At 38.8% G+C, this 144,179-nt stretch overlaps 1 protein-coding gene across 3 annotated transcripts; it reads left to right on the top strand.

The window, feature by feature from the left end:
* Window positions 1-26,667: 26,667 nt before the first annotated feature.
* On the top strand, window positions 26,668-141,587 carry PIP4K2A (phosphatidylinositol-5-phosphate 4-kinase type 2 alpha). Of its 3 annotated transcripts, none has more exons than XM_049798216.1 (10): window positions 26,668-26,999; window positions 89,804-89,901; window positions 91,014-91,110; window positions 108,472-108,624; window positions 120,880-121,026; window positions 123,679-123,717; window positions 133,572-133,685; window positions 136,955-137,198; window positions 138,195-138,298; window positions 140,116-141,587. In XM_049798216.1, the coding sequence occupies exons 1-10, from the start codon at window positions 26,859-26,861 to the stop codon at window positions 140,194-140,196; spliced, it is 1,218 nt and encodes a 405-aa protein (XP_049654173.1). In that variant the 5' UTR covers window positions 26,668-26,858; the 3' UTR covers window positions 140,197-141,587. The 3 variants fall into 3 exon arrangements, with proteins under 3 accessions (XP_049654173.1, XP_049654172.1, XP_049654171.1); XM_049798215.1 differs by lacking the exon at window positions 26,668-26,999 and adding an exon at window positions 71,498-71,559; XM_049798214.1 differs by lacking the exon at window positions 26,668-26,999 and adding an exon at window positions 75,054-75,141.
* Window positions 141,588-144,179: the final 2,592 nt, after the last annotated feature.

Raw genomic sequence — 144,179 nt, 5'->3', positions numbered from 1 at the left:
AACAAATGTTCTCCTTCATATTTTTCCTAACTTCTGCTAACTTACTTGCATTACCATTTCTCTTTCTTTTTACCCAACATATTTGTATTAATGTAAGCAATATCCTTTCATATGGAATATTATACTAGCTAACTGCTAATATCAAACAAAATAAAGGTGTGGACCATATTTTCCCTTAGTAGAACACCACTGATTTTAAGTTTGAAGTTGAGACCCACTGAGCTATTGGGTGAATTTGGCTTAGTCTGTGGTGTTGTTTTATTTATTTTTTTAAACCAGATAAAATATTATCAGACCATGGACTGCAAACAGTGTTTCATACTGGTAGTAATTTAATATATTTTGATTTTCCACTGTAATAAACATACATCCTAAAGACTGCCAGAGTGATTAATTTAAAGAAGTCATACATAGTTTAAAGCTTTCAGTTTACTAGCTAGCTGTACAAGCTTCTTCAGAAGTAGACAAAAATCCATTGTGTCCTTAAATTACTGCTTCTCCACATGCAATTGTGTGTATGGGAGGAGGGCTAAAAGCAAGTACAGTATTCTATTAGCTGCATGGCTTTGATATGCAGGTTGCAATAAACAGTAATAAAGGGTACACTCGTGAAAACAGACTTTGCTTGAAATTATAAGGCCTTACAAAAAGATTAATTGAGATATTGCAGGGATGTGAGGGATGTGAACACCTTAGAAAAAACTCTTCAGAAAGCTGGGACAATAGAGTTGCAAAATTTGTGATGAAAATAATTATTTAAATTTTCCCCTCCCTGAAAATATACCAGTTATTAGCTGTGATTTTTTTTTCAGGAGGATTATATTATGCTGCTTCATGACATCAGCATAAACACCAGCATACCCTGTCTGTGTCTACATTTCTCATAAATGATCTAGAAGGCCCTAATGGTCTAAACTGTCAGTATATGAAGTGTCTCCTGATGAAGAGTGGGATAACAATGATGAGGGTTCCTGGATCTGCTGGAGCTCCTTGGTTTCAAGGCTGATTCCACATTAGTCCCAGCCTCAGCAGATGATGCTTTGTAGGAACACAGGGTTAGGTGTAGCCTCCCATCCATGAAACATCAACTGAAGGGGCCAGGATGCAAAACTGCTATGACTAGATCTAAGACTCGAGTGTGCCTCCTACATTACAAGCTGAGGTTTGGGGATTGGTGCAAGAGCCTTAAGTCCCCAGTGAATGGGACTTGCATCTTTCCTGAACTTTGAGTGACTAGAGGAGAAAGAAGAGTGATCACAGGGGCTGGCAGGAGAAAGTCAAGCTGTTGCATGAATCCAAAACTTACAGCGTCAAGAGAAGGAAGCAGAGTAATCTGCGTTCCTAGTACAGTGGTACAATGTTGGGTTTGTCTCTAGCAAACAGGTACACAACATTTCAAATATCTAGTTTGATGAGAACATAGAGATACCTAATTCTTTGTGCTACAAGTTTTGTACCCTATAGGTCAGCAGATGATTGTGAGGCAAGGCAGAGAGCAGCACAGTTATCAGGGTCAACTGATACTTTCCATTATAGATTTTTTCCTCCCAGTTACTTGTAGCTTTGCACATCTCCAGCAATTTGGGCTGAAATTGTCCATCCTGCATGGAAAAAAAGATTCAGTCAGTCAATGTTTCCTTCTTGTAAGACTTGTAAATTCTCATAAAATCACAGATTGCTCATGCTCAGTAGAGAAATTTTCATTTTGAAACTAGAAAATGTGAAGATTCTACTTTCCCTAGCATACTCAAGTGTCTGACAGCTTCCAGGATTGCCAAGAGTTCATGAGAGTTACCTCCACAAAATAAGTGAACATCTTTCCAACCCGAGGACACAGAGACAAAGCTGAATGAACTTTATGATGATCTACACTTTGGAAGAGGTGACGCTGAGCTTGAAACTGATCCTGTCCTATGTGAAATCCATTGATACCAAATAAATAACAAGACATGGAATTCTAGGCTGAGAAGTACTGACAGCTGAGAGTATTTTACTGGGAAACTTGTTGGTTGACTGTAAGCTTGCCTTGTGCTTATGTGGTTTCCCAGGCATCTATCCCATCAGTAGACAAAGATAATGAGCCAGAAAAGCACAGTGGAATAGGAAAGCATGGACAAAAAAGCCCCAAGAGGCAAATGGGAGACTGGCAGTCTAAACCAATGACATGGGGATTTACTGGGGCAAGAGTCTCAGAAGCCTGTAGAGCAGTCACTTGTAGAGGAGAATGAGATGGTGATGAGCAATGAGAAGTGGAGAAGAGGGCTGGATAAGAACAGACTGAAGGGACAGCAGGAAAGAGCTCAGGCCTGGGAGCAATAGGAAGAAGAAGCCGTTCCAATTACATGACACTTCCTTTTCAGAGGCTGGAAAAGAATGTAAAATTTTTAAGTCTTCTTTAGTCACTGCCAAGAAAAAACAACAATATCCATACAAACGTGTGTCCCCCATCCTATTCCACTCTGCTGTCAGTCAATGCAGAGACAAAAAATTTACAACTGCAAATTACTCCACTAACTTAAATAGCAGGTGTCTTTGGAGTAGATCTAAATTTAATCACCCTCTACTGGTCTGTTCTGGGTCTCAGTGAGAAACTGGTGAGTTTTCTATCTTTTCAGATTACTTTTCTAAACACATGTCATTAAAAATTTACAATCAAAATTCTCTGTAGTTTACATTGCCAATCTTTCAAAGCTAGGATTAAACTGAATTTACCCTGACCTCTTCCTCCTCTGTGTATATACCTTGCGGTCAGTCTTTAATTTCCTTATTACATATTATATTTTTCATAAAAAGACTTTATTTTTCTGGTCCCAAGATGGATAGTATTCAACTAATAAGCAGCCTTTCTTGTTCTTTTGTTCTATTCTTCTGTTGGAGCAGTGTAAGTGAAATATGCATTGGGTTAGAGACTGGCTCTATGCCCTGATTGCTACAGTGTTTATCTGAGATGTGGGAGTCAAGTCTCAAGTCTCTATTTCAATGACTAATTAACTATTTATATAAAATGGAATTACTACAGCAAGAAAGAACGAGAGACCCTTTCCTCAATAGCCATTAGACCAGATGACAGGGCAATCCCAAGAGAGGTGTGACTCCTACACAGGTGTTGGTCAGCAGTGGGCAGAGTGAAGATTTGGGCTTTAGTTTCCTACGTCACACCAGAGAGCTGTGACTACAAGGCTATTGGCTTCTTGGGAAAAGGCCAGGTAGTTTTGGTCAGACATTTCATTCTTGTCCAAAGTGGTACAAATATTCCTGAAAAGAAAATAATTCATTTTCTTGAGTAATAAATATTTCATGGCAAAACAGTATATTCAGAAAATCCCCACTCAGCCCTATAAATAACATTCCAAGTTATGAGGACTTCTGAGCATCTTCTCTTTACTCCAGGGCTTCTTTCTCTGTGGTATATCTGGTTAGCTGAGGAAGCTACTGCACCTTGGGACAAACTCAGGTACAAGAAGAATGAAGGTGGCTACATAAAAGCAGCTGCGTTCCAGTATAATCATACAAATTGGGTTGGGGGTGATCCCCTAAAACTTCTGTCCCAATATAGCCTATTCTATAGAATGACAATTTGAATCAAAATAGCAACTAAACTTTAAGTTTACCAAGATACTGTATGGTTTGTTGGGGTTTTTCCCCCTTGGAAAAAACAGTCTAGATAACACTCTAGCTGCCAGTCTAGATAGGCGCATGAACATCCACTGAAGTATAAAAACGAAGTGCATATTTTCAAAGTCATAAAATGAAAGCATTTGAAACAGAAGTAATTAAAAAGACAGCCAGCAAACTTCCTGTAAGGAAATTAATTTCTTGTGGTTGTAGCATTGACCTGTCCTTACTGTTCCCTGTAATAGGAACCAAATGCCAGATGCCCGATAGCGTTACTGTTTCTAGGTTGCCTCATCAGAAACAAATCTTTCCACATGTGTTTTTTTTTAAGCGGGCTGATCTTTCCTTATAGCCAGAGCTGACAGTTTCCAGTGGCTCTATTATAGCTGATATACAGATAGGCGCTTTGGGAGGGCTTCATCTCCCCTAACCTTGGATGGCAACAGCAGGAGGTCTCTGCCAGACCAGGTCATCCTAATCTCCTTTTGTATTCAGCTGAGAGGAAACAGACATTTTCAGGGCATGGTCCACCTGTCCTGCTCTAGGACATGATGACTGGATCTTCAGCGCTTAGAAAGGAGTCCAGATGACTAGTTCAGATGAAGAAGACAACTCTTCTGAGTTGAAAAAAATCTCTTCTGAGATTAAAATCTCCCTGTTCTTTGTTATTCTACAGATTTTTAGAATCAATGCACTTCTAAGCACAAAAGTGAAGCTGTTAGAGAATTACAATGTCTCAAATTGAAAAGAAGGAAAGAAAGAGAAAGAAAAAGAGCTTGAGGGAACTGCTGAAGAGAGATCAAGATTCTTTGAATTATTAAAAGCAACTGCATTTCTTTAGAAGATTGTAATAGTAAATGATATATACAGCTTCCAACACTTCCAAAGGAAGAAAGCAAATAGGCATATCTGAATAAACATATTCAAGAGCATAGATGTAATGTCTCGTAATGTCAATGTTAGCCATGCTATAACAAGAGAAAGAATGAGTGACAGCAACTCATTGCAGTGACATGTTTTAATTTTGTAGATCAGGACATCCTTAAAGTGATACTTGCAGAGTAAGTACTATATGAACTCAGAACATTAATAGAAAATATCAATGAAATTATGTATTTCAGCATATGAAATATGAAGTAGGATATGCTTCCCTGAGCATTTATTTTCTATATCTAACAAAAGGCAATAATGCAGAATAATTGGCATCATTTTCTGAATATAATGGGAAACTCTGAAATTGCATCAAAAATTCCTGAAATGAGAGCTTAAGTAATTGGTTTGACAAGTCAAAGAAAAAAGTTAAACTTTCTTTTTTGGTATTTTTCTTTGGTACTATTTCATAGTAGTTATCTTTTCCATTTCAACCAATCTCTTGAAAATGGCAATTCAATGAACTAATCCAATCTCAAGAAAGCACAATTTAAACTGGGAGCAGAAAAACTATTGAGCTTTATTATAAGCTATTAAAAAATGCCCATGGTGTGAAGAACAAGATACCCTCATTCTGTAAGAAGTGAATGGTGAGCCCAGGTGCACAGATTCTACAATGGTTTGATATGAATTTTCCTTTATAATTTTTGCTTTTGTGATATCCATTATCCAGCCAAGATTTAAATAGACCACAAAGCTATTTAGAACCATCAAACTTTCTTAGCAACTTGTGTCATAAATGTAAATTGAACATGTGCTTTAGAAGTTTGGGTGTGATCTCTGCTATCAACAGTTGATTATTCAGGTTCATTAGTTAGTCAAATTACAGAAATGTCACTGAAGTCACCTTATAAATGTCAAGCTGAATGTCAGCTGACAGATGAAATGGTGACATTACTAAAATGCTTCATATGAGGGTACTTTTTGTCACAATAAAAATGTTTTCTGTCCACTGAGATGGCTGTGACTCAATGGTACCTAATTTTACATATACAGAAGAACAGGAAGGATGGCTTCTGTTTTCAAAGACTGCAGAAGAAACACTTTTATGATTCTCAATATGAAGATCTTATGTAGAACCTCTTCAACGTTTCAAGTTGCACACAAAAATAATTACTTCATATGTAACTTAATATTATGTTTGTGACTTTTGATGGAATGAGATCAATATGTTTATGTTCCAAACTCAGTGTTTTTTCTTATATATTAGTACAACCCCAAAATTGGGGATGAGGGGGTTAATTCCACCCTAATTACCTAATTGTCTACCCATGCTGAAACAAGCAGAGCAGCAGCACTGCACTTGGCTGTAAAGTGGTGGAGTTTTTGATTCTGCTGGCACACCGGAAGGCTTTTGGACCATTGTGCAAATTATAGTATAATACCATCCCTTAGAAGAAATAATTATACCCAGCCTCTGTAAGCCAGGAATTGCAAACAAAAAACTTGGGCCTTTTAATTTGGTCACATATAATGTATGAAATGCAATTCTTCCAAAGCTAATGGAAGCAGAGGGAGCATTATGATTATGACTCTCTTAATATATTTTTCTATTTAAAAACTGGGGTCAGACTTGAACAGGCCAAAAGAATGAAGTGTGGTTTAAGTGCTAGAGACTGGTGTACAGGATAATATGAATTGAAAAACACAGTTAGCCTATGAGAAACTCCTTGGTTGCCATTGTGTGTCTGAATATCTGCTCCATAAGCTGCCGTTTCAATAGCAACATATACATTGAGGGTATGGCAGGTAATACTGAATCATTCCCTATTTTTGCAAAACCTTCAGAGAACATAAAGCATAATGTGGTGGGGGAGGGAGTCTTTGTGGTCCTTTTTACCATTTCTTTAAAATAAGACATGAAAAACCTACTTTGTTTTGTTGTGGCAAAGGGGGGTTCTGATTAGTTATGTACCAGTATGGTTCTCAGTTTTTTTGAGTATCTTTTCTTTTGACATCTTTGTAGCCAACACTGTAGCGTGTTCCTATATTGCAAGAGGTGGAGGTTATATTCTCATTCATTTAGTAATATTGAGTTGTACCTTATATAGCCATTAGCACTTTTTGAATTTAATAGCAATATTTGGAGAATGAGGTGGCCCAGGTTGGCTCTTTGCAAGGGACATATGTATTCAAGCCTCTGAAAGTGCAAAAAAGCAGCAGTGTTTCAAAGAGTACAAATGGGACATGGAGGCAGCGTGACACACTGGCCTCTGAAACTAAAACTGTGGTATTATCATGGCATGTATGATGTATGTAAGATGCCAGTAATCCCAAAAGACAGCTGAAATTTCCACGCAGTAAGAACATTTTTATTATATATGATTCTCAAAATCAGTGAAATTAAAGTAAAATATGTTTACATTTCAATTCCTAAGACAAAAGAGGGGAAGAAACAGAACTCTGTGCTTCACAGGAGGGGCATTCACAAGCAGATTTCAGGTTATTCCATTTCATTCTCACAGATACTGAGCAATTAATCCATACCTTTAATCATAATAGAGATCAGGAGGTAGAGAAATACAGTGTTCCTTGAGAAACAGAGGGTTCTTATAACATTTGTTGATGCTCTCAGAGGCAACCGGAAAACCTCCAAGCTGAATATAGGTTTACTGAAATGGAACCCACTCCTGAAGACGGCATAGTGCTGGTGAGTTCGCTCCTGGCTACTGTGGCCAAAACACACCCCAGAGCACGCCTAGGGCTGTAATTCACCCTGCTTGCCTCCTGTCCTCTATCTTATGCTGGTGTTGGTGTTCATCTGATCCACAGTGTACCAGTTCGTGGACTTAAACAAGCAGAAAAAATGTTTTCTTGAACTGGATCACCCCAGGTTGAAACATGCACCAGTGGTAGCACAAGGGAGGGAAAGAGGAACAGGCAGGTAGGGGTGAAGGGTGAAGAGTTGCTAAATTGTGATGAAACTGCAGCATAAGTGAAAGTTAAGAAAAAAGATTGGTAGTGACATATTTTATACTTGCAATTGCAGAATCACAGAATGGTTGAGGTTGGAAGGGACCTCTGGAAGTCATCTGGTCCAACCCCTCTGCTCAAACAGGGACACCTACAGCCAGTTACCCAGGAACATGTCCAGAAGGCATCTGAATATTTCCAAGGAAGCTTTTCTTCTGTAATTATGTCAAGAATAAAATTGTTATTTTCATATTAAGCTTTCTAGGGGTAAAGTGAACTTATGTGAAGCTGACAGATAGATGGTATGATGCTTCTCTGAAAGTAATGAGTATGACCAAATGGTCTTAAATGCTTTGAATGCCTGCAAAAACAGTGCAGATTAGGGACTCACGGAAGTTTGTTTTCCCTTCACATGGAAAAGTACTGACAACTGAGTATTCCAATTTCAGTTCAGGAAAACTGTTTCCAAGGATCTAGATTTTAATCCAACATCGATGCTCAGGAACCCTAAATCAAGTCCTTTTCTACCACCAGCAATTGTCCCTGTAGATACAATTAGCCCTGCTGCTGGCTGAGCAGAAATCAAGCCCAAGGGGCTGACCTTGCAAAACGACATCCCTCCTACTAGGTAGGTCAGTGTTGGTGCTGGCATCCACAGACGTCGATGAAGTGAGCCTCCTCTACAGAGAATGGGTGTGCATCAGGGAGGGTTTTTTTAAACTGCCTTTAAAGGTTGTGTGTCATCCAGAGAGACATGCAAAATGGATTGTCTGATTCCAGCCAGAAAGGGGAAGACTTGGCAGTTTTTAACAAAGTGATGGCAGACCAAGTCATAGAATATAAACTGTTTAAAATGGTTGTATTGAACAGTCATCCCTCATACCTGAAATGCCTTGGCTGAAATTCAGAGATCTCAAAAAATTAATAATTTGAATCATGTAAATCATCTCTTAAACTAGATGACTTTTTAGAAAGTGACTAAAAGGGTTGAGGATTAAAATGCATTAGTAAACCTAATTGCTGTGGATCAGGTCTGCAAGGCTTTTTGACAATGATGTGAAGAAAGAAGCTTGAACTTAAGCCTTGAAAAGTCAACAGTTAAGGCTTTTTTGTGTGTGAAAAATAGAGTCCTTCACCGAGTAAAGAGGGCTTCAGTAGGGCAGTGACTATGGCCAGACCATACCATGTGCCAGGATGAGGGCCCTCCTGGCAGGTATAATGCAGCACCTCTTGGCAGGAGGCAAACATGGAAAGAGAGAGCACGTGATACCAGATAAGCCCATATTGTCACAGTGGCACAGTTGGCGAAGACTTGTGCCCTGTTTGCCAGAAGATACTGATTCATGTTCCTGAGTGCCATTAACTTGTACGGCCAATTTATTCTAACCTCTCAATGTCTGTTTTCTCCATCTGCTGAAAATCACTTAATTAACAAGTAAACTATAATTTGTTCCATGCTTTAAAAAGCTAATAGATAAATAAATGTCAGATAATACTAGTAACTTCCTTTGGGATACTTTTAACAAAAATTTTCCTAAAATAACAACAGGTTCTGCCTAGCAAAGGACAAATGTGTCCTGTCAGCGAAAACTTCAGGTTTCTCTTGGCAGAACAAGGCCCAGGAGGCAAAATGTGCATTTTGGAAAGGGCCAAAATATTGGAAATTTCTCCCTATCAGGAAGCTAAGAATGCCCAAACCAGTTATTTCTTGCCTTAGAGGTGGGAGGTGCATGGTTTCATTTAATTTCAGACGTTAAGGCTGCCTACAGCTTGCTCCCTCTTTTCCCTCTTCCCACTGCAGCAGTTTCCCACGGTGTGGTTGCTGTGCACTGAGGTCCAGCTGTACCTGACTCCATACCGGTTCCAGTGCTCCCTTCCTTTTGAGCTATGGCCTTTCCTTTAAACCATTCATCTTCATTTCCAAGGCAGATATGTTTTTACCAAGGCCAGTGTAAGTAGATCCCAAGTCAACCAAGCAGTCTCATGCTTCTTTGGGCAAAATTCTCCTGAGTTGTTCTCCTGAGCGAAAATCAAAAGAACCAGTCCTCAGGTGTTATTATTCACATTTTCTTCTCTCTAGGTACCAGCTTGAAGTAGTTTAACCATAGAATAGCTATTTTTCAGGTAGTTCTTTTTACCTGAATATTTTTCAAGTGCACTTCTACTTTGGTGATAAATATATCATCAGTGACACTTTCCTTGTCCTCAGTTCCCTCCTTTGTGTACATCTGGCGTGATGACGACTCTTTACTGAAGTGGTTAAAATATTGTTACAGTGCTTCACTACCACCTGCAGCGCAGAGCTAATCTTTCTGAAAGGACTTTTTGTGTGACCAGAACTCTTTACTGAGGTCCAACCCAGTCAGTTGACCAGGTGAAGTCAATGAAGGTATCATTTATGCCGCTTAACTTTTAGTACCAGAGATGACAACTTAAAAAAAAACCAAACAACAAAAAAACCAAATCCTCAAACTGGAGGCTGAGTTCTGAGATTGATTATTACTTGTAAACTTGTCAAATTTCACCTGGAAATCACAGGAAATATGTCTGCATATTTATGGACAATTTTTAGGATGAGATTTTAAAAACCAAAATTTTCCACTGCTGTGGAAATCAGTTATGAAACTCTCCAGGACAATGGTGGAGGAGTTTTTAGAAACTGGAGTTTTAACTGGTTCAGCTATCAACCTTAATCCTCTTATGTTTGTGTTATTTACATGGCTGTACATTTTCATCTTTATCCTATACTAATCTTACATTTAACGTATCTATCCACTTTGTTAGACTGTTGCCTGAAATGCTTAAAGCATAGTTCTTAAAACACTTAAATGTGGGAATAACCTCAGAGCTGCATACAGAGAAATTACTTACTTTCTCCTATAAATTGCTAATTGCTTTTGTAATGATTTTTTCCCTTTTCAATTTTTATTATTACTATATTAGTAATTACTATTTAAATATTACTACTATTATTAACTAACAATTGGTGTGGTAGTTGGAAGAACATTAAGAATTTAGTATATAATTTCCTTGAGTATTAGCTGGGATAATCTAAAGCTAGACAGCAGGTACTGTCAGGGAATGGTGCCTTGGGGATGGTGTCTGTGATACTCCTAAATTGCAGTGAAAAGCTTGCCAGTGTAGCTCTCTGTGTATGGTAGAGAGGGGATTGCATTTCCCTCTCCTGCTTGTTAGGACCTAACCACAGCATGGACCATTCCTTTACCATACCCTATGCTCTCTGATGTGCAAATACTATTTTCTTCATAGAAACCCAATTAATATACAAAAGATTACATGTATTTTTTAAATAGATCCTCATGCAAAAGATACTCCTACTTGGCTTTTTTCCTAGTTTTCCTTAGAGACTGTTAGAAGAAACAATATTTCAGACTTACCAAAATGCCTGGAGAAATACATCTTTCTCCTTGAGAGATTTGTTTCAAGCTAATACTACTCTCTGCCAGTGAACATGACGAAGGACAGAGCCAAGAGGAACCTGGTAACTGATAGAAAATATCCCAGTAATGGATGAGAAAGCAAATAAATAAAATACTGATGTGATGAGTCATCCAATTTTTTTCTTTGCTCTGAGAAAAAGGGGAGACATGACTTGCTATCTGACAGAGTTGGTCACTTTGATGGCATACTTCATGAGACCTGCTGTCCCAGCAGAAGCTATTTGATTTCATTTATAAGGTAATGCTTGATTCAAAAGATCAGTCTCATTCATGCTTTCTCTTCTATTCCTTTTTAAATAGCTAATCTAATGCCTAAACCTCCAAAGTAATTTTCTTGTCACAAAGAGTGTGCAGAAAAGAATGCTGCTTCCTCTCTCCCTCCCTTTTCATTGTATTATTTACTTGTCTCTCCTTCATTTCCCTTTTTGTCAGCTCTTTCCTGCAACAGTCCTTCTTATTTCTGGCTGGTGTATTTGTGTATGTGTCTGCATAGTTGTGCAAGCAATAAATGACAAGGAATAATATTTTCTTGTAAATTTTTTAATGGTGTCTTCACACTATTCTTTGATAGTCAGATAACAACGAGCCCTGGTCCTCATGGGGGGACTTCAACCACCCCGATATCTATTGGAGGGACAACACAGCAGGGCATAAGCAATCCGAGAGGTTCCTGGAACACATTGATGATGACTTCCTTCTCCAAGTGATGGAGGAGCCAACAAGGAGAAGTGCTATCCTGGACCTTGTTCGCACCAACAAGGAGGGGCTGATGGGGAATGTGAAGCTCAATGGCAGCCTTGGCTGCAGTGACCATGAAATGGTAGAGTTCAAGATCTTTAGGGCAGCGAGGAGGACACACAGCAAACCCACTCCCCTGGACTTCAGGAGAGCAGAGTCTGGCCTCTTCAGGGTTCTGCTTGGTGGACTACCATGGGATAAAGCCCTAGAGGGAAGAGGGGCCCAAGAAAGCTGGTTAAAATTCAGGAATCACCTGAATGAGGAAGTCAGGCAAAAACACCAGGAGGCCTGCATGGATGAACAAGTTGCTCCTGGGCAAAGTCAAACACAAAAAGGAAGCCTACAGAGAGTGGAAGGAAGGATAGGTAGCCTGGGAGGAATACAGAGAAATTGTCCGAGCAGCCAGGGATCGGGTTAGGAACACTAAAGCCCTGATAGAATTAAATCTGGCCAGGGACATCAAGGGCAACTAGAAAAGCTTCTATAGGTATGTCAGTGATAAAAGGAAGACTAGGGAAAATGTGGGGCCTCTCCAAAAGGAAACAGGGAACCTGGTTACCCGGGACATGAAGAAGGCTGAGGTACTCAATGACTTTTTTGCCTCAGTCTTCACTGGCAAGTGCTCCAGCCCAAGAAAGCGAGAGAGGGACTTTTTACAAGGGCATGTAATGATAGGACCAGTGGTAATGGCTTTAAACTGAAAGAAGGTAGATTTAGATTAGATGTAAGGAAGAAGTTCTTCACCATGAGGGTAGTGAGGCACTGGAACAGATTGTTCAGCAAAGTTGTGGATGCCCCATCCCTGGAAGTGTTCAAGGCCAGGTTGGATGGGGCTTTGAGCAACCTGGTCTAGTGGAAGGTGTCCCTGCCCATGGCAGGGAGGTTGGAACTAGGGGATCTTTAAGGTCCCTTCCAACCCAAACCATTCTATGATTCTAAAACAATCCTGAAAAATAGATTCTGCTTGCCAATTAGTGTAAAGAGCTGACTTGTTTGCCATGTGTAAGAATGGCTAAAGCCTCTCCTTTGCAATATTCAGCAGCCAAAATAATAGGGAAAAGGACACACAAATATCAGGTTATATGGTTATGTTTACTGGAGTTTTCTCCGCTTTGGAAATAGAAGAGACCCCACAATCTGCCACAGGTTTTCTTTCCTCCCCCATTTTCCCTCAGGAACCTGAACAGAAACCATGTGGTCTGCAAACTGTGAGCAACATAGAAATGGTTTCCTTCCCCATCACAAATAGTAAAGCATGTCTGACTTCTATTTTTGTTTTGACAATTTTCTGTCAGTAAATATTGTTTTAAACTGAAAAGTAGGGTCTGCAACAGTAAGTGTGGTGTTGGTCCAGTGTCACCAATAGTCTGCTTCTTGTATTCAGCACAGCCTTTAGGCCTTGGAGCCCTTCCCTACCATGGGGCAGTAGTTTAAGACATTTCTTAAGCTTGAGCTCAAATCAAAATGTAGTTGTTTAAGGAACTTAAAAAACACAGTGGAACACATGGATATTTCATTCGTAGACAGTCTTTATTCATCCTTGCTTCAAAGCAAAACAAAGCCTCTTGGCTTCCTTGTTGTGTTCTTCAACATAGGATGGGAACTCTGCCTTAATTTCTGCAGGACTGTGCAGTACCTAATATCAAAGAGCTGCGATTTATATTAATATGAAAACTCCTGCAGTGCTGCACTTACTCTGCAGTTTGCAAGCTTCTCAGCTGCCCTTTCTGCCTGCCTTGCAGAGGAAATGTGTCTGCAACTTCATCTGCAACTGTAGAAACAGTGACAGTGTAAGAAAGTTGAGGGCTAAGTTAGCTGTGGTTTGTAGTATGTCTTCTTTTGCTGCCATTTTCTGCCACTCTAATCCTACCCACCTTGCACATGTAAAACTGTATACTTCAGAGAGGGCTTTGGGCATGTATCAGTTGTTTACCTGTGATTTCAGTCCTTTTTCCCCCTGCTAATGATGCTTTCCTGGTATTAATCATTGTAACGTCTTTGATTTTAAAACAACTGTGCCTTTTGATGTAAGAAAAGGAACTAGCTGGGGTTAAGATGTGTTCTGTGCTTAGAAAAGGGATTTCTTTTGGCTTATAGTAACTCACATGGATAATTCTATACCCTGCCTTCATCTGTGTTATGTCAATTGTACATCTACTCTCTGCTGGATTTTGCTCTCATGCAAAATAAATACAAACTGGATTCTTGAACATTTGGAAAAAAAAAGAAAACAGGTAAGAAAAGCAGTTAAAATCAAAGTAGAATACACTAATAACCAATTATAAGCTATTATAAATCACATACCTATATTGTGTTGGTTTAGGTTTAAAATAAAGCATAGCTCATATTATTTGACCATATTTTTACCACCAACAAAAAATGGGGGAAGTCTACCTTCATTTACTTGTCAAAACAATATCTGCAATGTAAATGGTGCTGGTCCTAGCCCTGGCCATATCTGCCTTCCATTACATATAGAGTATTTTTGGTAGTGATGTGATGTAATCAGTTTGGAGCAAACAAACTGATCAGGCTTCTGCCTAGAACGGCTCTTTTTTTTCACTATGGGACCACTGGCTTTCTCCAAAGCTGAATTCCTAGAAATTGTCATGCTTCCCTAGTGAAACTGGGAGAACCTAAAACCTGTTAGCTCTGATAACAAACCTGGGAGATGTGCTGCTGAAGACTTCTACAAAGAATGCTAGGACATCGTATAATGCTCAAAGCTTTGTCTGCACACAGGTCACATTGTTTGAACAACACTAATAATCCCTACTAATTATTCTCATAGCAGGACTCTGGTTACTGACACCACGCCACATGTACAGACTGAGAAGTATCTTATCCCCGTGATTGCCAGGAAGTGCCACCTCCACTGCTAAAGCTTACCAAGGAAGAACCCTTGGGCAAAGAGACACTTCCTCAGCTCTAGAACAGCTGCAATTATTTTCTTTAACCTACTTTTTTAAACCAGAATAGGCAAAGCACTACAATCGCTTAGGGTAGAGGATGTCGTATGTGTAAAGTGGTGCTCTTATGGTGTAGCAACTTCTCCTAAGAACAGGAAATAACCTACCTTTGCTAGTAAAATTATTTAGTATAAGCAGCTGCAGTCACCTCTGCACTTGTATAACCATTTACATTAAAAGTTACACTGCTCATTTAATTACAAAACATTAACAAAAAAGAATTGTGTAAGTCAGGCCTCATAGACATGCATTTTCAAGCATGTACGAGACAGAAGAGTTTTAGTAAACTGAACTCAACCATTACCACTGCCTCACATAAAAGAGTGGTGGTCTTGTGGCTTGCAGCTGCTTAATCATATTAAAGATGAGTCCAATCGCAGGTTTGCGACACATTAACATACACTCAAAAACCTTTCTCTTTATTCAGGTCTACAGCATTTTAATGCAGTTTCTTGGACACGTCACTAGAATCTCTTTCGGTCTTGTGCCTAAGCAGCTCTTCCACCAAGTTTTTCTTCATATAAATTTGTTTTTTCTCCTTTCTTATTCTGCTGTTTGTCAAGCTGATTATTCGTATTTATTTTATATAAAATGATATTTTAAATGTCTATAGGCATCAGGAAAGTTTTTTAGTAATGAAAATAGATTTAAGGAAGGGACTGCCTAATTTCTTGGAAAATGTGTATTTGTTATACAAATCAAAAGAATTTGAGACAAGATCGTTACCTAGAGTAAAAATTTCTCTAGCAGAAACATATCACAATTTACTGAAACCTAAGCATTGCAAGTTTTTTACATTAGAATATAAAATTTCCTTAAAAGGAGAGACCAGATAGATTCTAACCCTCTAATAGCATATTAGGGTCCTATTGTTTGGGGGTTTTTTATTGATTGAATTAATAATATATTACAAACAAGCCATAAAGAAGAAAGAATGCAAAATCACATCCATCTTGGAGAATAACAAGAAGGAGAATCTGAGGAAGTACAGGCCACTCAGCTGAACTGCACTCCCTGGGAATGTCACAGACGAAATTCTCCTGCAAGCCGTTTCCAAGCGCAGGAAAGATAAGGTGGTGATTGGGAACAGCCAGCACAGAATTATCAAGGGCAAATTATGCCTGAACAATCTGATTGCCTTCTGTGATGAGATGACTTGTTCTGGGGTGAAGGGAGGCGCACTGAACGTTGTTTACTTTGATTCTGGCATGGCCTTTGATACCATCTCCCATTACCTCCTTGCAGCCAAATTAGTGAGGTATGGACTCTCTAAGTGGGTGATAACATGGGTAGAAAATCAGCTGGACCACTGTGCTCAAAGAGTTGTAATCAACAATATGAAGCAGAACTGGCGACTGGTTGTACAAGTGGCATCCCTCAAGGATTTGTAGAGGGGATAATACTGTTTGATATCTTTATTCATGACCTCGGGGGTGGGATGGAGTGCACTCTCCACAAGTTTGTAGGGAATATGACATTGGAGGGAGCAGCTGTTATGCTGGGAGGCCAGGGCTGCTGTTCAAAGGGATCTGGACAGACTGGAGAATGATCCGACAGAAACTCATAAAGTTCAACAAGGGCAAATGGGATCTGGGATCTTGCATATGGGACAGAATAAATGGGTTGTATCAGCAAAGGTGTAGCCACCTGTTTGGGGAAAGTGTTTATTCCCTTCTGTTCAGCACTTGTGAGGCTGTATCTGGAGCGCTGTGCCCAGTTTGGGGGTACCTGGGACAAGAAAGGCAGTGACACATTGGAGCAAGCCCAGTAGAGGGCCACCAGGATGGTTTTGGGGCTGCATGACATGCATGTGAGAACAGGCTGAGAGATCTGGGTTTGTTTAGCAGTGAGAAATAAAGGCAAACAGAAGGTCTTATTGCTTCCTCCAAATAGCTAATGGGAGAGGAGCATAGAGAAGACAGAACCAGGCTCTTCTCAGAGGTGCCCAGTGACAGGACAAGCAGCAACAGACACAAGTCAGAGCATGGGGAATTCTTATTAGATAGATGGAAAAATGTTTCCCCTGTGCAGGTGCCCAATACTGGAATCATAGAATGCTTTGGGTTGGAAGGGAACTTAAAAGGTCATCTAGTCCAACTCCCCTGCAGTGAGCAGGGACATCTTCAACTAGATCAGGTTGCTCAGAGGTCCAACCTGACCTTGAATGTTCCCAGGGATGGGGCATCCACCACCTCTCTGGGCAACCTGTGCCAGTGTTTCACCACCCTCATCGTAAAAAATTTCTTCCTTATATCTAGTCTAAATCTACTCTCTTTTAGTTTAAAACCATTAGCCCTTGTCCAATTGCAACAGGCCGTCTAAAAAGTCTGTCCTCATCTTTTTTATAGGCCCCCTTTAGGTACTGGAAGGCTGCTTTAAGGTCTCCCTAGAGCCTTCTCTTCTCCAGACTAAGCAACCCCCAAAAGAGGAAGGTTGCAGGATTTCCTTCTTTGGAGATTTCAGAACAGGAATGGATGAAGTCAGGAGCAAACTGATGTGTGGTGAAATGCTGACCGCGTGAATCCTTTAAATGTACCTAGGGACAGATGTTTTAAATGTTACTTCACTTAGAAACCATACGGATACATGTGAGACCTGGTTTTCACAAGGACTGTGCCGCTAGAACTTCAAGATACAGTTATTGTTGTCAGTGCTCAGGGTCTTGGTATCTGGTGTTTTCTGTCCAAAATGGAGGCATCCAAAATAAAAGGATGGGTTTGTAAACTGAGCTTTGAAAACTCTGTGTCTTATTTTTCCATGATTTTCACGAGACTTTTCTAGGGCTAACCTAATTGGCATTAGTGTAGTTTTTCAATGTCTCCAGAAGAAAAATGCTAGAAAGTCCAATAGCAACATTGAAAGAGTGCACAAACATAACCTTCTCTTAAAACAAAAGCCTCAGTAACAACGGCAACTGTCTAAACTAGAACATGCGGGAATGACTGTAGTTCTCCAAGTTCTTTAGCTACTGTAGTTCCTGTGATTAACCACAATAAGCAAGAAATGCTAAAACTGCATATGCTAAGGAAGCTGTATTTCTGGGCTACAAATTGAAAAGGCTGCTGAAGTGCTGTAGCAGAAAGTAAAATTCTTCTGAAATTTTACAGGTAACAAAAATAATAGCTAGAGGAAAATGGATCTTGCAGTGTATTTTACCAAATAAGATAAGCTCTGCACCAAGCATTTTTTATTAAAGGATGTGCAATTACAGAAATTAAACCTACATTTTATTTCTTAATCTATTATTAAAATGTGTGTCCTTTTATGTTTTAAAGGTTATTAAAATCAGACACAGGAAGCTTAAAATCTTTTCAATAAGAAAAAGAGCATATTTTGAAAAAAATACCATCTTTTAGAGAGGCACAAGTGCAATTAATAGATTATTCAAAGTGACATTTGTTATTTGATGCTGAGAAAAATACCTTTCAAGTTGAAGAATAAACAAGAAGATGTATATACAGAATGTCCTTATTAAGCTTACACGTATTTGATACCATTCATAAATTATCACAGGTTTAATAGTGAAATCTATTAATTTTGATCTATTTGCTGGGAAAAAAGATTTATATATTGGCTTATATACTGCCCTCTAACCCCCCAGCTGGAGCAACAGCGTACGGGAACAGTTCTGCAGTTTCCTAGCTGACTACACCTGATAAAACAGGAATTTGGATCAACAGAGAGACACTAGAAAATCCCAGTTACTAAGCTGCACACAAACAGCTCAGAAGTTTGAGCTGTAGTCACGACGAACCTGGAAAGGGTTAAAAGCCTTCACTAAAGAAAAAGGAAGAGGTTAGTCCTTAAAGACTATATAAGCTGCAAAACCTGGCAGTTGTGGCTTGTTAAACTGCTGGGAGGTGGAACTGACAGCTGTGCTGCCTAAGTGGGGGAAGTCATAAAAGGGAAGCTGAGGGCCCCAGCGGGAGTGGGATAGTTGGGCTTTAGCATTTCTCTGCTTAGGGAGAACGTACTTTGTCTGAACTAAAGTGGACACTGCTACTGCTGGATGCTGATCGCAGGGAGGCTTTTAGGTGGCTTGTTTATGGAGAGCTGAGCAAGGTGAAAAGAAGCTGTCCTGGCTTCTACTGCTTTTAGGATTGTGACTAAAGGAGCTATGCCTGGCCGTACTAATTTCCCAAGCCTAGACTGGAGTGGGTTGCCTATTTTTTTACCTTTAAATAACACAGACAAACAAAAAAAGGAAGCATCGCTTAGGTTAGATGCCTGATCTCTAACTGGGGCTGATAGTCTCTTTGCAGGCCTTTGGTTATGTACTGTGCTTCCTGTCGAGGAACAAAAGGAAATTGGTAGTGCTTAAAATGAAATGTCAGAATCCTTTCTGCCTAAGAAATTATTACATTGATCTTCGTAAATTAATTTTAGTAATTGTGATTTTGTATTTTAAATTTTGTTTCATAGACTGTTTGGAATCTTCTGTAATGATGTGAAATTCTGTGAATCCTGTAGCTCTTGATGGCACATCTGAAAACTGGCGGGTGATGCTTTCTGCCTGTAAACATATGTAGGCAGTAATCATTCCCACATACAGATTGTATTTGTTCTTCTGAATACAGAGCAATTAAGGAGTCTGCATTTTAAATAGTTTATAGATACTGGTTTTCTATTTCTCCTTTTCTGTTTTTACAAATGGAGGAAAGGCTTTGTCTTCAAAATATTTAGTCTGGTCTTTATGTATGTCCAGTAAAATGGTTAATAATTTGATATCCTTGTAGGTTTCATGCTCTTGTAGAAGATTAAGTCACTTCAGATATTATTTATTTTCATCATGTCTTTAAGACGTGTTCTTTAAAAAAGCAGCAGTATTTTAGAACTACAGGCTAGATTTAAAGTAACCCAGCTTGGCTTGAAGTGACATGTGCCCAGACCAATTTATGGAGTAATGGAACAATTTATGAGTCTGCCTTAGCTGAAATTAGTTTCTATGGCAGTTGGCCCAGGGAAACTCTGTGGGCCTTCTGTTCTTTGCAGCTGCAGAAAATAATTATAAAGGGAAATATTACCTTCCAGTAGCTAGGCAAGGCCTCACTTACAAACTATGCGATATCCCTTTCCTTAAAATTAGAGACCCTAACTCACCAGTAGAATTGCTCGTGATGACCACTGAAACAAAAAGCAAGTGATTCATATACTTTTTTTCATACTGGAATAAAGTAACAAATTAGAAAATGTGTGTTCAAACATTAATGCTAAACAAAACTTTGCAGCAAGCATCAAAAAGAGCAAACAGATTGTAGAAGTGAGCTTGCTAGTCATGGTTAATCCCAAGCTTTTCTTAAAATTCAAGGTGAGAGCTCACACCTTTGTTTTAATTTATTCTAACTCTTGAAGTCAGTCAAGGACAGCCATTCATTAGCACAGTCTTGTTACATCATTCTCTCTTCTTCTCTCTCCCCTGTCCACCAGCTTCCAGCTGAGAACATCTTGCACCAGAAGTGGGATGAAGCAGAAATTTTCTGAATTGCAGAAAAAACCTGAAGCAGACAGGACAAACCAAAATAAACAGTTTTCCCCAAGCCTATCTTGCAACTTGTTACAAGCTCAGAGGGTCTTCCCTTTGGTCTCCACTGAAGCTTCTGAACACACTCTGTTCTATTAAGAATAGTAAACTACTTCATCAGAGGCAGAGCATGTTCTGTGCTTGCAAAAATATTATCTTAGTCCACTGGTGATACCACACCTATTTAATAAAGTTTCCAAGCACTGTGAATTGACCCTGACTTTGCTCCCCTATTCAGTCCTTGTGGAGTGCAAAAGCTTTACGTTCAGTTATCAAAAACTCTGGACACACTGAAGGAGTCTCAAACACTTCTGTATCTGCGAGGGGTGGATTTCTTTAAAGTTGACTAGGAAGTGCCAGTCAGGATTTGAAATGCCCAGTAACTCAGAGAATTAATCTCCTCTTCTATTTTTATAAGTGTTCTTACCAACACTGGAACCTACAGATCCTAAGTAGACTTCCAAGAGCCAGCTAAGGACCCACTGCAACATCAGAACAGGTTGTAAGGTCATAATTTGGCCCTTCAGTCTCCTGTCAGTGCCTGGACCATCATCACAGCATCTGAGTTGGTTTGCTCACAGGTTATCTGTCAAGTGAAACAAGCAGCTTCACCTGCAATGCAGCATGAATGCAGTTGTGGAGGTACATTGCCCAAGAGATGTCTCTCCATAGGCATTACAGGCAACACTATACCAGGTTTGGTCTTAGCTCTTAAGATTTTAATACTGTCCCAGAAGGTCTTTTATGTTCTAATACTGTATATGCACCATGAATGCTGACTGCAATGTATACTCATGGTGTCATGCTATAAAAGACTGTTAATGGACTGAAATACAACTTTCATATTATGCCAGGCTGTATGAACAAAAACCTCCCTCACACATGCACAGAAATGTCCATAAGGCGTAAAGAAACAAAGAGAAGACCTGGACTGTGAGCTCTCTCTCTGAAGAGAGCCTGTGTCCGAGGCTCAGTCCCCAGTAAGGACTAAGGGTTGAGGGAAGGACAGCATGCTGCTGCAGCTGGAATGGGGTTACAAAGGAGCTTCAGAGAAAAAAACAGTGGGGTGCAGAGAGAATTGGAAGGGGAAATGTTTTGGCATGGGCACTGGTGGGGTGTCCTGGTCTAAGGCTCACCATGTGGTCATGGTTAGGACTGAGAAAAAGAGAAAGCCAAGAGAAGGGCTAGAGCTGCAGTTGGAGGGGGCTAGAAGAGGGCTGTCAAAATGAAGGGTGGGCTGCCAAGAGAAATTGGCTTTAAGAACTTTTTGCTGTGGGCACTGGCCGAGGGCCATGGCTGAAGCTCAGCTTAAAGTCAGGGTTAGGCTTGAGAGAGAGAGCCAAGAGCTTCAGCTGCAGTGGGACTGAAAAGGAATGGATAACTGGAAGTGTAGGCTGCAAGGAGAATTTGGTTGCCAGAAGTTTTTGGTTTGGCCTGGTGAGTTCTAATCCAAGGCTTGACCTTTGATTGGGTTTATTGATATGGCTGTGTGGTGGGTTGACCTTGTGTTGGTCACCAGGTGCCCATCAAGTCACACTATTTCTCCCCCTCCTCAACTCGTTGGGGAGAAAAATACGATGAAAGGCTTGTGGGTTAAGATAAAGACAGGGAGATCATTTGACAATTACCATCATGGGCAGAACAGACTCAGCTCAGGGAAATGGATTTAATTTATTGCCAATCAAATCAAAGCAGGATAATAAGATACAAGAACAAATCTAAAAACACCTTCCCCCCACCCCTCCCTTCTTCCTGGGTGCAGCTTCACTCCCAGCTTCTCCACCTCCTCCCCCCGCATGCACGGCACAGGGGGATGGGGAATGGGGGTTATGGTCAGTTAATCACACATTGTCTCTGCCGCTCTTTCCTCCTCACACTCTTCCCTTGCTCCAGTGTGGGGTCCCTCCCATGGGAGACAGTCTTCCATGAACTTCTCCAACATGGAACCTTGCTGCAGGCTGCAGTTCTTCACAAACTGCTCTAGCGTGGGTCTCCCCTGGGGTCTCAAGTCCTGCCAGCAAACCTGCTCCAGCGTGGGCCCCTCTCTCCACGGGTCCACAGGTCCTGCCAGGAGCCTGCTCCAGCGTGGGCTTCCCACGGGGTCACAGCCTCCTTCGGGAACCCACCTGCTCCGGCGTGGGGTCCTCCCCGGGCTGCAGATGGGTATCTGCTCCACTGTGGACCTCCATGGACTGCAGGGGGACAGCCTGCCTCACCGTGGTCTTCCCCACCACGAGCTGCAAGGGAATCTCTGCTCCAGCACCTGGAGCACCTTCTCCTCCTCCTTCACTGACCTTGGTGTCTGCAGAGTTGTTTCTCTTACATGTTCTCACTCCTGTCTCCAGCTGCAGTTTCTGTGCTTGCTGCAACTATTTTCCCTTCTTAAATGTATTATCCCAGAGGTGCTACCACTATTGCTGATGGGCTCAGGCTTGGCCAGCAGCAGGTCCATCTTGAAGTCAGCTGGCATTGGCTTTATTGGACACAGGGGAAGCTTCTCACAGATTCTCATACAAGCCACCCCTGTAGCCCTCCCCCCCCCCCCCCACCAAAACCTTGCCATGCAAACCCAGTACAGGCTAGGGTTAGGATTACGGTTGAGAGAAAGAGAGAGCCTAGAGCTGCAGTGAGAGTGGGGTTAGAAGGGAGGTGGGCTGCAAGAACTTGGCTGGCTGGGAGAATGTTTTGGTGTGGGCATTAAAAGGAGGGCCACAGCATATAGTGAGGTTTATGTCAGGGTTAGCGTTAGGGCTGGGAGAAAAAGAAAGCCTGGCATTCCAGCTGGAGGGGAGTTAGAAGGGGCTTTGAAGAGGAAGTCTAAGCTCAAGGAGAACTTGGCAGGGCTGCCTGGTCTGAGGTTCAGCCTACCATTATGGTTGGAGTTACAGCAGGGGTTAAATTTGACAACAAGGGAGAGCCTAGTGCTGCGATTAGAATGGGCCTAGAAAGTGTGGGGTGCAGGAAGAACTTGGTTACAAGAACTTTTTGTTGTGGATGCTGCTTGGCAGTCCTGGCCTGAGGCTCAGTGTACAGCTAGTATGAGGGTTAGGGTTAGTGTTGGAAGAAAAAGAGAGCCTAGAGCTCCAGTTGGAGGGAGGCTTGAAAGCAGCTGCTAGTGAAAAGGCTGAGCCACAGAGATAACTTGGCTGCAAAAACTTTTAGGTGGAGGCACTGGCTGAGGGGCCTGGTCTAAGGCTCAACGTCACTGTCAGGTTTAGGGTGAGCTTTGAGGTTATGATCGACAGAAAGAAAAAAACAAGAGCTGCAGCTGGCTTGGGGCTAGAAAGTGACTGTCCCAGGGGAGTGTAGGCTGCAAGGAGAACTTGGCCGCAAGAACTTCCTGGTGCGGGCACTGGCTGGAGGCCATGTCCAAAGCCCAGCATATGGTTTGTGTGAGGGTTAAGGTTAGGGTTGAGAGAAAGAGAGGGCCTGGAGCCGCAGCTGGAGTGGAGCTAGAAAGGAGCTTTGAAACGTAAGGGCGTGGGGTAGAGAAAACATGGCAGAGAGCATTTTGTTGAGGGCACTGGCAGGGAGTCCTGGTCTAAGGATCTGTGTTAGTGTTAAGGTAGGCATTTGGGCAGAGACAGCCTAGAGCTGCACCTGGAGGGGAGCTTAAAAGGGAATGTGCCAAAGGAAAAGGTAGACTGTGAAGAGAAGTGGCTATGAGAATGTTTTGGTGTGGGCACTGGCTGGGGACCCTAGGCTGTGGCTAAAGCATAAGATTAGGTTTGCTCTCAGGGTTAGTGTTAGAACTGGGAGAGAGAGCCCTAGAGCTCCAGCTGCAGGGGAGCTAGAAAGGGGTTTGAAAGGGAAGTCTAGGCTGCAAGAACTTGGCTAGGCAAATTTTTGCTGTGGACACTGGCTGAGGGTCCTGGTCCCAGACTCAGCCTCTGGTTAGTTTTATTTTAAGGGGTAGGGTTACAGTTGAGGGAAAGAAAAAGCCTGGAGCTCCAGTTAAAGCACAGCCAGAAAGAGGCTTCCCAAGGGGAGTGTAGGTTGCAAGTGTAATCAAGTTTTGTCTCTTCAAGTGACCCCTGTGTCCAGCTGCATGTATATCATGGATTCAGTGGAAAACCTGTGCCCACAGTTGTCCCTACAGGATAGACACGTACAGGCAACCATCCTGTTCTTGGTGCTTAAAACTGGAGAGGACAAATCTTTGCCCCAGACCTTGTCATGAAGATAGCCCAGGCCCTTGATTTATTTTAATTCTGCTGTAAAGATTATGGTCAACATCTGTTCTTCCTCTGAAAAAATAACCTTCCTGGGTAAGGATTCATATTTGCCGGGAAGAGCTCTTTAGAATCTAGGCCAAGATGACAAGAAAGTCTCCTGGAAAAAAAAGAGCAACTACTTACTTCCTCAGCTTTGCCTTCCCTATAAGAAACCTACCAAGATGTTTTTTGTTTATGACACATTTATAAACCAAAATGCTTCACTATATGGATTTACTCTGTAAAGAAGAGGAAAGACACGTATGTGATGGGTGTTAGGCAGGTTGATGTGTGCAGCATTGTACAATACTCAGATGTCACATTCTAAGCATAATGTAAGGAATAAAATGGGTACTGAACTCTTCTGAAAGTCTGACTTCAAATCTATATTTAGGCATCTAAGTGACCTGCTTTTATTCAAAGGTGCTGACTGTTCAGCTGCTTCCACTGGCTGCAGTAGAAATATAAGAGATTTTTTTGTCATTGTTGAATCTATTTTCAAGACAAAAATTGCAGTTTAGTCTCTCTGTAACTCCTAAGTAACTCCTTGCTCTAAAAAAAAAATATGACAGAAGATGAAATATAGCATCTCTGTTCTCTCCTACTCTCCATAAGATGCACAAAATGGACCATATAATAAATCCCAGTAACTGCTTCTATGCAGGAGGGAGATTAAACACTACTGGTTTGGATTCCAGCATTATAGATAACTTTGCTATTGAGATCTTGAGGACAAAAGAGAAATGGGGAGGATGAGACACTTGAACAACCGTGTCTGGTGCAACAATTTTTTAATTTATGAGCAGCTGTGTAAGTCTGTGTCAGGGCCCTGAGCTCACCTATTGACCTTGGTTGCCCTGAACAGCTTCACCTGGGAGCACTCTCTGCCCAGGACCTCCATTTAAGCTCAGGGAGGGCTCAGTGTAGGTCTTTGCCTGAGCTTTGTTGTAGGTATACCCGTCTCCAGCACTGCATTCTGGCTGTACCTTGGGCCTGTATTGTAGGTAGCTTGCCTGCAGTCCTGTTTCTGGACCCGTTCCATCCATTCTGGACTCCTGGATGGACCCTGTGCCTATGCTGTGCCTTCCTGGGTCGACCTGGTTCATCACCTCAGCTTCTCTGGGACTGCTGATGTGTGCTGTTGCCAGCACCTGGCCCTGCCCACTGTGCGTGGACCCTGTGGGACTGGGCCTCATGGCCGAGGGCACTGCTTGGACTGGGATGACCCTCGCCTGCCGGTTCGTCCACCCTCGTGGAGCACCCCTGCTCTTGCTTTTCCCTAAGGATCTGGTCACCTTGCTGAACGATTGGCCAATGAACAAAGCAAGATCTACAGCAGGCAGGTCAGTTTGGGTGATTCAGAAGTTGATGGTTGACTTATTGTAAATGCACAGAAGATGTACGCTCTGCGTTACCTGTGCGTATTGACCCTGAACAGTGACTGCAGTTGCCATCAAGGCTCCTCATCATGCAGCGGAGGAAAGCGTATGTTGTGTACCGTGTTCCTGGGCTGGGCAGACGTGCCTTTGCAGGACGTCATCTGTCACTGACCACATCCTCTGTGGCCACAGAGGCAGTTAAGAAACAGTTTAGGGGTTTTTTTTTTTGCTGTGGGTATGAATAGAGGAGTATAGTTTATAGGGGCGCAATACTTCTGCAAGAGTCGGAGTTTTCAGGATTTGCTGTGTGCCGGCTGAAACAAATCGCTCTGCTCACAGATCGGAGCTAGGTCGGAGCAGTTGGCGAAGCCCTACCTCGGAGGGCCCTTCTCGGTCCCAGAGGTCTCTTTATGGGGAGGGAAACTTGGGTAAATATTACAAAAACTGCGCAGAGTAACGGTGCGTACGGTTAGCTACGCAACGATTGGGACGCTGGTAGGTTTTGTTTCCCGAAGGACTTGGGAGACGAGCGTGAGGGCGGGAAGCGGGGCGGTGGGCAGGGGAGGAGAACCGCTTTCTTCCCCGGGCGGGCGCTGAGCTCGGTTTCGTCTCCAGAGGCCCCTCTCCCCTCAGCGCGGGCGGCGAGGCCGAGCCCGCGCCCTCCCCTCCAGGGGCCGCCGGGAGGGCGACGGCTTCGCCACAGCGGCCGCGCAGGCGCGAGCCCGGGGAAGGGAGGAGGGGAGGGGGAGGTGGGCGGGCATGCGCAGTGGGGCGGCAGGAACCGAAACTCCGCCGGCGTTCCCGCGCCGCCCGCGGGGGCGGGGCGCGGCGCGGCGGCGCGGTGCGTGGCGGGCGGCGGCTCCCCCACGCGCGCGCGACGGGGGGAGGGGGGCGGCGAGGGGGGAGGCGGGGCCGCGGGGCGCGAGCGGGGCCATTTCAGCGCGCGGCACCGGCGGCCAGGCCGGGATGCGCGCGGCATCCCGCGGCTGCCAGCCCGCCGCCGCCGGCCGCCTGCCCGCGGGGCTGGGGCGCTGACTCGCCCCTTCCTTTCTCTCCTGCTCGTCCGCCCTTCCTCCCTCCCTCCCTCCCTCCCTCCCGCCGCCTCCGCCGGCAGCGCCATGGCGGCCCCCAGCAGCATCGTGCCCGTCATGGCGAGTAAAACCAAGACCAAGAAAAAGCACTTCGTGGCGCAAAAAGTGAAGTTGTTCCGGGCTAGCGACCCGCTGCTCAGCGTCCTCATGTGGGGGGTCAACCACTCGGTAAGCGCCGCGGCTCGAACCACCGCCCGCCCGCCCCGCCGGGGCATCACCCCTCCCCCCCGGGGCTGCGGGGGAGGGGGCGATGCGGGGCTGGTGCGGGGCGGACGGGACCGGGGCAGGCACGTGCCGCCGGGAGCCGCCCGCCGATCGTCGCCCTCCGCCCCGGCGGGGGGTCGGGGGGTGCAGGGTAAGAGCGGGCGGGGGGCGCCGGGGGAGGCTGCGGTGTCCTGCCGGGGCGGCGGCGATGCGCGGCGGGGCGCCTGCGGTAGCCCGTGTCCTATCGATCCGCGGTCCCGCTCGTTAAACAGCGTACGGGTGGTGCCCGTGAGGGGACGGGGCTGCGAGCGGAGCCGGAGCCGGAGCCGCTCCGCTCCTGCCGCCACCCGCGAGCGGGCGTTGCATAAAGGTACTGCGGTTAAAAAACCAGAAGAACCCGCCCGCCACCAAAACCAAGCAACCCCCCAAAACCCAGTTACTGGCGTTTAACTGGCGAAGTTTTTGCCGTCTTCGGTGCAGTTTGCTTAAGCAAGTGTCTCTTGACGGTTTTGTGCGCTTGGGGGAGGGGAGGAGGGCCGGGTTTTGATGTGGTAAAGCAGCAGAATTGCAACGTTTGCGGAGTGCTATATCACCCTGCGGAGGATGGGCTGCTCTGTCTTCAAAAGAGTCCCTGTGCCGGGTGCAGTAACGCTGGACTGCTGCTGTTCGGCGTTAAATTTAGGAGCCTGGTAAAGATGTCACATGGTTTGGGCATTACGAGGCTCAAGTCGCAGCTTTACATCTTTAAATAGCTGCCGTGGCAGGTTAAAAGTGTAGAGCCCAAAGATCACCAAAAATCGGGTTTCAGGGCGGCTAAGCCAGAAACTTACTCTCTTCTCTTGCTGGTGCAAAGTCTGTACGTCCAAGTGTTGGGTTTATATGGGTTGCTGCTTGTAAGAATAACTGTCAATGTGCTATTTGAGACTAGACTATGGATTCTGTAACAGCTTCGTGAAACGGGCAAAGCCCTCTGTGTTAACTCCGCGTTCCTTTTGTTTCCTACACATCCAAATCCGGTGAAGTTTTTTTCCTTTGGTGTACGTTCTGATAGCTTTTGCCCAAAGCCTGGAGGCTGAGCATCAAGGCTAAGCACTGTTAGATCCGAGTTAAACAGCACGGTGCCTGAAGTGATGATCTGGGGGAAACGCTTTAGCTGTATGTTCCGATATGACATGGATGACGGAAGAGAAGCTCGAGTGAGGTTAAATAGTCTGCATGAGATAGCCCTGTGAGTTGGTAGGAAATGGTGACAAAGGATTTCAAGTTTTCTGTGGGTCAGCGGTGAGCAGTGACATCCTATGTCACGAACTGGTAAGAAACTAGGTATTTATCTACAAAGCAAAAAGATCTCCGGTTGTGGAAGTGCACGACATGCAGTTTGCCAGAATTGGGCTTAAATATACAAGTTTCTTTTGCTCCTTTAGTGGCTAGCATTATTCGTAGAAAAATTCCCAAACAGGCCTCTTTAATGAAAGACAGCAAGCTGATAATTACAGGGTGAGAGAATTCTGCTGGATGGCAGGCAGTGTGTTAGCTATCGGCGGTCTCCCTGGGGAGAAAGAGGGAGAAGATCTCCGAGGAGAACAGAGATCTTCCTGTTGCGACAGCTCGTTGCTACGCGTGTTCGTTTGTACTGGAACTACCGCTACTCTGGGAGGAAAGACCTCTCCAGTACAAATAATAACAAAGTAAATAGTGACAAATGCAACACTGTACATGGCTCCCGCAATAGTGTACTGTGGCACGCATAGCTGTTCCTATTAGAAAATGTAGTCAAGAAGCATACTGGTTCATGCACTTAAATTTAAAAATTGTAAACAAAAATCCTTCTGTTGGGGGGGGCTCAAAGAGCAAGCTCAGCAATACAGTGTGCTCAGAGAAATGCAGCTTCATGTTCATATGAAGATGATGGTTGAAGGAGTGAGTATCCGCTGAGTGTTCTGCAGATGCTATTCCATTTGTTTACCCTGCTGCAAGGTGTAATCATGAATAATGCTTTGGGCCCCATGGAAACAAAATCCCTCTGAATGAGAGAGCATGAAAACCAAAAAAGTTAATTTGATGTGTCCAAATCTAAACATCTCTTCTTAGCCAAGAATGCAGCGCTGAAGCGTTGCAGGTTCCTCCGTCAGATGCTTACCGTATCGGTTCGTAATGCTTGATGGGGCACTGTTCAGCAAATGAAAGTAAGTGTTCAGGATGGTTGGACTCTGTTATCACAAATAAGAATTTCTCACGGGAGAAATACAAATTATGTGTGTGGATTCATTAAGAACAGGAATTAAGGATCCTTAGGTTTCTTAGCAGAATAAACAGAAATCCTTAAGCTAAAGGTTAGACTAGGAAATGAGCATAGCTCATAGTTCATGATGATAGTATTTAAGTAAACTCCAACATAGTAGTCATCTGAAAAATCATATTTAAGACCGCTTCCAGTGTGGTGCATATCAATTAATGAGACAATAGCAGTCTCTGAGTCTTACTGTCTTGAGGAATAAGTATGTATTGAAATGGTGAAGCTGAGATGCAGTTCCCACATTTCTGACAGGATGCGACATATATTGGAAGGAAGCACTTTGTGAAGATAAAAAGGGAAAAGCAGATTTTTCTGCAGGCTTTTAAACTTTTTGATCTTGGGGCCAAAATACCACTATACTTGAGTTTTGGACGATTTTCAGATTTTAAAATGAACGTGTGAAGAAGCTCCATCCAAGGAAAAAGTTACAAGAACTGTTCTCTTAACTCTTCCATCCTAGGAGGAAACGTGACTATATAAAGGGAGATCTTGAGCAATGGTGTCAGAAAGCAGAGAGCTTGCAGCAAAGGTGTGAATTCTTAATGGGGAAAAAATTTTCAGGGATGTGTCTGTTACCCAAGGTTCTTATAAATTACACAAGCAAATTGCTTTGGTGGTCTCAGTTGTTGTTTAGGTAGAGACCTAATGAAAAATTCTGCTTGGTAATGCAGTCAGATTCAGTAATAACTTAGAAGGGCATGTGAGTGGAAAACATGTAAACATTACCCAAGTATCTTAAGAAGTGAGAAAATACATGCTCACATTCAGAGCTGTAAATTAATTTCTCAGTATGCTGAAATATGCTGTTGAATGAAACTTTCTGCTAAGTGAAAGGGAAAGCAACTGGGTCCCATGTTGTAGATGAGATTATAATACTGATGACTTGTAGCAGCAAAGACTAATTGTTGTGTGCTTGGATCTTGCAGGCATCTGCATCATTAAGAGTTGATCTTATCTCTGTCTTTTACCCTGTGTCAAAGATAATGTGGCTGTGCTACTGAAACACTTAAACTCAGTGGTTAGTGTGACTTAAAGCTATATTTTTAGCTAGTTAACGTAATTGTAATAATACTTCATTTACAACTGATACAGTAAATAACATTCTTACTTCTGTATTGTCACTGCTGCTGGATTTCCAATAACTGTGGGAAGGAGGAGAGGGAAGGAAGGTGGCGTGTAACTTTTTGCCTAATGCTTTTGGAAGTAATTTTTCCCTCCCTTGTTTTCTGTGCCAAAAGTGAAAGCCAGGGATTCTGCGTTTTCTGCTGCCTATGATGGTCATCCCAGGTACAATGATGGTGAGTCTGGTCTCACTCATGTTGGTTGCCTGCTTCTGTTAGAAGCTTGTTAGGAAAGCTGGGAATTTGTAGGGAGCTATGCTTAGGTCCTTCAAAACATATCACCCCCAAAGACAGAAGAAAATTACTAGAAGTGGGGGTTTTTTTGTAGCTAATTTTGAGGTAAAGAATGGACTGCTGGAGACCTCACCTACTGTGTTAACAATTAAATGAAACATTATTTAGGAGAGGCAAATGAATGTCTAATGAAGTTATTGCGCATACTGTACAAGTTTAAAAAAACAAAACACACAACCAAAACCAAACAACGCCCCCCCCGCCCTGCCCGCCCCAGCCCATGGAATCTGTAATCGCCATCTGTTTCTTGGATGATTACAAGCTGATCTAAAAATTTAGCAGTGCCTGACTTCTCAGTGGCACTTGCTGCCTAATAAGGAAGGGGAACAATAAGAATACATGCATCAAATGACTCCCCCCCCAGCATATTGCAGGGTACATCAGAAAGAGCGTACTTTCCATGGGTGAAGAATTCAACTGATGATAAAGTCCACGGCCTCCTTCAATTGCTCACATGAGGCACAGTGAGCCTGATGCTACTGTTGCACTCTCAGCTGTAGTAATCTGGCTTTATCTTTTAACAAAAGTGGAACAACACCAGGACAGAATAATAAAACGAGAGAGACTCCTCTATCTGCCAGCGTAACTCCTGGATTCATTCACTGTTACAGTTAGAAGTGGGGAGGAAAAAAAAGCATGACAAGTAAATGCATCTTTCCCCCTCATACATACTAGGATATATTTGATCATGGTTATCTTCTGTATCTACAGAAAGCTGTAAAATGTCTGTGTTCTTGTCAGTTTTCTGTTTGGTTTTTATTTCCTTAGCTAACTTACTTGTCTTTCCTGTTACAAACTTTTATCCAGACAAATACACAAATAGGTCACTTATTCATGCCTGTCCTTATGTTTTAACGTGGCACTGGAGAGCTTGTTAGGTAAATGTGTACCCTCTCAGTTTGTGGCATAAATCAAGTTTCTTAGTATTGACTTACCTAGCCTCTGTCCTAAGAACTTCCTATCCTGAAACATTGTACATTTAGGAAAATGACACTGAAAAGAGCTTATTGAGTAGATCATTAGAAAGAGTAAGCCTAAAATAATTAAAAGCTAGGTTATGCCCTCCAGAATAAAAACTGCTGACTTAGGTTTATGATCAGTTTCCTTTAAAGGGGCAGGGGGGGTGGTGGTGGCTATCTTTAAGTTAGGGGAGTTGATAACTTCTGGGTCCATATTTTTAATATACTCTTAAATGATGATGAGACTAGTGACACCCTGAGGATATGGAATTGTAATGTTGACTCATGGCATTTGCTGTCAGCACAACAGGTTGGTTAGAAACTGTCTTGAGACTGGGAAGGATACTCATCAGTTGTGTTGTCAACTGTGTTACTAGTATTTGTATTTAGTGCAAAATGTTACTACTGCAATTGTGCTCTAAGTGGCTTTTCAAAATGACTAAGACAAAGTAAAACTAAAGTTACTGATCTTAGAGTTAACTCAAGATTTGTAACAGTGAGCTTGGAAACAAAACCAAACCTTATTAATTGTTTAATGGAGGTGGTGGTAGGCTACATGGGAGAAGGCTCTTTCGAAGAAGCAGGAAGAAACAATGTATTAAAAAGCACTGATTACAGCAGAGCAGATAATAAGGCAATTAAAACTATTTTAAAATAAAGTCAGATGGGCACTCAGCCCAGATGTTTGTATATAGAAGGAAGTAGAACAGGAAAAGCTATTCATAGAAAACTTGGTTCTTTTTTGGGTGTCAGGCTCTGTGTACTGCAGAAATTAGTTTGATACTGCTTTTGCAACTGAGTTGATGGACTAGTAAAAATACAAATTGTAAATATTTATTATGCTTAGGTTAAAGGTAGTAAATATTCCTGCATGAAATACAAATGGGGGTGATATTTCATATTCTTCTCTGAACTATTGAAAGGGGCACACACAATAGCTTCTATTAGGGATGAGATGGGAAGAGCTATGAAAAGAGCTCTGACAGCAGCTTCAAAGCTGCTTTCTGTACTTTCTTCCATTCTACAAGATAAGGTGCTGCAAAGGCTAGGGTTTTTTTTTTGCCTATAGGTTTTGAAACAGAATTTCATTAACCACAGCAGAGAGGGCTGGACAGGGTTCAGCGAAGCAAACAGGTGGCACAAATTTGTTTTGCTGACTCAACTTGGTTGTCTTGAGTATCCTGCACCAGGTGCCTTAAGAAAGAGTCTCTAGGGGATTATTTTCAAATTCCTTGCTCATTAAAGCAGACACTTGCATTATGCCCATCAGCCAGAGCCTGCTAGATGTTTATTTTCCTCCTGTAGTTTCAGGGTGACAAACTTTGTTTAATATAACTGACTCGCCCCATTATGCAGTTCCTGCTGTACAGTTGTTTTCTGTTCTTCCTTGGAAACATCTTGTACCACAGGGTTCCATAGGCTAGCTGTACATTATGCAACTTCATGACAACTTTGGAGTATGGTGAAACTACCTATTATTTACAGGTCTTCAGTATAGTCTTGCCAGGACTCAGAGTTGTTGTCATGTTGGCTTACAGATACCTTTAACTTGTTGAAAGCTTAGTTATCTTTGTTGTTGAACTGTGAGGTTTTAAAGGCTTGAAAGTACACATTCATCTTCATTTTCTCCTGACTTTTAAGTGATTATGACTACTCCTGTGGGTAATATACTCCAGTATGAATTCATTATTTTGTTTACTCCCAAGGCCTATTTCCATGTTTTTCCACTTTTTATACTTGATGCTTACTAGTTAAATGTCTAACAAAAGTCCTGATTTCTCTTCCTCATTTTCACTGTTGGTAAAGCATATGTTTGTGCTTGGCAAAATAGCTGAAGCAGTCTAAGAAATGGCTGCCTCAGCTATGGGATGGTAATGACAAACCTTGCTGGTCTTCATGGTCTGCATCGCAGTTAGTGGTGGAATGGGTTAGCTTTGAATTGTTGAGATGGTAACTTCTTGCATGTGGTTTCCTATGTGAACATCTGTCTTATGATCTTCCTATAGAGCCTGGGCTGTTCTATAATAAGTTAATTAGTTTTGTGTTGAGAGATTGCTTAATAAGGGTGTTGTGAAAATTGTTTGAAGTAGCTGAATGCTGTAGTGATGGATGTCACAAACTGAAAAGAAAACATTAGCTCTATCTTCAAAGAGTGGGGTTGAATAGTTCGCAGTAGAAATACTTAATGGCCATACACCTTTTAGAGTACTTATTTTTCATCAGACTTGGTGAACAGCTACCTTGTGTACTGAGGCAAGGTAATTAGTCTAATCCAGCTCTTTTGTGTGCGTTGTAAGTTCCCAAGGCAACCTTAATATTATTAACACAGCTGTGAGTATATGCATGATCCTTTTAGATTGTAAGACAAAACTGAAAAAAAACCCTATATTCCCTTATGTGGCATTATTAGAAAGCCTGTGGAGCTCCTTGGTGAGGCTGAGACTTACGGAACCACCTTGCAGCTGCTTGCGCTAACTGGTTTAATCTTTCACTTTTCCCAGTCTCCCTCTTCATGTCTCAGTCATATGCTGTCTCACATCTCACAACTCTGCTATTCCTGTGTTTGCATTTTATCAGTCAAGTCTCTGCCGTTCCAGTCTTTCTGGTTAACAAGTTCAGCCATATCTGTTTTCCTTACCAGTAATTACCCAGCTCCAAAGTAATAATCCAGCAAAAAGTGATACATTTTGAGGAGTTTTTAGATGGGCCATAATTCACTGAAGTTCATTGTCCAGCTGTGCAAACAGCTGTACCAGCACAAAGAATGTGGAGTTGGTGCAAAAGCAGAAAAGATGGGGCAAAACAACTTCTTTGTAAGGAAGTGCCAGTTTAAACTAGCATAAGGTTAGTCAAACCACAGCCTCCATAATACTGAAGCCCGCTAAAGCTGAGGCTGCTGGACTTGTTTCCACTCTCTCCCTGGCACTGATCTGATCCTGTGGTAAGTTCATTTGGGGAGATAGGCAGAGGAAAAACTAATGCAGAAGAGTGAATAGGGTAGGGTTTTCATACTGCAACAGGCCATATCCACAAGTGTCAGTCCTAGCTTAAAAAGGGGAGCTGCAAACACACTGCAGGGAGAGTGGAGGGAAGAGACTGATGTATGTGTACTTTAAGGTGAGTTTTTATAGTTTCTTAGGACAGTTGGAGGGACTTGGATAGCTCTGGTGTGTACTCTTTGACCAGTGATATCCTATCTACAGCTCAATTTCATATTTGGTAGCCTGGAGTTATGCTCTTGTCCACAGTATATAAAAAAAACCAACCCAAAACAACACTTGAGTAGGGAACTCTGTGGATTCTGCACTTTCAACATGGAGACCTTTCTCAACTATTTTAACCTTTTGAAATAGTCATGTATTTTGTAAGAGACAGAACTGTCTATATTGTACCTGTCGGTTTCTGGTCATCTCTTCAGTGTTGGTCTTTGGAACATGCTGAACCATCTAATCTCATAATTTGCCTATCCAGGTAGAGAGTAAATGTCCTCAGAAAAGTTGTAATGGCTTCCTAGGGACTGAAATTTTTGAAATTGCTTTCAGAGATAAATACCAACATTTGGAAGACTTACTAAAAAAAAAAATAGTAATTCTTGAGAATCCTACCTTAAATGTTCTCTTGTAGGATATCAAGCATGTGGCTGTAGCAGTCACTGACTTTTGGGGTTTTTGGGGGGGGAGGAAGAGAGGAAAATACTGAACTTGGTTAGCCTAAGACCAGTCAAAAGAAAGCAGCTTAGTAACAATTTTATTATACCGAATTAAACCTGAGCAGTATCTGACTAGCTTGTGGTGCCAAGCCTCAATAATTCTGTTATTAAACTAAGAGTTCTCATATAATGCCCTCCATCTGTGGCATGTCCTGTTGCAAAGTAGACTTAAAGCTGTTTTGCAGAGTTTAGTTCTGCTTTAATCATGTTGCCCAGTGTTTTGCAGACCCTTGCTAGATCATTTAGGTACCAAAACTACTTTTGGTACAGCAGGTTCTGATGTCGCAGTGTTGCTGGTTGTGTTTCTGTTTGTTCAGTGTACTCGTTTTCTCTCTCAGCCATGTAAGTTGTCTCTAGTTACTGGTATTTATTGGTGTTATGGTGTGGTGTGGCCCTCATCGTGGGTTGGGTTGTGGGTGATTATAACAGAAAACTTTCTAGAGGAGCTCAGAAATACTAAGCATGTAATTGTGAGGTCATTTACAGCATGTAAATCTGATGTATTATCGTTGTCCGGAGCTGAGCAAAAATCGGAAGACTGTCATAACAAAAGCAAGGCTGCTAATCTCTGAGCTTCCTGCTTCAGTCTTTCTAACTTGTATTTTGATCTGAATCTAGAGCTAGTTTGGGGAGACCAAATTGCAAAATACCAAAAATTGAGAAAACAATTGAGTGAGGAATGGGATATCTAATTTTATTTTTATTTTAGATTTTGAAGTTATGATCCTAATACTGCTTTTTGCTTTTTTCTTTTTTTTTTAATAAAGGCCTAACGGTAGACAAGGTTACTTTTGGCTTCTATGTGATTCTGAGAACAGTGGCACAAACACTTGCATTCAGAGTAGTGGTTCTAAAATTTGTACTTCTTTAATTGAGTATCCCTTTTTCATGAAGTTTTGCACGATTTTCTTTTGCAAATAATGAAAGTAGATTTGTACTTATGTACTATTCTGTTTCTAGGGGTTTTCTGTACCTTTTCCTATCCTGAAAGAAAAATAATGTGGTAACTTCCAGAGTCACTCAAACAGCCTATATAAGGATATACACCATCAGCTTTAACTATGGTATGCAAATAAATTCTTGACTGCTTGGTCCAAGTAGTGATAATATTTAAAGGCTTATACTTGAAATAAAATTATTTTTACAGTAAGTCCTTGAAGAGGAAATACTTATCAACACATTGTGTCTCAGTTGGCTACTCAAAAGAGATGGTTGTCTTTCTGGGAAAGACAGCAGTCTCAAACAAGCTGACTTCACTGGAAAGCCCATACCCAACCTCCTTCTCCTCCTCAGTCACCACAAACTTGCAGTTGGAGGGCTCAGAAATGACTCACTCGAGCTGAAGTGCAGTGACAGATGCTTGGTGAGGTGCTGCAGCTCAGCACCACCCTCTTGTGCAGCAGCTTGGGGCTGATGCAAACTAGGGCTTCCCTGCTGCTCTCAACGTTTTTCCCCCCTCTGGTGATAATAAGGTTAGCAGAGGAGGATTGAAGATAAATTTTCTGGTATAATTATTCTTTCAGGTCTTAAGCAGAATTGTCAGTCAGATTAGTGAGTTTTCAGTCTGACTCATGATTCACTTGCAATCAGTGGTATGTAAACCAGCCTTCCCCTGTGCTTGCACGGTGGACAGGACCAAACAAACAAGAAAAGCTTTCTGGATATTTCCCAGGCCCACAGAAGACGAGTGGTAAAAGTAATTTACAGAAACAAAATCTCAGTACTTGTTAACAAACACATGTACCTGCTTGCAGGCAAAAAGCACTGCAGCCACTGTTTTCAGAACCTCTTGTCCATTTCTATGGATGCAGGGGGTTCCCGATAGAGCAGTTTCTCCAGCTGTTATTTTGGGCTTCAGCTGATTCAACAATGCTGCTTTCTCTTTCCTACCTACAGCTGCAGGCAGTTGTAGCTGGTTATTTCATTTGAATGAGCAATGTCCTTCGGGCTATGTTGGCTCAGGGATGTTAATAGGGTTCAGATGTCTCTGAGCTCGCAGAATCCTGCACTCCTCATCCCTCCTCAGCTCATTCTGTTGCGGTACATCAAAGCAAAGCATTACTGAAGTCTTGAGCATCTCGGATCTTGCTAGTGCTCTATGCCTTTTTCTCGGTGGGAGTGGGGTAGATTTTTTTCCCTTTTCCACCACATCTCTCAACACCACTTCTCAGGGCATTTTTTCCCCCATGTAGAGCAATTATTGGTGGTTGATAGTAGTGGGTTTAGTTCACTTTTCAAGCTAATTACTCTGCAGATGTTATTTTGGTAATTGCTGAATCTTTCGGAGAAGGTATATTGCAAGATTCTCCTTGGAAGTTGTCATTTGCTAGGATATTTTTTAGTATTCCTATCTTGTTGAGGAAATCTCCTGGGCTTTTCTTATTTAAGTCGTCAACTTTTTAATTTTCCTGTTAATTACTTCCTAAGGTTTTCTGGTTGAACATGACTTCCTTCATAATTAAAGGCTGAGCACCTAAGAATTTACTGGAAGAGCCTGAAAGTAGTGGCTCCTCCTGCATGATGTGTTGATCACCTGAAAGATGAAGGTCCATTGGGATATGAACTACAATGGGCTAATTCTTGCTAACTAATCTGGAGTGATCTGCCGGAGGTCTTGTTCGCACCATTATAAATGCCCTTCGAAATGCAGAGACTTCTTTCCTGAAAAACTGTGTTTCTAACAATTTCGGTAAAATGTATGTAATGACAGGTAGTTTGGAGGCTGTGTTGCTGAAGTGGCTAAGCCATTCTTACCTTACTTGGCATGTACAAATGCTTGCTTATCTACATGTCTTACGAGTTACTGGGGGCAGGAAAGCATTCCTCTTTGGCTTTGTCATAGGATACCAAACTACTCTTGTGGTAGCACAATGCTGAACAAAAGTTCAGAAATTAAGTTTAATTAAGAACAGAGGGTGCTGAGGCATATAGAAATACAGCTAGCTGGCAGACAGTAACTCAGTCACTCAAGCAGCTGTTGCTATATGTGTGTATGTTTACTTCAATAGCAAGGCTAAAAGTAATTTAAAAACTGCATTCATAGTTTAAGGGAGCCTGTGTTACTTGTAAACAAAGTGGAATTAAAATGTGATGGTTTAAATCAATGTGTGTTACTTTCTGTAGTAGAGTTGGCCAAGGGCATAGACATTCTTGTACTCAGCTGGTGGGAAGTAACACCTGAAGCTGAAGTAACCTGCTTGCTTTTATTTGTGGTGCTGTGGGACCACTTTCTGAACTGAAGACATCATCCAGGAGATGTGTCACATATAAGCACATAACTAATATTTCAGGGTTGCTCGTTCTTCAGTCAAACTCATATTCTGACCAATATTAGCCTCTTGATAAGCAAAAATGAAAGGAACCTGGATCATCTGTGTCTTGCTGATACTCTTGACATATATATAGCCTGTACTTCAAAAAAAAAAAGGGGGGGTGTGTGTTTGAAGTGTTCATGTGAACATTGGACTTACAGGTCAAAGGCTTTGAAAAGAGTTAATTTGGGAGACTAACTAATTTCTGACATGGCAAGCACTGTTTATATTTAAAAAATAAAAAAAAAACCCAGACCCTTCATTAAAAGGAGAACGTAGATTTAGTTGTGTAGAGTTCTCAAGATGGAAGTTGTATAGCTACTCATCAAGACAAGTATTTTTACTGCAAAAGCTTCCCTACTTTTCTTCACCTGTTTCACTGAAAACTGACTCAAATAGTGGTGCAAGCTGGCATGGATCACTTGGATGATGAAATTTAATACTATGTCTTCAAGTAGGTGGAAGGAACAACAGAGGGCTGAGATAGTAAAGCATGATCCTTGAGCTACATGTTCTCCACTACTTACCATTGCTTTCCTAGCTGACAAATTTGAGCTCAGAATTGGTTTGACACATTCATGCTAGCTATGTTTTGTGCTGTTTTCCCCTTATTTGGTAGACTAAGGAATTGAACCCTCTAAGTTTTTTACAGAAGTTGCTGTTGTGTGTCACCTCTCCTGCCATGCAGCTCCACTGGGGGATGCAAATACTCAGCTTTCAGATACTATGGAGTATATCTGAAGCTTTGCTCTATGATTGTGATGCACCCCACTTTTTCCATACCAGATTGCAATATGGACTAATAGTAGTTGTCTGCATAGTCATGTTTTTTCCTCTCCTCATGTGCTTGATGTGCCAAATGTTTTAAATATAATTCTGTGGGTTGTAACCATATAGGGTACTTAGTTTATGAAAGTGATCTCTTGGTTCTTGAAATGTATTTAGTCCAGGAATGCTAAACCTTGTTAGAGCATTACTGTATGGCACAACTGCATCAGCAACAATCTCTCTACAATTTGTGCCAAACTTCTTAATTGCTCTTTGAAAAACATGTGTATATCTGACAAACTAGCTTCCAGTTAGTTGTAGCCAAGTTTTCAGATATATGTAATGGCTTAGATCTTGAGGTAGGGTGGACAAAAGGGTCCAGTCCCACCTTCTGCATTTGATGTTGTTTGGGATCATTTTGCTATAATAGCTCTTCCAAACTGAGGCTTCAGAGACCATTTTTTTCAACAAGCCTGACAAACCAGGAATGAAAAAGCTCAGCTTTTAGACTCCTTTAACATAAAATAAACAGTGTGCAGTGAGTCACAGCTCTACCACTGCATAACTGAGGGGAGCTTGCAATTTTTTTAATATCTTAATTTTTTTTAGAAATAGACTAGTCAAAAGATTGGTATTGTTGAATTTTACTGTATCTTCCAGGACAGAACAGCTGATTTCCTTCCTAATTAACCTATGGCTTTCTGAAGTGTTTTCTAGAGCCTTGAGTTCCTGTGCATTTACATATATTTGCATAAGTAATGCAAGGAGGAAAGTGCTCCGGAGAATCTGACTGGGGCTTCTGGTGGAGTTGGCCAGATTCGCTGTTGCACTAGCTACCTGTTTCACAGCTCCCTCTGTGAGCAGAAAGCTTTGCAGCTACCTTGAAAAGGCATATTAAATAGTGATAGAAATGCAGTCAAACAAATGGAGCCTAGGCCTCATGCTGGCCCAGGTAATGGGCAGTGAAATCCTCTCTTAAAAGCACACAAGGTGACTGATCAGATAGAGGTGCTTATTGTGTGGATGTCTAAAGTTTTGGAAAGATAATTGCCACCAAAAATTTGAATGAAACAAAAAATAGTGCAAGATAGCCTCAAAGCTGAGTTAAGCTAACAACCAATGGAAACTGTCCACAACATCACTAATCATCTTTTAACTGTCCAGGCTACGACTGCATAATAGTTGCATTGCTTATTGGAAATATAAAATATTTCCTGGGTGAATATAAACATCTTCTATATAAGTGACATTTTCCTTGTCACTCAGCTCCAACACTGAAACTAAAGATGTTTAATTAATCTTGTTAACTTTCCACAGTGATCTACTAATGAACTATTTAAATTATTTATTAGCTCTTTTTTCTTCCTCCCCTCCCCCCAGGGGTACTTAAGGTTAGGAAGCATGAAATAACTAACCTGAAGCCAGTAAAGCTGCAGTGTAATGGCTTTGCTCCTAAAGATTTCCAGAGATCTAAAGCACTTTCCCTCTCTCTATCTGGAAGGGGAAGAGGATGTATCCTAGGACAGAGGGGAATTTTGTTTGGAGGTTTTTGTGTTTCTGGGACAGAGCCATGATTCTCTGATTTCTGGCTGATTTGTTAAGTAAAGGCATGGCTTCATTATCAGAGTGAGCAAATGTGATGGAGAGCCCCTCTGCCAGCAGTGCAAGTGTGGCCGTGTGGTCAGCCAGGTCAGTCGCGTGTCCTGCCAAAACCTAATCCTGTCTGGAGGCAAGAAGGGAAGAGCAAAGAGAGGACAGGGGTGGGATGTGAGTTGCTTTCGTGTAAAATAACGAGCAAAATGACTTGGTTCTCTTCGTGGCCTTTCTAAGCATCAGTAAGAGCAGTTAGTGGGCAAGAGAGCATGTTGGGAGTTGGGCTGTGTGATTTCTTGCTGCAGAAGAAAGGCTGAGTCTCAGTCTAAGCCAGCTGTGAACCAGATGATCTGGGCTGTAGTGGTTTCTCTCCCTGCACCAGAGGTTAGTGACTTTGAAACTTGGAAAGTATTAGTTCTGGTGGTGATGGAAGGGAGGAGCAACAGAAGAAAAAGTGAAATCTCTTGAAGTCTGCTGCTGCTTGAAGTTTGTGCTGGTATATAGGCTTTACCAACAGACTTATCCTAATAAATTGGTTTATTCTTGAGCTTGTTGTCCTCTAGCAACAGAAACCAAATTCTGTCTGATCAGGGCTCTTCTAATTAGCTTCACCCTTCTTAACACTTAATCAATATTGCATTTTCTGTGTCATGAAAAGAAGCAGTAAAATCGGATGACTGATATTGCCAGTTTAAATACCAGTCTTTTAGTGGAAATGCTTTTCTGACTTCTTTGCAGCAAATGCTAGGGAGCTAAAGTGTAAAGGAAATGAAGGTGTAATCTCTGTTTGGGATTGTGTAAAAAAACATTTTTGAAGATGGATAGTCCATATCCATGGTAACTTTTGGGGATCTTTGAAATGCTTCCATTTGTCCCAATGGAGACACTGACACTAAGTAAGTCTATTGCTGAACCTAAAAATGAATGTATGAGACTTAATCCATCTTAGTATTCTGTCCTTAACGGTGTGGGTTTTGCAGCAAGTGGTAAAGAAACCTCAACAAACTGTTCTGCATTTTTGTCAAGAAATTAGAAAATTATTCTACTTTTTTTTTCCATTAGTCCTCTGATGAGACTCCTTCCTGGCATTATGTAAGGCTACGGAAGGTCATCTTACAGAAAAGAAATGTTATCCTTTTTTTGCATGCTTAGAGTCTCTTCCCTTCTATTTTTGAATGTGCATCACTTACACTTCTGCGGCTGTGTCCGTTTCCAGTCTAGGGTTGTGTCTTAGTAAATCTTTCCCCTGAGGGACAATTTATGCTTACTCTGAAAAACAATTTGCCAGATAGGCAATGCTATATTAGCTTGTTTGCATCTACATGTCTTTAGGAAATCTGAATATATGCTCCCAGTAGGAGTCTTGGAAGGGATAACTTTAACTTGTGGTTCGGTTTTATATGTTACTTCACTTTTACCTTCTTTCAGCAGCAGGAGTTGTTGGTCTTGGTCCTATTCTTTCCTTCCTTTTTTTTTTCACTGTCCTCAGTATTGTAGCTTTGGCCAAGCTGTTAAACTTACCAATTAGGCAGGAGAAACATCTTTTTAGGTAGGAGGAGCTATTTTTAGGAAATTAAGTAATTAGTTTCTGATGGGATCTGACAAGTACCAGGGCCAGTGCAAAAGGGATAGGCAGAACTGCCTGGCAGGGTGCTGGGTGGGAGTAGCTGAGCAATGAGTCTGTCCCCCTTGCAAGGGGAGCAAGCCATTGGGTTTAGTGTCTTGCATTCCTTTGGCCTCATTCTTTTCACTCATATTGGGTACACCTGCAAACTGTCACAGCAGTACTGCTCTATAGCTGTCTTGAGCAAGCAGGTATAATATTTACATGGGCAAAAAATGTAAGAGGACTCCACTTGACATGACATACATATTTCTGTGCAGCCACAGTGCACTGCTGTGTGTTTTATGGTACATCTAGTAGTTAACTGGCTTACTAAAAAAACCTCTTCTGCATCTACTGCTGTCCAACATGCTGTTTTAATTTGTGTCTTTGTTCAGAGATTGACATAAGTCTCATCCCTCTGCCACTCCAATAAAAGATGTGCTTCAAATTCAAGTGGTTTCTCCCCTGAGTGACCTGTTTGTAGCTAGTCTTTTCTTATGCAGTCTTTCTACTAGACTGTGTCCCATCAGTATAAATGGCAGTGAATCAGCAGCACTACCTGTGGCATAAGGTAAAGGGATAAATAGCTCTCATCAAGTTCTCAACTGTGTCTGTGGCTTTAACAAAAGGAGACTGAATTCCTACTGCTTAGTTTATGCTGGCTCTAGTATTTGTCTGATCATCTAGTAAATCAGTCCAGCTTGCTGAAAGACCAGAGACTAATCTGGTTCAAAGTCTGTGTTTTGGGCTTTTGTTTCATTCTCATTTTTGCTGGGGTCATAGGCTGAATTGACTCACTTTCTGATTGAAGGAGTGGGTAGAGAGGGGATGAGGAGGTGAGACTGTTCCCACTTGCTAAGCTGCAAACTATGTAATTCAGCTCGGAGGTGAAGTAAAAGGCTGTAAACCCACAGCCTGAGCTGATCTAACTGCTGGGTACTGGTTGGGTCGGTGTCCACCAGCTAAGCTCAACAAAAGACCTGTCAAATGCTGGAGGGGTAGGAGGCTGGATCTGGCCTACAAGCTAGTTTAGACAGTCACAGAGCTACAGTCAGAGAAGGTGATGAGTAAAATTAACACTCAGTGCTGCATTGTGTTGTACAGTAGTCTTTTGAGTTTGAAGCAGTTACTCTGATAAGTATTTTCACTTTCTCATGCTGTTAAGCTTCCATACATCAAACCTGATACCTGGCAGTACTTAATGTACTAATGTGCTTTCAAGACCAGATTCTAGGCTATGCATGAGTTATGATGCATCCACTTTGTGGACATATTCTAGCTCTTCCTTTTCTTTAATGATGGCAAGTCTCAGTGTGGACTTATGGAGTCTTCAGAGTTGACCTGATTTCACATAGGACATGTGCATCAAATACTTCCAGAGTATTCTGGACCTGCTACTGAACCAGAATGTTGTGGTTTGGGTTTGTTTTTTGTTGTCTTTTTTCCTGTTTCCACTTATACACTGTTGTTTCAGTTATGGCTATCTACTTTGATCCGCCCCCCACCCCCACCCCCACCCACCACCCCCCATAACCTGGATATTTTTTCATATCTTAGATCAACAAAATACTATCATATGAAGGTCTTCAGAGAGAATTGTGCAGATGTTCTTGGGAGGTGTTGCATTCCCCAGCTTTCTTGGTATGTGGCTGAACTAGTTCATCTCATTTTGTTGTTGTATCACAAAGGCTTTTAGTTATTGTGATTGGTTTTAACGCTTCCTCTTCCTTTCAACATTTTCTGCACAATGCTGTTCTAAGAGCTACGTATTAGTGCATGTCATGACTCCAATGAGCAGTAGACTTGAATGAGGTTTTTGGACAAGAATTTTGATGCTTGGCTCTAGCATACTTGTAGATAGCACTAGTAAATGCTTGTGAACTTTCGTTTTATTTCCATAGATAAAATTTTGTACTTGAATTCAAATTTTGGATGCTAGCTATAGCTTTTGTTACATGTCACTAATGCCTTGCTTTCCTATTGTTCAAGAACCCTGGAAATACAAGGGTTAGTAGCATCTTTGCAAAAGGTACCAAACATATTTGAAATTTAGGTGATGTTAAGTATGTCTGACTGTATGTCTGTAAAATGCAAACGTATTTGTGGTGAGATAGACAGCTACTTTTTATATGTGCAACAGAAGAAAATTGTGAATACCATACCAAAAGTGGAGAATGGCGTATTCAAATTTATCCTTGTAATTTCAGGGGACTTAAAATACAATCAGTGGTCTTGGCAGATGGCCAAGGGCACAGGAGGCTTCTGGAGCTCTTCCAGCCACTAATGGAGTGTGGATTATGATTAAATTTAACTGTGGCCACTGAGTCTTGATCTGCATGTTTCTGTATGTGTTAAAATGTGGGGTTTTTTTCTAACTATTAAGATTCATTTAAAAATCTGTTGTAATACTTAGCGGCAGCTGTACAGCTGACATGGATCTGTCCTATATGTTAAGCACAGTAAAGATTGAAACACTAGCATTATGTGAGAGGATGCAGTTCACTACATCACTTTTTCTAGGGCTCTCTTATAAAATCTAGCTGTTCTAAAAGGTTTAAAATGTTCTTGTGTTGGCAGCCTCAAATATTCCCAAGAATCACTGCTGCATTAGTTTTGTGAAGTCTGTTCTTTTCTTGACATAATTAACTGGTTAAAAAAAATAAAATCTAATATAGCAGAATTGTGGCATGGTATGTGGGGCCTTTGACAAGACTTCAGACGTAGTTTGGTCACAAGCGTGCTGGATCAGTTGCCTGCTCATCCATTTTACTACAGCTGAAATGGTTGCAAAGAAATGGAATGGTAGGGCGATTCATCATACTTCAAGATATGTCAGTGTAGGTAAGAATATATTAAAGTGAGGTGGTAGGATGAGTTTATTCTTTTAATTTAATTTGGAAGAAATGGGGAATTTGTCAAACTTCAGACCCCGAAGAATAAATACATGAGAATTGCTAGGCTAATGTCAGACAAGTCTCGTTCTACAAGTGCATTCCTGTTAAAATACTTACAAATGCTTTTTACTTTGATACCACAATTAGTTTGGGAGAAGAGGAAAGTAGATTACTGTGGCATTAGTATGAGTGCTAGTATGACCGTATGGAGTAGGTGACTATATATTGCATTTGTTCAGCTCTCTATGTAGAAGTACGTTGGGATTTTTTTCTTTGCGTTACAGGTTTGTCAGGTCAAGGAGTCAATCTAATTGAATTCAGGAGCAATAAAAGGTGAGGTAGTAGTTTCTGTGGAAAATATCTTTGACAATTAATGCAAAAATGTAACTGCATAAGTGTGCAAAAATAAATGGCTATGCCTCAGTAAGCTTCTTGTAAAGAATTGTTGATGAGAAGCCTTCAAATAAGTATGTATCTGTAAGAGAAATAGAAGTCACCTATCTGAATGATTTGAGAAACTCTTTAGGTTCTTGGTCCTTGCTTAGGTGTCTTTTCTTTCCAAATATTAATATATCATTTTACAATAGTAGTGCAACTACAATGATGTCATATAGATAGCTTTTAGTGTCTTTGAACTACCCTTGACATTCCTTCAATATTGTTAAATTCTGCAATAAAATTTGCAATGTTTTAGTGCACTGTTATATATGCCATGTTACAGAGGTCTGTGAATTTTAAATAATGCTTTTTATTTATGAAAAAATGATGGGTCTGATTCATTACTGCATTTCTCTCGCCAGTCTTACTTTTGGTCCTTGCAGCAGTTTCCAGTTAGCTTGCAAATTGTTGAAAGTGAACGGGCAGAAGTCTGTGTAGTGAGTCTTCTAGGTTCCTGCAAAACTTCATGATGTTTCAGATCAGACTCCAGCAATACTTACCACATTATACCTTTAAACAAGACTTCTGTGCCTTTGCTATGCATTTTTTTATGCTGAACAGATGAACCAAGACTGTATAGTGAGGGGAGGCTATTGTGTGCAGAGTAGTACCTTGACTCTTACAGAAATGGGAATGTGTATTGTGCAGAGGAGCTAGAAAAATGAAATCATCTTGAGACTAAGGCAATTAAAACTAAGGCTAAAGCTAAGGGAGGTAAAACTAGGGAGCTATATTCTGTCCCTCACTGAAAAAACTTAAGGTTAAATGACTTGTTAGTTATCATGACGTGGTGAGCATTATGGATACATTTATTTCAGTGTGTTTTAAAGCAAATGTTCTACTTCTAGTCTGAAGAAATATTGAATACTTGGAAGTCAAGTGTGAATGTCAGTTGGATGTTAAGTATGCCAAGTACTAAAATCTTATTTTAAACACTGAGGTTTTGGGGGAAGACCAAAGAAAGAAAAATCAAATTTATTTTTAGTATTTCTGAACCTCCATTGTGCCTTGTGGGTAAATCAAGGTCCTGCCTTCACACTCTGGAACTACAAGGCAAACTATTTTAAAATGCATTAGCCTCATTCTAAGCACCATTATTCTAGAAACTGATGAGAAAACTAATTATATAGCTAATGCAAATTTAATGTTGTGGTGTAAATTATAGATATTCATATCTTTTGTATAAGTGATGCACAGTCTGCAGCCTGTGGGTAGGAAAATGAACAAAATTAGGACTGCATAACACTGTTCAGGTCTTTCTCGTTCTTGTAGACTTAACTGTTGTTGTTAAGCACAAGTTTTGTTCTATAATTTGAATGTAACTTTCAAGGTTTTTTATGTATAGGCCTTCTATACAAAAGACAATAGTTACTTCTCACTACAATGTGTGTGCATGATATACCTGAACTAACACCTGAAACAGGGTGAAAGAACAATTGTTCTTGTAGGTAGTTGCTGTATTGATTATTTTTTTTCAAGGAGAGTTTCACTTACCTGTCAAATCAGAACTGACCCTTTTAAAGCTGTCATGATGTGTCGGGTAAATCTAACAGGTCCCCCAGTAGGTAACACAAAGCATTCCTGTGTCAAGTGAGTGTTGTGAAGGAGCAGCCAGTGTGTATTTAAGATCATTTAGTGCTTCTTAACGAAATACAGTTTCTTAATGTGAATCTGATAATTAAGATGGCTTTTTCTTCTTTGCTTTTTAAATCCTGGATTTAACTCCTGGATTTTGCAAACATAACTTGGGGAGTCTTCCCCCCTCCCCTCATTAGAGCACTAACCAAAAAAAAATGGTTTGATCTTTCTGTCAGATGGCGATTGCTTCAGCTTGTGTGGAGCATCTTCTGTTCCCATCTGTTTTGCCTTCAGAATACCTGCAAAGAGATGGTCTCCAACATGTGTATCGTCCGTCCGTTACCTTTTGGAAGACCGTTGGCTTGTGTGAAGCAGGACATGTGGCTGGTTCCGCTCCTTCCTCTCTCAAAACACACCAAAAAGAACAGCATCGTGCCCAGCTCCCAGACTGGCTTCTGCTTTTCCTTACTATGTAAATCACTGTGGGGGGAGTGGGGAGGGGAAAATACCAACTTATTTACAGTGGTAGTTGGAGGAAGCAAGCTTGATAGAGAAGTACCTCTAATGTGTGGGTATTTCCAGCTTGCTTTATATAATATGCTTTATAATTTCAAAAAGCTCAAGTTGTCTTTTGTCTGATCAGAGCATTCATGTATTAAAGGACACTTACTGCAACTATTCCTTACTGATGAAAAGTGAAAACAAAGTGAGGTTGAGCACAGAAAAATACATGAAAGGAAGATGATACTCTGCAGCAAGTGGCTTGAGGCCTGTAGTCTGCTGATGTGGATCTGGCTACTCTTACTCCAAATTGTATCAACTTAAGCATAAATGTAACAAATAAGTGTCTGTAAATAATCAGAATGTGTAAGTATGTTTTACTATACTTACAGAAGTGAGTTCTTAAGACTTTTTTAGTTAAAATTTCAGAAAATCCATTCTCTTCCCCCATCCCACCTTTTAGCAACTATTGGAAGAGACATGTTTTATCAGAAATAATCTAGTTAAAAATTAAGTTTGGGGTATGTGTCTTCCTTCTGTTTGGTGGGGAGAGGAAAGATAGGAAAGGATCATTTAAAAAGTGAACAACAACAACAAAGCTTTAGCCATAAACTGCAACTTTCTCTTAGCTGTTGCAGTTGGTTTCCTCATGCACTAAGTAATTATTGGCCCTATGACTGTTCCATAAGGGTTGGAGTTTTTCCTCTGTGCTGAGATCTGTAGGTCTTGCAGTCATTTGACTTGTGAGAATTCCAGCATATACAGTTGCATTGAAATAAACACTCTACTATGCACGTCAGGCTTCTGCTTGATGAGTTGAAACAGCTACTATGACCCCAAGAGACTTACTGAAAATGCATTTCTCCTTGCTGTGATGTGTATGGAACATGCAGTCAAAAGTAATATTTGCTTTATAAGGCATCTTAAGTAAGACTTTTTATAAATAAATAACTTTTTACAATCACTACACTGGAAGATGAAATATTGAGCTATATTCCTCTCCCCAAGTATAGCTGTAAAGCTTTATGCGTTGTATGAATTGTCCCAGCTAGTATATGGTAGTACCACCTATATCCACATTTACTGCCTGTTGCTCACATCCAGTTACTGAGTGCATGTATCTGACCAAAACAAAAACATTAAGTAACTTGTGTGTCATCAGTTTTAGTCATAAAACAGCTTCATATTGTTTACCTAAATTACTGATTTGTGCAATATGTCCACAGATAAATTTGAGGCAGTTACAGTAATCCATTTTAAGTGGTGATAGCAAAAATTCCTGAGGCATATGGGGGCTCCAATTGCAAAATTGTGTATATGGGACAATACATATGAAAGGATCAGGTTAAAGATAAGCAGTTACTAATTCCTTTAGGAAATGCTTCAGCTTGCAATCTGTATAAATTTGATCTGCAGACTTAAATATGGCAATTGTCTGCTGAAAATGGATGACTCATTTAAACCAAGACTCTGACTTGCTTGATTTACTCCCCCCCCCACCCCCTCCCGCCCCCCTATTAGACCAGTTGTCTGCTGTTCTATAATGCTGAGACTGAGTCTTCTCTGCTTGAGGCTTGGCTAATAAATGCATGGCTGCAAAACAAGGAGCAGTGCTGCCCTTTTAGGGTCTGTGGCACACTGGTCAATAGTAGGAATGCTATTAGAAGATAGACTTATGTTGGAAGGCAAATGAGATGCTTATACTGGCAGAGATGATCTGGGTCTCAGGAGCTGCAGAGTGTTGGGCACAAGCGGTTTGACAGCAGCACTTGATTATCAGCCAGTAATTAATGTAAGCAGTTCACCTCAGCTTGAGTTGTTGTGCACTGACTCCTTCTAGTGCAAGCTATTAGTTTAGCACTAGCTCTGTTATCTTCCTGCTGTGTTGCAGCCTCTGGGTCTTTTTTGTTTGTTTTCTGTGGTGTGTGTGGGTTGTTTTGGTTTTTTACATTGGTGCTCAGACATACGAATTGCCAAAAAGGATGGAGGTATTTTTCATGCCTTCATTTCAGAAGGTTGAAAAGAATGGTTTTGTTCATCTGCTTTTGACTGGTATACTCAGAAATCTTTAAGTCGGTATTTTAAAGCTTTTCTGACTATGAAGCAACTTCTCCAAAAGGCAGAAAGCAAGAGCTTGGCTGCCCCCCACCCTTCCTACACACTTTCTGTACACGAAACTTGGCACACAAGGATAATTTCTCAATATGTTTGTCCCTTTCTAGGCTCTGCTCTTACTCTGCTTCTACTGGGGAGCCTGACTTTGGCTTTTTTAACAGAGAGGAAAGTAGGTAGCTTGATCACTTCCCTAGGGAGTAACATATGTGATTGAGAGGAGCAGGTCAGATTTTCAGTTAGTGCAACACCACGTGTGTTTACGAACTGCTGACTTACCTATATTGTCTTCCAGAGGAATCCTTCCCATTCCCCTACAAAGGGATTTCATTTTCCCTTCCTCCTTAAACTCCTGTATGCTCCAGATTTTAGTTATCACATACTTGAAATTAAAATCCATGCTAGTGCTCCTGTGTCTTATCTCATAACTAATTTCATCAGTATTTGAAAGCAGACATGTATTTAGCCTATCTGCAAAAACTTTTTAAATGTGATGGCATTGAGATAATGCTAATGCTTGTAACTAATCATATCTTTGAGCACAAATGCACTGTTTCTTCCTGTCATCTTTTCTTTCAAAACATGTGTTTCCCAGATCAATCTTGTTTCTGTGTAAACCGTTTTGAAGCCTTTTAAACCTAACCTTGATTTAGCATGTGTGCCATGTATGATCGATGTAAGGGCACTGTCTCTCTGTTCAGGGTGGTTGACAAGTAACAAACTATTGCCGTGTACTTGTTTCCTGTAATAGTTAGGATTTGTAAACAAAATATAGTGTTCTTGTTTGTGAATGGTTTTGTGTAGTTTGTCAACAATCCACACGCACCCTGTCTACAAGGGTCTGTCAAGTGGTTTGAATTTACTGACTTTCATTAACTACTCCAGTCTGGATGATATTGTTGTGGGGTTTTGGGGGGTTTTGATCAGCATGTTTTTTTTAAAATTCACATATAAATTACTCATGTGGAAACTGGATTTATTCCACTGCTGCTATCTTGCAGTGAGAGAAGGAGTTGGTGAACAAATAAAGTTCGGCTACCATTTTATATATAAAAACAACAAAACCCCCAACAAATAAACCAATCTGGCAGACATTTAGGAGAGGTGTAAACCTAACTTTACTAAATCCATGCTTCTGTGTCTTCAGATTTTTTTGTTGTGTTCCCCCCTGTGGTTTTTGGAGGTTTTGTTTTGTTTTTTAGGGGATTGAAACCTATTGTAAGAGTCGATAGAAATGCCTGCTTGTATAACGTGAATACTGTGGTGTGGGCTGGCTGTGCTTATTACACACTTCTCATCGCACAGCATGGCTCAAAGAAATGGTAGGTGAGAGTAGACTGGATTGTATTCTTTAAACGAAGATGTAAGCCTTTCCAATCTTTTGTGCATCATCAAATACATGTATCGAAGTCTATCTCATTCAGAGAGATGCTATAAAAAAAGGGGGGGGGGGGGGATGACGACAAAAAACCCACCAACCTTCTTAAAAAGAAAGTAACCAGACAGCTCCTAAGACCTAAATCTCTCAAGGTGACATGGAGCGTAGTGAATGAGACAGACGTATAGGACATGGAGATCATATCTGAAGCAGAGCTCTGGTGTGTGCCATCTAGCAAGAAAATTGGAAAAGGGCAGAAGAAAGCTGGGTAGTATGAAGGTGACAACTGGAAGCAAGACAACTGCCTTCAAAACAAACAAAAAAAAGAGCAGAAGGAATGTTTAACTGAGTTAAGTAAAAATCACAAGTGTAGTAGTCTAGATGTAGAAACACACTGAAAAGTTTGTGGTTAACAAAAAGCATCAAAACTGATAATACTGCTTTATTCCTGCAGATCAGGAGGTTCCCAGACTGCGTGTAGGAATTTCTGATGATCAGGCTATTAACAGAGCACATGTAGTAGATAGCCTTTGCAGAGAAATTTAAATTATTTGTGTCTTTGTTCAGCTGGGAGGAAACTGGGGATCTTCCAGTTTCTGAAGTCATCTTTGCAACAGACTGCTCAGCTGGTGGGTCCAACACAGTACAGACAGAAGAGTTTGTGAAAGTTGCTGACAACATGGTCAGCAGCAAAGTACCAGGACAGGGGTGGTATTTGCTCTGGTTCTAAAAACTTAGATGAAATAGCAGAATTGTTGATGGTGATATGTAAATTCTTCTCGAAGTCTACCATGGTACCAGGGGTATAGAGAATGACAGGTGTGATGCCAAAATTTAGGTAAAGGAGACCATAGGACTTGCAAGGCTGTAATCCTAATGTCTGAAACAGTCAAATTAGTGTTATTTATGCAGATATCCACCACTTCTTTATTATAGTCTTTGCCTGGGAAAAATCAACGTGACTTTTGTAAGGAAACCTGTCTTGCAACCTCGTGGAGGCTGTTGGAGGGCCAATAACCATGTGAATAAGAGTAATTTAGGTGTGTCTCATTTCCAAGTGGATTTTGAGAGATTCCTTCACTAGCTTTAAAGGGAGCTAGTTAGCCACAGCACAAGAAGGGAAGGCCTTTGTGTTGATAAATAATTAATTCTCTAAAGATAAAGAACATAGTGTAGAAGTAAATGCTTGGCTCTATCATTAGAGAAAGTTACTTCTAGGCAGGACAGATTACTGTAGGGAATCTAATATTTTCCTAAATTACCTGGAAGAGCCCTGGTTACCAGTGGGGAAGAAATTAATATAATCAGCAAGCTTTATTTGGGATAGTAAGGGTGAGATACAACTGCAAAGAGTCACAGAAGAACTCAGGTGGCTGAATTTCCAATGTTGTCATTTGTCAGGGTAGCTACCTGAAAGCGATGCATTGAGGAGGACAGCCCCAGCTTTGCATATAAAATGATGGATGCTAAACTAGCCATAACCATTCAAGGAGTGAGGTCTTAGTATAATGGCAGCATTCAGTAGGAGTCAAACAAGCAATTGTGAGTTCCTAGAAGAGTAATAAAGAGTAAGCCAGAAAAGGTTGTTGTGCTACTGTGTAAATCCAGTTTGCACCCACATTTTGAATCCGATGTGTGGTCCCCTCTTGCTAACAGGTGTAGAAGAGCTTAAAGCTCAGTTGAGGGCAATGAGGATGATAAAGATATGGAACAGCTTTGATGTGAAGACTTGACTAAATGTCAAGGATTCTCAGGCTGGAAAAAGAAGGAGATGTGAAGTCTCAAAAGTCACGAGCTAAACTGAGGACTGGGTAAGAAGTGATTTTTGCCTTTTTCCATGAAAGATGTAGAAACCAGATTAAAAACAACTAAGTGGTTCTTCATGCAGCAAATTTGAGTTTTTAGAGAATATAAGCTAACAATCTTTATTTAATCTTCAATCACAAATCATTGTGACATGCTATAGACTTGCTGTTTCCATTGCAAGAAGAGCACTGAATTTTAAACTATCAAGGTGATAGACATTTGCTTTGTCAATGACAACTATTGCTACTCCAGTTCAAAACTAATGTATATTTTATGTACTCTTAAACATCTTACAGCATGGTAAAAACTTAATTGTATTCTAATGATCTTGCTGTAGTGAATTTGAAACCAATCCAAATATAGTGCTACCTTTGTTTTTAGTGTTTTTCTTTTGTTTGACTTAAAGGCTTTCCCAGGTAGTTCTTTGCAATTTGGTTATGTATGTCATGTTTGTTATTAAAATAGTCTAAATAAAAATACTACTGATGAGAAATGTTGCAATATGTAGTTACTTGTACAAGTTCATGCAGAGGATGCTACTCTGATAGAGCTTAATGTTCCCTTCAATTTAACCTGTGAGAGTTCAATCAATTTTATGTTAGACACTGTACAAAAGGCTCATCACTGTGAGGGAGGCAACTGATAATCAAGACCTGTGTTTAGGATTTGCTTTGCCATCTAATCTTGGTGCTTTCAGTTCTCCACCTGGATAATTGAAATGATGAACCTTACTTTTCCTTGTAAAAGGACAGATGGAGGTAAAGCTCTGCTGAAGAGTTTATTGAAAGTAAATCTTGCCCTTGTCCTCAACACAGCACCTCAGCTAAAATTAAAGATTGTTTCCTTGATTCGAGTAATGTAATCAGCAACTAGGTTAATAGCTTTTTTCAAACACAGAATTTTTACAGTCGATGAGTTTCAAACCTTTACCTCAAGTGCTGCATCATCCAGCAGTGGGGGTGCTTGCTTATGTGGACCACTGGCTTCCTTTGGCATATATATATATATATATATTTCTGCTGCTGTGTTAGCTTCATCTCATTCTCCTTTTGAAAATGTAACCAAAATCTGGTCTTGAATGGAGTGATATCATAATTTACTTTGTGTGTTAAGAAATGTGTAAGAATGAGTTGCAATTTTAATTTTTTCCTACAGCTTTTAGCTGAGGAGATGAATGAAGTACAAAATTATGAGAAGTGACCTTTTATCCAGGTCCAAAGCTGTCACTTGTTCCATTTGAGTCTTAATGAAAAAATGTAAGGCTGAAGTGAAATAAAGGAATTGCAATGAGTGGTCAGAGGTGGACACTATGTAATCTCTTACAGTATCTAACAAACCCAGTAAAACTGCTTTGATGTTTTTACTTAGGCTTTAACAGGATCTGAGCAGTGTTTCTAACCTGACTTTTATGACATAATGTCAAAATATTGAAGGAAAGTAATTAATGATTACTTACCTACTTATCTATGTGTGATGTGTAGTTAAAAGGCTTTCTGTTCAGTGTATTCTTCCTGTTATTTATGTGAAAGTTTTTTTTATTTATATGAATATTTTAATAAACAAAAGAGGTTTTCATATGATAGCATGAAGTTTACATGCCATGCATTTATGTTCATGGTAGACTTGAAGTTTCTGGATAGTTTGTGATCACATTCTGTTGCCCTCATAAAGCACAGCTAATGTGCTCTGTAAGACTATCATTAAAGCTGCTCAGTTATATTGAGTTGATAGGAAAAGATGACTTGAAAAACTAATAATTGATATTGTTGGAAGTTAAAGACATGTTTTTCAATACAGAACCTCTTAAACCTCACTGATACTATCTTATGTGGTCTCAGTTACAAATAAACTTCCATGTATTCATGTGCAGTCTGTCACTCTAGTTGCTACGCCTGAGAGAGGATGAAAATGTACTTCATTTTCCTTTGTGTGGTCACTTCTCCATTTTTCTGTGTTTCTTAGTTATTATTTTATTTGAAATTCAAACATGTTGCCTACACACTGAGGCACTATAATTCTATCATATTCTGTCATCTTTGGTTTGCCCTGTAATTTTGCTTTTTAGGGTCTGTTTCTGTGAGCAAGCATTCTGTGTTAAAAGGTCTACAAACTGAAATTGAGACACAGTGCTTTTACTTTTTCTTTAATCAGCTTGAATCATCTAAATGTTCAAAAGGAAAACGGGACTTTGTATCTTCCTTGACTACCTATAAGTGGAGTTGTTTGTGGCGCATCAGGGTGATCAAAGGCATCAGTTGCTTCTTTGAGCTCGTCAGCATCAGGCTTCACTGTTGTGGACATCACGGGTTCTGCTCCTTGATGAGATGGTGTCACAGCATATTACTGAAATGTGAAAAACTGTTTCATTTAGTGGTCCTGAAAAAAATACTATCTGCATCAGCAGACTTTTAATCTGTAGTTTTATTTGAGGATATTTAAGGTGTGTTTTAGGGTCATAAGAGGTTCATCTCTTTCTCTTGCCCGTTAACGCATGCTTCCTACTCTAAGGCAGTTATTTCATGGTTGTACATCACCTTTGCCTCAGAGGGCTGCTGTGTTATGTTGTCAGATAGCTGATTGCGTTTCTACTGTTTGTTGTAAATTGCTTTAAGGCTTCAAAGTGTATAAAAGACCCTGGGCTACAGTTCTAACACCTGTAGTTTACTCATATGCTGAAGTATCTTGTTAGGTCTAATAACATTAAATGTTTGTAATCATTTAAGTATAGGTTTCCACACTAAGTTGAAAAAAAAAAAAAAGTTTTAAGGGGAATCAGTAAGAGCACTATTTGTTGACCAGGGTCATTGGAAGAAGGTCAGAAGACAGCTGTATTGACTTGCAATCAGGGAAATGAATGCTAAGTGACCTTGTTCCATTTTTAAGGTATTGTTAAAGACATGTAACATTTTTTTAAGAGACTCTTTGGTAGCTTCTGTTGCACAAATTAATTCAGTTATTCCTGAATTAAGACTGTAACTGTCAGTTTCAAAAAAATTACTGATAGCTATGTATCACTAAGTCTGCATGAGGAAAATCTTTCCCAGGAGATGGGATAGTTAATGTTGTCTTCTTTTAAGTATGCACTGTGAAACAAATGGCTGTCTTGAGGTAGCTGTACAGTAGCAGCAGGAAAGGAAGCTACATTTTCTTCACCCTTGAGTGCCAGCACATGTGGGAGGGGAGACTGAAACTGCTAAGCCCTAATACCTTGACCTTCTTTCCTACCCTTATTTGTAAGTCTTTTAGTCTAGTATGCACTACCTCTTACTCTTTTCTTTGCTTTAACTGTTTGTGTTTGTTCATTCTTTGTCCATGCCTGTAGTGATCCCAATAAACGTGAACGCATAGAGCTTTGTTTTTCTGTCCTGAATTTTGTACTCAAAATTATTTTGTAATACTTAACATTTTAACAAATTGTAAAATACCTCAGATGTAAGGGGATTTTAATAAAATGTCTCAGGGTTTTTCTTGGGCTTCTCTTAAGATCCATCTTTTGTGGAGCTGAGAAGAAACTGTCAGGACTTCCTAGATAGGCAAATATATTTTTTTATTTCAAATTTGATGTGCATGTCATGGAAGCAATCTGCAAACTAGTTGGGCAGAATACATCTATGCTATTTGCTGCGTGGGAGTGCACTAGTGACATCAAGCTGCATTGCTAACCTACCTGATAGTGCTTAAAAAGAGATAGGCTCCCATAAGCTGTTTTAACTCCTTAGAATAGCAGAAAAGTATCCTGTTCCTCCTCCCCACTTGCAAGTTTAGGCAAGTCCTGAGGAACGGGCAGAAGGCAGGGATGCAGGAGCTTGTGGCTGGAAGCAGGTGGGAGGAGGCAGCAGGAACTTCCCTTCTTGGCACTGCTTGAGCTGTTATATGGACTCCATAAAATGCAATGAGCCGTACTCTTAAAATCCTTACGGATTTTCAAGAATTTAGCACCTTCTGAACTTAAACTGTTGCTAAAATTTGAAACCAGACACCTATCTTTAAAGTAAAGAAGTCTCTACTTGTTCTTTTTCCATGCATAAATGCAAGAGATTGAAGAGGCAAATGGAGAGTAAAATAAAGCCTTGTTGTGACATGGTGTGGTAGAAGGACTACCAGCTCTGTTTCTCTGGTTAAAGAATCCTACCTGGGCAAAGTTGATCCAGTCATTCAGTAACCATCAGCCGTGAAAACTCTGCATTGATCTCCCGTGTTCGACTTAATTCTGATAATTTGAAGGAAAAACATTCTAGTGCAGATTTATTTATCATAATCAAGAAGAGGTGAAAGGAAATAACTTGTATGTACAGTCTTATATGGTGGCTTCTCTAAGGGAACACAAGCTTAATTTTATTTATTTAACAATACTGGATTGGGTAGAATACATTCACTGGGTGGTGGCTAAAGGGCAAGGGAGGAGATATTGCAAGACTGATTCCCCAGCAAAATTGACCTCAATAAGCAGCAAGTCTTTTTGAACTTCAGAAACATTTTGAGAAGCTTCAAAGAAGTATAAATGTGTTTAAGAGAAAGCTGTGCTTGCATTCTTCAAGACTTCATGTGCAAAATTAATCAGAGTGTGTCCTCACATATTGGGGGGGCGGGAGGGCACGTGGAGAAATATGCCTCGGTTTCAAAATGCTATGTGTTGAAAACATCTGTTGAATATCAGAATGAGAAATGTCAAGTTAGTCCTAAATTTAATGATATCAACAAATCTTTAGAAAAAACTTCAACATTAATTTCCTGATAATAAAGCAAGTTAATTTACTGTCTTCTCTTCCCCCTTGACACATGTACTAACACATGTGCAATTATAAGGTTTAAGTCTGATGTTATGCCTACAGATATTTCTACTTTGAGATTTGGTTGAGTTGGGAATTTTCCCCTTAATGTATTGCAGCCCAAATACAGCAGTAACAGCTGTAAGCGCCCTCCAAATGAAAAATACCTATGCCTTGTTTAAAGCGAAAACCAAACAACATAACCTACAAAAATAAAAGAAAATTTAAGAGCTTTGTCATGCCTTAGAACTTTAATTCTTAAAATGCTACTTCTGGAGCTGAGGCAGACGTAAGAACCAGGTGAGCATTGGTTCCCTGGGGAGCTGATGTAAAGATGAGCCTCTGGTCTCAGAGAGCAAGCCCTGCCCTCTGTGCCTCCTACCTCAACAGAATGTGCCCATCCAGTTCTCAAGAGGGATGAAGCATTCAGGTGGTTTCTTTCAGTTTTTGGAGGTTATATGAAATATATTTATGAAACATCTAGGTAACAGTGCTGTTCATAGCACAGGGGCTTTAAATATTTGCAATGAGAAAATACATTAAAAGGTCTCACCTATTCCATCCTACTTTTGGCTGCACCAGCAGCTGCCCAGCAGAACTGTTTGGCTGCTGATTTAAAAACAGACCATCCACTGCTGCCTTTCTCCTGCTTTTCACTTCCTCTTCCCTCTCTTACAAATGTATCTTCCCCCCCCCCCCCAATATCTGAGATCCTAAGTGGTGATTTGAAGAAATCTGAGTGATTTCATATGAAGCTTCTGGGCGAGGGGTGGGGTGCAGTATGGGATGTTCTTCCTCTTGCAGACATCCTTTTCTCTAAAAAATAGTAAGCATTAGTACCTACTTGTGTTTTGAGGATCTAAATTAGTCCTGCTGAATCCAGCTAATTATTGAATGCACATGGCAGACGTGGCCAGAAGCTTAGGCCTTTTCCTAGTGGAGAGACTGGGTTACAAAAGCTAAAAGGGGCTGAAAGATATAACAGACCAGTTTTTAAATAAATGCTTCTTTAAAACCTGGAAGAAAATCATCATCCTGTTTAAATTTACTTCAGGTTGCTTCTACCTACAAAGCAGCATCAACTGGCTAGTTCCATCTGGAAAATGTGAAGACTAGACATCATTAAAAGCAACACTGTCAGTTCTCATGTATGTGAAAATAAGACCTGGGGAAAAAATTAAAACTCATTGAGAGATTATTTTTAGCTTCAAACCTCTATTGGTTATACACTTGGGCTTCTTTCTGCAAGTGTGTGGGCTAGACATTTTAACTTTGCTCTTATATAAAAACAGATGCCTAGTGTGATCTTAGAAACTGGAATTTTCCTATACGATAAGACCTTTTATAAATTAGCAGGAGTTAGTAACTTCAAACCAAGGTTGCTGCGCTTTAAAATTCAATAGTAGCGGATTTTCATACGTTACTGGAGCAAGTAAGAATTTACGTAGTACAGGTACCTATTGTGGGTTCTTTCTTTAGATCTTTGTAATAGTGGAAACAATTTTGTTGTCTTAGAAAAAAAAGACATACTCTTAATTTTGAAGATAGTAACTCTTTTAACCTCTTGCAACTATACCATTTTAGATACCTATCAGGGGATGATTGCACAAAACACAGGTGGTAGGGGTAAGTGCTCATGGTAAAACAACAGGGAAATAAAATGCAGCAAGCAGTGGTTGTCAGTTTGTCATGGATTTGCCTAGGATTTGTTTTGGCATTCACCTCATTGCCCATGCTGCCTATGTCTTTCTAGCGATGATTGCCATCAGCTTAAAAGTGTAGCAGTAGAGTCTGAGTTTTTAATATTAAAGAAACATTCTTGAACGCATAAATGGTCATGTAACTTCATTTTGGAGTAGGAGAATGAAGAGCATGGTAAGAGCATAAATATGGCTTATTTTCTCTAATAAATTTATACTTGACACATGTTCAACAGTATTAGATATAAATACAGTGAGAAGTAAAATGATAGCAAAAAGAGTTATTCCTATGAGAAGGTGTACCAAGGCTTCCATATAGAACAAGCTATGGTTTGATGGAAGCATGGTAGAAAGCATTGTTGTAGAATCAGATGTCTAAGGCTTTATCTAGTTTCCAGTTAAATCAATAAGACTAACTGATCCTAATGGAGTTTTGATTCTCACTCTGCCCATTTGCTGATGGATTTGGGAACACAAGGAACTTGATTTTCTTCCTATCTCAATGTAAAAATGATTTCCAGCATTGCCTTCTCGTCCCAGATTCGACTCTGCTGCCAAGCAGACAATTAGCAGCTTTGTCTAGACCCAGAATTTGGACTGCAAAAGCAAAGCGTGGCTTGGATGTGCATTTGCTTTACTTAAAGCAGAGATGTGAAGGTACATCCCTGCTACGTTGCCTGCCACCTGCGTTTTGGAGGTGGGTGCTCCACTCCAGCCTCTTTAGACCTAGTGCTCACCAGATCTCCCCACCTAGTCATGGGGATTATTCTTAGTACTTCAGGAGGTGAAGTATATGGTTGAAGAAGAGGAAAAAAAAGAAAAGAACAGATTTTGCCTAAAGTCTAAAAAATAATAACTTTTGGAGAAGACAGATTCCTCTTTAGAAGGACGTGCCAATGAAGGCGTCCCCTAATGCCTTCACCCCAGTCAGTTAAGCAGTCATCTTTTATACAATATGCTTAAAAAAACATTTTAAAATGGGGTTTTTAGTGATTAATTTTCTTAACAGGCAACACAGGCGCAGTCTTTTTCTAAAGTCGAAAGCTTTAGTGCCAGTAGCTACAGTAGTTGAAATTTGAAAGTATTGTATGCTTATTTCTTCAGATTTTAAAGATCAGAGTACTAAACTGGAATAAGAGCTCATTTACACTAAGTACTGTGATCCAAACTTTAGACTTAAAATTGGCTGTGCCTGGCAGAGGCCTATTTTGTAGGTGTTGAGAGGACTTTTTTTTTTTTTTTAATTTGAACTTATTTAGCCAGGTAATTTAAAGTTGTGAGAGTTTTTCTTTCTCGCTCCACACATGGACAAAACTGATGTATGAGAGGGTGAAATATGCTACCTCAAAAATCTTGAAAGATGGTGAGTAAAAGTAACCAGATTGGATAGCAAAGCACAGATAACTCAAAAAAAGCAGCTTTGCTAAAGTCCTTAAACTATAGTCAAGACTGTTTAAGCAGTTATCTTTAGCTGGTATCCACTTTAAAACTATTTGCTTTTTTAGTATGTTATACAAATTCTGAATTAAAAAGCTTCTTTTTTGTAAATAATTGTCAACCATCATTTTCTAATATTCTAAGAAGCCAAGGAAGTTTTTAATTTCTCTGTGCTCCACAGGTTTATGTGTGTGCCTGCATGCTGCACCCTATTACACAGCAAAAAAATAAAAAATAAAATAAAATTTAGTAAAGAGTATATTTAGTCACTGGTAAATGAAAATAATAGTTAAAGCTCAAGCATTAAGATTAGTATGTATTATATATATCAAGGGGGTTTTGATGTAGGTGATGCATCCCTTCATGTTATACCTGTGGTTTTTTGGTGGTTGGGTTTTTTTTAATTTTGTTTTACCCAACAGAAGTCTTTTGTTTTAAAACAGGCTCTTCCTCTGATCTGTTAATGTTTTATTACTGAATAACAAGCTTTAAAACGTCAGATAGTTAGTTGTGAAATCCCAAATACGTTTTTCAGATTGAAATAGTGTATATATACTATCAGGGATTTAGATGCAGTGGCAAAAGGAGAAAAAACAAGATGTGTTGTGTTTTCTGTCTCCTTCCTGTAGCAAAACTAGACCATAGAAAAGCTTGAAGATATCTTAGAGACTTAATCCTTTAAGCTCATCTAGGCATGAACTCTGTGGTCATTTGAAAAAGCTGTGGAATTGTAGAGTTTTGTAACAGAAACATTAAGATTGATACAAATGCAGTATGAATAGAAATGTTCGTGGTAGGGATCATAGAAAACTGCAGAATAAAGGGTTAAAAATGGCCTGTGTTGATAACCAGGGTCACCATTCCTAGCTGTAAAATGTGAGGAATGTGTTGTTTATGTCAAGACCAAAAGGCTGAAAGGAAGGCCCTGACAACTGACTGCCAGAAGATGCTGCATCCTAGCACTGGGAGAATGGTAATGAAGCTGCAAAGCACCCCGTGTGCTCTCCCTGTTCCTCTTAGCTGGGGAGGAAAACCAGGTAAAGGGTATGCAGCCTGACCTAATGCCTGTGCAAACCGAAGTTAAAGTGATTTTTGAGACAAAGGACCATCCAAAGTCAATCAGTGACTCCTAAAGAATTGTCCTGGTTTTGGCTGAGATAGAGTTAATTTTCTTTCTAGTAGCTGGTATAGTGTTATGGTTTCAGTTCAGTATGAGAAGAATGTTGATAACACACTGACATTTTCAGTTGTTGCCAAGTAGTGTTTAGACTAAGTCGAGGATTTTTCAGGTTCTCATGGCCAGCCAGCAAGAAGGCTGGAGGGGCACAAGAAGTTGGGAGGGGACACAGCCAGGGCAGCTGACCCAAACTGGCCAAAGGGGTATTCCATACCGTGTGACGTCATGTCCAGTATATAAACTGGGGGGAGTTGGCCTGGGAGGGATCACTGCTTGGGAACTAACTGGGCATCAGTCGGTGAGTGGTGAGCCATTGCATTGTGCATAATTTGGTTTTTTTATTTCAATTCTATTATTATTATTATCATCATCATTGTCATCATCTTTATCATTTCCTTCCTTCCTGACCTATTAAACTGTCTTTATCTCAACCCATAAGTTTTACTTTTTTTTTTCCTGATTCTCTCCCCCATCTACTGGGTGGGGGAGTGAGCGAGTGGCTGCATGGTGCTTAGTTGCTGGCTGGGGTTAAACCACAAAAAGGATATAAAAAAATCAGCCTAAAATTCAGGGTTTATCACCAGTCGGGGACTCCAAAAATGTCAGGAGACCAAAACAAGTCAGTTTCTCTCTGTGGCAAAACGATGTGGTGGGCACAACATCTTGGTACTTGGGATTATGTGGGAGTGAGCAAGTGAAATCTGAGAGTATTATTAATGTGTAAAATCAACTTGCCTTTTTTTTTTTTTTTGCCGTTTTGGTATTTTTTTGCCTTTTAATCTTATCCTACCTGTAAAATCTTGTATGGTGCTAATTTCCTTACAGAAGCTTTCTAGAAGATGTTGAATATATAACTTGCTTCTATTCTATTATTGTCAGCCACTGAAGTTGTTAGGGAAATTTGTTAAAAATGGGTTAAGAGACCCTCACCCTTGTGAAGAGAAAAATAGTATTGAGTGTCTTTACTTGGGAAATACAACTTTCTGTAAGCAGGGAGGTAGGTATACAGGAGGATATCCAAGAACTTTGTGGGCTTTATTACACAAAAAAAAAGAAATTATCTTACATTTTTGATTTTTTGTCATGCTGATAGTACTTACTGCAGGGAAGTATGTCCCCTGTGGGAGAGGCTGATTTCCTCTGGGACTTGTTAAGATAGTCCTACTGATAACACATTGTAAGTATTCACGAACCTCATCCTTTACATTGCATCTTCTCTGCCATCCTCATCTAGGGATGGGCTATTCTAATGCTCCTGGTGAATCTTGTTGAACTTTCAAAATTTGTCTTAGCAGCACTTATGATGATGAGCTGAGGTTAAGAGCATCTAAGTTGTTGCCGAGTATGTTAGTTCTGAAAGATCTCTGGAGAACAATTTGCAGTAAAGCATTTGAGGGCTCTTGCGTCTGTCTTCTCTAAGTGGTGTACTTCTGCCCTTGTGGTTGCTGCATTACATGAGCCTATGAAAAGCAACGATGAACACCAAGTAGCATAATAAAGATGTGCCAGATGTACTGGCATGTGAAGCTGCCACATTAAACTGTAAAATAACTAAAGTGGATACAGGAACTTCCAAAACCTTCAACCTCCAAAAAAAAGGATATGCTCTAATTTGCAGGGGAGAAGAGGAAGGAAGTCTAGCTTACAGAACAGCACTTAAATATTTTAACACGTAGGTTAGTCTAGATCCTACAGTTGCTTCTGTAGTGATGGAAAAAGAGCAGAAACCAGACAAGCCTGACTCTGTTTATGCAGCCTCAGAGTGCTGTGTGTGACAGTTAATGACACTATGTTCCTCCCGAGATGGGAATGGCTAGTACAGATACAGCTACAATGAAAAAACATCCTTGTGTAAGGAGGCAATTGAAGATTTCATGAAAGAATTCAAACTGACAATAATTTCCATTGAAATCTCATTTTAAACCCTAAATATTGAGGCCACAGAGGAAACAATAGTGAGCCAGCTGTAGCATAACCTGCACTCAGTAAGTTAATTGTTTTTTAGAATATGGTGATTTGTTCACAAGTTTCTGTGGAAATTTAAAGACATAGGGAATATGAAATTCAGAGTTAAATAGCTTGTAGAGACTTGAAGTCTAATGGAAGTGGAATGGAACATCAATTACTGCTTGCTCAGAGAATGGATGCTGTTCTTCAAGAGAATCTGTTTCTGTAGTAAATAGGATGGGTTCCTGCAGCAGGAATTGATGCTGCTATGACAGAATGCATGGGAATGCAGTCGAAGATTTCAGATTTGTGCAACGGGCGATGACATCACTACCACACACACATCCCCACCCCTTCAAACACCTCCAGAAAGAAAAGAACGAGCTGTTGCCAGATGAGAAAGTTGCTGTCTAGGCTTTCCTTAATCAAATAGTCTTTACACACATGACATACCCAAGTGAGTAGGTCAGTTTGCAATCCTGGTAATGGGTTGAATTTATGCTCTCTATCCTAAATATCTGTTATAATCAAAAAAGGATGTTAATAATTGTTCTGATACCTGGTTGTGACTACTTCTGAATTACGTGTATGATAATTTTTCTCATCCATTTTTAAGCATCTTGGAGATAGAGATTGCTTAGCAACAAACACCTGAGAAAAACTTACTGCATAGCTATCTCTTTGTGCTTGAAACAACATGCAATTCCCATTTTTACTGTTTCCACAGGGGTTAAAAATGCTAATTAACCAAATGGTATATCAGTAATAATGTTATCTGTGCTGCTTTCTCCTTCCTCCTGAAGCTTTATCAGTGAAGGGTTTAAAAGTTCTTTTTTTGTGTGAAGTCAGAAGAAAAAAAATCAGTCTGTTAATCTGCCTGAATTTTGCTGCCATATTAATATAATAGTTTGTACCAGAAAAAGTGCCTGATGGGTTTTGTTCCTTCTGTAAATACCTTTCCTCTCTTCCTTTTCCTCCTTACTCACCATGTCTCCTGCTAGATAATAAAATATGGGATGCAATTCCCTGCATTATTTACGCACTTGTGTGGCCTCAGTCCCCCCTATCATTTTCTTAACACAATGGTCTTTTTGGTTGGTTTTCTTCTGTGTATATGTATGGGGTTTTATATTGTCTTTAAATATTGAAAAGTTACTTATTAACCTTAGAGTTCTGTGAGCCCAAATGAGTTGGGTTTTATCAGCAATGCAGTAACTGTGTTGAAGGAATAAAGGCAGTTCAGAGCTTCAACATGAAAACTGCCACCTCCCAAAGATCCATTTAGTCCACATTCTGCCAGAAAATAATGCATGTTGAGAAAGAGGATGTAAATGGAAAAGGATTTTGTACCCATTACTGGCAGTAGATGTTTTAGGAGTAAATTTGCTTTCCTGAGAAGTACCTTGCTCAGTAGTGGTAGTTGCATTGTATCAGGAGGTGTTCCATTGCTTGAGAGTTGAGTCTTTGTACCTTCAATGATTAATCTCCCATAAGGTTTTCCCTTCTTTAAATCTCCCATAAGGTTTTCCCTTCTTTATATTCTATGAAACATTTGAGATAACATGGAGATGTAATTCACTGCAGGTAGACCTCAGGAGTTTCAAGCCTCTCTGTTTCTTGTCGCCTATTGCTGCTCTTCTATACACTTGTATCACAGTCTGTAAAAGTTGGTTTCTTTGTATGATACAAATAACCAGTAGAGATTTCTTTAGTCGTCTGGTTGCAAAGCATAAGCAGAGCCTCCGAGGACAAAAGGTGGAGCACTGGAGCACATGAATGCTGCTGTTAGCTGCTAGTGAGCTGTAAAGTTTTAAATAAAAACAGGCAAAGCTCCTTAAAATGGTAATGTTCTGCATTTTTTCCATAGAAGTGTTTGCAAAACGTGATCGTTTGATCAAGCACCAGAGCACACAAAATACACCTCTGTTTTTACGGGTTGAAGGATGTGACAAAAATAGCAAATTCAGTAATGTCAATGAAAAAATCCTACACAAGCACAGTCATCTTCCTAAAAAATATCGTGTCATTCCTGTTGTGGTATCTCTCTCTTTTAACTTATGTGCATCCTTGTCAGAGAAGCATCTACAGCTGATCTGACAACAAGTGATTAGCAATTGAATGGATCCTTTGATTTCTACCGTGCTGTCAGCTGATGATAGTTGGTGTGAAACAGAACAGGGATTCTTGTGGTATTGTGTGATCTCTACAGCTCAGGATTGTGCAGAGGGGAATTAAAATGCTCCTTATCATTTTGGTATTGTCCAGTAGCTGACGAGAGCAGCATAGTCTGCTTCTGTTAGCCTGCACTCATCTCTGGTGCTTTAAAAAAAAAAAGAAAAATCACTGCATCTTTCTAAGGTAATTTCTGAATATTGTCATTGTCCTTGTCATGATTCACTTTCTTGCTGTACCAGGACCAGCTGCAAGAGAGTGGAAAGGCAGGTGGCAGTGGTCCCAGCTGCTCACAGTGCCTAATGGCGTGAGAGTTAATCTCCCGAAGCTGCCCTCATCCAGCAGCCTTGCACGAGCTGCACAAGCCTCTGCGTTTTCCTTGTCATCAGTACTGGAGAAGGAATAGCAATCTCACCTCTAGCAGTCTTAGAGGTTTGGAAAATGGTGCTTTCTCCCCTAAAAGAAAAAACTATCAATTGAACTCTAGATAGCCCAAAACTTCCCCTGATGGCGAGACCGGTGGCTACCTGCAACCATGTTGTGTTGAGCTCACTGGTAACTCACTGAAAGGGTGGTGGGACTGGGCTGAGCTCTGCGAAGCCCAGAATACCCAGCTGCAGTGGTGCTGGGGCTTCAGGAAGGAATAAAGGAATTTCCTCCATGTTGAAGGAATGACTTGTGTAATGAACAGTCAGCCTCTTACATTTGACGTGCCTAGTTCTGCTTGTGAAACAAATTGTGTGAAGGAGTTTCAGAAGCTATATTAATTTTATTTAACAAGTACTTGGTAAGACAGGACAAAAAACAGGCTTGCAATATCTTGTTATAGTCCCTGCTCTGAATTTCATAAACTGCACTTCAATATGAATGTATTAAAACCTGTAAAATGCAGGTTTTCTAGATGATCTGTTTCCTGTTTATCAGGCGCTGGTTTTGAAAGAGTATATTGAGTGAAATATAATCAACCTTAACAGTCCTGCACTACATCTAATCTAGTACCCTTCTGCAGGCAAGGACACAGGAAGAGTACTTTCTGGTGTGATTTTACTATTCGTGTTTTTAGATATATCTTTGTTACTTTGAAATCTTTTGGATAATTAGTAAAGCTTGTGATTTGTTCATTTTTAAGAAAAAGTCTTTAAGCCTTTAATTCAGTCATTGCAGATTTTTTGCTGTAGCACCCCATAGTTCTCGAAACCCACAGTAGGGATGCGTAAAAGTCAGGAGTTGGCAGAGTGTGTGCCAATATGCTCCAGTAGAATTGCATAAATGAGCTTATTATCTTCTCTAGTAATTCTGAAAAAAAGAAAAAAAAAGAAAAAAAGCTGGTCTTGAATTCATGGTCATTTTTTCACTAATCTCAAAAAAAATTTAATACCATTTGTATATAAGAGAAACTCCTATTGAAAAGACAAAACAAGACTGAATTAAGAATAAAATTACTTGTTAGAAAAGTCCACTGCAAGTTGCTTATATCTGTTTGCAGTGATAAATTGTGAGAACAAAACTGTTGTGTAGTTTCAAGTTCTTGAGTTGTTGGGGGTTGTTGGTTTTTTAATGTGCTAAAATAATGAAATATCAATAGCTGAAGGTAGACTCTACCATTCTATTTTTGTACTAATTCTTTTTGCTTTGAGATTACCCCATCAGTGGAAGATAGCATCCAGCCCAAAGACTTCTCCTTGCTTGGTTAGGGATTTCTAATACAGTCATGGACACTGGTGCATCTGCATCCTGGTTGACAGTGTATTAGTAACTTGGACTGATCTATTGCTACAGCTAGTAGCGTAACTGCTGGAGCAACGTATACTTTTGTGCTTACTAGAAGTGCAAGCTTCATTGCTGCTGGGGTGGGTTTTGTAGCCTGGGTGGGGCTCTAAGTGGGCAGAGTTTCACTGCTGTGCATGCGTCAGCTAATTAAAATACATGCTTGTGTGAGGTCCTATTGAATCTGTCTAGACCTAAGTAAAATTTCAAGTCTGATAAGGTTGAAATTACTTGCATGTATGTTCTCAGCCTTGCGACTTGCTTCCCAAGTGCTGCTGGAGTAAACCTGAAAAACTTGCTTTGTGTTTCTCTACCTTGTTGAAGACACGCTTTGGATTAATTTATATATAGTATCTGAGCCAGCTGGGGGCCTTTTAACGCACTTTATATTTTTGAGTTGGGGGGTACTTTTAAACGCATCTTCAGAAAGATTACTGCTATAATTAAATGTAGGATTTTTCATGACATTCCCTGATTTCATTGTACTTTTCAGGGAAACAGGGGTAGCTTTCTACTCAAGAGTCTGCAGTTCCATATTGTTTGGTGTTATGCTGTCTTAAAACACCAAACTCCCTATCAGGCAGTGAGTCATCAGTGTTTAGTACTAGGAAAATCACATTTTTTTAATCATGCATTATGGTTACACTGTAGGTAGTATAATGGGAGTTACTATGTAAGTTTAGTACCAACCAGTAAATGTGGTGGTTCATAAAGATTTTATTTTACATCTTTTCAAATAAACATATCTTACGTAAAGAGGTAAAGCAAAAAATTGAATATACCCCGTGCAGAGCACTAAATACCCATTTAAGCAGGTTAGAGAGTGATTTGGTGCAAACATTTGTTTTTGTTTGGAGTTGTGGGGTTTTTTAATGTAGAGGAAAAGCATCCCTGTGTTTCCTGGTTAACCAGAGATATCCCGAAATAATCAGATACTAGAACCTATTGCTACCATTCTGTTCCAACTAAAATTGTCAGGATAGTATGAGAAGAATTAGTTTTATGAATTCAGTGTTTGAAACCTATAAGTAGATCTTGGCAAGCTTCTGGAGCTTCAGAAAGTTATGTGGTGTGTGCCATGTCATTTGCTTATTTATAACTGTGGTCTGACAAACTAGACGATCACAGTTGTGTCCGATCAGTCTCCTGAGAAAGTCCCCTTCAGTTTGAGGCAAGACACTAGTTGTTCAGATTCAGTTGATGACTTGACCCCAGACATAAATGAATGAAAAGCCTTGATATGGACAGAAGGATTACCACAGGGTTATGCTATGGACTGCTCGGGATGAAATACTGTACAACAGTATAATATTCTGCTTAATTCACTGCTTGCTGTCATGCTGTGTATCACCCCATCCCACTCTCTCGTGCTGGCTTTGGCACTGACATGACTCAGTGGTGACCCATTTCAGCCTGTTAAGTCACTGAAAGCAGAAGGAGAAACCAAAGTAGTTGTTCCTGTGGCTGAGGAGGAGCAAAGCACCTGCTGGGGACTGGCTGGGGCTGAGGCGGGGAGGAAGGGGGCAGGCACAGAGGGATGCACCAGATCGGCTTGGGCTCTTTGCGGCTCCCCACCTTAGTCAACACAGGACTAAAAAATTGCCTTGATATTAGGTACAATGAATGACTTGTATGGAAGGTGGTGTTCAGGAAGCAGTGAAAAGCCGTTCTGAGGGCCCGTTGCCATTTCTTCTTACCGAGGCTTTACGATTTTTATTGTTCAGCTTATAGAAAAGCAGTTAAATTTAATTCAGAAAGCAGCTGACTTGGCTCTTCCTTACAATAAAAAGATTTGGGTCAGAAAAGATTGGAACAAGAGTAACACTCTTTTCTAGTGAATCTGTGGTGCTTTACTTGCGGTGCAGAATTGCCAATTTACCTGTGGTATTGGTCAGTCTCCTTTTGTTTCCTTTCCAACTCACCATGTATGAATGGCCAGGTAGCCTTCTTCTGTTGGTTTATTTATTTAGAAACATGCACAACTACAAAGATAGTTGGGCAGATGATGTGCCCAGAACAACTTCTAACTCCAAAAATAGATGTTTTAGGTTAAGCATCACGCTGATACCTTAGGTTTTGTCTGGATAATTTTTGCTTGCTTCCTTCCTGCCACTGAATTTCTCTCTCCTTCATTTAGTTTCTTTCTACAGTTCTTGGCTTTTCTTCCTGTTAACCTGTCAATGTCAGTGGGAATTTCCATTAAGTTACGGTAGTTCAAATACTGCAGCCTAGGCCATATTCTCTTGGATATAGGGAAGATAGACACTGAGAGTCTGATTCGCCTTTTTATTTCAGTGGGTTTATGAGGCAACTCCATAGGCATCATTGCAGATATTTTTGATCCACAGCCTTTGGGATGAAAGGACAGTCAAAGTCAAGCCTGTGAACCTCGGCAGGAGCCGATAACATGGTGACTGCGCATCCTGTCTGGTATCAGGAGACACCAGTCTGCTACGTTTTGGTTGAGACACGTGTATAGTTACGTGAGACTCAGAAACACGAACAGCGTCTTCAGCACTGCTGAGTGCCCAAGAAGCTAACTTCAGACCCTAGTCAAAGGCACCTTTACTCGACCATCTTGTCTTTAAAATCTGTTCTACATTGTACATTTCGTACAGTATTAGTTTGTCTTGAAACTGAATATTGACATCAGTATTAATTCTATTGCGCAAAAAAACAGTGACCTTTTTTCCCCTACTAGATAAAACTGTTGTTTTTTTCTTTTCTTTCTGTTTTAAAGGCTCTGGCTTGTTTTATCTTGAATCCAATGTCTTGGTGTGGCATTTCAGAGAGAGGGGGAAGGCTACCCACAAAAACCTGCTATGACACTAGTTTAGTGTGTTCTCCTTTCCTTGGTTACTGGTGATTCAGCAGAAAACCAAGAGATTATTTTGGAAGAGACCTTAACATGCATTTAAAAAAGACACCATCAAGATGAGTCCCCACTCTTGAATGCCAAAAAGCATTTGCGAGGAATCTTTCTTCTGACTGTAAACTTTTGCATGCTTTTCATAGTAATTGCTTGCTCATCTTGATTATGTCCACAACCACATACTTATATGTCACACCTGGACCAAGGCTTCCTGCAGAGTACAGTCTGGGAGAAGGGGGAGAAGGAAATCAAGGTGTTTGGACTTAAATCCTGCTTTGCTCAGAGGCAGAGATCTTTACTGGAGCTGTAACACTGGGAGGTGAGTGACCGTGCGTTGTGAACAGACCTTCCTCATGGGATTGCTCTTTTCTTCTCAAAGAGCAAATCCAGCCTGTAATCAGTTAATTATTTACATTGCACATAGAAACTGTCTTTAGGACTTTATCATGGTTGCATACTTCCTTTTCTGTTAGTATAGATTTCTGCTTCTGGAGGCTGAGCATGTTTTGATTTTTTCCAGAGAAAAAGAACTGGTTATTTTTAGCACAAGCCTGCTTTCCAGGTTGCTGTTCATCACCATGTTGCTAAATGGCTCCTCACAAATGTGGCAGCAGGTTTTTGCCTCGGTGCTCTTAGGATATATGTGTGTTGCTTTTTAAAGAGTTGATCTAAGTCCTGTCAAATCTTCCTGAAGGTATGGTTAAGCTCCTTCAGTTCATTAACCATTTCTCAGGGGTAATGCTCCTGCTACAAATAAATATTTTCATTCAGACAGTGACAGATAAGAAAAGCATGGCTTCTCTTTGAATGGGAGCACTCTTCTTTTTTTTTTTTTTTTTTTTTTTATAACTCAGGTTTCCTAGCCAATGAACATAAAAATCTCACTAAATCAAAGTTGATGTGATTATAGGTTAAATAGTGCACCCAGGATTTTATATTTAAAATATTGGGGAGCCTTTCTAAAATTACAGTGAAAGTAGGGTGGATTAGTGCATGAAATATAAAAGTTTTCACATGGAAATTATGTATGGTAATAATTATATACTCATCAAAGAACTAGACTCACTCCACATGAGGTGGAAAGTCTTCTGGGATCATTAAGATTTCAGAAATGAATAAATAGGTTTTGCCGGTATAAATTTGTTTGCTAGTTGCTCTTTCCAGTCTAGGATTATTTTGGCTAATGACTTTTTCTTTTCCCTACCTACCTGTCCTTTTATTAAAAAATGGATAACAATCTGTGGCTGGTTGTAAAATACAATTTTAAAGCATCAGGAAAATGTACAGGAAACATAATATGCTGATATAGAAAGAGAACAAATCTCAAGCTAGTTACAGTGTAAATCTGATAATTCAGATGTAGACTTAGGGCCAAGAAAATATCTCTGTCAGTAACACTGCATATTTTACATTGAAGTGTGTTGACAAGACACGTGTTTATGTATAAAAGTTGCATCAAATTAAGTTTAAGAAACCAAAACTGAGGCATTGTATTTTTTCTCCTCTTCCTTCCTTGTCTTCCCCCTCCTCAGCCTGCAGCAAGCAGTGCTACTAGTTCAAAGTGCTTGCACAGGTTTAGTTCTCACAAAAAGAGCAGCTGCTCACAGGCCTCCTGCTTGTTGTGTGTCTTTCTAGCATTGATGGTTTGGGGTTTTTTCTCCTACCACCTTTGTATGTGGTCTTTGCTACTTGCTCGTTTGACTATCTGTATTTATATTCTCTGTGAGGTAGAATGTATTTTGCGTAAGAGTCAACAATCTTTATCCTCGGTCTCCAGAAATTGATCATGCTACATACTAGTTCCTATTAAGTAGGTGCTTTGCAAATATTTGATTAGCAGAGTAGCAAAGGAATGGGAAGTGAAATCTACCCTGCCTCTACAGTAGCAGATGTCTAGAACCAAACTAGTCACCCCCAGCTCCACCTGGAATTAAGGCAGAGAAAAGAGCACATTGTTGCCAAATTCAGCCTGCTATTCAGATACCTTAGTGGCATAAAGAAAGAACATAATCTGTAACTCCTAGTAAGGTAAAAAACAAGTTACATAAACTTCTTTGTTGAAACAATTCACTTAATGTTTTGGATGTTATTTTCCTCTTTATTGCACCAAGTGCTTTCAATATACTTTTAAAGTGTTAACAATGAAGTGGATGTTTTCAGGATAAATTACACTTGTAATTTTTCCCTAGGTTCTATAAAATAACAAATACAGTAATTTGTGAACGTGGAAACATTTTTTCTTTAAGCAGTCTCCTTTCAAAGAATCTACTACAAAAAAATATTAAAATGACCAACTGTATAAAGATGGGATAGATGCTGTTGAAGAGCCACATAAGCATTTGAATAACTTTACTGCAAATGCATTTTTTCTCTCTCCCTGAGTGGAGCGTTAATTCCTTCTCATGGTCTGGACTTTTCACTTACTCCAGAGCACTTATTACACTAGGATTCAAATGTCTGGTGTGCAGAGATGGTCTCAGGAGCTGAAAGAGAGATTATTGCATTGATGTTAGTTTTAGCAAATTGTTCCTTTTTTTAAAAAAGAGTAAAAAAAAAAAAACAAAAAACAAACAAACAAAAAAAACCCAAAACAAACCAACCTCGCAGCTGGTGACAGTTTATGGGTTAGAAGTTCTGAAAGGGAAATTGGACAACAGTGGCTTTAATATAACACTCTTTCCAGCATTTGCTCTATCAGGAGATTCTTTAAATATCAAAATTCATACTTTCTAAAGTTAAAGTTCTTCCTGGTTTATGTCACTGGCTTTTTAATACTTTCCTTAGGCTGTAAGACCTGTATATTTTACAGGGAAACTGTGGCTTCCACAGTACCACTAGTCAACAGTAAACTCAGCACTTAATGCTAACTTATTTACACAAGTATTTGCCTAATAATCTGTTGTGGATTTTTATTTTGACTGTAACTGATGGAGTTTTCACAGGAAAGAGATCTCAACAGCAATTAATGCTACTTCAGGTTGAAAACGTTGACCTAAATAAATCTCCACTGGTAAGGTTTGCCTTCGTATTCAAACCTCAATCGGAAACATCGTCTTGCTAGTTCTTGGGAGTATAGACTTCCCCAAATTGAACAAAAGTCAGTGGGAGCTCTTTCCATTGGGCACTTCCGAAAACCAGACCAGAAGTACTCTAAAGTGGCCACCCAAAACCCCGTGGAAGATTGGGTGCTGAAGACACAGGTGTGCCAGCCATACTTCTAGTGGGAACTGGTTTCTGACAAGCATAGCTGTTAGACAGGAGCTGCTGTGTGTTTTCATTTTGCTTGTGAAACCATACTCCTTCCGAAATAGCTTGTACCAAATGTTTCCAGCTCACATGAGATGAAGTAAGCTACAATGGCAAACGTGCAAATTTTTTGCTGGCATAAATTAGACCTACGCTGTGGTTTACTGGTGACACTTTTCCTAGATCAAACTAATAATTTCCAGATGGTAAACCAGAGTGGAATAATATGAGAATACAGCATTCTGTATATATGATTTTCATGTGTACTAAAACCTCAAAAGAAGTAACTCAGATGTCTTTCTAGGTGGTGCTAGTCCTTAATTCCACCTTACTGTTGAGGAAACTTGGCTGCTTTCCTTATCGGGTTCATCTGAGCTAGTCATATTCAGTTCTCCTTGACATGTTTGAGTTCATTAATGACTCACGGAGAAACAAAACCTCCACTTCTACAGAGAGGGATAAGTTATCTCAATTCTTTGCGAATACCTATGTATTTGTCCCTCTAGAGCTTATGCCATGACAGTCTATTTGCACTGCAGGTGATGCTCAGGGGCCCTTTTGTGTTGGAGGAACTGGAGGACCTTTCCTCTTAGGCAGTGTACAAACATGGAACAAAATGCTGATTCTTGCTTCTAGGTCTTCAGTCCTGGGTCTGGTAAGCACATTTGCTGCTACAGTTAGAGTGATCAGAGTACAACAGCATCTATTTATCCATCATTGAGTATTTGAACAGAGATTAATACGAGGCTATTTTTAGCACTGGCAGATAGATGGTATGTTATTTTAGAACGTGTATTTATTTAGTGGTTTTTTTGATAGGATCTGTGTTGGTATTTGAGGTCACTTGAACCAGCTAGGGCTATATGAATCATCTTTATCCCATTGAGTTTACACATTGTGGTGTAAAATATTTCTTCTTACCTCCTTTATTTCTCTTTCTTTTTTTTTTTTTTCTTTTTTTTTATTTCTTTTTCTTTTTTTTTCTTTTCTTTTTTCTTCCTCTGGAGTATGACCCTGGAAAAACAACATATTCCTCATGTTGTGCCAAGTGCAGCTCTCCTGAAAATTGGCTCTGGTTGATCTGTCTTGCCTTCTGGGCTTATCTACTACTAGACAGTAGAAGTGGGAGGGAGACAGTACGTAAAGCCTGAAGACAAGAAGACATTATTACGCTGCTGGCAGCCTTCCTGTGTTTGAAGCCTGCAAAGGAGTCTTCAGTCTAAGGAAGAAAAAGAGAGATGAGCATTGTAAAGATAATCTTCCTAAACAAAAGTTCAGCAGAGCTTTTAGTTTCACTGCTGTCTGAATTCAAATTTTGGAGTTTGTGATATAAAGTTTGCTGGCTGATAAAAAGCTTATTGATGATCTGAAGGTCATACATAACTGCAACTGTAAGCCTAGGCAGAGATAGTGCGCTTCAGAATTTATTAATTGCTTCAAACTTTGAAGTTCGATAAACGTAGTCTTAAGTTTTTCTTTTTATACTTAGAGTCACTGGAATAAATGTATGTTTTTCTTATATCTGGGTATCCAAGATAGGGTACCTCTGTTTTGCATTTGATAAATGATGCAAAACTTGGTAGGAGTTTTCTTTTATATTGAGACACTATATTTACTTGGGAAAAATGTGTAAATATTGAAAACTTGTCGTACAGACGTGAATTAGAGAATGACAGTATTTTAAGTCTGAAAAAGAAATCTAATTGCTTTTCTTTTCAAGGATGTATACTTTTTTCCATCTTGTTGAGGCTTAGGCATGGCAGTTCTTAGCCGAGCATTCAGGTTTATTTAGTTTTCTTCGCTACTTCCTAGCAGTTGTACATATTCTTGCTGGGAATAGATAAAATTCTGTTTACTTGGGAATTAGAGAAATCTCATCCATTAAGATTCCAGAAGGTAGCATGAGGCAAAACCATGTCAAACAAGGCTCTCCTTAAGGAACCTTTAGAGCTGAGGCAGAAGAATATAGTGAATTTTAAAGCAGAAGTTTAAATTTAAATGAAGCTTAAATGGATAAGCAACTGATTTTTGTTAATATATAACTGGTTTTAATTCTGTTTTGCATTACTATTTAATGAAGTGAGTACTGTCTTTTGAAGTAGGAAGGTCTACTCTATGCCTGTCTCCTCTGAAGATTCTTGACAGTGGGCTGGCAGGCAAGAGCTTGTTTTTTAACAGAGATCCTTTTTTAAATCCCCTTTGTCAAGCTCCATCTGAGAAATTGCAAAGCAACGCAATAAACCAGCATTCTTTTTCCTAAGTTAATAAAACAACCTTAAATATCCTGGATACACAAAGTGGAAAATAAGTTAATCAAACCAAGTTTTATACTTGACATTGTAATATTTTTTTTAAACAAAGGAAGTATTATCTGAAGACTATAATCAGTTCAACTCACAAACATATCTTAAAATTTCAAAACTAGATCTCATCTTCCATAACATTTTTTAATTAGGGGACCAGAAAAGGAAAACAAGTCTTTTTGCTTTTTTGACTCCCAGTTGCTTTCTCAACTCTGAATGACCTATCTGTTCAACTCTGTTAGCAGAAATTAAGAAAATTTTCTGCCTGCACCTGAAAAACAAGTTAGTTACCCAAAGCTGGTTTTACAGTTCAGCAAACTGATTTTTTTTTTATGTACTTATTTGGTTTTGCTGCCAACATTTGTCAGAATTGTTTTCTTTGCAGGTAGTTAAGTCGTTAGTGCAGGTTACTGTTATTTCTCCTTTTATGATACTTTTTACAAGGTATTGAATTTAAAACTTCATTTAAATTTAAAAAATAAATTTTGGGGTGAACCTTTATTCACCTTGTAGTAATCACATCTAAGACTGCAGGCAGCCCCTTCCAACTTGAGGGGGTTTAGTTCATAGTTCAAAGCTTTTAAGCTAAGGAATTGCAGAAGGAAGCATTTCTCTGCTGCCTCTGCTGTCCTGCAACCTCACAGTGAGCAGGATTGGCAAATGATCCAAATGAGCAAAAATCCTTTTCGGCAGGCTTGGTTTGGGTTTTAGCTTTGGATCATCACACAACTGGCCACACAGCCGTTGTGGGTCAGAAGAGGAAACTGATGGTGCAAAAGCAGGGAAAAATGGGCAAGATCAGAAGTGCTGCTTCTGGGGGTGATGTTGGCAACACTGACTTGTTTGAAGCATGGGCCTTTATATGTTTTTCTGTAAACACCTGTGGCTCACTGAACCCATTTTCCTCTTGAGTCCTTCCTTGTAACTAGGCAGAAGTGTATCTTCTACATTTCCTGGAAAATATTCCAGCATTAACTGTGCATTTTCAGTCAAAAGTTGTATAAAAATCATAAATGCTTCCATAAATTACGGGGGGGAGGGGAGGGATGGACATGACAGGGAATCAAATGCAAGAAGAAAAGCCTGAGCTTATGAGTTTGAAGTAGATACTTTTAATCCATTGTAGTTTTTCTGTTTTTCCTGATGGTGGAAAAATGATAAGCACATTCCTTAACTTGCTGTTATGTGCGCTTCCCTCTGAGTCCTCATGGCTTGGAGGGCCACCACCTTACCCTTCAGCCACTCCACCTTTCTGCCACTGTAGAAATTAATTAACAGTAGAAATTAATGGCTGTCTTGCGTGCAGGAAGTCCAGTTGTTAGTGCAGGTTATTGTTAATTTCTCATTTTATGATGCATTTTACAAGGTATGGCAGCTTAAAAAAGGCAGTCTCCTTGCGAAAAATTACAATTGCTTTTACTGTGACCTTCTCTTTCAAAAAAAAAAAAAAATCCAAAACTTTTTTTCAGTTATTTAGGTTTATATTCAAATTAAAACTAAGGGCATTGTTTTCTTTTTAACATTGTTTTTCAAAAAATATTTCTTAGTAAGACTGAAAATAGAAAAATGAGTATGTGTGCACAGAGGAATGTGGAGGGCATAAGGGTGCACATTCCAGATCGCCCGTGCTGTTGCGGTGATGCAAAGCAGCTGTGAGTCGAGTTAACTGGCCCTTGTACTGTGTAGGCAGTCTGCTCATGCCTTTGGTCCCAAAAATATTGCTTGGTTTGATACTACGTGGCTTTAACTCTTCAAAAATGCAATGTTTTGCTCATTGTGGGTGCATTATTCAGAGCTCTTAATTATTTTTTTTTAATTTGCATTGGAGAATTTCCTATATTAAGATTAGCATTAATGGTTGAAAATGCATGTTGGTAGCTCAGGGCTTTTCTTTATTAATTTATTTATATGTATATGTGTGTGTAAAATATGTATATATGTATATGAAATTCTTGCTTAGGGGCAAATTAAATCTGTTAAGTGTTTTTTAATTTGGGTTTTCAAGTATGAAAATAATCAAAAAGCTAGGTTTTCTTTTGCATACTGTTCATCAGCAATACATAGCCTGACTCAGACGTGAGAGAGAGTTTCTGTGGGCTGGTTCTGCTCTCTGAGTCTTGCAAATGTGATTCTGGAGTCCAGGAGAGGAAATGAGTGGCAGCTGATCAAATACTGGCATCAACCACCTAATCATGGGAAATGCTTTTTGACTGGATTCAGAACAATGTTACCATGGATGATAGCGTAGTAGAACATATTACAGAAAATTTCTTATCTTTACAGTAAAAGTGATGTTTTGTTGTCGCCATGCTTACTGAATGACAAAGTTTGGTAATTTCTGTTTGATCTCCCTTCAGAGGCACTGTGACACTGGTGTATGTTCAGATTAACGGCACTGAAACCACCAGAGTTGCTTTTTATTTATGGGCTATGACAAATATAAATAGAAAGCGGATTTATGTTCTCTTGCCTATTGAATGTGTGCTATTGTCCCCCTAAGCTCATGAAATCCTCCCATAACAAAAGTGACCTGTAAACTGAGGAAAAAAGGTCATGCAATTATAGTGTGTTGCTTTTACCAAATTATATTTTATTTTGCATCAAGGGATAAAAAAGATGTTTACCTTGAGTTGTATAATCATTTCAGCACCCAATTTAATTGGACTAGGAGGGTGACGGTACTTGAGAGTCAGTGACCCCCTGGCAGCTCTGCTGCACCCTCCCCTCACCCCCCTCTTCTTCTGTGAGGCCAGGAAGGCTTTCTGGGGCTACGAAATACAAGGCAGTAATTGAAATACTCGGCCTGCAGCAAAATGAACATTGCAGTTGTTATATCTGGGCAGTTAATATCCAATAAGTAATGATAATAAATCCATGAAATTTTGTATATAGCATTACTGCCAAAATAAATTGGGATTCTGTGTGGAAAAACCATATCCAGAGCAGAAGCAAAACCTGGCTCACTGTAAACACGCTAGGATATTGTTCTTTCCCAAACATTGAACAACTGGCACATAAACTCACTGCTTCAGTAGCCAGAAGCTGCATAGTATGTATGTGAATGAATGTGTATTTTAATGTCTGTGAGTAGGGAAGAGTAATGCATGTTTAGAAACTGTATATGGAAGAACAAGTAAGGATTCCTGCCTCAATGACCACAGAAGAGGTGGACAGGAAAGTGCTAAAACAACACTTAAACAATCACAAATGTCTGTTCTGAGGTTGCTACACAGCTCAGGCTCTTTTTGGTTTCCTTGGGACTTAAGGTCTTTCTTATGTCCTACCAGGAGCTGTGGCGCTGTCCTGACTAGCAACAACTTTTGCTTTTGCTCTGACAGCATTTTCATAAACAGAGCCCATACAGTGGCTTCATGCAGCAAAAAATGTCTGGATGGCATGCTGATAAAATCTGGAAGACTGGTAACCCTCTCAGGTGACTACAAACCTATTAGCCTGACCTCAGGCATTACACTACTTTGAAGTAAAAAATTACATGGTAAATGGAGGAGGAATACAGCGCAACCAAGATGCAGGGAGATAAATGAAGGGATTTCTCTAAACCAAGGAAACGCAATACTTACCCGTTTGGACTGCTAGTACAATATTTTGCATGTTGCTGAATGGAAAATTCTTACTTCTCCTGGAGGATATAGGTTGAGAGCTAAAAAATGTTGTTTTAGCTGAAGGCTAACGTGTGCTGGCAGAGCAAGTTCTGTACATTGTGCTCTCTGATTACTCTGGAAGGTCCATGTCACCAAGAATAGCTGCTGTGCCGCTTTACAGAACAGTTAAATACTTGTAGTATGACCTTTGTGTACTTGCTTCTGGTGTCACTCGTGTTCAGTTAATTAACTTCATAAATTAGATTTGTATAATGCACACGGTATTGCTTGTGTTTTCAGAAAATTTGCCTCACGGCTTCAGCCTTCACCTAATGCATAGTCAGAAATGGCCAGAAGGAATCATGTTTTAATGTCATCTTTTCACAAGTCAACAGTTTCCTAAATAATGACATATTTGTGAGGTTGGAATATGTGACAGCACATTAAAGCGTGTTACCAAAAAGCCTATTCACAAGTTGGGTTTTCCTTCTCCTTAATTATTATTAACGATGGTAATAATAATAATAATGTGAAGTACATGCCATCATTATGCCAGTGTAAAAGTAACCAAAACATTTGGCTTTTCTACATTTGTTATTGCTTCTGAACAATAATGAAGCCCATCTGATCCCTTAAATTGTTGCTATATGGCATTTATGCTGCGGCCATCCCAGTTTGTTGTTCTCAGGCAGGATGCTCTTAAAGCCTTTCTCTTTATTAAGCAGCTGAGTTGCATGTGTTATATGTGAAATGGTTCCTTAGGTTTCTTTTCCCATTATATTTTGCCTTTCCTTGTTGAAGAGAATTTTTTTTTCTATTGAATTCCGTTTTGCAGTTATAGCATTCAGGTAAGGCTTTACAGCATCTCTGTATTTGTTCAGCTGGTTAGGGGAATTTTGTGTTTCACTGCATGGACTCATTTTTCCTGTTCAGAAATGTTATACTTGAAAAGCATGATCTTAAAAGCTGTTATGAGAGGTGAGCATTATTTAATAGACTCCTTTAAGTGTGTTTTCTGTTTGGTTGGTTGGTCAGTTTGGTTGTTTTCCAAATCTGAGTAACATGATTCATGGAATATAAGTGTAATTTTAGTTCATTTTGTTCCTGCCTGTTGAACTCTTCTTCCAGAATCCACAATACATCATTTAGAAAATCAGAAGAACATTTATCTGTGAGTTGTAGATTACTCTGTATATAGAATTTAAGTTATTTTCATTAAACCTTTCCCTATATCATAAATAAATGCTTGGTGCCTCCTAGCATCCTCCTCTTTTTAGGCATTCTCTTGTGAAGCTTTCAAGACAAAGCCAAGTGAACTTAAAGTTTATCTGTTGCTAGATAAGCATTTTGTTCTTTAATTAGAATAGTATAGACCAGATTGATGTCAGACCTTGTGACAGGTATGTGTATTTTAAATCAGTATTTCAAACAATAACTGAAGATACCTATTGCTATGAAAGGTTGTATTAAAGTGCACCAACTTCGCAGCACACAAATTGAAGTTTAAAAAAGATGACTTGAGATATTTCTGCTCAAGAAATAAAATGTTCTTTTATCAATTTTGTGGCAAGCCCACTAGCTAATAGCTTGCAAATTGCTAAATTGTCTGAGCGGTATGCCTTGTCTTGTTTTCTTCTTAGCTATGACATTAGCAAACAAGGATGAGCTCATCTGTATTGTGTGCATCACAACTCATCCAAATCTGAAGGACTTTCATTGCTTTACAATTTCCTTTTGGACTGAGACTGCACTTTATTTTTTTTTGTACCATTTGCTACTCAAACTGTGTTGCATGTCAAAAATCTCCGCCACAAAGAAGTCACGTTTCTATTACTCTGTTTTCCACTTCATTAATGTGCACTAGTATCTTTGTACATACTGTTGCATTTGTCTTAGGTTTTTAGGAGAAAGGTGCATTATCATGACAGGCATTATATCTGAGTCGCTTAATTCATATTTTGTCTGATTATTTGGCACATTATGAAGTGTTAATTTTTGCACTCGCTGAAAGGTGTAAGCAGATTTACAGGAAGTTTAACCAAATCTGTAGAAATGTGGCTTTACGTTTGTCTGACAGTATACAGCAGATGTTCTGGGTTTTCTAGACTGTGCAAATGTCCAAAAGGCTTAAAAACTTGCATCAAAACATTTGTAAAGGGAATGTGATTTTGGTGCTTTTCTTGCAGGTTCTTTAAACATTGTCACTCCAAACTCTGAACAGCAGTGATAACCAAGCTATAAAATCCTTCTTTTGGATTTTGGGCCCTGATATTCCAAATTTAAACACCAAGAAATGAATGCTCTTCAAAACCATTTTTTTCCCTCTGTTTTGGGACTGTATTTGGTATGTCACAATATCCTGTTCGGAGCTTTCTCGGGTATGTCACAATATCCTGTTTTTCACATGGATGCATGTAGTAGGGACCTTCCCTCCCCAAAGATATCCTTGCACTGTTGAAAACAGCAACTAAAAAGTCTCATGAAAACATTTGGGGTATGCTGTGAAATTTTTTGGTTTGTTTTTTTAATTCAAAGGCAGACAGACCATAAGACTTCAGAAAAGTCCTGCTACTTTTTTGATAAAAAGTAAATAAGCTGTAATTGATGTGTTCATTTCTCAGAATTTCTAAATCCGTGAAGTGTATTTAATATTTTTGTAAAGTATTTCGGATGTTCTGTGTTTGGTACTTTGGGAAAAGTATGTGCTTCTGCATTAAGGCAATTTGAAAAACATTTGATTCAATTTGGCCTACTTTTCTAGTATTAGATTACTGAATTTCATTGAAAGCCAACAGTCTAATGACAGGTATCACCTGAACTGTAAATACATGAAGGTGCTCCAGTCATTACTGGTAGATGTTTTGAGACATGTAAAACTTCAACGCCTATTACTCTGGCAGGTAGGTAGGCTTTTATGTTGGTTTGGGTTGTTATTTTTCTCTCCATATACCTTAAATTAAAATGATCCTAAAGACTCAGAGAACATTAAATGCTTTACCTTATGTTTTTCTTAGTCATATAATTGCTTAAATTTCAGGACTTGTTTCTATATAGGTAACCAGAAATTACTTATATAGGAGAAATCTCCTATGCCATTTAAACTCCTAGCACATTGTGTAGCTTATAAAAAAAACAGTCTGGGTGTAGATATTTTTTACCTTGTGCTTTTGGCTGGGGGGGGGGGAGGGGGGATGGGGAGATTAATTTTTGTGTGATTGAAATGATGAAAACCTCATTTAAAACAAATTAAGGAGTATTTTGCTGAACTGATTTATTTCTCTACAGCAGAACTTAGCTTAACCTTTTATTTCTCGTGCAAGAATGGCTTTGAGTGTAATTTAAACTGTCAAATGACATTTATCAAATGATGGCTTTGCCCTGTAACAGGCAAATGTCTTCCACAAAATCGATTAGCTGCTGACCTCATCCACCCTTTTCAGACCCTTCAAGGTAGATTTCAAAGAGTTGTAAAATAATCACTTCACTTTCAGTTTATACTTCAACACAAGGCGTTTACTGTCCTGGTAGCGATACTGCAGCATGTTCCACATCTGGGGAGAGGAGGATGTAAATGCCTGCCTATAGCTCTGCCTGTCACCACCCGGCCCGTTGTGCTTTAACCGAAACCCTTACGCCTTGCAAAATAGGAACAGCTTTGGAAATGGCTTTTTACAGGATAATAGAATGAATAAGATTAAGAAACTTTATCTTCTAGATGATAGTGCTCTAATAATCAGGAAAATGCTGTTTGGTAAGACCTGCAGGGTGTTCAGTTATCAAGAAGGTGCTGGAAGAATGAAGGATAACAGTATCCTAGATGTGAAATTTTATACCCCAAACAGTTTTCCTCTGTTGTGTTCTTGTTCTGCAGCCTTGTTTTGTAAGAGCAATCCATTAGAAGCCGATAGGCTTGTTTTTGCAAGCATTGACCTACCGGTACATGAATTAACTGTGCCTTTGAAGAAGTCTGCGGCCCTGTCAAAATGGTGACTCCTTGTCTGAACAAAAAGTAGTCTGATATTTTTTTCTCTTCAGAGCTCTGTGTTAAGTTTCCTTGCCAAAGAAGAAACTGAGATGCAGAAAGCAAATCGGGAACATAAAAATCTTAGAACTGCTGGTGGTGTTGAAAGTTCAATTCTATTTTTAGACCTAAATAATTTATTTCTTCCAAAGTCTCTTCTACTCTCACTTCTTCCAAAATCTTTAAATCACAAATTTGTGAAAAATGCACTTGACTTTCTCTGAGTAACAAACCAATTGTAGCTTGTTTGTCTCAGGAGTTAGACTGCTGTGAATTGGCTTTCAGTTCAGAGAGCTGGGAGATAAACAGAGCTGAAAAGAAAGTAGCACTTCCACAACTTTAGCCACATCCAGCATCCAGAGGAGCAGATTTTCCTGTGTGTGAAACTGCCAAGAGCCATAACTGCAATTGAGATGTTTTATCAAGCTGTTCTGTGTGAAAACACCTCATCCCCCCCATAGGTTCAGCCAGCGAGTTTGGCTGGCTGATATGTTAAATTAATAAGAAACAGTATCTATGCTGAATATTAAAGCTGAGATACTGAATACAAGAAACCATGTACAGAATGAAGGCTTTAAATAGCAAGAGAGTTTCAGAAGGAACCACTAGGCATTGCTAAGTAGTCTGCATGTGATTTCTGACGTGCTTGGGATGAAATTTTGGACACTGATGTACGTGGCTTCTTTGATTTTGTATGGTTGTTTGGGTTTGGGGTTTGTTTTTTTAATTAATAATACCAGCTGAAATGTGTTACACAGGTTTCTTGCTGCAGCATCATAGAGATAGGCATCAGCTTGTATCTGTTGGAGAACAGGATCGTTGTTCTGGCTCCTCTAGCTAAATATGCAATATATGCTGTAAATTGCCTTTATTATATGCTGCTTAAATATCTCATTGTCTGCTTTGCATACAAGCAATTTATTGCTGCTTATGTTCTGACAGAATGAAAACTAATGTTTAATTATGCATTGCCCTAGTAATGTGGTGTTTAGGGTGAATGTATCTGAATTAAATAAGGGCCATTAATAATGCCTAACAATTTATGATATATTCATTGCGTGATTTCAAATCATATAAATTAGAGAAGCTTATTTGAAATGTCACAAATATAAGATGGCTTTGTGGGAACACTTCTCTGTGTGCTAATTTCAGAATCATTACCAGCTGAGTCTTACTATTTATTCAATGTCCAGTAGGCTTTTATTATTCCCTTATTTGCAGTTTAATTACAACCTCTGTTTTCCTGACAGTGTGAATTCAATCCTAAACCTGCAGGAGCAAAATGAGTTGCAATCAGCCGGTTTTTGCCTGAAAGCCTCCTTTCGCTTCGGCCCCCTCCCACCTGCCATGACTGAGCCACAGCTCTGAGCAGATCTCTACAGCCACAATTTTTTGTACAAAGTGTTTAAAGGGGCGATGCCAGTCTAAGGCTTTTTTAAATTGTTCTTCCGTAAAACTCGTAAGTTGTGGGGGATGTCTCCGTCTCACATAACCACCTGGTTTTATACCAATATCACAGAAGATATTTGAACAAATTACTTAAAGGGAGGTTTCTGGGTCACTTATTAATACCTTGTGTGCATGAGTTTACAAATGTTATTAATAGACATGAGTTATTATACATAATATGCACGGTTACTGCGCAACTAAAATCTTAGTCATTTATATTTAAAATAATCCATTCTCTAAGGCTATTATATGGGATTTAAATTCCTCAAAGATATAGTAAGCATTGTCTTTTTCAAATAAGACAAACTGCAGCAAAACTTTGCATTGGCAACAACAAATCAAGGCGGTTAAAGGATGTAGGTTGCATGGCTAGAAGAACTTTCTCACTATGATGCACATGCATTTATTGTAGAAATGCTGTAAATGTGGGCTCTCTTAGAAGTAGTTGTAATTAAATGAATGTTTTATCCTGAGTCCTCAGCAACAAGTCAGTCCTCTGTCCAGTGAGCTCTTTCTGCTTCATTTATGCGTTGTGATTCTCTCTTGTGGGAAATTATTTCTTGCTTATGATTTTGTTACATTCAGAAGCACTCCTTAGAGGAAAATGGGTATTTCTTATGTAATTATTACAGCTATTGTAACACAGTTTCTGTTGTAATTGGGAATACTGAACTTTCATCCTCACAGTCACATTTCCTTTGCTATTGCTAAGGGAGCTAGCTGTATTTAGAGGGTAACATGAAGAGATGCCCATAATACTTGGCAAAGGTATCACATGCATCTTACTTAAAATATTCTGTCATGCTTGACTTGCAAACGCAGAAAAACAAAATTTTCATCTGAAATGAGTTGGAAGGCTCAAAATGTTGTCTTTGTGTTTCATATTTAGTCTCTTTCAGATGTGACTTTTTCTTTACATGGTGATGGCAAAGTGGAGAATTGATCCCTCTGACCTTTTCCTTTTCAAGAGCTGTTTGGGGGAGAGTTTAGTTTTTGTTTCTTCTCTCTGCCCCACACCACACCGTCCCCATCCCCCCCCCAATGACATGGATATTCTTTTCTGTCTTGTGTGCACTTTGCGATCTGGCCTTATCAAATCTATCCAAAAAATGTACTATTGCACCAAGAACCAGATCTTGCACTTGAAGGGTTTAAATTAATTAATGGCCTGTGCTGCTGGGACATGCCATTACTCAGCTGGTGTGCTATACCAAAGGTCATTTCTACTGTGTGTTCATCACTTGCTTTTTTATTTTCCTCTTCTGCTAGAGAGGAATTCCCTAAAATATTAGAAAAATTACTTTTACATACCTCAAAGTTGGATGAATCTTGGGGAAAAAAAAAAAGAAAAAAGAAAACAACAACAAAAAAAAAAAAAAAGAAAAAAAAAAGAAACCAACACCCCTCAAAACCCAAAACAAAATAACCCAAACCTGCTCTTAGTCTGCATTTTTTTTTCCTAACTGGGGGTTGGGGAGGTGGGAGGAGTGTACATTCACATCTTGTAAGGAACTTCCTAGAAGTATTTTGGAAATTTTGCTTAGAATAAAACAATCTCTAAAGTATGCAAATATGGGCACATTTGGCTATGTTACTCTCTTATGTAGATGGCATTTGTAGGGCCTACAGGTACAATTAAAACTCTGCCATTATAGCACAAATGTAAATATTGGCAGCATGAAAGCAAATCTATAGATGTATCCAGAGAAACTTTACATCAACAAATTGAGAAAGCAAATGCATGTAAAAATTTGATCAATGCCATTTTAATAATCTAAAATTCAAATTTGCAAGCAAACCTCTTGTTACTGTAGATGATTGAAGATGTATGAATTCAGCATTATTGACAGTATTCAACAGAAGATGTTCTTGGGATCACTTTTTGTTAGAATGTATGTGAATGTATCTTATCCCTCGTTCAGGCATGGAATTTGTTGTATGATCTGGCATTCTAAAAGAGTGGGTAATTTTGTATAAGCAAATCTAAAGTTTCATATCTCTGTGCAATATATCTACTTGTGCCTAGTTTTATTTGTACAACAGCTAGACTAGTTCGGCAGGCTCATGAACCTGCCCTGTGGTTTCAGGGTGAAATTGATGTACGGTGATATCAACTGTAGTAAAGAGCATGTGTGTTAGATATAGTGATTGTCGATCAATGTTTTGTTATTTTATGTCGTATTTAATGAGGTGTCAGCATGATTTATTAGGTTTGTACAGCTGTGTTTTCAAAAATTTACTGGAGTTTCTTCTTTCTCTCCCTTTGGAAGGAGGAAAGAGCATTCTTCCTACAATTCCAAGGAGCAGAGCACATTCAGCCCATCCCAAACATCTTTTTACTTACTTTCTCTGCTCTGCTATATAACTGCCATGCCTCTATCTAGAGCTTTTCAGGCTTTCCAAAGAAGCATTCTGTAAAGTAAATTCAACAGATTTTATCAGTTTTCTTGTGGGCTGCAGGGATCTGAATAATAAAAATGAGACGTGCAAGGGAATGTCACTGGGACTGGAAAGTACTGTAAAGTGATGAGGCTGCCTGACCTGCCTGCTTCCATTGGTTGCTTTCCTCTGTTTAAGAGCTAAAAGGCTCCTCACTGTTTTCTTATTTTGTTTAACTTCAGTTCCTCAAAAGGTCATACTTGCAGTGAATGCAGTTTTTTCCTCCAATGTTTATAACCTATAGCTGCTTCAGTGAAGGTTTCTCCAAAAGCCTCTCTTAAGCAGGATAGCATTTACAGGCAACTAACAGCTTCCTAGTTGGAAAACAGTGTTTGATAAGCAGTGCTAAGAGCAGAGGAGCACCCCTGTGTTGCTATATCCACCCCTAGTGTGCATTTATATTAATATACAGTGGGTTTTCCTCCAAACCCTGTAGAAAACTGCTGAAGCAGAACATGCTCTGCATGAGCAAAAAGATTTGACCAGGTAAATTGAGGCGCGTTACCAGGGTGTAGAGCACCATAAGAACATAGGTAAAATGTATGTCATGGATGTTTGGTGACTGTTGTAATGGGTATCTCATTCATTATTTGAAAGAACCATTGCAAGCTAACAATTCTCTGTCTTACGTTTATCATGTTTCAGTTAAAATTTACTAAAATAAGGATAGATTAACACATGCACTAATAAAAACATGCCTACCAACTAGGTAATGGCAAAGTTGTCTACATTTTATCATAAAGATGTGGTCAGAAGTGGATTTCAAATAGGTATGAAAAACCCTGTTCTTGAAAAGAATGACTATTTATTTCAATGCTAGAAAGAATAGACGGTCCCCATAAATATAACAAAATAAGAAAAACATTAGAACTTACTTCTCCATCTATTTTCTAAGCAAAAATTTAGCTATTTAAATAGTTTGTCTGACTTGAACAATCAAAAAAATGCCTCAATGCTGTGACTTGCAAAAACTTGGCTGAGTTCTGCACTAGTGTAAGTAACAAACCTCTGCTTATTTAGCCCAAAGTGTGTGTGTTCACGTGTAAGCAAAATTTCACTCTGTTTTCTGTGAATAGTTCAAGACACAGACACGTAAGACTACTTCATAAGCTGCAAAGGTAAATAGTAATTTGAATTATAGAATTTGAATTATCTTCTGAAAGTGTAGCTTAATTGACGAAACAAGAACATTGGGATTAAAGACCATTTTGCTGGCATCCTCACTGACCTTCCATAAAAAGTACACTCCAGGTGTGCTTTCAAGTGCTTTTTTTCCTGAAAGTAGTATAAATATGGAATGCTGTTTCTTCTTTTCCAAAGTGTCAATCTTGTGATTAAATTTAATATGGAAAGAATAAAACTGCTTTTGCATTCTTCTTTTGCTTACACTGACTCCCAGGACCTATACACAAGAAATAATAGACTGAATAACATTTTCGTAATTAAGACACATGCAGCATCTTTGCAAAGACATCGCAACTAAATATATTCTGTTTTCTCTAGATCAATGAACTGAGCCATGTTCAAATCCCTGTTATGTTGATGCCAGATGATTTCAAAGCATACTCAAAGATAAAGGTGGACAATCACCTTTTCAACAAGTAAGTACAAGTAACAATTCTTTGTAGAAGTGGATAGTGGCAGTGATATTTTTATGAAGTACTATGAACTCTGTTATTTTTCAGTTCATGGGAATGAAGTTTTGATGATTAAGTTAATCCTGCGATAAACATAACCATCTGTGCTGTTCTGATGCAACAGCAAGGGCCGCTGGGTAGTATTTTTCCTCCATATGATTTATTATTGCCTTATTAGTATCTTACATATCGAAGGCAATCCTTTCTTGGTGTGATTATTTATGGCTGATATAAGCATTTATTTGGGTATTTTTAAAAACATAAAATCACGTGCATATACTTTTTATTGAATGAAATATTTGAACAAGAATGAGAATTTAAAGCATATGTCAAAGCTGAATAATGTTCAGCTTTTTTTATAATCCATAATACAAAATCATACCAATCACACAGAAGCTCCAAAATTAAGATTGTTTCATGTAATATCTACTTCTCTCAAAAATAAAATGCTTCATGAATAGTATGTACAGATAAACAAAACTGTTAATGCTGGTTTTTGTATAACCTGAATTTTATTCAAGAATATATTTTGGAAAAGGAAGTATTATGCTACTTTAGATCTTCTGTTCTGTGGCAAAGGTCAAAATAACTTTTCTCATGTCTAAGTCTGAAATTAACACTAGGATATTAAAAACAGCCCTGTACTGAATGAGTCCATTTTTTTTTAAGCTTTGGTACTGTCAATACTTTCTGGTGTCACAGACAGTATAGTAATTCTTGTATAATTCAATCTAAGATTTCACCTTTGAAGTAGTTTTAGGTCAATGGGAAAGCATTCTTTTCTGCTTTTGAGCTCAGGTTCCAAAGTTACCAAAATATAGTTTGTGTTTATCGCATCCAGTTATGTTGTAGCTTGTTAGAGACAAATATGTATAAATCCATTCAATATTGTAAAGAAAAAGAAAAGAACACAGTGAGACCAAATCTCACTGAAAAAAAGAAAGCATTAGAAGAGAGATTGTAAATCTCCTTGTCCTCTGCTTTGTATGAACTGAACAGAATTGAGACAGAATACTCTAGAGTTACTCATTACAAATGCAGGTTAATGAAGTTGATTTGGTTTTATATTCTTTCAGAGAAAACATGCCAAGTCATTTCAAATTTAAGGAATATTGTCCAATGGTTTTCCGAAATCTGAGAGAGAGGTTTGGAATTGATGATCAAGACTTTCAGGTAAGTTCTTCAAAATGCCTAAACCAGCGGTTAGATGGATTTAAAAGATTAGTAATGCTGCAGTTGTGAACAAGCAGGCCAATGTGCTGAATTAGTTATTTAAGTTGGAGGAAAAACTAAGGGAAAAAGAAGGCATTCTTTCTACTCCTTCCCCACCAGCAAGCAGAACATTTCTGTTTTCCTCTTTGCCTGCCCCAGCTGTCTTCTGGTTCCTACCCTTGGCTATCTTTAGTCCTCTGTGTTTCCCATTAGAGTACCTCCCAGTCATAAGCCATGTTATTAAAACTGGAGGGTGATACTTCTTGCAATAGGAAGAAAAAACAATGTCTGGACACTACTGACAAGAGATGCTATGTTCAGCTGGGTCACTTAGATAACAGTTGCTTCGATGGTGTTGTCTGTGTGACATGTGGTTTCTGAAACGACCACAGCTTTTTTTTTAATTCATACTCTTTTTGTTTAGAAAAGAGTGACCCGTGGCCTGCTAACTTCATGCTGCTTCATCATGTCTCCTTTTCCCCTTGTTGTGAGGATCTGGAGACAAATCGCTTGTATAGAGCAGATACAGCAAAACAAGAAATTGCTCTAGACTTGGCAGGGTTGTTCCTCGCAGTCAAAACTTCTTTCTGTCTTTGCAAAAGAAAGTTCTCAAAGTCTGCTTCAGTCTGATTTGCCAATGCTCACCGACAATTCCCTTTTCCATTAACTGTTCCTAATGGATACTGTTTCAGTCACAGGGGTAATTCCTTCTGCAGTCACGCTGCAAGATGTCCTGTCCTAAAGAGCACTTGCTGTGTAACCCAGTGCTGCTTCCTCTCATGCTCCTTTGCTCTTTCAAACTATTTTGATGTGGGCTGCAGTTGTATTTGGGCTGCAGTTGTATTTGTAGCCTGTCACGAAGATATATTAAGAGAAGATACTTAGTAAATGGTTTCAAGTAGCTAAACAAATTGTACAAAATGCATTTGTACAGTTAACACTCCCATTCTTGCTACATAGAGCAGACTGAATACTGCAGCAAAAATCTACACCTAAGTCCTTCAACTATCCTTTTTACCAGTTTTCCCCTTTTCAATATAAAGCAATGTGTTAGAATGCATAGGTGGGTTAAAACATGCTTGCGGAGGTGTAGATGGAGATCAGGTTATGGATCTCGGTACATGCCCACTGTAACTTTGGTAAGGCATTTTGCCAGTAGATAGAGAAAAGGGTTGGCTTGGGTTTTTTTGGTAGAGCTGTCGTGATCCTATCACATGATTTTTCATTATCCTGTTTACTGATGAACTGTTTAAGAGGAAATACTCCAAGACTCAGGCCAACAGTTGAAACAGTTATATCAGATTGCATTCCTGATTTGATTTTCCTGATGGACCAAAGAGGATCTTGTTTGGGAAGTTATTTGATCCCTTAATATGAAGATTTCCTTTTTATTGACAAAAGAAAAGGATCATTGTGTCAGAGAGGAAGGACAGGTGGTTGCTCCTAAACGTAAAATTATGGTGTTGGCTCATGCTTGCTTTTTTAGTAAATATATATTAGAAGACTGTCATTAGTTAAAACTGGCAAACTTAGCATAATCAAAAACGCTACATTCCACAGCACTGTGAAATGTTTCCATCTGCACTGCTGTTCTACAACAGAAATTCCTGTTGTAACTATGTTATACTGCTGTTTGGATTTATTAATTATAACAATGATAAAACAAAGGATTATCACTAAATAAAATGTCTGTATTTTCAGATTAAAAACAAAAATACTTGTTTGTAGCTATGTGGTTTGGGGTTTTTGACAACGTAACCAAACAAAAAAAAAAAAAAAGAAGAAAATATAAGCACATCCTGGTTTTTAATTCAACAAAATTAGGTATTAGTTAGAAAAAATCTTCAGTGCTATTTAGTATTTCAAGGATATTTAGTGAAAAAACATGAGATAGTTAATATTAATTTTGACCCGAAGGAAGGCAATGTCTGCATTCACTATTCTTTTTTTCCTCAACCAAAGCAATTTATCACTCTGAATTCTTATTCTACTGGACTGTTCTGATTTTTTTTTTTAAATGCTCAAAGTAGTAATGTATTTTGAACACACTTTCAAAATCAAATTGTTTTTACAGAAATACACATAAATGAAAATTCAGGTCACCCCATGTGTAAGATGGGGATTATCCCTATTAAAAGTAGAAATTGCTTTCATGTTAATGTTACATGCTCTGTGATTTAAAAAGGGAATCTAGTCTGACAAAGGGAGACTCACTGTGTATACTTTTTTCCAGATAATCTTTGTCTTCAAGGAAGTTATTCCAATGAATGGTGGTTAAAATGATTGCCTTATACTCGGAGCCAAACATGAATTGGAAAAAGCCTGTGCAGCATTGAGCCGAGGGAAGGCTTATGGAAGAGATAGCAAATAACTTTCTCTGGATAGTTTTTCTTATATAATGATTTTCAGGAAGGGAACGATTTTCAGTTGTGAACAATGTCATTCCCATTATTGAGCAAGATAGGATTGGTTTCGATAAATAAACCCAGTTACCATGTTCATTAGTCAGACACATCAGTTTAAATCAGGAAGAACATTAATTTAGAATGTTTTTGTTTTCAGAATGTTCTGCAGATATCCTTGATGAGTTGTTCCAGAGGGCAGATAGTGCTTACTTATAAGGAAAGACTAAAAAGAACCCTACCTCATGAAAAGAATTTGGTAGTGTATGCTCTAATTACTAGGCAACACATATTTTAATTCTTGACACTGTATTATTCACTTCGTACAGTAGTTTTGTGTACTGCTTAACACATAGGCTTAGTTCGCATATGAAATGGTTAGTACAGGGATCTTCTCTTACAGAGGTCTCCTCTTATCCCTGAAGAGAGATTTAAATCTCATACAGTTTTTTTTCCTACAAGTAGTCTGACTTCAGAGTCAGGGGAATTCCTTGAATTGTATATGGTTCATGCCTTACAGGAAGCCATTTCTAGAAATGGCAATTACAGTTCCTATAATGGACTCCCTTCCTTCACATAGCCAACCAACTCCTTTTTTGAGGCAGTTTTGGTAATCTGTACTATATCTGTCTGTCTTTCATAGCTAGTTGGGCATCTCTGAGAGACATTTTGATTAGTATGGAACTAGGATTAAAGTTTCATGGACATACATGTGTGGTTGCTAATACTGAGTGGGGTTTTTTGGTGATTCATTCTTTATTATGGACAGCAATGTGGAAAACACAGTATGAAGTTAGTTAAACCTTGAGCTTTATTCAAAGGTCGCCTATAGAAACTTGTTATGACAAATTAAGTCATCAATCTAGATTAAGAAACTTTGTTCTTATGTCAAAAAAATCTTTTATTAGATCCTGATCTTCCTTCTTGGTGATCACATATTACTAAGATACTTATTGCATCAAATTAAAAAATGGTCTGGCTGGTTTTGCTTAGAAAGGGAAACACAAGTGATTATTAGTTAGTATGAATCAAAATTGCATTTGAATAATGGAAAAACTTTAAAACCATTTTAACCACTTATACAGACTATAAATTGTCAAAGGTAAAGAGATTATTGTTTTGCTTTGTGCTGTTGGACGTTACAAGTAAGTACGTATGGATCTCAGACTGAAGATGATTTTCAAAGTGTCAAAGTAATTCCACAAGCCAGAGCATTAAATAATGACAGATTTTGCCTTGATAGGGTAAATTATCTTGGTCTTGTATTTTTGTTGGTGTCTTCTTATTTCGTTGAAAAAGACTCCTTAACTCTTGAGATCCTTGTAACATTGATAGGAAAATACTTGAGAGGATTAACTGTTCCTAACAGAAAAGAAAAAAAATGGATTAGAAAACAGATGTCAAATTAAATTCCTCACTGCAGATCTAAATTAATTTTTAATTTCTGTGTTCCCCCATTGGTTTCACAAAGGTTATTCTACAGAAAGGACTCTTTCCAAAATATATGGAGTAGCTGTTGTAACTTCAGAGTTTCTTTTCAACTCGGTTGACATAATTTCTTATTGTACAAAATCCAAGAGTACAATTCTGTCAGAAGAATTATAGGACTAGCTTCTGTAAACTGCAAAATTATGAGAGATTAACAGGCAAGCAGCTAGCTTAACGCCCTCCACAAACTCTAGAAAAATAGGCTCTACTACTGTTACAAATGCTTCTGCTGCTGTTGCTCTGGAAAAGGAAACTTAACTTTACTATGTTCCAACACATCTGTTCTTGCTTAAAGTTATTGCTGAATCCTACATCTGGATTCTGCTAGGCAAAAGAGGGAGACTGGGTTCTTGCCCAATAAAATACAATTGCTCATACCAGAGGGCACCAATGTCCCCGTGTACCTAATGAGACTTCTGCTGGGGACGGGGGTGAGCACAACTGATTTCCCTTAAAGTTTTAGTACTTAGTGTAATAGGAGACATGCTCAGATCTGACTTTGCCTGTCTGCTGGAGCAGTTTGTAGAGGTTCTCTGTACAGGACAAAAGAATTCATAAAGAACTTTTAGCAGATGGTCTATAAGTTCTTTTTAATTTAAGAGATGCTTATTATTTCACTATGTGCATTTTTCCTTATGAAAGATTAAAATCTAAAATGAAAATTGAGAATTCCTGCTTTTAAGCAATTTCCCTAATAAAAAAAATATGAACTCAATATCTTTCATTTCTCCTGACATGGGTGTCTCCTTACATTTCATTATCTCTCACAGCTTTCTATACAGACAGATTTATAGTCCAGACTCTAATATGACATCAGGAAAATAATGCAAATTCTAGGTCTATTTTTCAGAGGTCAGCCTTTAATATAATTTTCTTTTTAAGTATCTAAACTTCAGATCACCTAAATTCTTGTCAACCTATTAATATTTTTGCTCATTTTGTGTGACTTATCCAATTCTAAGATATCATATTAAGAGACTTAAAAACTATTTTACAATCTAAGATTATATGTTTCTTCAGAAAAACAAATATTAATCAGAGCTCTCTGCTGGTGCTTCTGCACTGAAATTCATGCCTCCATTTATTGGCCCTTGGTTTGGGAAGGAATGAGCCACCACTAGCATCAAACCACAGACAACAAGGTCAGCAATAAATATGTCAGCAACAACTATATTAGGAGTTGGATCTTCTTCCTAAGACATGATCCTTTCATTGAATGTTTAATTAAAATGCATTAAAAAAATCCTGGAAGCAAAAACTGTCTTGAAAAGAAAATACCTGTGCTGGTCATTTTAGCATGGTAGGTCACTTGTCAGTGCATAAAAAGTTCTTGAGCTCATCAATCAGATGAGGTTCCTGTAGCAGAGTGTACAGTTTGCGGATCCGAAATGGACATTAGCACCAAGATGTTCAGAACTGCTGACATCTTATTTGACGTGGACATAGGCAGTAGCAGTATTAAGGTGTTCAGCCAGCTGTACTAATGAAAACTGTGGCATTTGTGGTCTTTCCAGCATGTAAAAAGTGAAGTTTTCAGTCTGAATGTTATGTTCTAGGATTTGGTGCTTTAAGCGTGAGCCCAGATAAGAATTTACTGACTGTGGGACTTAACCTTAGTATGTATGGCAACAGAAATTTCAACCTCCAGTTTCTATTAGTTTTCCCTAGAAAAAAGCATTTAATTTGCTTTGCTTTCAGCAGTTCCTTGCCTAAACTAAGTATCATTCACAATTGGGTATTCAAACTAGGAAAAAAGTAGTTCAGCATGTGCTGGCAACATCCAAAAAATGAGCTGATAGGCACTTCCTGAGCTCATATGATGATAACCATTGAAAGTGAAGCATCAAGCCAAGCTTTGTAGGGCTGAAGAGGACAGGCTCCCATAAAAAGAGCCCTAACTCTTTCCAAAGCAAGTGCATGCCTTAAGCTGACAGCTCCAAATCCAGACCTACAGGCTCAATAGGATAACTTGATTAAGGAGAGAATCTCATGTTTTCTTCATTAAACTCTCATCCAACCAAGACAAGGAACCCATAACCTTTCTGCTGGAAGGATAGCTCAGTGCAAAAAAGAAAAAGTTGGTGTTTCACCTTCCTCTGTCAAAGTTTTTCATGTCTTTCACCACAGTAATCACTCCCTGAATGCAATTTGCTTATAAACATTCATAGATGTTCAAAGTGAGAGTGTGTACATCCACATCTTAACAAGATCATCGATATTCTGACAGGTGCACAACAGGACCAGTGCTGTCCTGTTTTCATCTTTTGGAGGTCCCATGACATTCACTGTAGGTCTCTTGTCAGCTCAAGAGCAGGGCTTTCAAGAAATCGTCATGCAGTATTGTCCATACAGCTGCCAAAGGCGAGAGGAGGTCATACCACTGAATGTGCTTGTACCATGTTACATATGTAAAGTATGTACCTGTAATACCGTACAGGTATGCTTTGCTACATGCCAGACTTCTTAAGCGCATGTCAAAGATCAGTGTTTCCTGATTACATTTCCTCATCAGTGTTTCCAGACGTGAACCTGCTCAAGAGCAACGGTAGAGTGCACAGTGCCAGTATACAAAGTAAACCCAAAAGTCTTCCCTACCTGTCGCCGTATGACAAAACCAGACATCTCTGGGTTTGGTGCTTCTGTTGTTACATTAAAACACTAGCGCTTTACCTTTCTTCTCTCTAGAAATCACTGGCAAAACACTGTCCTGAACCATCCCAGAAGTGGGCTGCTTGTTTCAAATTCCAGCAAAAAAACTTGGAGCATCTATGTCCAGTTGTATGACACTCATGTGTGTCTCTGATATGCTTCTTAATCAGTAATCCAGGTCTAATTCATCCATATCCATGATTGCTGAGGTCTTGTAACAAGAAAAAAAGGTTGGGGTGAGCTGCAGGCTTGTCTTCATGGGAAGCTGTGCATGGGCCAGGCAGCACCACTGTAACTGCTGTCACAGAAGAACAGCCAGACAGCCAGACCGTGTGTATGTAATTCTCCAACAGCGATGAACCACTGCCAGGCTTTTACACTGACCTATGATTTCAGTCATCACAGAGCATCATCTGTGCACTTGTTTTTGCCTATTCGTTCATGCAGAGCTTGCCCAGAGGCACTCTTAAATAGCCTGGGATGTGATCTGATTTGTCTTTAGGGTACGTTGGGCTTGTGAAGCTCGTTTTCGCGTTCCACGACTTTCGGATGAGATCATAGTACCAGAAACCGTTGTTTGCCTTTGTCCAGTCATCGCGAAATGGGAAAGATTTAAATCAATGAGAAGCTGTTAAGCCAGTCAGTTTGAAAGATTACTGTTCTTCTGAAGCTCTCCATGCTTTATCACCAGAATTTTCCTATTGCCCTTTTTCTCTTTTTTAGGAAAAGCTCTGCCTCAATGACAATTTTTATTAGGCTCCCTTTTTAGATTAGTTACATGAAGTATTTGTATTACATCCAGCACATAGTTCACGTGTTCAAAGTTTCTAAAATATAATCTTGTCTGCTAAAGTAGCAGTTAGAAAACAATGACATTTACACTGGATGTGTAAGAGATTAGAATGAGCTAATTAAATTGACCTTTAAATCTCTCCACCCTCTTGGAGGCTGTGGCTAATCCTTGGCCTCCCACTGTGGAGATAAATATCCGTGCTGTGAACATTTTAAGCAAAGTGGGCAGAGGAGGAAGAGCCTCACCAGCAGTTCATCTTTGAAGAGGAGGGCAGTGCTTTGCCAGTTATAAATATAGCTTGCAATTATGGAGGGAGCAGGGGGACAAGCTTTTCCTGTACTTTAGTGGCTCTGCTCAATGTGTTTTCCTCACAAAAATGGTTTCTGTTGGAAAAAATAGCTCCAAACAGCTTAACTTGTTGCTCTTAGAAACAACCAAAGTCTCTCTGGAAATCAGTTTACTCTTTTTGATATCTGGTGTTGGTGTAACTAACATTATCAATAATATCATTCCTGTTACTTAATTACAATAGGCTGCTATTTTTATTGAGCAATGTGCAAGGTAAAAATAGACTTCCAAAGGATAGAGCATTAGGTGGTGTTTTAGCTGGCTTCTAAGGACTCTTGAGGATGTGTCTTACAAAGTATTTGGCTTGATATTTTGTGACTTTGATTTTTAAAATGCCAATTATTGTGGGGTTTTATAATAAAAAATAAAAATTATGTAAATAATAGGTGATTAAATGACAACAGTCAAAATGTAGTTGTCAATGAGCAATTGACATTTCACATAGTGAAAACTTGCAAGAGATGCAAAATCTGTCCAAATGGCAAAGTGGGATAAGGACAAGGATTTTGTACAAAAACCACTTTGGTTGGCTGGCATTCTGAGCCTGTCCAGATGAGATGCCTTTTAATACAGTCAAATGAATAGCTATATGTATAAAAAGGAGTGCAGAACTACAGAGGTGAAGGATGTGTTCAGGGAGGTAGTAGCTCTGAGAATGAACAAGAGATCAAAGAGGACAAGAATTTAGCACTAGTGTGAGTGCCTGACTAGGAGTGACTGCACCCTTGGGTGGATAAATTGGAAGGTACAAAATAAGACCAGAAAGAGCTCTAACTTTTTTTAACATCTGTTTATTTTATACCTGAAGCTAATACTATATATTATTTTGGTGCTAGTCATCTTAAAAAAGGATGTTTAAAGTTTGGATATAGAAAAAATACAGAAAAATGGCATCAAAGGAATTTAAGGACATAGAGGAAGCCTTGTGGGGGAGTCACAGTTTGACCCACTGCACTTGCAAAATTTAGAGTTGAGAAGTAAGTAGTATGTGAGTATCCTTGTAGAAAAACAATACTAGATACTTCAGGAAAGAATAAACAGGAATGACCAGAAAAGGAAATAATTCAATTCAAACTTAGACTCACTTTTTCAGCAACACAAATTATTAGACACTAGAAAAACTACAGTGGCAAATCTTGGTCTTTTGAGGTTGGAAAAATCAAGACTACCTTTCTGGAAGTTGTACCTTGACCAAAACCAGAGACTGGAATTCAGTTTAGGAATGGCTGCATAAAATGAAACGGCTTCTGATGGGTAGGTGCTGTGTTGGATTCTAGTTTATGAAATTCTGTTGAAGGCTCCAGAAAAGCTCTTGTTCACTTCAAAGAATTGTGGATCACATCCTAAGAGCACCTGTGGAAAAAAACTTTTTTCTTTACCTAATATATATTTACTGTAGGAAATAAAACTCTGCATAGATTGCTGAGAGTGGAGCTGCTGAGGGAAGAGAGTGGATCCATAGCAAAACTAAATAAACTTTCAGTGAATTTGCTGAAGAATATGCTGTTCTTGGGTGAAATGATGATGTGTAATTTAGGTGTGCCGATTTAACTTTCTGTATCAAGTACTCTTTGGGAAATGAAATACTAGTAAGTGGTGTAGCTTTTACCCATTTATATTTAAAGCTGTATTTTTATTTTATCAGAAATTAATTCTGTGGTATGAGACAAATTCTTTGTGATTTGTAGCCTTTCAGCACTGAAGACCAGATGAGTATTTCTGGTTGCATGCTACTCAGTGCAATATAAGTGATATTTTTAATATTGATTTATGTAAAGGCGGTGAGACTTCCAGCCAGTAATTTCTCAGAAGGAAACTATTTGGGAGAGAGGAGGAGGTAGAAATTTCTCCATGAAAGAGAAATTTATCTAGTAGAGGTATCTCTGAGCTTGGCATGTTAAATGTGTCTTCAGTTGTATAAGTAATTACACAAGTAATTTAGCGTAGTCTTTAAATGACCTCATAAAAGTATTCACACTTTAAAAGTACAAAACCCTTTCTTTCTCCTGAGACCAAAAAAACAGCAGGCACAAGATTAAAACTTCACAAATGAGAAGTGAATGGGGAATTGGCAGAACATGCACTCTCAGAGCAGGAGACTTGCAGTGAGTTGCTAAGTGAGGCTGTTAAGTGGAACAGGGTATGTGTGGCTGACAGATGTTTTAATTGTGCCAGAGGACCGAGGCACACCGTGGCAGAGTTGGAGAAGGCTGGGAAAATCTGAAGGGGACAGGGCAGTGTGACCCTCTTTTCTCTGAGTTTTGTTTTCACTAAGGCTGTAGTATAAGCAGGTGATTTTTATTAACTTATTATGACTAATGCTCCAACATTGTACAGCTAGATACGTGCTCCACTGGCTCCTGACGCAGTATGGAAGTGCTATGTAGTAGCAGTAAGTGAGGGTAAAAGGGTTGTTAGATCATCAAACCTGTATCTTTTGGAGGGTAAGAGCCGGGCATTTTTTTGTCTGTATCTGAAGGATATCATCCCTGTTCTGGCTTTGTGGCTCATAGGTCTGTAATAAGTGAGGAGTGGCTCATTTCCCATCTGTTCATATTCCACTTAGTCTTCCCCTAATTAAGAAGCAGCACCAGAGGGAATTCAATCTGGTATTTGCCATAATCTATCTCTCTCTGTCTCTCCTTTCAACCTCCCTCAACCCTGCTTACATTTTCCTTTTGGAAAGGGGAGATGCTTGAGTTTCATTCTTGATTTCCTTCCCAGTACCCTACAGACGCCCCACCTAAGAAGGAGATACTGTTGCTGGGGACGGCAATGGGTCTCCATTAGCTGAGTTTAGTGCTGAACAAGGAAGCAGAAGAAAAGCCCTACACTGGTCTCTTTAGACAGGTTCAATCAGCTTTTCTTCCAAGGCATTTGTGCACAGATGTCTATAGTACAACTTACTTTACTCGCTTTTTGTACAAACCATCACTGAAATGTATCTGTGTGTTCTGGCAAAAGTCACCTGGATCATAGGAGTGTTTTACCATGTACAGTCTCACAAAACTGCATTTGAGGGTAAGAAACGAGTCTATGCGGTGCATCCAATAGCAGTCTGAACTACAGAGCAGTACAATTCAAATGTGTATTTTCAGTCTGTCTGATGAGCACTACTGCATAACTTTATTATTGTCTGCGTTAAGATTGAATGACTTAAACTTGGGTTAGATAACCCCACAATAAGTTAAAAATTTTTTACTTATCTAGATATGTCTAAAGTCTAATTTTAAAAGAGAAGACCCCACAAACTTTCCACAGTCTTTGTGGTGTAAAGTGCACATTGGATGTCACGTGTGGTGTTACTGATATTTTTGTCTTTCTTATCAGTTATAGGTTTACTACTGGATGTGCTTCAAAGTGGCTTAAGTGCAGGACCTTCTTAACCATTTTTTGTCTTAACTTACAAGAGAAACATTTTCCAACAAAGAATCTCTTCACTTCTAATATATGTACTATTAATTTATTAGTATTTGGCAGGGTTGAATGGGGCACAAAAAGTTTTGGTTTCTACTTAACAGTCTGGGTCAAACAGGTAAGTTAGCTTCACCTCCATAAAAAGGGAAGGATATTAGTGGTTTTAAATAGCCATGTTGTTTCCTCTTTGAAGCCCTTAAATTCTCCTAGTTTTATCCTTTCAGTGAAATTGTTCCTTGATCTTACTTGCTAATGATGACTTACCAGTGCAGGCCAATTCTTGTCATCTCTTTAAGTAAAGATTCATTGTTGTCATAATCAGGCAACAGTATATGTATTGAAGACTGATTTCTAACTGTAAACAAATACAACTAGTATAGTTGAGAGGTAAGGTATTTTGCAGCATGGTACCTGGAAGCTTTACTTTAGAAGGAATTTGAACTTTTCTCTGTTCACAAAAGTAAGAGTTAACCATTACAAATGAAACTGTCCACAGACAAAACTCAGCCATGCGTTTATCAGCATAAGAAAGTGGTACTGCAATTACTAGTAATCAGCACAATATGATGTAATTAGATTTATTTTTTCAGCTTTTTAAACCATACTTATTTATTAACTTATGCAAGTATCAAAAGAAAACACACTAAATAGTAATATTAACAATGTTATCCTCCATGTTCCACCTTCTTTCAGAGTTCAAAGAAACCACATCCTGTATCTGAAGAGAGCATTTTATTGAGAGAGTTATCACAGGAGTGGAGAGTTAGTGAAAATACAGTGTCAAAGAGGTTGCTTAATTCGAGGTTGTTTTTATCTTAAACATGTTCAATGTTTAAACATCTGTTCTTAAACTATAATTTATTACTAGAGCCATTATTGTAGAGAGGGCATTTGAGTTACCTGTGCATGTATGGAAAGGTGCTGCTTAGCATAAAGTTGGTTGGCTTATTCTAAAAAATTAATATGAATGTGGTAAAATGATAGCTGTATGCATTCTTAATTCTTGGTGTAACAGCTGTTTTTTCTTTTTAAGTCAGAATTTCTTATTACTTATGCTGTCCATATTTTTAAATTCATCAAGTATCATAAAATCATTTAGGCTGGAAAGGACCTTTAAGATCATCAGATCCAACCATTAACCTAACACTGCCAAGTCCACCACTAAACCATGTCCCTAAGCACCATGTCTACACGTCTTTTAAATACCTCCAGGGATGGTGACTCAACCACTTCCCCAGGCAGCCTGTTCCAATGCTTGACAACCCTTTCAGTAAAGAAATATTTCCTAATATCCAATCTAAACCTCCCCTGGCACAACTTGAGGCCATTTTCTCTCGTCCTATCACTTGTTACTTGGGAGAAGAGACAGACCCCCACCTCACTGCAACCTCCTTTCAGGTAGTTGTAGAGAGCGATAAGGTCTCCCCTCAGCCTCCTTTTCTGCAGACTAAACAACCCCGGTTCCCTCAGCCGCTCCTCATAAGACTTGTGCTCTAGACCCTTCACCAACTTGGTTGCCCTTCTCTGGACACACTCCAGCAACTCAATGTCTTTCCTGTAGTGAGGGGCCCAAAACCAAACACAGTACTCGAGGTGCGGCCTCACCAGTGCCGAGTACAGGGGGGACAATCACCTCCCTGCTCCTGCTGGCCACACTATTTCTGATACAAGTCAGGATGCCACTGGCCTTCTTGGCCACCTGGGCACGCTGCCACCTCATATTTAGCCGACTGTCGACCAGTACCCCAGGTCGTTTTCTGCTGGGCAGCTTTCCAGCCACAAGCCTGTAGCGTTGCATGGGGTTGTTGTGACCCAAGTGCAGGACCCAACACTTGGCCTTGCTGAACCTCATACAATTGGCCTCAGCCCATCGATCCAGCCTGTCCAGATCCCTCTGTAGAGCCTTCCTACCCTCGAGCAGATCAACACTCCTGCCCACCTTGGTGTCATCTGCAAACTTACTGAGGGTGCACTCGCTCCCCTCGTCCAGATCATTGATAACAGATATTAAACAGAACTGGCCCCAGTGCTGAGCCCTGGGGAACACCACTTGTGAGTGGCCGCCAACTGGATTTAACTCCATTCACCACCACTCTTTGGGCCTGGCCATCCAGCCAGTTTTTACCCAGTGAACAGTATACCCGTCCAAGCCATGAGCAGCCAGTTTCTCCAGGAGAATGCTGTGGGAAATGGTGTCAAAGGCTTTACGAAAGTCCAGATAGACAACATCCACAGCCTTTTCCTCATCCACTAAGCAGGTCACCTTGTCATAGAAGGAGATCAGGTTAGTCAAGCAGGACCTGCCTTTCATAAACCCAGGCTGACTGGGCCTGATCACCTGGTTGTCCTGTATGTGCCACATGGTGGCACTCAAGATGATCTGCTCCATTACCTTCCCCAGCACCAAAGTCAGACTGACAGGCCTGTAGTTCACCAGATCCTCCTTCTGACCCTTCATGTAGATGGGCATCACATTTGCTAACCTCCAGTCAACTGGCACCTCCCCAGTATCACCTCTGCTGATAAATGACAGAGAGTGGCTTGGTGAGCACTTCTGCCAGCTCCCTCAGTACCCTTGGTGGATCCCATGTAGCCCCATAGACTCATGTGTGTCTAAATCATGTAGCAGGCCACTAACGCATTTCCCCTTGGATTATGGGGGCTTCATTCTGCTCCCTGTCTTCCAGTTCCGGGGGCTGGGTACCCTGAGAACAGCTGGTCTTACTATTAAAGTCTGAGGCAAAGGCAGCATTAAGTACCTCAGCCTTTTCCTCATCCTTTGTCACTATGTTTCCCCCCCAAAATCGTATTCCATCGGGGGGGGGGGGGGGGATATCTGAATAAATTTATGTTTGTTTTGATGGGTTGCTACATTAATATTCCTATATACTAGATATTCCTGGCTAACGATGGGATGGCAGGAGATTTGTGGAAAGCAGGAAGAACATTATTTTAAGGCCTAAAACTTAGAAGAGCTCTCCTGTGCAAATAGTGCTTATAAAGACAAAAAGAGACAGATTTACTGTAAAAAAGCAGATGGTTATATGCATAGCATTCAGAAGGTTCAAAGACAAAAGTGGTTATTTTTGTCCCTTTCTGGCCACAGAATTAATAACTGAGCTTCAGCAACTGAAAAGTCCATAGAAAAAGTATCTGCTATGTGTTGTATCTCAGTCAAGACATTGCTAGCAAGATAATTAATTCATACCAGGTCTGAATTTCACTCAAATCTGACAAGCCTTTTGGTGAAAAATGTTAACATTTACCTTAAGAGTATTTGAAATTTGGGAGAATCATTCTAGTTCAGGTCCTCCTTCTTCCCATCTTCCCTCTTTCCCTCCTCCTTCAGAGGTTTGGTGGCAGACTAGCAAGTACACTTTTTTGCAGCTTGCTTATAGCACAACTTAAGTCTCCCCCAGGTTAATTGCTTTTGAGGTTTATACCACATGGCATATAGTTTGGAGACTAGGGTTCTATGGGAAAAATACATTCAGAAAACTGTGGTTACTGCTTATTGCAATAGTTAACCTCAGAATAATGCACTTTTTTCTGCTGGGAACAATAACAAATAATTACCCAGTAACCTTTATTATTGCTAACTGAATTACAGCCTAATAACTTAGCAGTAGTTTAATTCACTACGTACACTAATGGTTACCCATACTTTAGCTTTTTTCAGAGTTAAAAATAATTATTATGTTACATCATATTTTCTACTTTGTGATGAAGGTAACTGAATTTGCACAATTTTTTTAAAACTTCGATTATCAGTTCTTCACCTTAAACTATTAAATATATGCCCTGGAAACAAGTCCTGACTCTAGAACAGAGAGGGTTTCTACAGAGGATGGTTTCTACGACTAACTATTCATGAATCAGTTTGAAAACTAGCAGAGTACTGACATCAAGTGTAGCATTAGGAAAATTCAGTCCATTTATGATGATACCTGTTCTCTTGAATAGACTTCATCAGTACATAAAAACATTTCAGTGGTGGAGTGGAGGGAAATTAATTTGAATAGGAAACATCTGAAAACAGGTAAAGAAAACTGCAGTAATACTTAAATTCCCTTCTTTAGTATCTTAAATACCACATGGAGTCATGGTGTATCAGGACTCACATCTGTTAAAATTGGCTGTCCAAAAGCCAGTGCAGAGAAGGAATTGAATCTGCATTGGTTGTCCCTAAAGTCTAGAAAAACTGTTTATTTATAAACATTAGGGAAGCACCCACATCCTTTCTTTCTTTAGTGAATAGAGAGGATAATGGAGAAAGACATCACTTTTTATCATAGATATTAGTAATGACTCTAGTTCATTGCACAAGCCTAGAAATATAGAGGGAGAAGTGTGCAAAGATTTATTTCTCCTACATGTCATAGTTAAGGTTTTCATTCTTGTAAGACCTTGTAGAGCTGTGTGGTTTTAGGTGATTTACTGTTATTTCTAGTACTCCTGCGTATTTCAGTTGAACAAAGTAACCTTGTGGGAAAATGTTTTTATTTCATATTAAACTGATTTCAGAAAGCATCCCGCATTTGGGATAACACTTACCTATGCTGTGAAGGCATGTTGAAGTCAATGGGTCTCCAAAATATGGAGACATAACTGTGTGTGTTCAAGTACCTTCTTAAATTGGGGCTCTAGTTGCCCTTATCTCTTGGTTGAGGTTATTACTTCGTTACTGACCTTCTGTCACTGGGGTTGAATCCATGTGTCCAGCTCCTGCTGAAGTCCATAGAGCTTGTGAACAGATTGATCAATGGTAAAACTTCCAAGTAAGACAAGCTCCTATAAAAATAAAATGTTGTGGGTTTGGTACCTAGTTGTGGTAGACTGAGCCTATTTATAATTATTTTCTGAAAGCATTACCGTTCTTCCAGTGTAAATCGGTTTTGTGACTTAGTTCATAGTACCTTATCAAACTACACAAACGTCGTATTCTGTAGCTGCTGGAGCTGAACTTTTGCTATTTAGCAATCTGCAACATTTGCATTTATATACAAAATTTTATTAAAACTTTCTGTGAAAATGGCTTTTCTTCTAGCAGGAAGAATGTTACACTATGTCAGTATGGAAGAGGGAGAAAGTATATTTCAATTTAGCAACAGCTGTTTGTGCAGTATGGTACAATGAGGAATGATAGCAGGAGCTGGAGTTTTCTGCTACTAGTAGGGATATACCAAATGGGTACTGCAAGTTTATTTCATAAACATGGAAGTGTTTCAGCAGTCTGTAATTAACTTGTTTAACCTTTTCAGAGTATGGTCCATTTTTATGTAAGTACACATGGGGTGTAAGAACATCGTTATGTTTTCTCATGGCTGTGCTGCTGCTGTTACTACTTATTAAAAAAAAAAGAAAAAAAGGTGTAATTCAAGTATGTAACAATTGGCATAAACTCTTAGTGGTAAAGAAATATGTTTCCAGCCAAAAGCAAGTAGTTATACTTTGTCTAATTTATATTTACTGTTTTTAAATATGAAGGAATCTAATCTGACTACTTCTTATTTTCTGAAAAAAGCAGAAGGCTGCTTTTGCTACTGTTGAAGCGCAAGTAGTCTCAGGCTTCAGTCTAAAAATGGTCACTAATCTCTAGCAGTTTTTCTTCTAACTACTATACAGTCATTAACTAATCTTCCCCTGTTGAATCTGTAGGAAGGTGGGTCTATTTTACAAGAGGAGGTACTGTACAATAATATCACTTGCTTAACACTAGATATTAAATTATTGGAATAGGTCTAGTACTAGAACTCAGAAATCTAGCTGTGATCTTGTTTATGTACCAGATCACATGGGCTCAAGAGCAAATCCTGCTCAGTTTTAAAGTGTTACTGTTACTACAGATGAATCCTCTATTTACAGTTATTGCAATAACTGTAATACAGTGTTCCTTTTGGATTTTTAATTACTGTACGTTTTCTCCCCAAAAGCTGAAAACATGTACATAACAAAGTGCAATAAATTCTCATTCAGTGTTGAGAATGACTTTTGAACCACTGATGGACAACACCTTCCCCCAAACTTTCTTTTGTTCTCAGAGTATTTTTGAAGTGATTTGTCAAGATAACATGGTCTGTGATTACGTGCTTTGCAGAATTCAGCTCGGTGCAGATGTATTGAAGAAGATTTAAAAATAAATGTAAATGGTTTATATTTGTTCTAATTAAAAGTTGCATATTTTTGTCTAATTTGATGCTTTTTTTGTTTTAAATCAATTGACAGAATTCATTGACAAGAAGTGCACCCCTTGCCAATGATTCCCAAGCACGCAGTGGTGCCCGCTTTCATACATCTTACGACAAAAGATATATCATCAAAACTATAACAAGTGAAGATGTAGCGGAAATGCACAACATACTGAAGAAATACCATCAGGTAGTATGCTAATTATTATCGGGGTGTGGGATCTCCTCTTAAATATTATAATGCTAATCTTTTTTTAGAGTGTTAGAAGTTTTAAGTGAATGCCTATGGAAAAAGAGTCACTTCACACTTTTTCCCTTTTGCATGAGCAATTTATTGTATGTCTGCAATTCACAAGGCTGCACTTTTCTGAATATCTAAGCTAGCTTTAAGTAAAATGATATGTCTACACAATACAGAGATACTACCTTGGAGGCCATAAGCTCCTTCGCCTTACTAGGAAGATGCCCTTCTTTCAGCTAGTGGGCTCCCAGGCTGGAATCCGCTTTATTCTGGGCTAGCTTGGAGATGTCTATGTAGATGTAGATGAATGGTGCAGGTGATCTTTCTTCCTGGTCTGATCACTGAATTTTCTGTGTTTCACTAACAACAGATTTCAAACAATTAAAGTGGTATTGTATGAGAAATGAAAAATTGGTAACAGTAAAGTCAAAAGTGAACAGTGGAGATCCCTCAAATCGGCCTTGGGAGCTGTCATACTGTGCTAGTGTATAATTTGTGTGGATGACACGGGGGGAGCAGATCTGGGGAAGTATGAGAAGCCTTAATAAAATCAGTGCTAATTTTCTTAGCCCCAGAACTGTTTAAATAAGCTCTAAAGCTACAGGAACCAGAAAAGCCTCTAAAAATCATCTAAAATATGACATCCAGTAGAAGGGGCTTTTTGTCCTTTCCATCTTCCTGCTCACTTCCAGGGGTTGGGATTTCAGGTAAAGACTTCAGGACATTTTGGGTTGGGGCTTATTTGTTGTTGGTTTAGGTGGTTTATTTTTTTGTCTTGCAATGGTTTTGTTTGTTTTTTGGGTTTTTTTAATACTGATTCTATTGTAAAAGCAGTGTTAAAGGCACCTTTTGAGATGGAAGGGAGGCAAAAGCATGCTTTTGGGGTGCTTGGGATTGAAGGTATTGCCAGCTATCTTTGTAGTGCTGCTTGGCTGTCTCCCTCTCCGCTCTTCCCGTGTTGAAGGGAGATCTCTGAAAGCCCTCCAGGTCCAGAGTAGCTTGGGTAGCCTTCGGTGAGTTAGATATTAACTCTTTTCTTTCTCTGCATGTTGTTCTTCTGTTTAAATAACATGTAGGACCACTGTGTGTTTGTTTTAACGTGGATAAATATTGTCACTATCAGAAATGTTCACAAGACCATCTTTCAATTACAGTTTTACCAAAGAGAAATTCTAAACTATTACCTAATAGTAATTTGGGTGTTATTTTTTTATTAGAGTTTTCAAACTTACAATTTTAGCTTTGAAAGAGTTTGATCTGTGAAGCGATGCAGCAGAGTTGAAGTTTTAGACTGTTTCGTGTTTGCATTAGAAGGTAGTATTAATGATCCAGATTTTGAGACTTTATCCAGCTGAAAATTCATACTGCTTTTCAAAACGTTCATCTCCTTTCAAGAGTGTCAGTGAAGACAGTGCTAACATGAACGAACTTAATAATTTGGAATCATTTTTCATTAGTGCTTTCAAACATCAGGGTTCATAATAGGCTAGGTTACAAGGAATAATGATCTGAAAGTTATCTGTACCAGGCATCTAATTTCACTTTATACTGGATAAATATCCTTATAAGAAAGCTCTCATTGGTGCCTCCAAAAGATTCATAAAGATACAACTTGCATTTCTTTTTGTCTCAGAACTTGAGGGCACTTTACAAAGCATTGTAAATGCAGAGGAACTCAAGTACAGAGACTGTTTAATAATTGGACTTTTTAATGAAATATTAATTTCAGTATCTTCAGCAATGTACTGAACAAAATCATTTGACTTAATTAAAGAAAATCTAAATTAAATCCTACTAACTCTGGTGACAGCTGATACTGTGTCTTGTGTGTTGCTACTGGCAATTGAATGCTTGGAATCATTAAGTACAGCAGCTTGTCCTCCCATTTCTCTAGATGTTTTTCAGACAAGTGAAGCTTATCTTGGCCTGCTTGACAAAGTCTAGAGAACCCCTTCTCCTGGTAGAAAGGTTTTAATAATTCACTTGACCAAGTCATCCCACACAGACTGGCCTTAGACTAACTTTCTACTAGTAAAAAACGCAAGGCCAGATAACATCCACTGGCACTTGAGCTCATAAATGGTTTTGCTTTGGGCAAGCTAGCTGTCTCCCAGGTAATTCTGGGCAAGGTTCAAGGTATTAACTCAGGCCAGTTCCTATTCCTACTTAGGAGTTTGAATATGAGCATCCTGTTTTAGAGGAGAACTTAATAATTTGGATGTGAGTTATTCCATTCCAATTAGAACTGATGCCGGAGGACAGTCCAAGACCCATCTAATTTACTGGTACAGATGTAACTTTATGGTTCTGTCAGATGGCATAGTTGCAGTAGTACAAGACTTTTCAGATACTGCACTGGTACTCCTGTGGAAACCTTTGTCAATAAAACAAGTTCTCTTGTGTTCAATTTTATTTTGGCATACTCTCTTCTGCCAACAGAAGAAATGTCAAGTGCCCTGTACTGACTTGCATACTTACCTTACTGCCCAGTATCTTCCTTAATTGTAACTGTTGCTACAGTTAAAGAAGCTAATTGTAATTACACACAAAAGTGTCAAATATTGGATTTTTAGGGAAAAGTCTGTTTGTTAGCTTTTCTCCAATTTCAGTTCACTGGTCGTCAGCAGCACTTACCACGTATATGAAAATTTCTGGACCAGCTAAATATGCTTCACATCCCAGGTGTGATTGTGTTTGGGACTAGTTTGGGACTTCTAGTGGCATGCCCTGACATCAGACCCTGTGCCAGGCTGCTCTTAGAGCAGAGCTGTATTTGAAAGGTTCAGCCTTCCAAGGAAGGAAGTGTGCAGACATGTTCAGACCCAGTTATGTAGTGCAGGGGTCATCCTGGGAGGAGTAACCTTTCTCAGGTGCATGAAGACTAGTGAGGTGATTCATGTTGATTTTAGAAGACTCTTTGTCCCTTGTTAGAGATCAAGTACCCCTAAAGGACCTGAAGCTAGATCATCTATCCATTATGAACAGTAACTTGTAAACCCTCGGTATCTTGTACCTGCTTTCACCTGCCCAAGAAGACAGTAATTATCTTCCAGTTACTAGTGACATGATAATGAGTGAAATTCATGCCATTTATGACAGATCATCTCTTTCCTCTCTCTTTGTCAGGCTTTTTTTTCCCCCCTCTACAAATTCATTCCAGGCTTCTTCCCCAGGTTGAAACTCTGAATGAGTTTCTTTTAAACTATAATATTTACACAACTGTTTCCATATTAAGGCTAACAGCTCCAGCTGATAGAATCATTCTAGACCTTGGAAGTACCTCTGTCCTTGCTTAGGCACCAAACAAGCCTTATCAAATGTTTTCCAAGACTGCTTGAACTGCTCAACAATAAATACAAAAGGACAGCTATCTTTAAACAGAGAATACTGGCGAGGGGACCATGCCAAGTCAGAAGTGTGAGGGACTGGATATGTCTTTATTGCTGTCACTTGCAAAATAGCTGTCATTCTCCTTGCACCTTTTTGAACTACAAAACTACTGATGAGGCATCTGGGAGTTAGTGTGGTCAGCAAAGAAACGTAGTTTTCCCACAAACACCTGCAAAATCTAACTCCAACTACCAATGATTTTTTTGTGGAGTCACCAGAAGATTATGAAAAAACATGTAGACTGCCATTGGAAAGTAGAAATAAAGGTTCTTTTATCAGTAACTGGAGATTGAGGAGATGTATAGTCCACAAACTCACCCAACTCTTTCCATCCTTCCTCTTTCCATCCATCTGAAAATTCAATAGCCCGTCTGTTCTTTGAAGCTGTGAGGAACTGAGGTTATAGTTACACGGTCCATATACTCAGGTATTTACAAAAGGAACAGGAATTGTGCATAGCCTGTAAACACCTGTAAGTCTAAAAATGCTAAGTCTATATTGGCTGGTTTTTAATTAATCAAAGCTATAATGGACATGACTGTACACCTTAGAGAAATCAAGTTATTTTCAGAAACAGAATGGCTAGTAACTTGTTAGGAGTGAAAATAAGTTAGTTTGGCTGAGTTACTAGCTTTCTGCTTTCTGGGTAAAATTCTGTTGCAATATTGCATGACATTTTGCAAAGGTAACCAAGGTAGGTGCATCACAATTTACTGTATTATTACCACTACTTAAAATAAAAAAAATTAACAGTAAAACCAAAAAGATCAAATTCCAAGCGTAAGGCTGCATACTAGAAATGTGTGAATAACTAAAAGTGAACCAGGCTTGAAGGAGTGTCAGGAGAAGTTACTACAGAAACAGCATATATGTATATATAGCAATTCCAAATTAAAGCTTGAATTGTAAATAATAGTCCTGACAATTGTAAATTATAGTTGCTATCCAAAATAATGAGTTGCATGTATTCGTTTACCCTGTCTGATGTGATGCCTTTTTTTTTAGTGGCAGTCAGGCCCACAACCTCAGGCAGAAGGTGAACACTTCAGTCTAAACACTGAAGCTTTCTGTCAACTCATCAGATGAGTCTGATGCTTTTAGTACTGAGTAGGAACACTAGAGATCATTGTTTTCTCTTGCAAAGTTAAAAAGAAAAAACAACAAAACACTAAGCCCACTACTTCTAAGCAAACAGGGAATAATGTCTTTCTCCATACTTAAAGTTGCAAAGCATCTTGTTATTTATGACTAAACTATAAAGTCCATCATGCATGGACCAGCCTTCTATCTACCTTTAAAGACAAAATGGACTACTGTGAACCAGCTAGGTTTCTAGGTGTTATAGTAAATACAGATATATATATAACATGTTAGGTTCTTATGCTGTGAATTTCCATGTTAGCCAGTTTCTAACTACTGTAATGTTTTCTGATACATAGTGTGAAACACTGCTTTTAGTCACATTTTAATGATAATTTGCAATTGGTTTGGGCTGCTTATATTATTGATATACTATCAATTAATGGTAGAACTTGCTACTCTTCAAGTGTTACTTCAGCTGAACATCATTTACTTATCAAATGCACTAGAACCATTGTTATGCCTAAATGGGTCAGACTTTCAAACATCAGAAAAGCTGTTGCTGTATGGGCTCACAGATGTAGTTTGACCATTTAAAACTGTAAGTTAATCGAGCATGTTCATGTTAAATACTTAAATAGTACTTGAGAGCAAAATCAAATATTCATTTGAATTACCTCCAAATCTAGTGCAGTTTTTTTTAAACCTATGCTCCTGACCCCAAGAGCAGGGACCAGAAAAATGGAGTTAAACCTCCCACTCCCTTTGGCATTGCTAAAGGAGAGCTCAGCAAAGCCATCTGTGATGATAAATCTGTTGCCAGGATTTCACCCTCCATTTAAGGAACAGGTAATACACTGCTTCCTCCTAAAGGAAAACATTTCTTTTCAGCATATATTCAAGCTATGTTTATATATTTCTCTTGGATGTATTGTCCTGTGCAAAAAGTTTATTAATTTACATAGAATACAGAATATACTGTTGTACATATTAGTATATATGTAGATATTTTCTAAACTACAGATATGATTTTCAAGGGCAGGAATTGGTGACAGTTGAGTAAAATTCTGTAGGCAGATGTTCTAGTTTCTGAAATGTCTGAATCAAGATACCCTGCCCTTCCCAGTGAGATAAACTTGCTTTAAATCTTAAATTGGTGTAAAAGTGGAGTCCTGTGATCTCTGAGAATAGATGATGGGCAGGGTAGAAATTTTCAAAAATAAATGAAAGCAACTTCAGTGTCTCAGAAAAACCAACACCTTTTGAACACCTTTTTTTTTTTTTGTCATTAAAATGGACTTCAGAAGGGATTTATTATTCCTCAGTGCTGACACTGAGGTGACTTCAGTAAAGAAGAGAAATTGAGAAGCCATCTCAAAGCAGGTGAACAAGAGGGAATTGTTAGCATACAAGCCTTCCAATATAAAACTACTCAGGAGTGCAGGTACCCTTTAGGTTTTCTATAGGTGACAGTCCCTGTTGACAGCACATTCTCTTCCCTGTACAGGTAATTGTATGCAGAACTGACACCTATTGCATTGCCTGTTTGTCTCCCTGGCAACCAGCAAAAATAGTGAATAGTGGCAAAGGAGAGAGACTGCCCATTTACCGGAGGCAGCAAACAGTGGAGTGATGGGGAAGTGAATGGGAAGAAAGAAAAGAATAGAATGAGATAAAAAGGGGAGATGACAGCATAAAGAAGAAAAGAAAAGCAGGAAAAAAAATAATATGACCTTAGCTTCTGGAGAGGAAAAAAATATGAAACAAACAGGAAGGCAAACGAAAGGGAAAAAAATGTAGGCAATAAGGTGAAAAAGGGGGAAACTGCAGCAAGAGCAGGGTTCAGGACTGCGCAGGAATCAAGAATAGCACAAGGTTGTTGAGTGGAAGGTAGGAGAAAACATTAAAATCATAAATAGACAGAAAAAACATTAGTGTAGACTAAAAGCAATTTTGTTACAGAGTTGGTGACAACATAGGCTGGAGAATACCCCAGAAAAGAAAGTGGGGCTAGGTGTCTAGGAATTTGCACTGAGATGGGCTGACATCAAGCCGATAGGTTGGTAAAGCAGAGTTACATCGAGGTTTGTGTCATCCTCCCTCCATGTCATTACTTGCAGAGGTTATCAATGGCTTGCTTCCTCCCAGCTCTCCCATTTTTCTTCATGAGTTGCATCTGTATGTATCACAAAAAGAAGGGAAAGGGTAGGTTAAAAGGCAAAGCAAGGCAATATAATGTACTATTATTTAAACACAAATGTGCATGAAGAAGGATGTGTACCATGTAACAGTGACCTTGACTATGTCCTAATGTAGTAAGAGGTGAAGATTTATGGGAGGTCTACGAAGAAACACAGTTGAGAAAAGCCCTTCAACCAGTTCCTTATGTGAATCAAGAGGCTGCACAGGACATGGCCTCTGCCCTGTGCTGAGATAACCAACGTATAAAGCAGCTTTGTTATGAAAACCCAGGATAAGCAGAAAAAGTAGAGATGAGAATATATGTGTTCTCATCTGAACAGTCTACATTTCACCTGCATCCGTGGGCCCTCCATTTCCTGTAGGAGAAGTGACCCTGAAAAAAGGAAACTCAGTAGCATGGCCATTAGATGGAATTGCAAAAGGGCAATATGCAAAAGGGCTATACAACCACAGGCTAGAACTGTTACTGAAAAACACATTGAAAATCTTCACTGAAAGATGTGAAATTTCATAGGTAAATATCCAACTACACAAAATGGTAGATGGACTTGACAGCACTGGCTCTGTTGAGGCCTGGGTTTCACCAGCAGATATTTTCTATATATTTATTGTATTTTATATATATATAAGCTATTGATGCTGTGCACAGCACTTTCAGAAGAAATCAGCATGCCCAGTGACTCATTTGATTGTAGCAGTATCAAGTATAATGTTCCTGGTAGCAGATCTGCAGCCTAGATAATCACACCTGGTGGTAATATTTAGATTAAATTGCACTTTGAAGTAAAATTAACACTGGCCCAAGTCTGAAACAACGTTAAATGTAAGGCTGTCAATCACAGGGCTTGTATCTGAAAACCTGTATATTTATTGAACACTTCGTTAAATGAAATTACTTTCTTATATGACTTACTAGAAGAAAACAGCTTCATATGCCTTGAAAATCTATAACTTTGTGTGCTGTAGTTCAACTAATTAATCCTTTCAATGTGTCACATAAGTACCTAATAGATAATTTTCTATGAAATTATTAGGGTTCAAGAAAATGGCAATAATCGGAATATTCTGACACCTGATACAACTCTGGACAACTTCTCAACCTCCTTTTTGGGGAGTAATTCCACATGTCAACGCATGTGCATATAACACATTGGTGGAGGGTATTTCTGGTTGCAGGCAAGAGGATTTGAAAGAGAAAGTTGAGCCCAAAAAAGAAGTATCAACATCTTGTCCTTCACAGTGTCCAAAATGTTTTTAAATAATTGTATCACTTGCCATTCAATTTCTTTAATGAAAGTATCCTGATGAATGTATAGGCTTGTCACATAAGCATTTGATAATTCAAGCATGATTGCCTTAATCATGATGTAGAAAATCGTGAAAATAATATATAAAGGTGTAACGGGGAATGAGCATGTTGCGTATTTCTGAATTAATGTTTGCAAAATAGGGCTACCTGGGAGAAATAGGAATGATGAGTTTTCACATAGAACCAAGATAGATGTAACTCAGGATTTAGTCTTTACTGATGTCAAATCATTCCACAGATTATCTCCAAGGGGAGGAGGAGAAATAACAGAAACAGGAATTTTACCCTGTGTTTTTCCAAAAAGAGCCAAAAATTGTATAACTTCTTAACCAACAAATTATATGCACTATGTTATCTTTTAGTCATCCTGATATCTTACTAGCATTACCATGGGGAAGCAAGAGGCTAAGAATCTTATTTTACGTGTAAAATGAGGTAGGGAAAGTTCTGTTCTTATTAAGGAATCTTGAAGCTGTATTAATGGGACTATAGGGTCATAAAGAATTTCTTACTAATTTTCACCTTTGAGCATGGGGTTCAAGAGAGCTCAGAAAATTATGTATTTGAAACCTATGCTGCATAGCTGATAAAATGTGTCAACATGCTGATGATACTTTATTTTATTAATGGTAATACTATCCTCATGCTGTGCAGAAAAATGAAAATTGTCTGAATTAACAAAAAAATGATGGGGTGTTTATTACAACACTCTTTTTAAAAAATATGGATCTTGTTACTGCATATAAGGACTTGTAAATGTACTGGCTAAGTGTTACAGTTTTATTTAGCAAGGCTGCTTGGTAGAATTGTTTTAATGTTCTTTTTAGAAAGAGTTAACCTAAAGGAGTGAAGGTCTTTTCTTTCACTGAAATTTAGCAGTCCTGTTAAGCATCTACTGGCTTATTTTCTAGGCTCACTTTTATTCCAGCTGTGAGTGGGAAACTTCAGGAAATCATTCCTAAAAAGCACCTTGAGGTGACTAAATTGCTACTTCATTTATATCAAGATGGACAAATTGAAAATCTGCCAACCACAGTCACCAGTGCAAGTCCTGCTGGACTCCCACCCAAACAGATGACACGTTTTGCCTACTCTGTGATGCAGATATGGGGGATTGATAGTTTCAAAGGTAGGAAGTTCTAGACCAACCTTGTAGATGATGAAAGCAAGTGGCATTCCTCCCCCTTTCCTTTGTCTCCCCATCAGGATAAGAAATGCTGTCATGGGAAACAGTGAAATCATTTTAGGGGCTTTTCTTTAAATTGCAATGGCATGAGTGTCCACTTTCAGCAGTGAGTAGGAAACAACTGTCGCAGTACATGGTCTGCTTTGAGAAGGTCTCTTAGAAGTCTGCAAGAACACAGCCAAGTCCCTTTTTATCAAGTGGAGAGCAGTATTAGCAGAGCTTTTCATGTCCTGTGTTGTGTGCTAGTAACAGTGCCCTTTCAGAAGGCTTGTTTGCAAAATATTAAAATGAAACAATAGCTTTAGCAAATGGCTAACTCTAACTTACAAATAGGACTTAAGCGACTGTCATTAATTGCCTTTCTTTTGTAGTTATGTAATACAGAACAGTTTGGGAGGGGGTTGTATACTGCTAACCAAAGGATTTATTTTATGTTATTACAGTGGGTGTGTTGCACATGTTCTATGTTAATGACGATGCTGTTTTACACACGGGGACATTCAGGACCAGAAAGGTTAAAATTGGAAAGTTAGCAGTATCTAGGGTTGAAGAGGTGGTTTAAGTGTCAAGACTGTGACCCTAGCAGGTGAGAGGGAGGGCAGGGGCTTATTAGTCTGGTACTCAAGATGCCTTGCTGCTGTTCTTTCACATGGCACAAATTCTCTGTATGATTTCAGATGATATCTGCGTCTCCCATCCCCATACGGAAAATTGGAATAATAGTATTTACTTTAACTCAAATTCTGTAGTTAAAAGCCATAACATTAGGAATGGCTGGATCCATTAAAGAGTTGAGTGGCCTGAAATTCTGTGGCCCTAAACTCTTCTTGGAAGCTAGATTCATTTTTATGATCCTTGCAGAACCTAATCATCTTAGAGAAGGAATCACTCAGTAAATGTTTTTATAAGAACAACCCCTCCCACCTTCTATAAAGTATTAGAAAAGTATTTACCTGCAGGATATATGCCAAGTACTTGATGTTTATAACAAAATAATCAATGTAGTTTGACTAATAGGAATTAGTATTTTAAACAAGTTTTCGGTAACTTCAGCATTAATAGTTCTAATTTCACTTTATGATCCCATCTCTAAGAGAAACTACTGATAGTCAAGGTGAGCTATGTATCCTGTAACACGTTATAACTGCTTTCTGAGGTTGATAACGCTATGATTGAAAGTCCTCTAATTCAAGAACTCCAGCTTAAAAATTCTGTTTCTGTTAAACACAGAAGTCATCTCAGGTGCAAACTGATCAATCTTTGTGCACTGCTCAGGACTGCTGTTGTTTTAGCGGTCTTTTATTGTCAAACTTCTTTGCATTTTGGGGCATACAATCATATTTCCTGCATTCACTGAGCCTCTGCAGCAGCTTAAGATGTTTTGCTCATTCATCGGCAGTTTGAGCTTAAAAACGCTTAGCTGTGAAGTAGCACAACTGCATCATGACTATGTGTTCTCTGCTTCAGGGCTTGTAACCTCCAGTACAGCTATACAGCAGACAGAAAGTAGTGTTACAGCCCAGACTGTGCCAACAAGATTCAACAGAGCTCGTGTGTCAGAGTTGTTAGTCAAAATTATGTTCAATTCACAGTCAACAATTTCCATCTTTGTTGTTCATTCCATTTGTTTCTTGCTGGACATAATTGTTTTCAGGACTCTTAAATCTTTCTACTTTTATTTTGCCATTTACAAAAGGAAAGTTTGTATGTGGTATGTGCAGATTCCTGTATAAAGCTAGTGAGAGGAATTCCTTAAAATTAGCAGAGGAGCCCCAAACTGCAAAATCTCCAGGGTTCCAAGAGCTTTGTTATATTATTTGTTACCAAACACTTACTACCTTTGTTAAACAATTCAAATGGCTTATTCAGTCAACTTGTTCTAAAGTCTCCTGTATTTTAGAATAACATGTTTCTAATAACCAGGTCACTCTGGCACAAAAGAAACAGTAGCTTCACTATTCAACGAATATTTAAAAGCTGATCTGCTTTAAAAGCTGACTGTTGATTAGTTTTCATGTTTCCTTTTTGGGGCTTGAATTTTTAAATTTTCTCCAAGTCCCTCTGGTTGAGACGTAATAACAGAAAGAGGACAGCCGGTGAGTCATTTTCTGGTTTGCATCATCATGACTTAACTTTTCCTTAGTTCCACAAAATATGAGTGGATGTGTTTGAGTTGGTTTTAGGATTAATACAGTATGGGCATTTTTATTCTGGGAATAAATATTCATTCTTCGATAGTTCTTGTCATCAATATAGTCTGCACTTTTTCTGTTTCCTCCAGTAGTCTTTCAAACAGAAATTCGAACTATTAGTTATAAGGCAAGTGATTTTAAAAAAAAAAAAGGCAAAAACCACACAGGTGTCAGGTGCAGGTGGCAAATCTTTTCAAGGTTAATAGCCCGTTTGTAATGGAATATGGTGACCTTAAGGAAATATAATGATTTGTAAATAAAAAGTATAGGGATCTTGCACTTCACTGCTCAACTCTGTTGACCCTGAAATGCAACCATCACGTGGGAACTAGCAAAAAGTTGGTGATAATAAATAATACCCCTTGCTGGTGACAGCGCCATAAATGTTCATCATAATAAACAAATATTGAGAATGGAGAAACTTACGGATTAATCTGGGACAACAGAGTACAAAATACAGCAGTGTGATGTTTGAAAAAGTATTTCTGTTTTTTTATGTCAGTTCCAAATATGTTATCTGCATTAGGTGTACTTTTTAGGAGCATAAAAGTGGAAGGGTCTGTCAAATGGAGCCCACTCTTTCTATGAGATTGTCTACAGAAGTAAAGGGTTACAAGTTAGGCAGTTCAAGAATTTAATTTTTAAACACTGCCCTAAAAGCAGGATAATCTCCTGATGAAGGGGTTTGGTTTGGCATGATTTTTTTGAAGGTTTGTCTCCACACAAATATATATTCAGCAAATAAATGTGCTGTTTCTGGGTGGTTTATCTTTAAAAATGTATAAATATATATTTATATTCTATGTATCCATCCTTATTTCTGTTTTTTTCTTTTGCTCCTGCAGTTTATTGTGGAGTGTCATGGGAATACACTTCTTCCCCAATTTTTGGGCATGTACCGGCTTACTGTTGATGGAGTTGAAGTATATATGATTGTTACAAGAAATGTGTTCAGCCATCGTTTATCTGTTTATAGAAAATATGATTTAAAGGTGAGAAATAACTGCTGATTAAATAACTGACAAAGTAGCTGAAAATCTTTACTATAAATGTTAGATTCTGCTGATGCTTGAATATTGCTCAGAATTTTAATTTAAGATTGTGTTATGTAAGAACCAGCATTAACTCGTTTACTTCTGCACCCAGGTTTAGCAAAACTGAAGGATGGTTTTATAGAAGTTGTACAAATTTATTTGTATTGTGCATTTTTAAATGCAGCAATGTAACTGGGTATGTTTGTTAAATGTAACTAATGGTTAAAGGCAGAACCCTTCACACAAGTACAATAATAAATCTGCTTCCTATAGGCTTTTATCAACATTATGGAAAGCCACAACGGATTCTGCAGAGGACTTCTATAAAATAACTAAATACCATCATCATTTAAACCAATTAAATGCTACTAACAAAGTGCATCACTACTACAAAAGCTTCATATTTCACACTATATTTTAAAAATAACCCAAGTAAAAAAGAGAAGGTTCTTAAAAAACAAAATTTCTGTTGCTTTTATGATAAGGTATGTTTTAGGTTTTTTTGAGAAAGTTTATCTGTTCATCGTAATTTTGCCAGTAGTTAATGTACAGTGCTTGCAACAAATGCAGTCTTAGTCTTTCTACCTAAGGGATTGTATTTTATTTTCCTCTGTAAAGTCTCCCCTTAGAAACCTACTTCTTTATAATACATTTAATTTCTATTTGTTGAACTGCTAAGTGCATCTGCAAGCTTGTTTTATGATGTTTATTTAGCATTCTGTCTTAAGAAATTTGTAATGCTACATACTGCACCATCCTTTCCTACTGTCAAGTATCTACCTATCGGTTGGTAAGATAGTTGACTGAATGTGATTTATAAGAACTGATTTCCAGATGGTCAACAATTGACTTTTTGGTATTTAGTGTTACTGGCAGCAGAGCTTACCCGAGACAGATGTTTTTTTAATTTGAGAACTGTATGTGTTTTAGAGCATCGTAATGTCCAGATGCATTAAAAAAGGGACGAAGAAAGAAACATAAATGATATACAGTATGTTCTTAGCATTGGTGTCAACAGCTTTTACTGTTATTTAGACTCTGTGAATGCTTCTGTACTCTATTCAGTTTGTCCAGCTGGACAGAATTGTTTTAAAGATAAACTTCTCTTGCAATTCAAATTTAACACCAATATCATATTATTCTTCAGAACAAACTCCTTCACTAAATAGATTTTTAGTGCCACTACATATAAATCACTTTTTCTCAATTTTCATTGCTACAGCATCTGCGGTTGTAGGTTCAGAGTCCTTTTTCATATGTGAGTATTTTTGACACTGGCTTAGAGCTTACTAGTAGCACAAGTTTCTACCTGTGTGGATACTAAGAAAAAGAGACCATAGATCAGCATAGGATTTCAAAGGTATTTTTCTGGCCACTGAGGCATTTTATTAAAATTACTTCAGTGTCAAATTTGGCAGTCTCCCTAATTTTTACTATTGTAAATCCACTTTTTTTCCTCCAGTTTGGTTTTGAGCTCATCTTTTTTTGAGCCCAGCAGTCTTATTGGAGCAGTCTGTTGGAGCACAGAATACCACATAAAAGGTATATCATCAGTAAAGTAAAATGTCAGACTTTGACCAGGCTTTATTATCAGTTAATGATATAATGCGATGAAATCCCTGCCTGCTGGGCCATACATAACAACTAAGACACACTGTCCCATTAATCTTTTCTCTCCATCCTTTCTAAGTTTTCTGAGTTTCTCTCTGCAAACAGAATAAAACATGGTATAAAAAGATGTGGTTGGGAATCCTCATCTTCTTTAAACTAATATGACTCCACTCCAGCACTTCTTTACACAATATCCACCTTCCAACAAACAATAGAGCTAATTTACCTGTCTTTCAATGTCCACTTATCAAGTTTGTAGTTACTATTTCTTCCAGTGCTATTATGTGATAAACAAGCGCTGAGTACTTAAAGGTGTGGTCCTGCTCCAAGAAATTTGCGAGGAAATACACACAGCCATTTTTTTGTCACCTCCAGCTTATTCAGAAAGCGCCATATTGCCTACTAGCTTTCAGCTAAAAAATAAATAAAATAAAAATATGTCCAAAATTTCTTTAGCAAGCACTTTAAATCTTGTGAATCCACAGTCTCATCTCTTCTTTTAACTTCATGTTGCTGTGAGGTGCTTTGTTCTTGTTTGTACTTTGTGATCTTTTAAATATTTGTATGTGTTTATATTGTGTTACATCCTTTTCAAATGTGTATTACATATGTCCAAATAGTTATATAGAATAGGCTATTCCATAACCATACAGCTAAACTGGCACAAAAAAATGAGACGTCTGCCAAGAAAACTGAACTTCCAGGATGATAGTCTCAAAATGAGGATGAGACATGAGGAAGAAGCTCCAGCAGTCAGGAGGACAATAGATGTAGAGCATTTGAGGATTTAATCCATCTTTCTTCTCTCATGATACATCTTCTTCAAGTGATTGCAGCAGTTCAGTGGCCCTGGGCATTCTACCTACTGTATCACCTTTCTTTAAAACAGCTCTCAAGTTCAGAAGGATGCAGCTCATCTGCTTTTTGACCTGTTATCGTGACATTTTCAAATTAGTTTCTGACATATGCACATTTTTAGATCCATTTTTTCTGTTTCAGGGCTCTACTGTGGCTCGAGAAGCCAGTGACAAAGAAAAGGTATGGTGCATTTCTGTTTCTTTTTCAGTTATCTAACCTGTTAGCTAGTCTCAGGACAAACATAACCAGTGCTGTTCTGCCCCTTTTCTTTGTTTTCTGTCATTATTCTCCCCTCTTGAGTTCGACCTTATTCCCTCCTTTATCTTTCCTCTATTTTCTGCAGACCTCTGAATATTGGTTTGCAATGGTGTTGAGATTTCAGAGGTAAGTGAGCCAATCCTCTACCTCCTCCTTTTCCTTTTTTCTCTTCTCTTCTCTTCTCTTAGTTTCTTCAGGGCCTGCCCTGTGGTAGGAAAACATCAGGACTTTCTTCTCTTCCCTCCTGCTTCTTCATCTTCTTTCTCTTGCTCTTTAATATTGAGATTTATGGATACTCCATGTCAGTTAATGGAATGATGTGATGTGGCACCACTTCTAAAGTGAATGCAAAGATGAACCAAACCTTGAATTGTGAGAATCTTTGGGTATGTAAAGCTCATACAAAAGAGCAAACAACAGACTTAGATGTACATGTAGCTATAATGAGAGACAGTCTCCCTCAAATTCTGGGCTGAAACTTTGCTCTGAAAGGAAATTGATCATTTTGGTTTTCTCCATCTCCAACTTCAACTCATTTGGAAAATTTAATGTTCTCAAAATCAACTTTTCTCTGAGGTTTCAGTGAAATAGCCTGATGGCACTTCAGGAGAGGTTTATCTAGAGATTCTACAGATAACTGAAGGTGCAACATAGTTTCTATCATCTAAAACTTCTTAGATTTCCAAATTTGGGTGAAGTCTAGGAACCCATGACCCTTGTTTTCTTAATTTTTCCAAGCACATTCCTTCTGAATTAACATAACATCATTCAGCAGTTCACTGAAAAGACTTCATTTTATGTTGTCCCCAAATTCCATTCAGATCATTTGTTTTTCTCCCAAGCATTAGTTGTACCATATCTGCCTCTCTGAGTCTTATACAGATTGCACAACTGCACTAAGGACATGCAGTAGCTGTCAGTCTACAGTTCTCACTGCATGAAAAACTCTGCAAAGTTATTCCACTTGGTCCTAAGGTACAAGCAAACAGTTAGAATTCTTCCAGCATTAGGCAGCTACCATGTCCCAAATGCCAACTGCAGTTACAGTAGTGAGCATTAGCTCTCTCTTGCTGTACCAAGCCCCCAAGATCATGTCTTGAATGGTCTCCATTCTTTTCTTGTGGTCTATTTTTGTTCTTGTATAGTAGCACAACTGTAGTGTTTTTGAAGCAGAGGGATTAACCCTTCAGTGTCTTACAAACAATACCTAGTGTCATTGAAAACCTCTGCTGGTAGTACTAAAATAATCTGACAGAAATGAGGAGAGCAAATTATTTTGATGGGACTCCTTCAGGTTGCAACATTAATGCTTGGCATAGTAATGTAAAATTTAACAATAATTACATATATTCAGCTATACAGAGCTGATATTATACAGATATTTAGTGCGGTGGTTTTGAGCAGTTTTAGGAATTTGTCTCCTAATAATAGATTAATAATAGTACATACGTACTACAGTTAATACGTTGAGTGAGAACCTCAAAGAAACAGTGCCTTAGTTTTGTTTCCATGTAAGTTCATGGCAAAATTACTATTGAACTTGATTATAGCTAAGTTGAAACAAAGCTGTGTGGTTTTGTATAACTGTATACAACAACTATTCTGTTTGATGTGAAATCATAACTTCAGTAAGGCCAATAAAAAATTCCTATCCGCTTCAACACATCTAGAACCTCCCCTTTTATCCTGAGTACTTCTGTGAAAGAAATATAAAAAAACCTGGTCCCCCAAATTCTTCTTCTGCTATTTTAAATCTCAAACATCATTTTCTTTTCAAAAGAATTTGATTTCTTGGAGACAGAACTACACTAAGCTTATTGATGTTGCAAGCAGACGGTCTAAGGCTGTTAGAACAGCCTTCTGTTATTCATTGTTCCCCTCAAACGCCAATGCAGTGCAGCAGGGAAGCCACAAGCTAGCACTCGGAACAAACATTTCTAAGAAAGGGAATTAACTGGGTAAACCTCTAAGTTCATAGAGGGAAAAACATTTTACAAACACTTTTAGGGATTCAAGCAAGGGAAGAATAGTATTTTGCTTATTACATGGTTTTTGTCTAAGATTTGGAGTCTGCTGTTTGATTTGAAAGGGTCAGAAGAATACACTACTGCGTGTCTGTATTATAGATGCTCAGAACATTCATCGACACTGTGATCTGAATCTCCTGCAACAGGCACTAGAACTGCGGTGGTTTACTCATCTAAACTACTCGGGTGTTTCTAATGCACAATTTTTAAGCTTAAATAAAAAGGGGGTTGTGTATTTATACAAATAGACAAGGAAAGTTTGTCTTTGAAACTCTGAGCAGTGCTAAAGACCTGCTATCATGAGATATATCTCTGCACGTGTGGCACTAATTTCAGCACATTAAGAATTGTGTTGACATAAGTATGGAAATGGTCCATTATTCATAACTGGCAAGTGAGAGCCCTGTAGCATGTTTTTTCGCTTCCACTTTCTCTTAAGTAGATGTCACTTTTTGTTTGTTGTCTTCTGTGGGAATCTCAAGCCAATCTAAAAGATGTTAAAACGCCTGGAAAATTTTAGCTTGAAAAGGAGGAAAAAAAACAACAACAACAAAAATTTTAGCAAATGTTCTTCAGAAATTTTGGCATCTCCTATGTTAGAAGAAATTTCTCTGATTAAACAAAACGAGACGATCTCAAATACTCGGCTGGTATAGTAACTTATTAGCTAATTTTTAGCCAGAGAAAAGTTAAATCATCCATTTATTAATATCGCCCTGAAATGACATTAATAATAATAATAGAATTTCAATTAATGGCAGCATTATTTAATTACTTATTGTAAAGGTATCCACTGCTATTCACATCTGAAAAACAGAAAAGTAATAAAAGACAGGAAGCTTTTGGTGCTAAAATGTATGGCTAAAATGTCTGGCAATGCTGTAGTTTTTAAATGGGCTTTTAAGTAATTCACATTTAATTTCAAATGCTGATATTAAAGTAATCAAATTGTTTTCAGAATATCGAGCATAGTATGTTAGCCTCTTTTAAAGCTGCAGAAGCCAGAAAACAGAAGAGCAAGTCTTTCAGTCACATTCTAATGCAGACTCTAAATTTTAGATAAATGACTTTGAAATGGCAAACTTGGCTAAAATTATGTTCTTAAATCTTTTTTCCTATCAAACTAGTCTTTTGTTATTTACTCAGTTTATAAAGAAGAGGCAATTCTGCAGAAAGATTTAATGGACTATAAAGTAAGAAATCAGGAAAATAATTTTTCTACTTTAGTTTTGTAGTGTAAAATAAGTATTAGTATTCAAACTTGGTTTTTAAATCAGTTTTTAGGAAGACAAGCTGGCTGGAATGACTTTGCGAATGTTACTTTTCTGTCCTGTTTTCAGTTTATCTCCTGTTTGACTGTCTTCAATTGTTTTATACCCTAACATATTGATGAGAAGCTCTGAAACTGTCATTTCAATATTTTGTGATAATCGGTGTGAAGACAAGCTCTATCCCTTAGATTTCACCTTAACACACAATTCCTCTCATTTGCATTATAAGTGATATTTTTAATAACAAAGGCATCACTTTCTTGGCAACAAGTATCATAACGTGCACCTACAGATGTCTTGAATTTTAAAAGAACAGTATGTTTCAACAGTTGTCAAATTCTGACAGCTGCTCCCTTATTTTTTTTAGGCTTTAGTTCTCTGTTGTTGTTGTTGTTGTTGTTCTTATTATTTTAATAGTGGGCATTTTCTATTCATTCCTTGGACAATTTTGCCCTCTTAAGTGAAACCAGGATAATGCAGAACTCCCCTGGTGGTCCCCCTGCTCACAATTATGCTATACTTGCAGTACGACATCAAATTAGCAGTTACAGCTGAGTCTACTTGTTCTTATAAAGAACATAAGCATGTTGCTTGTGAGTGAGCAACTCAGAAGGAAATTAGAAGAAGAAAAATAAAACCTAACTAAACAGAAGCCCATCATATTGCATCTTTCTTGAGCAGTTTCAGAGATTATTACATGTGTTTAATTGAATCTAAAACTGGTTGCCTTGCCACCTTTGTGGTATGTGTTGTTTCATAAATAAGCCTAAATGCAGAGAAACTACAGTAAATACATTTGAACAAAGGATTTTCTATTCAAGTTCCTTTTTGGAAAAAAAATTGCCATAGTTGACAGCTTTGTTACATCTTAGTTAAATTGTATGCAGAATACATAGCTCTGATAATTAGATTGGAAGAAGCTGCTAGATGCAGCAAATCACTTCTTAGCTTTACTTTTTACGTTATACATTACAACATATAATTAACTGATTTCTGAGAGGACAATTATAACTAAAGGAACTAGGATTTTAGTATAGGAACATAGCAACAAGATTACTCAGTCTTGAATTATTTTCTTTCTTTTTATGTCAATAGGTAAAACTTCATTCAAGCTAGATTATCCCAAAATCTGAGCTATTTTTTTCCTGCTATTTTAAAATTGCTAATTTCAGAACAGCATTTTTTTACTTGTTTCCTCTCGTGATTTCATATTCCGATCTCACACAACAGATATGTGAAGCATGTCTTAGATTTCTCTGTGAAATGAATCTCAAGGTTGCATATACAGAGATTATAACTTTCAAAACATTACACTGCAATACATTGCAAAGATAGGAACAGTCATTCAGAGTTCAGATTCCTATTTCAGCATTTAGCCTTCATGTGACACCAATCCCATTATTGTTTTTCAAAACAAATCACTAGTTTGCCTTTGGTTTTTTGTTTGTTTGTTTAGAAGTCTGTTTTCCATATGTTAAAAGAATTTAAAATAAAAGGGGAACTTCATGTTGCATTTTATATGTTGCATGTTCATTTTGCAGCAGGAAGACATTAACCCTAGGGATAATTCTGGATGTATTTCCCTGAGCATTGGAAAGACATAGTTATTATTTTGGTACATGCTCAAATTCCTAATCTGTCTACAACGTTCCACACAACTTTTTTTGTCCTACAAAAATGCCTGTTACACTGGCTGAAACCATTCCAGTGTTCCCTCTCAAACCCCATTTTGGGGTCACAGCTCTATTTCCATTGCCATTTATAGTCCTGTGATGCCAAGTGGAACTGCAGACCCTTGTTCTGTTAGAAACCCCTGTCTAGGGCAAGACAAATTGTACAACAGAAGTTTGGACCCAGCTCCCATAACTACTGGAGGAAAGAAGCTGTAACCTTCAGCTTTCTAGAGAAAGCTCTAGTTATTTATCCATCTTGTAGATTAGTGACTTGAGACTTTTGATTCAGTTCAAAACCACCTGTGCAAAATTATTTCAAACTATATTATAACATTATATCATTTTTTTAAAAATACTGCCTTCTATATGTACTGCTGAGGCCAGTCTAAAGTTAATCTAACTTTAAAAAAAAAAAATTAAATAAGTGTATGTGAGCCATTCGCTGTGAAAAGAAGCCTAGGGTGTGGAACTTCACTCTTGGCAGACATTTTATACCATTTTCAAAAGTTATAAACTGTAAGCCCAATTTTGCCATGGTTAGCTGTGTGAATAACATGACTCATGGCTAGTTCCAAACAAACAATAAGACTGCTATGCAGCATTTCTCCTACAACCTAATATTTCCCTTTGTTAGGTGAAAAATCGCTGCCAGATTGTGAAGACAATTAGTCTTTTTCCTTTTTCAATCCAAGACTTATTCTGAAATTTAACAGTCCTACAGCTGTTTTACCAAGCTTCTTCCAAAATGTCAGCATTAATGTTAGCCATGATTTTTGATCATAATGCACAAAAATCCCATTGGAAAAAAGAAATTGCTAATATTCATTTCAACATATTAGTATAGGATGACGAATTGAGATGTCTTAAGAAATCTGCAAAAACTATTTCCATATGCATAGAGAAATAAAAATTCACCTGGTTCTTACCTTTCAAGAATTATTTTTTTTTTCCAAAAACAATGTCAGTGGGCTGTTTCACCATAATTTTAGTTTTTGAATCAGGCTTTACACATCCTGTCATCTTAGTCAAAGAAATCTTTATTGCTTTTCAGCCTTTTCAAAGGCAGTGAAATCTTCCTGTCATTAAAATTCTCTGTGACCATGGCAAACTTTGGAATGCAAACCTGAAGTGTGCAAATAACACACTTTTTTAATAAATAAATACTTCACGTTTGTAAAATCTATTGTGCCTTTCTTGCATCTTTAAGTAGGGGATTAAAAACGATGGAGATGGTTCAGAAAGAAAATCTATTATTAATTCAATGGAAGTAGTTAGATGTTCATCTCCTGTGCAGCTCTTAAAATATTTAGTTCTTTAATGATAGTAATATGTTCATTATAATGAATTACATTCTAGGAGAATCTTTTTCCAACAAGGATTTTCGTTCATTGGAAATATTTGAGACTTCATTAAAAATTAACTGAATCAATTATTTCATTAAAGCAAAGCCTCAATTTTTTCATTCAGATAATGTTTTCAACTGCCATAATGTGGTTTTCCTTGTATTTATTTCTTTCAGTGCATAAGAAGAAAATATACATATTAGGATTTTTCAACATGAACACATATATTATTAATTTTAAATAACTATGAGAGCCCCTTCTAGTTGCATATTTCATAGGTTTTAATTCCTAAATTCACAAATCAATTTTAAGACATGAACTTCAGTTAAAGTACTACTAGAATCACTACTAGTGCTGGCTGTCATTAGTAATATTTGTGACTGCAACAGTATCCTAGGGCTATTCAGCTTTAAATAAATAGGGAGGCTATTCAGCTTTAAATAAATAGGGAGAATGATATTGCCTAGCACACCAAAAAAAAGCTTTGTCTAATAACACCCAGAAAGAGGGAAGACAGTAGGCTGGGAGGCATCATACAAATAATGTGGTGAGGGCAACCACTGGCACATAACTTTTTAGCCCCACTGCTTTTACGTTTTCCTTTTTCTTCACATACCTCAGTACTGTTTTTTAATTTATGCAGTTCTGCACTTGCCAGGTCTTCACAGCTACGGGCATTTGGGTGAAGAAAAATGACCTCAGATAAAAATCCTCAGAAGGATTATTGAGGACTGGGGGAGTCTGCACACGAGGCAGTGAAGAGTCTGGCTTTTTGGGAGAGCTGATTCACTGCCCTGGATGTCCTTGGGAGTACCCCCTGGGTCTTGTGATGGCAGGCAAGAAATGCAGCTGTCAGCTTTACTAGCTCACTTTTATTAAAAATAGATTAGAGACAAGGTTAAAGTGCAATATGGCACCTGCGTGACTGACTTACCAGCTCTACCATCTTACAAAAAAGACATTGCTTGTAATTTAAGTTTATTTTTCCTGAAAATAGGACCATCTTCAGTGGAGAAGAGTATTTTCCCCTCCCACTGCCTGCCTGGTCTGACTGGCTGATGCTGTGCTGTGCAGGAAGTCTGTGGCAGAGCCTAGAGATGAACCTGCATCTCGGCATCTTAACCACAAGCACATCCTTCCTCTTTACTCACACCTAAGCTTTAAACAGCATTAATAGGGGGTTTTTTCAGTATTAATGGGTTTACTTCACTTTATCCTCTGCCTAGTCTAATAAATAACTCAAATATACTGGATGGAAAGATAATTGAGGATTTTTTTTTTTAGTGACTTTGCACTAGAAATGAAGGGAGCTTGGTTTCCTGCGTTCTTTTCATTATTGTTTCATCTTAAATTAATTCATCCAAATCTCGTCTCCATTCTTAAGCATCCCACGCGCTGGATTCCATCCTCCAGTGTTGGCAACATCCCTGGATCTGCAGTCCTGTCTCTGCAGAATTAGCCCTGGTCCATGGGACGGTTTGCTAGATTGTATATGATAATCTCTACAGCTGTTAGTCTGGAATGCTTATCTGATGTTTCCCCTACTCATTTTCATCCTAAACCACTTAAGAATAGGCCAAAAGGAAAATCAATGCACGCTGTGCTGTCATATTGTAGTAAACAATTCATTGTGAGTTTCAAGAACTGTCTGACTTTGTGTTTAAGTAAAGCAGCAGAGCACTGCAGGATGACTCCTCCACAGAAGGAGTCTGGGACGGATGAACGGTTATAGCTCCATCCTGGCTGCTTGGGGTTTTTTTCCTTTTCTTTTAAATTAAAATATAGAGGGTCTCTATTAGAGGCTATTTTAATATATCAGAATGTTCTTGATGCAATACAGTAATAATTCAGAGCAGCCAGACTAGGACCTTATTTTTTTCCAGAGTTCATAGGTGTCAGGATGCAATGGGTTTAACACGGATTCATAACTATTAAAAGTTAATAACTTTTATTAACTATTAAATAGTTAATAAACTATTGAAATTATTAAAATGTTATTAAATGCTTAAGTGGTTTTGAGCAATTATTGGACGAAAAGTGTCACTTTTCTAAACAAAAGCAGCATTGTGGGATCTTGAGCAATTCACAAATTCCAGGTCCGAAAAATAAATTTGGACAGTTGGGGAATGGAGTATTTCAGCCACTTCCGGGCACAGTCCGACAGCAAAAAGAACTTTTGACCATTGTGAAGATCTATGAGGGCATTTCAGGGTCTGCTATGATGCTCACGTTTTAATGCTGTGCTTTCCAATATGTACATTTTGGAGCAGAGAAAAGAACCTCTGAGATTCTTTTCCTTACTGTGTCATAGGAAGAAAATAAACTTTATGAAAAATACCATCTCCAGTAAGGTTACAAGTAATGTCTGACTAGTTAAACTTATGGAGGACATTCCAGTAGGCTGATGTTAGCTGCCTTTTATTCCTAGTGGAAGGACTTTCAGATTAAGGGGAAATTATTTTATTCAAAGTACCCATTCGTTCATGGTCATTGAGGGTTGCAGCACTCGGTTGTTCTGCAACATTTTCTTTGTAAAGAAAACCTGTTCTTCCATACTGTTGATTATATGTGGGGGGCAGGGAGAAAGGCTTTTCATTGCTCTTAATGCGCCAATTTTTTAAAGGCTTTGATTGCAGAAGCTACTATTACTTCCAGTTTGCTTGACCAAATACCCTGAAGGAACTACTCTTTTGTTTGTTGGCTTGCTGGGGTTTTTTAAGTGAACTTCCAGTCATTGCCCTTTGAAAACAGAGCCCTTTTGAGGGGTCTTAATACTGAATCCAGTGGTTACTCTATCTGGCTTTCCTTAATGCTGTTGCAAATCGCTTCACAGGAGAGTTAAAGATGAAGATAATCAACTGATGCTCCAACATCAAGAATATTTAATTATGTATTTAAAAGGCAGTAGTCTTCTTTGGCATTTGCCACTTCTAAGCAGCTTTTCATAATTCTCGTTCACTTGATGCTTTCAAATAATTATTTGGTATTCGGCACTTAGAAACATTCTCAGTAGCTCTGTAAAATGCAATCCAATCTGACTTCATCTGTAAGATCTGATGTAAGCACTCTGTTATGAGTATATACAGATTGTGTTTCGATTTCACTTATTGCCAGTCACTTTGACAAATGACGTCTTGGAAGAAGCTCGATGCAAATCAAGGTTCGATGCAAATCAAATATTGAGTCAGAGATTTTTGTCTTGGCTACGTTTGCCGCATGCCCAATAAACACATGCCTTCTAGGCCACCTACAGGAGGGATAAACTAAGGAAACGGCTCCATGGGTGCAGTTACAGAGAGCTGCATGTGATGGAGGTGCCTCTGCCTCACCCGGAGGGGCGGCTCGGTGGGCGCAGGGGGGCTCCGGAGGTGCCGCTGCCAGCGGGGGGGCCACGCCGGGCCAGCAGCTTCACCACACTCCTCTTTGCGATCCCGCTCTTACAGGAGTTTTGGTTTATTTTAGGCCAAAGAGCTGCCGACGTTCAAAGACAATGATTTTATTAACGATGGCCAAAAGATTCATATTGATGAGAATAACAAAAAGATGTTCCTTGAGAAACTCAAAAAGGATGTTGAGGTAAGAATGTGCCTGTTCAGTTTTATGGGATTAAGATGTGTGGCAAATTACAGATATCCCAGGAAATTGTACCTGTAATTCATTAATTAAAACTCTTGTTTATAAGACTGTAAGCACTGACTGTTTGAAATGAGACACAATTTAAACTTTCAGGAGTTGATCACTGCTTTTGCTGATGTGATAAATGGCTTGCTGCCATAGCTGGTTGCCATACATTGTCCCTGCCTTGATGATGTTAAAATGATGGTACTGCTTAGTATTTAAGCGCTTTACAAGCCTAGTACTTCCAAATGCCCCCAAGAGAGACATATTATTAGTTGTATTTTACAGGTGGAGGTACACCAGAGCTGAGGCTGTACACAGACTGTGGTCCATAACAGGATGTAGCATCCCCACTCACAGCCATGCATGTTCTGTTTGTTTCATATTAGTAATCCAGTTTTAAATCATCCTTTGTATTGCAACAGTAGAGTGCTTCAGTAATTTGTATACAGCAGTTGGACTCATTATCTTAATGTAGGCTTTCATATAAATTTGTAATTGGCTGAATATAGTCAATACTTAATAGAAAAGTGTTAATATGTGAATTTAATGTAATATTTTATTATAACTGATTTCGTTCAGCAAATAAAAGAAAATAAATATTGGCATAAGTAGTTCACACAGCTTGACTTTAGTTTCCATAATTGAAAATATTGTCACTAAACACAGTATTTTGCAGCCCTTACACTCAAAGCCTAAAATCTGTTTTCCTTGTTGGAAGAGACCTCATAGCAAAATTTGTCTGTGACTTAATAAGACTTTCAGCTATTTATAACAAAATGGCTCTGTGAATTGGCTTGTCTAGTTCTTCAGATCTGTATCTCATTAGTTCCACAAAACAAAATACTGTAACTTTAGAATTTACCCAATGGTTTTCTTTTGAGGAAATCTAATTTCCCATCATAGTAACAATGAGAAATTTATGGTGATGATAATTATGAAAACATAAATATGTTGTGAAATATCAATGTATGTTTATTTTGTATTTAAAATATTGTGCTGGAAAACTGCTCCACCGATGTTACAGCTATAGACACAAGTTTATTTGGGTTCAAGTTTTGTGCTCTTATAACATGTACTGCTGTTGCTGACTAACGCTTTTACAGTCAGTAGGTTGGAGACTGTATGTTAAGTATGTGCAAGGAACGTGGAAGATAGTTTATTACCCCAGAAAGGGGATTGTGTGTGATCTTCTACATCATTTACCAGATGGTGAATATAATGGCAGATTCCAGATCATGTCTTGAGAGGTTATTTTTTATGGTTTTGAAATTTATGCAGAGCATTGTTAAATATCCATGTAAACTACTAGTGTGAAGTGATTTGGCACCTGATTTTAACAACAGCAAGCTGTTCTTTAACCTTGTTTTTCTTTTATTGGTTCTTCTGCCCTCGTTAGTTAACTGATAGTATGTGCTTTATACCCAACGTGTAAACACTCGCATTTCACTACAATTAAAGAAATGTGCAACTCTTAGCATATGATTATCTTATCATACAGTATTTATAGTTAAACATATTATGGAGTAGTATTCTAAACTACATGACTTTCTAGTTTGTCACTGAGTAAGTTTCATTTCTGTATTTCTCTCATAATCAAGTCTCATGTCCCCTTCCTGTGTTCAAACATACAAGTATGTATTACTGCTCTTTTAGTGTCCTCTTGTCTATTTTCCTGTAATTTTTCCTTATTCCACTGAAAATGTCTTGAGAAAAAGCACATAAGGATATTTTTTCCATTAAAATCAGATGATCTTTTCCTTGTGCTGATCTCCCTAAGTCTTTTTGCTGTCAGCAGTAGCACACTTTCTTCCCAAGAGCCATTGTCTTCTAATGTGCAGTTCACTGTTTCTCCCGAGAGTCTGTTCTCTTTCATGCTTTTTTATATGATTATTGGTAGATTTTTCTCCTGTCTTTCTTGGTATTTATCAAGTACTTAATGATATACCTGGAGTCCTTCCACTCCATCGCCTTTGGCCAATCTCATCTGTTCTTCTTGTTCTTCATTGTACATCATCTCTTCAAACTTAGATCTCTTCTAGTCTTGTGAAGAGTCTTTCGCTTTATTATATTGAAACTGTTAGAAGCCAATTTCTTCTTTCTTCTTAAAATCTCTTCTCAATCTCACAGTATTTCTTCTAGCACTTGAATTTACAGTCACTTTGTTATCTCTGATTCCTCTCTTTTCTCAGAATCAGGATTTTGACAAACTGCAGTTTCTCATTTCCTAGTTATTTTATACTCATCTCTTTCATCACTATCACTATTCCAAAGTCTGGCTTAAATTCCTTCTTCTCTGGTCTGCTCTAACTTCATTTTTATAACCATTTTTAGTTTCTAAAAACTGAAACAATTTGTATTTTCAGCCTCATTCTGTACATACAATGAGCAAGGGCTCCACAAGTTCAAAATCACAGTATTGCTTTTAGGCTGCAGCACAGGTCTGCCCTGCCTACCCCTCGCCCCCTTGAACTGTTTATCCCATCCTCCTGCTTTTAAACTTTCATTATTTCCATCCTCCTCTCTTAGCTTTCTGCCTTATCCTGTTCTCCTCAACTAAAATTACACTTTGTCTTTACATGAAGTATATTCATCTTTCAGTTTTCTAAAAATTCCTATCCTCAGTCTTTATTCAAAACCACCCTTCCATTCACATTCATGTCTTGCTTACATGATTTAATTTGTGAGCCTGCCACTGTAAAGAGAATATAGCATCATTTCATGTCTTCATGGTGTAACACTTCACTACTTTCCACTGCAAGAATATTTAAATACTTTTTCACGTTTTTTTAATAAGGCTTAAAAGGGAGTGAGGGGACAGATTTAGCACCAGATCGTAGCACGCCACATGCCTGATAGCACAGAGGCTGCTCTGGACATTGAACGGTGACAGGATAGCCCTAATTGAAACACAAGACAGGAGTGACAGTCATCGGCTCGCACAGGCACGGTCTTCACTACAGGAGAAATGATTTTTCCCTGAGGATTTTGGGAGAATGGGCTACAGCTTTTTTTTTTATAATATGTTGCAAGTGACCTGTGTGCTGTTTTCGCATCTTAATAAATTCAAGTATCTCTCTGATAGCTTTATCACTTAATCCTCCCTTTTGCTCTCTCTTAGAAGTGCCTGTTTTTCTCAACTGATGAGATCTTTGTGTAACTTCTGTTTGTTAGTGGGGCTTACATTTTTCAGTGATATTGATAAATTGCTTATTATCACTTTCTAGTTCCTCGCTCAGTTAAAACTTATGGACTACAGCTTGCTGGTTGGAATTCATGATGTTGAAAGAGCTGAACAGGAAGAAGTAGAGTGTGAAGAGAATGATGGAGAAGAGGAAGGTGAAAGTGATGGGACCCACCCCATTGGAACCCCTCCAGACAGTCCAGGAAACACGCTGAACAGCTCACTGCCTTTGGCTCCAGGGGAATTTGATCCAGCTATTGACGTTTATGGAATAAAATCCCATGAAAGTAAGCAGTAATAAATATTTTTGTGTTAAGATATTTTGATTCTTACACCAGAATCCTAAAGTCTTCACAACCACATAAAGGCAAAGTTAAACCGCAAAATATAAATTCACTCTGCAGAAGAAGAAACGAGTTGCTCTTTGATGCAGCAGAAAGCAGAAGACGCCTACAATGCTCAGCATTGTTATGAGCATATTTCTTAAATATCGTGATGTGTCACAATGTGTCAGTCAAATAATTCACCTGTTACACAATCAAATTGTATACTGGCTTAGCTATTCAGATACAGCAGTTCGCAGTTAATTCATGGTTTTTTTCATCCCTTTCAGGAAATCTAGTATCTGTAATTGTTCTTTTCCTGGAAGATAAGATAACACTGTTAAAAACAGTCTAGAAAGAATGAGAAAAGCAGCATTCCAAGTTATATTTCACTTTTTTGGTTGCTTTTTGAAAATTTGTGCACTCATACCCAATTTCTGTGTTCCAGCTAAAAAATTTGTCATAAGGAGTGTGTAAGAAGCCTGAAACTGGGTTTGATGTTTGTAAAACTAAGTATAACTAGTTACCTGTGGCTGTTCAAGAGAGGAAAGTTACCTTTTTTTTCATAAGATTTACATGGATAAATACATGTTTTTATGCATAACGAAAATATGATCTTGTTTGTTGACACAGAAGCATTAACTTCCATAGAAAACTTCATAATTTTTCCTTAAAGGAAGATGGAATCCACATTACTTTAAGTGAGCAGTAATTCCTATTTCTGTATGCTGGCGTTTTATTTTACACTCATTTAGGGGGTTTTGCATTATATATGAGTGCAGTTAAACTCTCAATTAAGGACAGCTTGAGCCTGTGGTCTTTACAGATCTGTGATTCTGACTGACATTAACCTGTCTTAGCTGCTGATTGAGCCTTATACAGTCTCCTTTGTGAGAAGAAGGACTTGTGATTAAGATGTCTCAAAAGTCATTCTTGCTGCCATGTGTTTGCCATTTGCAGATGCACCTAGGAAGGAAGTATACTTTATGGCCATTATTGACATTCTTACTCATTATGATGCAAAAAAGAAAGCTGCCCATGCTGCAAAAACGGTAAAGCATGGGGTAAGTATCTGGGTTGGTTTTTTTCCTCTGATTCCATTTATACTTCTGCATTTTTGTTGTTTAGTGCACTGATATAGTACAGTTCAGGAAATCTAGGGAAAGGTGAAATAGCAGAATTTTTTCACTTTTTTCTCTAGTTTAAAATGTAATACAGAAGTACAGAGTAACTGCTACATATTACATACTCAGAGTGGAACTCCCTTTTCAGCTGTACGCATAGGTTTCTTACCCATAAAGAACTCTAGTGAGATGCCTTTTTAGGACTTTTTCCTAAATTTGTGAGATGCACCTTACTTTTGTAAACAAACCTGTTCACCAGACACTTGTATTAGTATACAGCACTGTGAAAGCTGTTGTGAATCTTACCTCAGATGCAGGGCCCTAGTGATGGTTTCATTATTTGATACAGCCTGTTGAAGGTTAGTTCTTCAGCATATGATGTGGCTCACTTTACAAGACCTCTTAAAAAAAAAAAAAGTACAATTTGCAAAATTAAGCATAAAATGTACATGTTAAATACTCAGAGACCATTCAGTGAAGGCTTCTGTCTGACTGCCATGAATTTCTTTATTTTGGCTGAAATTGCTGCTTAGCAGCAGACACCAAAGAGGCATGGTGAAGCAGCCCAGTCTTCCAGAATTACGATTTATACCTATCATTATTACTCCTCTGGTGATTTAAGGTTCAAATTTCATAAATATTTTTAAAAGAGCATAATTGTTCATGAGGCTAAAATCCCTCCTCTGTCTAAGTATCTAAAGGATCAGGGCATTGGGCTCAGGGCTTTTTAGTTTACAGTAGAGAGTGATGTGGAATGCCTAGCAATAAGCCCTGCACAGGCCTGTAGAAGGTATTTTTTGTCATTCTGAAACAATGCTGTCATTACTCTCTGCGCTCTCGGAGCAGCTGAAAGTTGATGCAGACCACATGCAGCCATTATCTGGCAATTATTAATGAACTTTGAATGTAGCACACTTTAAAAACTCACACTTCTGGCGTAAATAAGGGATAAAAATATGTTGTGAATAACAACTGATTATTAAAGCTGACTGTGATTAGAACTTATTACAGCACATTACTTCCGTACAACCATTTTATTTCGCTGTCTCCATCCTGAGCCACCTGACACTGAAGTTTGTTCACTAATTGCATGCATGCAATTTTCCCCTTTTGTAAAACTGGAAGAATATAAAGAAAAATGTGGCTAACGCTCTGAAAACCTCGAATAAAAATATGAATGAAATTGTGACTTCATTGAAATAGCAGTTGTACAGCTTATTCAGTGAGTCCAGATTTAAATGCATATATATTGAAAAAATGTTACTAATTGTTACCATATATTTCAACCCAGGTTATTTAGCATTCAGATAGCAATATACCTTACAGAAGTGTTGACATGCCAGATCTGAGTATGATAATTCAGTCTTCTGTATATGAAGGTACTGCTGCTCAACAGACCAGAATCTGTTGATGAATCAGTGGGTAGCATGGTTAAGTATGCAGTAGAAATTACATAGGAGACTGAAGTACAATGAAAGTAAAGAGAAGTACAGAACGTAAAGAGAATGTGTTTCAGAAATGGAAGATAGGTGTCCTACAATTACAGTGGTGAGTACTGAGTATCACTCACTGTACTTGTGTGAAGCCTAAAAAGGCATCAGTAAGATTCTGCTTGAGGGCCATTACAACTTGTGTTTCTAGTGTCTGGTTGAGACTGCACATGAAATTCATTGAGTAAGTAACACTCTCGGTGACAAAGCATCAAATAAAACACTGGTTCTTCCTTCTTTCCTCTCCCCTCCCAATTCTCTGTGTAGGCTGGTGCAGAAATTTCAACTGTTAATCCTGAACAGTATTCAAAGCGCTTCTTGGACTTTATTGCCAACATCTTGACGTAACCTATCATGTTACATAGGACAGACACAAGACCTGGGGACAGCAGCAGTGGCTACAAGTGTAGGGAAAAAAAGGAACTCAGAGAAGCGCCCATCTTGCAGAAAGCAACCCCTTTGTTTACATCTGCTGGCAAAGATGACTGAAGTGGGGTGAAGTACTCGCTTTAACAGCTGCCTGATATTCCCAGCATAGTTCTAGCTATTTCTGACTCTTTTGTGTGTGCAAAAAAAAAAAAAGTTAAAATAAATTAAATGAATAGAACAGCTTACTCAGAGTGCACTGTGACAGTAATACTCTGATGCTACCAGCTGAAACGGAATAAATGAGCAAAGAGGTGTGGGGTGGGGGTGGGGAAGAGTAAATGCATGTTAAATCTACAATATTGATATCAAATTGTAAACTGTGGATCAGTTTATTTTTTGAACTAAAAAGATACATGACAGTATTCTTCATGATGATGATGATAATAATAAAAACCTTACCGCGAATGTTACACTTACACCCTGCACACTGGCACTCCTTAAAAAAGCAGCTGCAACAGCCCTTGGTGCCGGAGGCTTTTCCCATTTCGTTCCTAGCAGTTGGGTTTCTTCCTTTTTATTCTCTCTCTCCCATTTTTGTCTTCTTTTCAGCACATTGCATCAGGAAGTTCAACCTCTCAGACATCTGAGAGCCGGTGTCTCTTATCTTACAAAGAGCTAACGTAATTCATGCTATATGTACATTTTTGCTACAGTAAACTTATGTTAAGGGAAAAGTTTGCTTATTTCACTTTGTTACCTGAAGTTTTCATTTGTTTTATATTATTGCAATATAGGAACTAATAATGTTACAAGTGGAAAAAAAGCTTATCTGAAGAAGCGCATAGTTTTGGGCAATAGTAGCTCATCTTTCACCCATCATGAAAGATGTGCACACTGATAGAAATTCCATTCCCTTGTAATTTACTGGGAATTTGAAGTTTAAATGCTTATGTTGTACTGTTGAAACAGCGGTATTTTATTATAGATTATCCCTCAAAAATGAACCCTGAATTTTACTGTTTACATTATTAGGAAAGCAGGGATCTTTCTGAATTTCAGAGCCGTGTACAATATATGACTTTTGAGTTTACATGTAAAGTTATTTTGCAGTACAAATGAAGTAATGTTTGTCATCTTCCAAGGTGTAATGTGCAGTAGTGTACTAAAGTGAATGTCTCGCTCACCTCCGTGATAGACTCTTTTACAATAAAATGAGAAAGGATATTTCAGAGGGATTTTTCCCAAGGTCGTCTTTTAGCATCAAAATGACCTGTCCTACCGTTTACTGAAGTTTGATTGTATAGTACATTGCCTAAAACTGTGCTGATCATGTTTAACTTGTTTAAAATTTTTAAACAACAACAACATTGTATTTCTTCTCTTCTTGTATTTTTCCTGAAAGACTCCATGCTTGAAAGAGTCAAATTTACATATGCTTAAAAGTTTATCTACTTATACACTGTGCTAAAGCTGTGCCTTTAAAATTTCTTTATTGAAATTGTTAGATTTTGTAGGCAATGTAAGAGAAGTCAAACCCTCCCCATCATCGTTTATAACTCAAATCAGGAGTGCCAGCATGCCTTCTCCATAACTAATGTCAGTGCTGTTAAGCCTGCAACTGTGCATAATGTACGTAGTGGTTTTACTTCAGAGGAGCCTATACAATAGCAACCCATTACACTCTCTTCAGCGGCCAAAGGCAATACTATACCTGTTGCTGTGTACTAATTTTTTTCTCCTTTCCCCGACCTTTCCTACAGGATTTTTTGTTACATTTGACTTAGTGATGTCTGCAGCACTGTAATGTATGTGTATACTTTTGTATTGTATGTATTTAAATAAGTTGGTACTGTGGCTTGATATTTTTTTTTTGTCCTCTCCCTATATACCCCAGTTGTCTGCATTCTCAGCCAAGTTTCATTTTCTGAAGCATGCTGTGGCTTCTTAAAGTATGAGGCCACAGGGAGAGCCTGAAGTAAAAATGAGGTACACATACTTGGAGTACATATTTAATTGCGGCCAACGAGTGTACATTTTTAGACAGTTTTAGACATTTACAGCAGAGTATTCTTTTTGTCTGTGTAGCAGTTTTGTCACTCATTCTTGTTGATAAACTGTTTATTTGGACAAGGCAAGGAAGACTCGTTATTGTATGTTTTAGTGCTTAGATTACACTCCAAACATGAGCAAGGCTTTATAAAATAAAGCACTTTGATGACTCACTAGGTAAATCCTTTGTTCTTGTGTTTCAGCTATGGTTTTGATCCCTCACAGACGAATTTTGGATGTTAAAATGAACATGAAGCCTATATTGCAAAGGAAAAAATAAGAAGAAACTTAAAACTTTTTCATTAGATTTACCCTGCTTCTTCCATGCTTACTTTAAGTGGCTTGAAACATTAGCCTTTGGGTTTTGGGGCTTAGGTTGTGCTCTGAGAGCAAATACGGAGATTTGTAATTGACGATTCTATGGACTAAATCCTAATATTACTACAAAACCAGGAAGATCGTCCACAATAGTTAATTGATAGAAGGATTGGCAGAAGTTTGCTAATGTGTGTAATATGTTATGCTAAACCAGTTATTTTAAAAGTACTTGGGAATAAGCCCAAATAATTCATGGGGAGGAGGGAGGGCTTTCTCTTTCTAGAATTTCAAGGCTTTGATTGTCAGGGCTTTCAGCACGTGATACCGCCTGTACTGCACGTTGTGGGCAAATGGCAGAAAAGTGTCTTTCTGTCTTCATTGTGACTAACTTTTAATTCTCTTAATACATGTGGTTTTCACATACACAATACTTTTCAGTTCCTTTCAGTTTATTCCACAGATGTAGCAAGACAGTATTTTCAGCAATATTTTTACCTGTAAAATACAGATGACAGAATTAATGATAAAGTAGACATTCCCCACAGGGAAGATGGTGGAGGAGCAAGTAGGTGAAGTGATAGGGAGGGGAGAGATTCAGCTTCTTAATTACTCACTTAATGATGTCTCTAGTATTAATCTAAGCGTGCACTTCACACAGCTGCTCCAGCTGTCTAGGGTTCAGTATGAACATGGTGCTCAAGGAGTGCTGCTCAAGTTACATGGACACATTAGCCACGGTAGACAGCAAGCTCCCTGGCTGGTTCTCTGTGCATGACACGCGAACCATCTACCAAGCCCTCTGAACAGGCTGCCAAATTCTTGCACTGCTTTGATAATACAGATGTAAGTGGTTGTTGGTAGGCAATTTCTCAGTGCCACCTCCCTCATAGCATAAAATGAAAGCTTCTAATACACAAAACCAGCACAACATGCCATCCTGCTCCAACAAACTATTTAACAGCTGAAGTGTTACATAGTTAGGCTTTCCTCTCTTTTATCCTAAGACTACTGGACATGCTCAGATTCAACTTTCCAGTAAGTATACTACATGTAAGCCAGCCCTGACTTCTGAAGCGGTGCTTTACTCCTGCAGTCCCCTACAGCACTATTCTCTAGATGACACTCCAAGTTGTCTTCGTATAGCTACATAGCCAAGATTTACAAGACCCTGCTGGTACCTGTGGACATCCTCCTCATCCCAGCCTCTCGACACAGGGGCATCCCCAAGCCATCTAGCTGGTGATGATTCCCTCCTGCCTCTTCTGCATTGATAAGGGTGATTGCCATTTCTCGTTGTGGAGTTGGCTACAGGGCATACTGTGTTTGACAGGCATTGCTGACTTCAGCAAGCAGCTGGAGGACCTTTAGTAGAATGGTGTACATGAGAAGTCATAGGAAAATAATATCTTTTCTGATAAAATGTTTTCTCTCCCTCTGACCTGAAGAAAACCTGAAGGCAATAATGATACTCAAGGTAGGAGATCCAGCTGGCTTGTTAATGCAAGGACTGCGGCAGAAGAAATGTTTACATTAAAAATTCTTGGAAACAATATTTTTCTATGTCAACTACATAACCTAAATGCATAATCTGAATT

The sequence above is a fragment of the Accipiter gentilis genome, chromosome 4 (genome assembly GCF_929443795.1).
Source record: "Accipiter gentilis chromosome 4, bAccGen1.1, whole genome shotgun sequence".
Lineage (NCBI taxonomy): Eukaryota > Metazoa > Chordata > Aves > Accipitriformes > Accipitridae > Astur > Astur gentilis.
Note: the sequence above shows the minus strand (reverse complement) of the source record. Positions and strands in the feature narration are given on the sequence as shown.

What these genes read in the sequence shown, in the direction of transcription:
- PIP4K2A (XM_049798216.1), top strand. Translation starts at nt 26,859, where the DNA reads ATGGCGGCCCCCAGCAGCATCGTGCCCGTCATGGCGAGTAAAACCAAG. An exon ending in TACTGAAGAAATACCATCAG is followed by an intron (nt 108,625 to 120,879) that starts GTAGTATGCTAA and finishes TTGCTCCTGCAG; the next exon opens with TTTATTGTGGAGTGTCATGG. An exon ending in CAAAAACGGTAAAGCATGGG is followed by an intron (nt 138,299 to 140,115) that starts GTAAGTATCTGG and finishes TTCTCTGTGTAG; the next exon opens with GCTGGTGCAGAAATTTCAAC.